This window comes from Dama dama, chromosome 22, assembly GCF_033118175.1.
Source record: "Dama dama isolate Ldn47 chromosome 22, ASM3311817v1, whole genome shotgun sequence".
NCBI classification, from domain to species: Eukaryota; Metazoa; Chordata; class Mammalia; order Artiodactyla; family Cervidae; genus Dama; species Dama dama.
The window spans coordinates 14273502-14416272 of record NC_083702.1 but is presented as its reverse complement, the minus strand read 5'-3'; the positions used below and the strand labels follow the sequence as shown (position 1 = coordinate 14416272).

At 48.2% G+C, this 142771-nt stretch overlaps 3 protein-coding genes, 1 long non-coding RNA gene and 1 other non-coding gene across 6 annotated transcripts; 2 read left to right on the top strand and 3 right to left on the bottom strand.

Annotated features, from left to right (window-relative positions):
• Window positions 1-18822: 18822 nt before the first annotated feature.
• FGF23 (fibroblast growth factor 23) lies at window positions 18823-27659 on the top strand. The gene is made up of 3 exons (XM_061123933.1): window positions 18823-19105; window positions 25541-25644; window positions 27222-27659. Exons 1-3 carry the CDS (start codon window positions 18910-18912, stop codon window positions 27657-27659), a joined length of 738 nt encoding a protein of 245 aa, XP_060979916.1. The 5' UTR covers window positions 18823-18909.
• A 5041-nt stretch (window positions 27660-32700) lies between these two features.
• Window positions 32701-48835, bottom strand: TIGAR (TP53 induced glycolysis regulatory phosphatase). 2 transcript variants are annotated; one of them, XM_061124722.1, is made up of 7 exons: window positions 48695-48835; window positions 43186-43223; window positions 39082-39203; window positions 36617-36694; window positions 35868-35978; window positions 34412-34825; window positions 32701-34307 (listed from the first exon to the last, which is right to left on the bottom strand). In XM_061124722.1, exons 1-7 carry the CDS (start codon window positions 48724-48726, stop codon window positions 34230-34232), a joined length of 873 nt encoding a protein of 290 aa, XP_060980705.1. In that variant the 5' UTR covers window positions 48727-48835; the 3' UTR covers window positions 32701-34229. The 2 variants fall into 2 exon arrangements, with proteins under 2 accessions (XP_060980705.1, XP_060980706.1); XM_061124723.1 differs by having other exon boundaries at window positions 32701-34825.
• A 3448-nt stretch (window positions 48836-52283) lies between these two features.
• Window positions 52284-52390, bottom strand: LOC133044143 (U6 spliceosomal RNA). The gene has a single exon (XR_009689885.1). It is a non-coding gene; the product is annotated as a U6 spliceosomal RNA (small nuclear RNA).
• Window positions 52391-60230: 7840 nt separating this feature from the next.
• CCND2 (cyclin D2) lies at window positions 60231-88686 on the bottom strand. The gene is made up of 5 exons (XM_061124721.1): window positions 88181-88686; window positions 86247-86462; window positions 83511-83670; window positions 75146-75294; window positions 60231-65647 (listed from the first exon to the last, which is right to left on the bottom strand). Exons 1-5 carry the CDS (start codon window positions 88373-88375, stop codon window positions 65498-65500), a joined length of 870 nt encoding a protein of 289 aa, XP_060980704.1. The 5' UTR covers window positions 88376-88686; the 3' UTR covers window positions 60231-65497.
• LOC133043650 (uncharacterized) lies at window positions 87005-112154 on the top strand. Its single transcript, XR_009689740.1, has 3 exons — window positions 87005-87421; window positions 111646-111773; window positions 111887-112154. It is a non-coding gene; the product is annotated as an uncharacterized LOC133043650 (long non-coding RNA).
• Window positions 112155-142771: the final 30617 nt, after the last annotated feature.

Genomic DNA, 142771 nt, shown 5'->3' with positions numbered 1-142771 from the left:
GTTTTTTAAAAAAAAACATGGCACCATACTAAATATGTAATATATAATTTACATATGTCGGGGGTGGATTTTCAGAAGGAAATGTTCCTAAATGTTAACATTTGATGTCATCTCTGGGCTATGAGATTATTGATGATTTTGCTTTCTTTTTTATTTTAATTTTTAATTTTTTAACACCAAAGACATCTTGTACTGGGGTATAGCCGATTAATAATGCTGTGATAGTTTCGGGTAAAGAGTGAAGGGGCTCAGTCGTATGTATACATGTATCCATTCTCCCTCAAAATTCTCTCCTATCCAGGCTGCCACATAACTGTTGCTCTCTTTTTTTTTTTCCTGAATTTTCCAAGGCTTTAGAATGAGCATCTTTTCCACTTGTAGTCATCGGAGAAAGAAAGGTTGTTATACAAATACAAGAGTTGGCCGACGAGACATGAGACGAATCCCACCCAGGGCTTGGGAAGCTTTTTCTTCTGTTTCCCCTTTGTCGCTGCCAGGAAAATGTACGTGATGACTGGAGTTGGAGCAGCCATCTTTCAACTCCAGGGTCAAGGCTGAAGAATCAAAATGATACAGCCCTGATGATGAGCCACTGAACCATTACCAATAAACACCTACTAATACTTTCTTATTACCTGAGAAAAATACCCTTCTCTGTGTTTGAACTATTGTCATTTGGGTCCTCTGTCAATTGTAGTGGTAAATATTCACTTTCAGTGGCAAATATTCATTTCATGAGAATTAGTCTAACAGACTTGCATAGATGGTTTTCAGAGCTATTCTCAACCTCATCCTTGAACCCAGAACAAGCAGAGTTGCTCAGACAGTAAAAAAAAAAAAAAAAAAAGAAGTGGTATGGAAATTATGCATTCATACTACAGAAGTTGAAAGAAAGGGAAAGAAAAAGACAAAAACATTAAATACTAATGCAGAAGTTATTTAAGTGTAGTCGCTAAGTTGTGTCTGACTCTATTGCAACCCTTCAGGCTACTCTGTCCATGGGATTCCCCAGGCAAGAATACTGACTGGGTTGCCATTTCCTTTTCCAGGAGATCTTCCCAACCCAGGGATCTGACTCACGTCTCCTGCTTGGCAGGCAGATTCTTTACCGCTGAGCCACCTGGGAAACTCAATGTGGAAGAAGTGGTCAGGATCCATCATTAAGTGCAATTTAAAAAAAAAAAAAAAAGGACACAAAACTGTTTATAGTTTTAGTTATCTATTTCTACATAACAAATCACTGTTAAACAACAATCAGTGGCTATGGCTTACAATTCTATAAATGAAGAATGTGAGTAGGGATTAGCTGGGGTCTGCTTCTGCTACACGTCAACAAATGGCGTCAAGACTTGGCTGCATTTAGGGTTGGCTGTGCTGAACCAGAGGGTCCAAGAAAGTTTCACTCACATGCCTGGCTTCTCTCTCTCTTGCTGGGTGACTGACTTAGACTTCCTCACAGTAGGGCAGTCTCGTGGCATTCAGGCTCTTTACAAGTCTGCTGGCTTTCAAGAGGGAAGACGCTTCGTCCTTCCAAATATAAAATCTAGGCATAGGAAACAATGCAACTGCAAGGAAGTAAAGTCAAGCTGACCTCAGACTTCCAGGAGCATTGTTTAACTGGTAAATAATGGGGCAATATTTACAAAGTTTTGAGGAAAAGAAAATGGCACCCCAAATTATAATCACCAAGAAGTCATTTAGCCAAAGTCGAAAAACAAAATTTATCAAACCTGAAAGAACTTAGGAAGACAGCACCCAGAAACTCTACTTGGGATGAGGGGGAAAGTTATTTTAATAAAATTTTATATATTAAAATAAGAATACAAACAAAAATTCAGGAAATGAGAAACAGCTGAAAAAGTACAGGTGGTAAGTACTAAAACAATTAGATACTGACCAAAGACTAAACAGTCATATAACAAGCTTTGATGATGTAAAATTAAGAATATAATTAGCAAAATTAGGGAGTTGTGAGAACACAGACACGTGAAAGATGCAGATTACCTTATTTTTCATCACATTTACCCAATTGAAACTCCCGAATTTAAATCAGTCACCAAAAAATATTGATAGATAGGCAATGATTTTAACTTCTTAATGCTTTTATAATATTTTCATAATCTATTTTCTTAAGTTCAGTTCATTTCAGTTGTTCAGTCGTGTCCAACTCTTTGCAACCCCACAAACCACAGCATGCCAGGCCTCCCTGTCTATCACCAACTCCCAGAGTCCACCCAAACCCATGTCCACTGAGTCAGTGATGCCATCCAACCATCTCATCCTCTGTCATCCCCTTCTCCTGCCCTCAATCTTTCCGAGCATCAGGGTCTTTTCCAATGAGTCAGCTCTTCGCATCAGGTGACCAAAGTATTGGAGTTTTAGCTTCAGCATCAGTCCTTCCAATGAATATTCAGGACTGATTTCTTTTAGGAAGGACTGGTCCCTTGCAGTCCAAGGGACTCTCAAGAGTCTCCTCCAACACCACAGTTCAACAGCATCAATTCTTCAGCGCCCAGCTTTCTTTATAGTCCAACTCTCACATACACACATGACTACTGGAAAAACCATAGCCTTGACTAGACAAACCTTTGTTGGCAAAGGTATCTGCTTTTCAATATGCTGTTTAGGTTGGTCATAACCTTCCTTCCAAGGAGCAAGCGTCTTTTAATTTCATGGCTGCAATCACCATCTACAGTGATTTTGGAGCCCAGAAAAATAAAGTCTGACACTGTTTCCACTGTTTCCCCATCTATTTGCCATGAAGTGATGGGACCGGATGCCATGATCTTAGTTTTCTGAATGTTGAGCTTTAAGCCAACTTTTTCACTCTCCTCTTTCAGTTTCATCAAGAGGCTCTTTAGTTCTTCACTTTCTGCCATAAGGGTGGTGTCATCTGCATATCTGAGGTTACTGATATCTCTCCCGGCAATCTTGATTCCAGCTTGTGCTTCCTCCAGCCCAGCGTTTCTCATCACGTACTCTGCATATAAGTTAAATAAGCAGGGTGACAATATACAGCCTTGACGTACTCCTTTTCCTATTTGGAACCAGTCTGTTCCATGTCCAGTTCTAACTGTTACTTCCTGACCTGCATACAGGTTTCTCAAGAGGCAGGTCAGGTGGTCTGGTATTCCCATCTCTTTCAGAATTTTCCACAGTTCATTGTGATCCACACAGTCAAAAGCTTTGGCATAGTCAGTAAAGCAGAAATAGATGTTTTTCTGGAACTCTCTTGCTTTTTTGATGATCCAGCGGATGTTGGCAATTTGATCTATGGTTCCTCTGCCTTTTCTAAAACCAGCTTGAACATCTGGAAGTTCACGGTTTACGTATTGCTGAAGTCTGGCTTGGAGAATTTTGAGCATTACTTTACTAGCGTGTGAGATGAGTGCAATTGTTCGGTAGTTTGAGCATTCTTTGGTATTGCTTGTTTAGATGACACATTTAACTGAAGTTCACCAATTCCTTTGCCACTTTTACTTCCATTTTTTTCTTCCATTAAATCCAAGTAATATCGAATTGAAACATTTTTGTGTAAAAACATGAATATGTAGTATGATTCCATTTTTGTAAAAACACTTCTGTTAATGTTTCTGCCTATTCTTCTATCCCTAAAGATATACATGGAATGGTGGTGGTGGTGCTCAGTCATGTCTGACTGTTTTGACCCCATGGACTGTAGTCCACCATGCTTCTCTATCCATGGGGATTTCCCAGGCAGGAATACTGGATCAGGTTGCCATTTCCTTCTCCAGGGGATCTTCCTGACCCTCAGATCAAACCCTGGTCTCCTGCACTGCAGGTGGATTCTTTACCACTGAGCCACCAGGGAAGCCTATATGTGCAGATATATACAACAAAGTTTATTCAAGAGTGGATATTCATAGATGGCAGGGGTTTTTTTTTAAGCTTTGTTTTTTCTACTTTATTCTTTCTTTTTCACTTCATTTTCTTAAAGTATTTATGAGTAACAAATTTTCACAAAACAAAGAAAGGTATTCGATAAAGGAAGATCTGAGAAAATACACTGAGTTGTGATCAAATAATTATTCTGCTCAGGCAGAGTATGGGTATTTTTTTGCCTCTGTACTTTTCTATAGTTTACAAAGTTGCTCGCCTTTCAGATCTCAGTTTAGCCCTCGTCATGTCCTCCTGGTTATTCATTGTCCTCTTTGCCCGGATGGGACCCACTGACACACCTTCTCCTGGGTCTGCGTTCCACCCCTATTACAACATTTATCAACTCTTAATGTGACTTCTAAAATTGTCTTCCTTCCCTGCTAGACAGTCACCACTTTGAGAGCAGAGGTCATGTCTATCACTTTTTACTGCTAAAGTATCATATAGCAACATTACTCAATAAAAATGTATTTTAAAAGTGTACATGCTGAAGTTGTATCAAACAGCAAATATTACCACCACACACGGCAATTGCTTTTTATTTTCTAAATCGAATCCTCTGGTTTTGCCACACTTATCAGGCTATAAGGTACATGGATATTTGAAGAAGGAAATCTTTTAAGAGTTTATTTTTCGATGCCAGTTTTGGATTCATAGCAAAATTGAGATGAAGGCACAGAGATTTCCCATCCTCCCTGCCCTCAACATGCATAGCCTTTTCCTTGATCAATATGCTGCACCAGAGTGATACATTTGTTACAGCTGATGAACCCATATTGACACATGATCATCCAAAGTCCATAGTTTCCACTAGAGTTCACTCTAGACGTTGTAACAGATTCTATGGGTTTGGACACAGGTATCAAGTGACTTGAAATTAAAAGACACTTACTCCTTGGAAGGAAAGTTATAACCAACCTAGATAGCATATTGCAAAGCAGAGACATTACTTTGCCAACAAAGGTCCATCGAGTAAGGGTATGGTTTTTCCAGTGGTCAAGTATGGATGTGAGAGTTGGACTGTGAAGAAAGCTGAGCACTGAAAAATTGATGCTTTTGAACTGTGGTGTTGGAGAAGACTCTTGAGAGTCCCTTGGACTGCAAGGAGATCCAATCAGTCCCTCCTAAAGGAGATCAGTCCTGGGTGTTGATTGGAAGGACTGATGCTGAAGCTGAAACTCCAATACTTTGGCCACCTCATGCAAATAGTTGACTCACTGGAAAAGACCCTGATGCTGGGAGGGATTGGGGGCAGAAGGAGAAGGGGACGACAGAGGATGAGATGGCTGGATGGCATCACCGACTCGATGGACATGACTTTGAGTAAACTCCAGGAGTTTGTGATGGACAGGGAGGCCTGGAGTGCTGCAATTCATGAGGTCGCAAAGATTCGGACATGACTGAGCTACTGAACTGACTGACTGACAGATCAAGTGAAATGTCACTTGATACTTCATTAGAGTATCATATAGAGTATTTTTACAGCCTTGCCTGTGTGCTCAGTCATATACAACTCTTTGCAACCCCATAGACTGTGTAGCCTGCCAAGCTCCTCTATCCATGGGATTTTCCAGGCAAGAATACTGGAGTGGGTTGCCATTTCCTCCTCCAGGGGATATTCATGACCCAGGAATCAAACCCGAGTCTCCTGCATTGGCAGGCGGATTCCTTACCATCTGAGCCACCTAGGAAGCCCAAGAAATACACAATTTGAACCCAGGGATAAATCCTTTCTGCTCTGCCTATTCATCCCTCAACCCCCAAACCCCGGAAATATCTGGTCTTTCACTGTCTCCATAGCATTGTTTTTTCCAAAAAGTCACATAGCTGGAATCACACAGTATGTAGCCTTTTTCACATTGGCTTCTTTCACTTAATACTAGACAATGAAGGTTCCTCCATGTCTTTTCATGGCTTGATAGCGTATTTATTTTTAGCACTGGAAGATCCCCTGGAGGAGGGTAGGGCAACCCATTCTGGTATTCTTGCCTGGAGAATCCCCATGGACAGAGGAGCCTGGCGGGCTGCAGTCCATGGGGTCACACAGAGTCAGATATGACTGAAGCGACTTTGGCACACACACACACACACACACACACACACACAGAGGGTAAGAGTGTGTTTAATCTTGCGAGAAACTGCCAAGCTGTTTTCCAAAGTGGCAGCACCATTTTGCATCCCCACCAGCAATGAGTGAGAATTCCTACTGCTTCACCTTCTCGGCAGTATTTGGCATTGTCAATTCTGAATACTAATCTAATAAGTGTGTAGTGTACGGGTGTGTAGTGGTATCTTATTGTCCTTTTAATTTGCCTTCCCCTGATGACATATGACGTGGAGTATCTTTTTGAATGCTTATTTGGCATCTGTATAGAATCTTTGTGTGAGGTGTCTGTTCAGGTCTTATGCCTATTTTTTAATCAAGTTTGTTTGTTTGTTTTCTTATTGATGAGTCTTCAGATTTCTTTGTATATTTTAGCTAACAGTCCTTTATCAGATGTGCCTTTTGCAAATATTTTCTCCTAGTCTGTGGCTTCTCTTGACTTTATCTTTCTCAGAGCCAAAGTTTTCACCTTAATGACCAGTATCTAAAAATTATCGCCAAACCCAAGGTCACTTACATTTTCTCGACCATTTTATCTTCCAGGAGTTTTATAGTTTTGCAGTTTGAACCCAGGATTTAAAAAAAAAAAACAAAAAAACAAAAAAAAAAACAGTCCCTGATTTCTTATTTCCCTGACTGGAGAAGACAGTCAGTCATGGATTAGCCTTGTAAATCCTTCCACAAAGAAAGCCTTATGAGTGGAACAAATGATACAAATGGCAGTGGTATTCCTGTGAAGTTTTTCTTTTTGTGATTTGATAAATACGTCACTTTTTCTCTTGAGTTTCTTAACTAATTAGCCTAGACCGTCACCCTATGGCTCTTCCTATTAATGTCTGTCCACACTTTAAAAGAATGTCCACACTCTCCTCATTTCATCCCCTCATTTATCTTGCCTTCAGTCCACACAATCTGGTTTCCAGTCCTACTCTGTTGATACAGCTCTTTGCAAGATCAAGAATGAAAAATTGCAAAGCCTGGTCCCTGAGCTTGTGTGTCCTCTCTGCAGTGATGGGAATGGTTCTTCACGCCCTCTTTCTGGAAATCTTGCTTCCTGGGGCTTCCCCAAGACCCCCACTCTCCTTTTTTCCTCTCCTCATTCCTGATAATTAAGAACAACCAACAGGGAGCTGAAGACTTCCTCTTCACTCCAGCCCTGAGAATGGAATCTCGCACGTGAGTCAATTACCAAAAGGGCTTGTTTCTCTGAGGTGTACAGCCTGGGGTTCCGACACACTAGTGGCTGGAGCTCTTTAGTAGAAGGAATAAATAAATCATAGCTAGGAGCATCACGGAGTACATCATACCAGGCTCTTCTCAGCCACTAAGTTCCCTTTCTTCCTTCCCTTCTCTCTGCCTACTTAGATACCTGATGGGCATCAAGGCCAGGCTGGAAGGAGGAGAGAACAGATGGGTTCTACTCCAGCCTCTTGGAAGAGGGTCTTCAGTTATTCCTTTTATTTAACTGTTCATTTCCTTCTTTGGGAAATTACTGGAGATGAAGAATAATCTGCCTAGAGGGAGCCATATCCTTGGCCTATCTGTTCCCACGCCCTCGGGACAAGGCTAGGCAGGGAACGGGCCGGGGAGGGGGCACTGAAATGGGGCCATCTCGCTGATGTGGCTGGTGATGCCACTGGCCCCGGGGGCAGTTGGGACTCGAACCCAGTCTTTCGCTTTGTGTTCGTTTTCCTTCCAAGTTCAGTGCCCTGCCCTTATGTCAAGCTCAGGGAAGAACTCATCCCTTCATTCCGTAAATACTTAATAAGATCCTAAGAGTAACTGCAGCCATGAAATTAAAAGACGCTTGCTCCTTGGAAGAAAAACTATGACAAACCTAGACAAAATATTAAAAAGCAGAGACATCACTTTGCTGACAAAGATTCATATCGTCAAAACTATGGTTTTTCCACTAGTCATGTATGGATGTGAGAGTTGGACCATAAAGAAGACTGAGCACCAAAGAATTGATATTTTCAAATTGTGGTGCTGGAGAAGAATTTTGAGAGTTCCTTAGCTGCAAGGAGATCAAAACAGTCAATCCTAAAGGAAATCAACCCTGAATATTCATTGGAAGGACTGATGCTGAAGCTAAAGCTCCAATACTTTGGCTACCTGATGTGACGAGCTGAATCATTAGAAAAGACCCTGATGCTGGGAAAGACTGAGGGCAGGAGGAGAAGAGGGCATCAGAGGATGAGATGGTTGGATGGCATCACCAACTCGACGTGAATTTGAGCAAACTCCGGGAGATAGTGGAGAACAGAGGAGCCTGGCCTGCTTTACAGTCCATGGCGTTGTAAAGAGTCGGACACAACTTAGGAACTGAATAGCAACCAAACAAAAACAACAAGTTCCAATATGTGATATGCATTGGAAGTAACTCTGAAATCCAGATGGGAACAGTCTGGAACTACAGTAGGAGGTTGGAGTTTGGAAAAGGAGCTCTACCAGCAGCAAGAAAAACTGACCATCTACCAAGCGGGTCTACGTGACCCCTTCCCATGAGATTGGGTACCACAGGTGTCACCGTATGAAATCTTATCAGCCGTCTAATGAGATGAGTGTAATTGTGGTTTCCTTTTCTTAAAACTTCTTCTTTTATTTTGGCATAGAGTTGATTCACAGTGTAGTAATAGCTTCAAGTATACAGAAAAGTGATGTCAGTGATGGTTTCTTTGTTCAGCCATGTCCAACTGTTTGCGACCCCATGGACTGTAGCCTGCCAGGCTCCTCTGTCCATGGAATTTCCCAGGCAATAATACTGGAGTGGGTTGCCGTTTCCTACACCAGGGGCTTGTCCCCAATCCAGGGAGGGAATCTGTGTCTCCGGCTTGGCAGGAGGATTCTTTACCACTGAGCCGTCTGGGAAGCCCAGTTACACATACTCATGCATCTATTCTTTTTCAAATGCTTTTTCCATTTAGGTTGTTACATACTACTGAGCAGAGTTCCCTCTGCCCTGCAGTAGGTTTGACCTCTTTTTTGACAGATGAGGGAACCAAGTCTCAGAGCAGGGAAGTGGCTTGACAGTACAGAGCTCGGGTTCTGGCCCAAACTGTCGAACCCCAGGGCCTTCCTTCAACCACAGGTCTCTGCTCACTCCAAGCCACACTGAAGACAGTGATTCCCGCAAGGAGACCGGGCAGGGGGTCAGAGCACCGAGGTGCCAGGCGGCTGGCTTCTCGCCTCGCCCTGTGGACTCCCCGCCCCTCCCCATCGTGCGGCGGGAGCATCCTGCCTGCCCCACCCCCACGTGTCAGCAGCCGTGACCTCCAGCAGCCCAGGGGGATGCCTTTCTCCGGAAGCCCCCGCATCCTGCTTTCTGCTGAACCCGCAGCGCGTCCGGCCGCCCATCCCAGCCGGAGCACGCAGACAACCTGGCCTGCCAGGCTGGGCTGAATCACCGGCCCCTCAGCTAGAAATAGCCCTCCAAGAAGTGTGCGGCGGCTACGTGTCCACCCGGAGGGGAGGAGGCCGGGCGGGGGAAGGGTGGGGGTGGTGGGCAGCCAAGGAGTCCCCGGACCCGAGATAACACCGGCCCGGATGTGCGGCATCCCAAACGCAGCGGCCTGGCCTGGGTCACGGGCTCCGAGTAGGTGAGTGGGCACCAGGATGTCTGCTCTCCTACGTGGGCTGCGTGACAAGCCCCAGGCATCCTGCGAGGGCGGGCTGGGTTCCGATGGGCAGCCTGGGAGCGCCAATCAGATCAGGCAGGCTGTGCACACACACACACACACACACACACACACACATACACACACACACACAAGGCAACTCTGCAGTTCACAGTTCCCATTGTTCTTCCCTGGACACAATCCCAGCTTGACAAGCATCCTTGTCTTCCCTCTGGTTCTGGTCAAAAGAGCAGAGTGGGAGGGGCTTAGGAGGAGACAGCAGCCCTGCAAAGTTCAGCCAGCGGGATAACCAAGGCTTCTAGAACTTGCTCCTTCTTCCCCACCTGTGCGTGTGTGCTCAGTCATGTATGACTCTTTGTGACCCCATAGACTGTAGCCCACCAGACTCCTCTGTCCATGGGTACTCTCCAGACAAGAATACTGGAGTGGGTTACCATGCCCTTCTCCAGGGGATCTTCCCAACCCAAGGATGGAACTCTGGTCTCTTATATCTCCTGCATTGGCAGGCAGGTTCTTTACCACTGGTGCCATCTGGGAATCCCTCTTCCCCACCTAGAGGAGAGAAAACATTCCAAGTTCCTCCTGCAGACCCTGATTCCAGGGTACCATATCCCTCCAGCTCTCCTTGCCATGGCTCTCTGCCCACTACGTTCCAACCCCAACCACTCAGTTCCAGTTCCTGAAGATGGGAACACACACCAGATATGGGGCAAGGGGGTGTCTTTGGCAGAGCTCTGAATTCAGAGCAAGAAGGCCAGGGTCTGTCTCCCAGCTGTGCCTCAGAGGAAACATAAAACCTTGCATAAGTCCCAGACTGATCCTCAGTTTCTTCTGACATCAAATGGGATTCCTACTCTCCCACAGAGTGGTTGGGAAGATCAGATAAGATCAGATAAGCATGTAAAAGGGGCTTCCCTGGCGGTCCAGTGGATAAGACTCTGAGCTTCCAATGCAGGGGCTGCAGGTTCGACCCTTGATCGGGGAACTAGGAACCCACATGCTGCAGAGCAGCCAAGAAAAGAGATAGAACAGACGATGTTCGGAGATGTTCACAGAACAGAGGATGTTCTGTGAGACTATTCCATTTGGAAAGTCTTTTGTAAATGTCAGGGGTGGACCTTTTGTTATTACCTGAGACCTAGGGCATGCTGGCCACTCCCGGCTTCAGTGTGGATCACCTTGGAGACACTGCTGAAAATCTCCTGCTGGGACACTGCCCTCGCCTCCTCCCTGGGCTTACACGGGGGTGCGAGTAGGTGTAAGAAAGCACTTTATCCCTAGGGCTGTTTATATACCTGGAGCAAGTGTGATGACCTTGGAATAGGGCTTCCCAATCTTCCTCATACGGGGGCCCAGATAGAAGGTGGCATCTGTCTGCAGGCTGGCCACCCATCCCCCCAGGTTCCAGCCATGCCCTGCACATCTGCTATCCCTGGGGATTCACAGGACATAGAGCTCAGGAAAGCACCACTTCAAATTATAAACTTCTTTAAAAAAAAAAATGAGATTGGTTGGTGGGGGCAGGGTAACAAATTGACAAACTTTATATTAAGAATCCTCAGGCGGCAGAGAATGAGATGGTTGGATGGCATCACCGACTCAATGGACTTGAATCTGAGCAAACTCCGGGAGACAGTGATGGACAGGGAAGCCTGGCGTGCTGCAGTCCATGGGGTCGCGAAGAGTCAGACACGACTTGGCGACTGAACAACAACAGCAACAAATACTGAGAATCCTTATTCAAAAGCTGGCTGCCCCAATCCATCCCATGCTCCCTTCCCCGCTTCGTTTCCATGTTTGTTCTGTATGTCTGTGTCTCTCTTGTGCAAATAAGATCGTTTATACCGCTTTCCTTTTACTGACTTCTCTCTGTATGACACCCTCTGGAGTCATCCCTGTCTGACTGGGACTGACACATACACACTATTGATCCTTTGTATAAACCAGATAACTAATGAGAACCTGCTGTACCACCCAGGGGACGGTCAGTGCTCCGAGCGACCCAGATGGGAAGGAAACCCATAAGGGAGGAGATATATGCGTGTGCTCAGCTGATTCACTTTGCTTCATGGCAGAAACTAACTGGACTCCAATAAAAATTAATTTAAAAAATAAATGAATGAAATCTTCTGCTTTGATACAAAAACATATAAAGTCTTATCTCAAAATAAACTCTCATCTCCAAAACAAGCTGTGTTCCCCCACTCCCTCCCCCACGCCCCCAGGCCCACCCCTCCCTGCTTCCCCAGCAAGCCTGACCCCCGTCTCTGGCTTTGCTCTGAAGGGACCCAGCGCAGCCCCGCTCTTGTCACCCAGAGTGAACCCGCTGAGATCCCTCCTGCAGCCGGGGACACGCGGTGCTGTCTTATCTCTCCCCGGCCGTCATGGAGGAGGCCAGGAGAGGGCTTCCAGTAAGAAGCGTGTCAGCGGAAAAGAGGAGGGGGAGGAGGTAGCGGAGGAAGGGGACGTGAGCTGCAGCCTCGGGTCAGTCTACGTTCTGCTGTCAAGCTCTTCTGTGACCCGCCCTTGACCGGGGTCCCCGGCGAAGGCGTCCGCAGGACTTTAACTCCTCTTTGTCCTGCAGCGTAAGCTTCATTCGGACCACCACAGGCCAGGCAGCAGCAACACAGGTTCTGTGACGTTCTAGAAGCCATTTGCATTTCACTGGGGAATGTATCACGCGGGGTCTATCTATATATTTGGATTTCCTCTTGAGTACATCTGTTGGGCTGAGACTGATATTATAGGGACCTATAATATTAAATGTTAAAAATACACAATCCTTTGTGTGATATTCAATATTAAATTAACAGCATCTGTAGCATTTGTAATTAAAAAGCTAGATGATAAAGGACAGAGAGGAAACAGAGATTTAAAAAACAATTTAAAAAAATGAACAAAACCAAGAGCTGGTTCCTTGAAAGGATAAACAAGACTGGCAAATCTCTGACCAGGCTCACCCAGAAGAGAGAGAATCCAAATAAGCAAAATAAGAAATGGAAAAGGAGACATAACAACTGATACCGCAGAAATACCAAATAACACAAGGGAACACTATGAACAGTTACATACCAACAAATTTGACAACCTAGAAAGAGTGCACACGTTTCTAGAAACATACAGCCCACCAAAATTGAATTAAGAAAAAAACAGATCATTTAAACAGACTGATCACCAAAAGTTAAAAAAGAAAAATCTCCAGTTTTAAAAAGTAGCACAATAAATAAAATAACATCTGTAATTTAAAACCAAATGATGGGAGAGGAAATAAAAGAAAATAGAGAGTAAAGGCATCTTTCTTGCTTGAGTTGATCTCTAATCCTGTGTGAACACTATAAGCAAGGCAAGAGGGGAAAAACGAGGCCAGCAGCAGAGAACAATAAACCCTCTGTCTCCATCCACAGGTGGGCACTTTCCAGCTGACCAGGTCAAGTGTAGCAGGTGATAAAGCGAGTTATCGTGAAGGGGAATGGAAGCCATGACAAGGTCTGACCCCCAGAGACACTGCCTGACTGATACCTGGTAGGGACTTGAGAGATTATTTCATTCACACATCCACCTCCCCAGTAGATGGGAGGGAAGACAGGTCAGAGAGGAGGATGTGGTTCTGCAGTTTGCAGGCACAGATTTAGGAAAAAAAACAAGTCTGCACAGCAACGGGGAAGCTGCTCCATGTGACAGGGAACGTGAGAGACTGAACGTGTCTTATCTCAAGGCACGAAAGGTAACCAGTAAACGCAGGCAGATGGATGCTGTTTCAGCAGATCTCATTTCTCTGACCCTGGAGTGAATTGTTCCAGGTGGTGATCCCATTTCGACCCCGATTCAGGCAAATGGCCATGGCTGAGCTTTGTTCTCATTCTTTGGAATATGCGTTCTTCTTTTTAGGGCAGTTATAACAGTGGGCTTCCCAGGTAGCTCAGTAGTAAAGAATCTGCCTGCCAATGCAGGAGACATCAGAGATGCGGATTCAATCCCTGGGTGGGAAACAGCCCCTGGAGGAAGAAAGGGCAACCCACTCCAGTGTTCTTGCCTGGAGAAGCCCATGGACGGAGGAGCTTGGTGGGCTACAGTCCATGCGGTCTCAAAGAGTCGGACACAACTGCTCGACTGAGCACCCACACATAAGTTAACAACAAAATTGAGCAGAGAGCTCCCATATACCTCCCCCTACACACAATCTCCTCTGCTACCAGCATCTGGCATTAAGTATTGCATTTGTCACAAAATCATGAAGCAATACTGACATGTGATGACTAACGAAGGTCCTGAGTTTACATGAGGGTCCACTCCTTGGGTCGTGAATTCTGTGTGGTTGCGTGTCCACCATTACAGTCTCTGCGAGAACAGTTTCACGGCCATAAAGCTCCCCTGCACTCCAGGGCTTAGCTGTGGGTGTCTTCTCACTGTCTTAGACGGTGCCCAAGTGCCAGGAGCCACAGACAACAGGGTGCGGGCATGACCGTACACTTGCAGGGCTGGCCCCGCCCTAAAGCCTTTGCTCTCCAGGGATGCTGTTTCCTAGGATGTCCTCTGTCTCCTGCTTCTCCTCGCCCCCAGCCACGCCTCCTTCCACACTCTCAGGACAGCTTCCTCTCAGTCACCAAGTCGCAGAGCCCCCCCTCCACACACACACCCTGCAAGCCTCTTCAGAATGCCTATCCAGCATGACTTATACCTTCTTGAAAAACGTTAAACCCCTATGCTGAGCAAGCACTCAGATATCGTTTTCATCAAACACACTCAAACAATTGCTATTCTTATTTTTTAAAAAAGCTTTCAAGCTCTGTAGTGGTAGCAGTTTAGTCAGTAAGCCGTATCCCACTCTTCTGCGACCCCACGGACTGTATGTAGCCTGCCAGGCTTCTCTGTCCGTGGGATTGCCTAGGCAAGAATACTGGAGTGAGTAGCCATTTCCTTCTCCAGGGGATCTTCCTGACCCAGGGAATGAATCTGGCAGGCAGATTCTTTACCAGCTACCAGGGAAGCCCTTCAAGCTCTGTAAATTGATACTAGGTGGCAAAGTTGAATGATATGCATTTGAAAGTCAAAGCTTATTTTCCCAAAAGCCAAGTAGATAACACTCAGATGCCTATCCTCATCCACAACCATTGCTGACCCATCAGTGTCAGTAATTACAGAGTTATGAGGTCACTGGAAGCTTGGAGGTTCACTGGCAGAAGCAGCAGTTGTGGCAACAATTCTCACCTCAACATTTTAGATGGATTTGAACTTCTTTCCAGGCCTTGATGGTACATCTGCTCTGCCTGGGTTCAAGGGTCCCTCTCCCACGCTGTTGGAGAAGGGTGGGCCCAGAGGACAAGTCCTCCCAAGGGCCTTTATTTTCGGAAGTTCTTTAAGAACTTCATCACCTCTCAGTCAAGTATTAATACCTCCCATGGGGTCACTCGTTTCCTCTTCCATTCCTTCCTTCCCAAAAGAGATGCTTCAATTTTTCCTTTCCAAAGCAGACATTTCAGCTTATTTTTCTGGTCATGGTAACCTTCCTAAAATAAAGGCCCTTGGGAGAACTTGGGAGGACCCCTTGGGAGGTATTGATTCTTGATTGAGAAGTGATGGGCTTCTTTTTTTAAGTGTATTTTATTGAACTACAGTTGATTTACAAGGTTGTGTTAGTGTCTGGTGTACAACAAAGTGATTAAGTTATACCTACATATACATATATTTGTTTATAAATATACCTGCATTTGTTAATCCCAAACTCCCCATCCATCCCTCCCCCAACCTGCCTCCACCTTGACAACCACAGGTATGTTCTCTGTGTCTGTGAGTCTGTTTCTGTTTCGTAAACAAGTCCGTTTGTGTCATATGTGAGATTTCACATAGAAGTGATATCATGTGATATTTGTCTTTGTCTGATTTACTTCACTTAGTATGATAATCTCTAGGTCCATCCATGTTGCTACAAATGGCATTATTTCATTCTTTTTATGACTGAGTAGTATTCCATTGTACATATATCTAGCACATCTTCTTTATCCATTCATCTGTTGATGGGCATTTAAGTTGCTTCCATGTCTTGGCTAAAGTAAACAGTGTTGCTGTGAACATAGGGCTCATGTGTCTTTTCAAAGTATAGTTTTCTCCAGATATAGACCCAGGAGTGGTATTGCTAGATCATATGGCAATTTTATTTTTAGTTTTTTTGAGGAACTTCCATACTGCTCTCCATAATGGCTGCACCAATTTACATCCCCACTAACAGTGTAGGGGGGTTCCTTTTTCTCCAGAATTTATTATTTGTAGACTTTTGCTTGATGGCTCTTCTGACCAGTGTGAGGTGGTACTTCATCATAGTTTTGAGATGTGAAGTTCTTGAAGTGACCTGACAGCCTGTCTCACAGGACTCTCAGAGCATCAGATGTGATGCTGGGTGTGGACGCAGATTGTCGGTTGGGAAGAGCCAGACAGAAGCTAGCCGTGTCCTGCCCAGCATGTCCTCAGCTCCTTGAAGAGCAGGACTGTCCTTTTTCATTCTTTTTCACCCTTAGCCTAAGAATGAAATCTACAGCCTGGCTGTAAGATAGGCTTCCTATAAACACTTATGTGCAGATTGAGTGGATGCATTAGGGGAAGAGAAAATCTGATTGGATATTAGGAAACGAGCTTTAACTGTCAGCAGGACAACACACAGGGTGACGTTTTCAGGAAGGCCATCCCTCCTGGAGGCTTAGACATTGATCCCCCTGACTCCAGGGATTGGATGAGCAAGATGATGGGGAAACCACTGCTGAAATGATATGCCATGAGGAGGTATAGGTAGGGAGTGCAGACCTTCCTCTTCAGACAGGGGCTTCACAGTCCCACAAAGCAAAGAAAACCCTGACCCACCCTGAGACCACCTCCCCACAAGGGAAGGGGCCAGGGAGGTTTGCCTTGCAACCAGTCTGGGACTGGAGCCAATGCCCACATCTTCCTCCCAAGACACCTGCCCTGCGTCCCACCGTGCCTTGGCGTGGGCTGGGACACCCCTCCCCGTCCATCCTGTGAGTCTCCCTCAAGCTTCTCTTGCCCTCAAGTCCTCCTTGACCACTGCGTCCACCCAGAGGTCTGTCCCTCCTCCGGATGCCCTGGTAAGCCCCACCCATCCTGGCCATCCAGTCCCTCTCAGGAGGCAACTTGTAGGGAACAAATGTCTTCTCCGCTCAATCGCATTGCTTCGTCGGCCGGCTTCACAGTGCTAGCCACCATCACGTGCTCCTGAATGACTTGCACTTCAATCCTCAAAGCTGTTTCTTCAGTTCGCTGGGGCATGGGGTTCTTTGTATGAACCATTCTGTGACTGTTCCTAAAGAAGGCTGTCTGACACACAGCATCGGTGATGGTGGTTTAGCTGCTCAGTCGGCTAAACTCTTTGTGACTCTTTGTGACCTCATGGACTGTAGCCCACCAGGCTCCTCTGTCCATGGATTTCCTAGGCAAGAATACTAGAGTGGGTTGCCCTTTCCTCCTCCAGGGGATCTTCCTGACCCAGGAATGGAATCCAGGTCTCCTGCATTGGCAGGAAGATTCTTTACCAGCTGAGCCACCAGGGAAGCCCCATATATAGCACTGAACTGTCCTAAATCTTCTCTCTAACCCCGGGCGCCAGCACCCTGTGTCTTAGAGACACATCTTGGGTCCAGATGAGGAGCACTGTGCACCTCTGCTCCTGGCCCTTCCTCTCATGCTCTCGTGACTTCAGCCCCAACCCGCGGTGGGCTCAGGACACGCAGCTTCAAACTCTACCGCTCCCGGTACAAGCTACACGTTATTTAAACTGTCTGCACCAGCCTCCTCATCTACACAGAGAAGGTAACAGTTCCTCCCCCAGAGAGTTACTATGAAGAATAAATGAGTTACATGTAAAGTGCTTAGTAAGCTCTCTGTAAGTGCCACGTGTAACCAGGATTATTATGGGGCCAGCAGCCTGGGGAAACTAAGACACTGTCCCTGCTCTCCTGTTCATCTGCTGTGTGATTCCAGACATAAACTCCAAGAGCTCCCTTTCTTCATGTATAAAATTAAAATATTGTTAATGTCTGGTGTGTCTACCTCACAGGGTGGCCATGAGATCAAATGAGCAAATACATGTGAAAAACACTTTTATAAACTATGAAAACATGTACACGTGCAGAATAACAAACACCAGCTTTCTGTGCCTGCATCTGTGTGACCTCGCACCCCATGATGCCTTGTGTAATAGTTTCTGACTCTTCTCCCCCTCCTGTGTTAGCTGAGGGCTCCTGGGGCAGGCATCACATCTCTCTCCTCTCCCATCACAGGACACATCCAGTCCCAGGAGCCAGGCCCCTCAAGGACTAACTGTGGGGACCCCTGGCCTGCAGCTGTGCTCCGGGGACCTTCCTGGGCGCTGCTCCCTGGGCATGGCCAGCAGACGTCCCGTCTTTATGAGCTCTCTGAATTCAACTCCACCCTGCCAGGGAGACCACTATACTGGTGGAGTTGCCCTGGGCAGTCCACATCAGGGAAACCAAGCGATTGAACGTCAGCATTTCATAAAGGAGCAGTGACTTTGGGTCTTTCTCCTTCCTTCCCATCTCGAATCCTTCCCAAGGCAGGAACTTTGGCTTTGGGCGCCTCAGCCTCCAGCTCCCAAATCTTCACAAGGATGGAGTCTTGGAGGATGCCATGGCCTGATGCTGACCTGGGTTATTTCTGCATCCCTCTAGACACCCACCTAGCACTGTGCATAGAGAACGTTCTGTATGCACAGCTCCTGATTGGAATTCAAAAGACTTGTTTGGGAGAGAAGCAAAATGAGTGGACTTGATGGGAGATTAATTGCACAGGCGTCTGTGGACTGCACGGCTGAAGCTGGAGTTTTTCATAACTGCTGGCTGCCTTCACATTTCCTGGTGGAAGTGGGGCAGGTCAGCAGACAGCCCAGAGTCGTAGATAACTTTTGCCCACACATCATTCACTTTTGGGAGCGTTGGCTTGAAATTGAGGGGTGTGTGTGTTTATGTGTGTGTGTGTGTCTGGAACCGACGTGCCTTCCGTGAGCCTCAGAGATCCCTGTATTCTCTTCAAATGGGCTGATTACAACACAGAGGATGTGGACGGCGGAGTTTTTCCTGTTTGATGTCACACTGCTACCCTTTAAAAGTCCGAGGGGAAAAAAGGAGGGAATGCAGCTGAGAAGCCTCACGCCAGAAACCAGCAAGGAAGAGGAGAAAGAGGCCGGCAGAGTCAGGGAGGCCGGGTCGGGTTTCAGACTCAGCACCGATCACTCAGAAAGCTGCGATGCTGGGGGCCCGCCTGGGGCTCTGGGTCTGCACCCTGAGCTGTGCAGTCCAAGCCTATCCCAACAGCTCCCCGCTGCTGGGCTCCAGCTGGGGCGGCCTCACCCACCTGTACACGGCCACGGCCAGGAACAGCTACCACCTGCAGATCCACGGGGATGGCCATGTGGACGGCTCCCCGCAGCAGACCATCTACAGTAAGTGGGGTCTCCACCCATGCCAGGAAGGAGGGGGGACTGCTCTGAGCATCTACCTGCAGGGACTTAGGGAGGCCTTAGCTGGACCAAAGGGCTAATGCAGCCTCCTAGATCCTTGTCCAGTGTGTGTGTGTGTGTGTGTGTGTGTGTGTGTGTTCGCACGCACCTACCTGTGTATGTTTAGACCTCGGGAGAATATTCTGTCACCTCCCCAATTAGTGTTTATTGGTTTCTCCCAACAGGAATAATTTCCATCTTAACTAAAATCTGTCTTCCCACAAAGAGCAACCTCTTCCCCTTTGCCCTGTCCAAAGAGTCATAAAAATGTACAAATGATAGACAAGAAGGCTGGGACGAAGAGAAGCCAGACCAGTCAGTAGACGCTGAGTTATGCTCATGAACTTTGGACTGGGTTAGCCTTGGAAGTTGTAAACAGGATTCTTGTACCAGACCAAGGCTTGGGATAGATGAATCCAGGGGCTCTTTCCAACTCAGGGCTTCTAGTATTCTGGCCTTGTAAAAGTTCTCAGGAAGAATGTATCAAAGACTAGACTAGACAGCATTCACTGTCTTGATGAGTCTGACCCACTGAATCCACACACCCATCCATGCACTCATCTATCCAACAACCTTACTGCAGGCTTCAGTGGTACCCAGGCTGCTATGAGCCAGTGAGTCTTCTCTGTGGAGCTGAAAGTTCTACCTAGTAGCAAACTGAGCTGCTTGAAAACTCACCTAAAACATAAGACCATCAGAATGTTTTTAAAGATCAGGTTTGTGGAAAATTAGACCACAGTCTACAATAGAAAACCAACTAACTAGCTGTGCTTCAGATGTCCCCAGAAGGGAAAACGGGGTGGAAAGAGGACGGATATTTAAAAAGACATGGTCTTCTTTTTTAAGAGAACTAGTAAAAATTACTCTAAGGATACAGAAAAATGCCAACTGATTCAAAATTCAATCAGAGGCATGAAAGAGTAATCACAATCTCTGTTTAATTTAAAAAAATGTATTGTAGGAATGACTTGCCCTTTATTGCTGCATGGAATGATTCAGTAATTTTGCGATGGCCTTGCTATATGCAAGACATTCCTTCTGCTAAGAATCAAAGGGCCTTAAACGTAGTAGCAAGACAGATGAACATGCAAAGCAGAGAGTTCAGATCTCCTCAAGTTCGCAGCAGATGGTGACGGGAGATAGGAAGAAGGTCTCCTCAAATACCAAACGGTTTCCAGAACTCAGGAGAATATGGTAGGATCCAGGCGTCAACATCTTGGAAGCCAAGGTTGAGCCACATGGCAAAAAATCTGAACTAAATCGGGATACAGTTGTTGCCGCCAACGGAGCGCGTGTTTTATTCAATGGATACTTAGCAGCATCTGCAATGTGTCTGACATTCCCCAAAGCTAAGGTGACTTCAAAAGAAGACCCAGTCCTTCAAGCACCTCCAGGCTTCCAACCCTTCATGTCTTCCCGCTGTGAAGAGACTATTCAGAAACATGGTTTTGCACCTCTTGTGGAGGGTCACCTCCCTTCAAGATGAGAGATGATTTTCAATGCAGGATAGTAGATTATGGTACATTACTGTGATTCCCCTAGATGGAAAGGGCTGCAGACAATTAGAGACTGCTTCTAAAGCTTATCTTCCTTTGATGAAAGGAAGCCCCCGAAGATGCATCCTGGTGGGGATGGGGGGAGGGCTGTGAGTGGTGCCAGAAGGGGGCGGGGCTTAGCCTACTGAGTTTACAGAATAAATCAGAGAATGTCCCCTCTTGTAGCCACTGACCTCAGGCCCCAAAAAGGCACAGAGCACTAGTTGGAATGAATTAAAATGACTGAGAGGAAGCAAAGTGAGATGAACTGATTTCAGATTTTTTTTTTTTTTTACAGAAATGTGCTTTTGTTTTGTTATATATAGACCCTAGCTAAGCCTGTGTCTCTGGCAATTAAGAAACCTGGGGATGGAGTCAGGGGTGGGAGGGAGACACTTCTCCTAGTTTGTATAACCTTTTATATTATTCAGATCAGTTATCATGAGCATTATATACATATAGATAAAGAAATAGATTAGAGAGAGAGAGAGATAGGTAGACTAAGATAAAAAGTTACCTAAAACACTGATACAAGTAACTAGGTGGCAAGTAACAGGCTGAAGAAGAATTTGTAATGACCTCCCCAATGAACGCAAAGCAATGCTGGAATTTTTGTAAAACCAATGATGGTTTTACATTGATGGAAAGATGTGGGGCGTATTTTCCCTCCTAATTAATTATGCATTTCCAGTAAAATGCAGTTCAGTTGATTATTGTGCTTTACTAAATTCTTTTTTTTAACTTTTATAAATGAGGAATTTCGATTAGCCGTTGAGTATTCAACCCATCTTTGGTTTGTTGATCATCATTAAATTATCTGCCTACAAGATGTTAGACCCTCAGGACTCACAGCTATTAACAGGGAACCTCTCTGAAGCCTGTATCTCCTCCCGACTGTAAACAAGGTCACCCTCTTGAACCCCAAGAGCCCCACTTTGTGACAAGAGGAGCAACAATACGCAGTTAACATTTCTGTCTAGATCCTAAACTTTTTACTTCCTTCACCTTCCCCAGTGTGACTTTCTTTACTTGAAGCTGAACCATCCTTGGGCTTTTTAATCTTTCAAAATAATATCTTCCTTTTGGGGACCCCAAAGTTGTTTTGGAGAAGGAAATGGCAACCCACCCCTGTATTCTTGCCTGGAGAATCCCATGGACAGAGGAGCCTGGCAGTCTACACCTCATGGGGTCGCAAGGAGTCGGACACGACTGAGCAACCAACACGCAACACAAAGCTGTTTACACCCATCATCCTATTTATCACTTACTGGCCATGAGACGAGAATAGGGCAGAAAATTTTCTACTTTTACTGCAGAGGTTGAGGCAAAATGGTCATAGTAACAATCACTGGTATTTAGAAAGTGTGTTTATAATGGATAAAAATATTATCTTCTTACATCCCGAAGTCGACCAAATGGGGTAAATGATTGTGCTCCAAATGAGAAAACAGAGATTCAAGAACATAGAGAACTGGCTTGGGGTCACATATGGTAAGTGACCCAAGGAACACCTGGACCGGGTCCCACACTTCTGGGGTCGGGTACACAGACATGGCATCATGAAAGGAAATGTCCTTCACACCTGCTGGGCTCCAACAGATGTGGCCCCAGCAGTCAGGGGTTGGTTGATGCCTTCTTCCTGCCTCATTCTGCCCGTGGATCTGTGCAGACCTGCCTTGGGCCCCTGTACCGGGGAGGGAAAGCGGTTCTTGCCTTTGCTGGACTTTTGCACCGGCTCACGTGGATTTGGTTCGAGCCTGTGCACCCTCACAGCAGTGGATCCCTGTCCTTCTCCAGGCTGCCTTCTGTCCGCAGTGGCCCTGGACACCACACACACCACCCAGAGGGACGCAGGCATCCGCCGGTGATGGCCAAAGTGATGGCTTGTTGTCAAGGGCAGGCCAGCCACCCTCCATGGAGCCTTCCATCTGTTAAACATTTTCAAGACACTTTTACAGCATCATCCCTTTTGATCCTGCCATATCCCTGGGGAGTAGGCAGCACAACTGTGAGACAAGAGCGATGACTTGCTGAGGCTACAACACTTGTAAGAGGCGTAACAGGGAACAGAATCTTAGTGTCTGGGTTCCGGGTTGCCGGCTCAGTACCTCTCCCCTGCCCCCCCTCCAGGGTACAATGACCTGGAAGCCTTATTAGCCACGGCCTGGATTTTGGCCCCTGATTGCATCTTCTGAGGCTTGTCGTGACCTCAGTTGGAGATGAGTTCCTGGGCCATGGGCAGAGGATGTCAGGGTCATGGACCAGAGTTTGAATATTGCCATAGGTTCCTCATCCTTTAAATTGGGAGGTTGCTACTTCCAACATTAATAGTGGTGACATTAATAACATAGCAGCTGGGGTTTTTAAAAATTCTTTTTTATTTCTTTATTTTTAGTGCCCAAGGCATGCGGGATCTTAGTTCTCCAACCAGGGATTGAACCTGAACCTCCCTGCAATGGAAACTTAGGGTCTTAACCACTGGACCACTAGGGAAGTCCCATAGCAGCTGTTTTGAGAACTTAAAATATATCAAGTACTCAGAGTACAACCTCTCAAAAACAGTTATGAAGTGTAATTTTTTTTTCAGTGAGACTAAAAAATCATCAGGCTAGAAACAGCTTCTTGTTCCTTATGTTTCAGGTCTTCCCTCGACAGTAACTATAGATCTGAGACACCCCGACAGACTCACTATGGAGGATTTCATATCCTCTGCACCTCCCATAACCCACCCCACTTCCAGAAGCTTCTGTCAAGGCCAATCCTTAGCCACACTTGTAAACCAATGACCGCTCCCCTTGGGCCTCTCTCTGGGCTCACTCTCAGCCTCCCAGCCTCTGCCTGTCATCATTCTGACTGCTCTGAGCTCACCTAGGGTCTGAGTACTGCCTGCCGCTGTCCTTGGAGGGCTCTGCATGGAGCCCGCATGGGGTAGATCTGGGGTGTTACTCACCCACGAGGCGCCACCACGTACTGGGCACACATGCCCAGCATTCACAGCTCTCCAGGCTACCTTTCTAGAAGACCCCTGCCTGAACTACCTCCCTGGGAACTCTGAGGCCAAATGTGACATGTGGGGAACAATTCTCTGGTCAGCTAAGGGAAGAGACCCTGAGACTTAAAAAATGATTCTAGTAGAAAATGTCAGGTAATTAAACAGCGTTTGCGCAGGAAGTCTTGCTCAATTATCACTCGCATCACACCTTTTATGGTCTAACTGTACCCTTGCTACAAAACAGAAACTTTAGACTTTATTTGACTAGTCACTGGTACTTCTTAAAACTGCAAGTCTCCACGGGGGTGGGCAAGGGAGCAGGGGGTCCCACTCAAAGCTGCTGTCACTTACTCAGGGTGTAAGAAGTATGAATGGCTGTCACGCTTTTGTGCAGGACTAAGGGGTTATTCCAGAGAAGGCAATGGCACCCCACTCCAGTACTCTTGCCTGGAAAATCCCAAGGGCAGAGGAGCCTGGTAGGCTCCATTCCATGGGGTCACAAAGATTCGGACCCGACTGAGCGACTTCACTTTCACTTTTCACTTTCATGCATTGGAGAAGGAAATGGCAACCCACTCCAGTGTTCTTGCCTGGAGAATCCCAGGGATGGGGGAGCCTGGTGGGCTGCTGTCTGTGGGGTCGCACAGAGTCGGACACAACTGAAGCGACTTAGCAGCAGCAGCAGGGGGTTATTCATTTGTTATTTTTGGCTGTGCTGGGTCTTCACTGCCACCTGTGACTTTCTCTGGTTGCAGCGAGTGGGGGCTGCTTTTCGTTGCAGTGCGAGGGCTTCTCATTGCAGTGGCATCTCTTGCTGAGGAATATGGTCTCTAGAGCGTGCAGGCTTCAGTAGTTGTGGTGCCCAGGCTTAGCTGCCCCACGGCATGTGGAATCTCCCAAACCAGGGATCAAACCCAAGTCCACTGCATTGGCAGGTGGATTCCCAACCACTGGACCACCAGGACCAGCGAAGCCCCAGGGTTAGGTTTTGAGAGAAGCTGCCCCTGGGGGAGGCGGACACCAGCAACTGAGAAAAGGAAAAGAATAATGATGAAGAAGCAAGAGTAATTCCCTGCATCCATTAGACATGGACAGATAAACCACCTGCTTCTCCACCCTAGGGAGGCATAAAGTTATTAACACAGGTGATGAGGTACATGCTCGGATAGAGGTGAGGCATTGTTTGGAGGGCCTGAGAAGAAAGAACAGTCCATGCAGATGAGGGAGATTAGAAAAGTCTCCATAAAATGGTGACATATGAGCCTGGCCTTGGAGCATGAGTGACCTGGATACACAGAAAGGAGAGGAGAAGATTCACTCAAATACAGTTTTTGACACAGAAAGGGTGCTGACTGCTGCATCACTGACTCCGCACAGCTATCTCGGTGGAGGATCAAGCTCCAAGTACAATCTGGATTCCTGAAAGACATCTGGGCATAGATTTCAAAATCACAAAAGCTTGGGAGAATGTCACCACCATGGCAAACATTAAGCAGTATGAGCCAAGGTCTTCCCTGGTGGTCCAAAGGTCAAGAATCTGCACTTCCAGTGCAGGGGAGGGGCCGAGCAAAGGGGGCAACAGAGTCTAGGGAGAGAGAAACGTGTTGGCACAGGTAGAATGCTGGGAGCTTGGGGTGCTCCCTACAGGCAGGGGGAGAGACAGGAGGCAAGGTGGAGGAGGGGAGGGGCGTGGGAAAGTGGAAGTCAGAAGAAAGAGGCTGAACAAGGACAACTGTGAGGAGAGTTCTGTGAAGTCATCACCCTGCCTGCTTCAGATCAATCAAGGCAGGCTTCTTGGAGGTGGGGACCACATGTGAAGCCCGGTTTTGACCTGAATGGTTTTCTCCACAGGCGCCCTGATGATCAGATCAGAGGATGCGGGCTTCGTAGTGATAACAGGTGTGATGAGCAGGCGGTACCTCTGCATGGACTTCACAGGCAACATTTTTGGATCCGTGAGTTTCTTTTTGTGCTGGGTTACTACTTGCAAATGCTTATCTCACAGCTCTGGCAAAACGTAGAACCTTTAAAGATTTCCACTTGCAGTGTATCTTGGTGATGTTTTCACTGAGGACTTTTACCCATCTAAGTATCAGATGCTCTGGTTTATACAACTGGGGTCTGAACCCAGGATGTCCAGCTCTAGGGTTCCTGGGCTCTCAGCTTCTAATCTGACCTGCCCCACTTTGTCCCCATTTCTGTATGTGGCACAGCACCTTGCCTGCAGCCCAGGTCCTCAAGTCACATCCACTGATATTGTAAAGTCCACTAGAAAGAAAGGGCGAGAAGCCACTGGCATCTCATGATGTTGTTCCTAGATGTCTGTGACCTTGGGCAAGTCCCCTATATCTGTCAACCTCAGTTTCCTCACCTGGAAGAAGTCAAGAGTGGGGATGTCGATCATATGCCCTGTGGGCTTCCCCCAGTTCAAGGTCTGTAGGGAATTCTCTCTGTCCCAGCTGTGATAGCTGGTCTGCGCTGGAGAGCAAAGGCTTCCGAACTACAGGGCAGCAGGGGGTTCCAAACATCAGGCCTTAGAACAGGAGCGGGAAGGCGGAGCTCCGGAGCTCCTCCCACCAGAAATTCCAAGACAGCAATTACTTTCTGTTTTGCTTGCTGTGTCCCAGCACCCGCCACAGAATCTGACCCAGAGCAGACAAATATCTGTTGAACAAATATAGACAAATAGATATGAAAATACCTGTTGACCGCATACAGGCATACAGAGAGTCCTCCTCTTTAAAATACTGACTTCCTGGACTCTGGGGCTTCCCTGGTAGCTCAATCAGTAAAGAATCTGCCTACAATGAAGGAGACCTGGGTTCAAACCCTGGGTGGGGAAGATTCCCTGGAGAAGGAAATGGCAACCCATTCCAGTATTCTTGCCTGGATAATCCCTGGACAGAGGAGACTGGCGGGCTACAGTCCATGGTTTCACAAAGAGTCGGACACGACCGAGTGCCTAACACTTTCTTTCCTGGACTTTGAGGATTAAATGGCATACTCTGCAAAGATCCCAGGGGGCAGTGGGCAAAACCCAGCCCGTGAGTGGCTGAGTGAGGGTTTGCCTAGGTCAACTGGTGATGAAGTTCATGTCCTGAATTCCCACGTTCTGTCTCTGCTGGGAGCATTCTCACTTATGTGGAGCCCCACAAACCTCAGCCCACTCTTGTCCAGGTGAGAAGGCTGACCCAAGTCGCCGCTGAGCCCAAAAAGGGTTTAAAGGGCAGAGACAGGGCAGGACAAGGCCGCATGGAAGTCGGCCTCCCTCCAGAAAGCTGGTTCTGTAGTGCGTGGCTCCAGGCAGCCACGCGCCGCCAGTGAGTCCCCAGGCTGGCCGAGAGGAACCGCGCTGGGGGCCTGGTAGCTTGGAAATGAGTGGAAATCCCTTTTGCCCAGCAGGGCACTAAGGGATTCTAAAGGCATGGCCCTAGCAGAGTGGGCGGCAGGGATGGGGTCCCCGGGGTGCGGCTGGTCGCGTCCAGTCCCCGCGGGCTCCGGGCTCAACCCAGTCGCCCCGCCCCGCTTGCAGCATCACTTCAGCCCGGAGAGCTGCCGCTTCCGGCAGCGGACGCTGGAGAATGGCTACGACGTGTACCACTCGCCGCAGCACCGCTTCCTCGTCAGCCTGGGCCGGGCCAAGCGCGCCTTCCTGCCGGGCACCAACCCGCCCCCGTACGCGCAGTTCCTGTCGCGCAGGAACGAGATCCCGCTGCCACACTTCGCCGCCACGGCGCGGCCCCGGCGCCACACGCGCAGCGCGCACGACGGCGGGGACCCGCTCAGCGTGCTCAAGCCGCGCGCCCGCGCCACGCCCGTGCCCGCCGCCTGCTCCCAGGAGCTGCCCAGCGCCGAGGACGCCGGCCCCGCCGCCAGCGACCCGCTCGGGGTGCTCCGCGGACACCGGCTGGACGTGCGCGCCGGCTCCGCAGGCGCCGAGCGCTGCCGGCCCTTCCCTGGCTTCGCCTAGGGCGCCCGACTTGGGAAAGCCACATCGTCTCCTGGGGGACAGGCTGCCCTGCCACCCCCAGCAGAGGAGGTGGAGTAGGGTGGCAGCTCGCTCCCCGGGAGGTCCGGCACCCGCCGCCCCAGGGGGAATCGCCCTTTGAGGCCTGCGGAATGGAAATCCTCACCTTCCTCATCCCACCTCTCCACGCGCCCCTGGGAGAGAAGGGGTCCCCGCCCACTCTCCTCTTCCCTCTCCTGTCCTCTCCATCAGTCCAGTCGTTAAGAACAAAGGCTTAGAGACTTCCCTGGTGGTCCAGTGGTTAAAATTCAGCCATGCCAATGCCGGGCACATGGGTTCGATCCCTAGTGGAGGAATTGAGATCCCACATGCCTTGCAGGCCAAAAAAAAAAAAAGCAACAAAGGTTTAGGGAGTTGATACCCCCAACACCCGCACCCCTCACCCACAGAGTTGAAGGGGAGAGCCCAAAGTCAGCAGCTTCTCCACTACTCCCCTACTTTGTGTCGTCTGCCCGGACCCTGCTTGACCTTGACCTGGGAGGACATTAACAGATCAACTGGGCAATCCTACTCACAAACATCCTTAAGCATCTCTGGAGAAGCCTGTCCACAAGATTGGCGGTAGGCTGGTCAAAACTTAGACAGAATGACTGCTCAGAGATGGGAGGCAAGGGATCAAGGTGGAAACATCCCCTCCCTACTGGGCTGTCCCCCTGCCCTGCTCTCTCCCTCTCCGCGGCCAAAGCCTGGGGCCCACAGTGACCCCTGCGGCCCTGACACAGCCCTGCCTCTTGGACTGCCTCTGGCTTGAGTGATTTGAGTCTGAGGAGGGGATCTGGTCTTGGCTCCTGATAATCTACCCTGCTAGGATTTGTTTTTCCAAATGGAAAAAAATTCAAACTCTCCTAAGAGGCATTTAGCTAAGTCTGCTTCCAGGGTGACTGGCAATCCCAACTACACAACTGTTGCAGGGAGGGGCCTTGAGACCACTGCGGTGGGTTTGGGGTCTTTGTAGCAATTGTGCCCTTTCATGAAGTGGCATTGAGGATCCTGGGGAAAGAAATCCAGGACTGGGGACCCCAGTGCAGGAGTCAGGAAAAGCCAGCACCGTCAACTCTTCATCACGACCCTACCTGCCCTGCAGCCGTGGGCAGAGGCTTAGCTAACACGCTCCTAGGCTGGCACGTCTGGGTCTTACTCCGCTTGGAAGTTCTTGGGACACCAAAGACAGTTTTCAGTCCCAGAAGCCCCAGCGCCACCCTGAGGAATACCGACTCTCACTTACAGACGATGGAGCACCAGCCAGGGTACTGATGACTTAGGCGTCCTCAGGGCCCCTTCCTACCTCTGCTTAAATGGCCACCTGAAGAGAATGTGGGCAAGCAGGGCAGATCTGAATAGCAGCTTCCTCCCAGTCACCTCGCCACCCTCCTTGCAGCAGCCCCCCTCTTCTCATCATGCACCCAATCTTAGAAATTGATCCACTGTCCTCACCTGATGGTTTTAGGCTGATGACCGGTTCCTATTTCGAAACACTCAGACTTGTATGACACTATATGGCAGTACATGGCAACTATTTCCTCTACAGTCTTCATTTCCCACTGGAGATACTATTATACTGTATAAGAGCTACTGGAGAACCACATGGAAAGGACTCTGGCAGAAAACTGGTTCATTGGGGTCTTCTCTTTGGCAGAGCCGAGGGAGCCCCACAGTCTTTTGTCCCTTAGCACATGGCAATATTTATTTATTTATTTGGAAGATTTTTGCCTCTCGCTCTATGTTTATAGATATTTATAAAAATGTAACCCCACCCTTTTCCTTTCTTCTGTTAAAAAAATAAAATTTATCTCAGCTTCTCTTAGTGTTTCTTTTTCTGTATGAGTACATAAAAGTATATCAAAATATGAGAATAAAAGGAATTATGGTAGAGGAGCACTGGGAAAATGTAGAGAAAGCAAAGTTGAAAACAAAATCAGAACTTTAAAATATTCCAGGTTTTTCCCATACACAAACAAACTCAGTAATTTTGACTAATTCAGACAGAATTCTGGAAAACAAAGAAAAAATTTTAATCGTGATTGTATTTCTGATCACTTTAGCTTGTTGTTTCCTTCAAAGAGAGAAAAATTTTTTATTTGAAAAATAGCCACAGACATAACATCAAGATCCCAGTAACCCTCTGAAGGAAGATGACACATTCTAGGCTCTAGACGAAATAAGGGGAAATGGCCCACAGTCCGGAGAAAATGCAATCACTAGAGACCAGCCATTAGATGAGCCAGATCCTGGAATCAGCAACAGGAACTTTGAAGCAGTTATGATAAATATATTTAAGGATTTAAAAGGAAAGAATGGTACTAAGGAATAAACAGATCAGAGAAAAGAAACAATAATAAAGAACCAAGTAGAAATCAAGAATTGAAAGATATAATATCTGAAATAATAAATTAAGCAGGCTTAACAGTAGATTGAAGATGAAATAGCCACTGAAGATAATAAAGTCAACACATACTCTAATCTGAAGAAAGAAAAAATATGTTAAAAAAAAACCCATCATGACCAGTGTCTCAATGATTTGTGTGGCACTATCAAACTGTCCAAAATATGTGTAAGTGGAGTTCCAGGAAAGGAACAGAAAAAGTTGAGGAATATTATTTGAAGATATAATGGCTGAAATTTCCCCCAAATTGATGAAAAATGAATGCACTGATACAAGAAATTCATCAAACCTCAAGAAAAGTAACAAAGGTAATCACAGTCAAACTGTGATTTGGGGGTGGCTCAGTGGGTAAAAAATCCACCTGCAATACAGGAGACACAGGAGACCCGAGTTTGATCCCTGGGTCGGGAAGACCCCCTGGAAGAGGAAATGACAACCCACCCCAGTATTCTTGCCTGGAGAATCCCATGGACAGAGCAACCTGGTGGGCTACAATCCACGCGGTGGCAAAGAGTCGGACACAACTGAGTAACTAACACTTTCATTTCAACACGTTGGAATTTTGCAGGGGAAAGGGCATGGGATCTCCAGATTGCTATCCAGTGTTTCAGGGGGAAAACATACACATGAGCCTACAGGACAAAACAAATGGCTCAAAATGTAAGCAAGTGGTGAATCTGGGTAAAGACATTAATATGAGTAGTTTCTTATATTATTTTTGCCACTTTTCTGTAGGTCTGACATATCAAAAGAAAAAGGTTACCAAAACACACACACACTTTATTGTAATTATTCTCCATTTAATATGCAGAAATAGCAGCTCAGGGACGTGAAGAAACTCACTCAGCCACAAAACTACTAGAAGCTGAATGCAAGTCTACTGACCACAGATCTTCCCCATGTTACTGCCTGGCCCCACCAGACATTAACCCATCAAAAGATAAGCCCCAGCCCTTACAACAGGCCACAGAAGCAGGCCTCCCTCCCTCATCCCTTCCACTTTCTGCCCCCTTCTCCTGTCGCCCACCCAGACTTCCCAGTACCCACTCCCCCCGCACCAGCTTGGGTCCCACAGAGCTTGACCTCTCCTCCTTCGTCCCTGTGCCCCCCATCTCCATCTGGGTTGCTCGTCTCCTCCCACAGATGAGCAGAGCTCACTCGGGTTTCAATCTTTGGATCCCACCTTCTGCTCCCACCTGTGGGAGCCCTCCCAGCATCCCCCAAATAAAGCAGCACGCCTCCCTTGGGTCTTCCGGCCTCATTTCCCTCCACCGCAAAGAGCAGGTCCTGTATTCATCTTCCCGGACAGAGTACAGCTTCCACAAGGATGGTCTATTTTTTTGTTCATTGCTATATATTCGCAGTTCTTAGAATAGCTCTAATAGTTCTTGTAACAGCCTGGCTTGTATGCACCATGCTCAAAATATATTTACTGAATGACTAACTGCGATTCCAGTTATAATTGCAACAGAATTTTTCTGGAAATTAATGGAACTGATTCCTGCATGTGTACAGAATAGAGGTGCTCACCGTACAAGGTATTTGGCTGTGAAGTTGCAGTAACTGAGAATGACAGTCTTATGGGGACCCAGTTGTTGCTGTTTGGTGGCTAAGTCACATCCGACTGCTTGTGGCCCCAGGGACTGGCGCACCAGGCTCTGTCCACGGGATTTCCCAGGCAGGTATACTCGTGTGCTTTACGGGGTTGCCATTTCCTTCGCCAGGGGATCTTGCCAACCCAGGGACTGAACTCATGTCTCCTGCGTTGCTGAACCACCTGGGAAGCCCGCATGGGAACCCAGAGCTCCCTAAAATGCAGCAAAGTCCACGCCCTCTAGCAAAGGTGGGTGCATGGGGGTCTGACTGATAATCAGGAGCCAACTGGGAAAAGAAAGACTTGGTAACCGTTCACCATGTGGAAAAAAAATATATAAAACTGAATTCTGACTTTACAGTATTCAAAACCAAACTCCAGATGATTGAGAGAGGAAACATTCAAAAAACTCCTTAACACTGTAAGAAAAAGATTAGGAAGTGACCTCATGGTAGGAAAAGCTTCTTAAAGACACCCCCAACTCCCCCACATCATAAACAATAGGGTATATCCGTTTGACCTCAAAATAAAAAAAGACACACATATGAAAAAGGTGTATGGTGGCATACACAAGAGACAAGTGAACTGGAAGACATCTTTAAAGGCTCCTGTAACTCACTAAGAAAAAGCTACATGGCCGAACAGAAAGCCAGACCAAGGATGCGTGCTGACTGATGACTTGCCAGAGAGGGAACCCAATGGTCAGGATGCACACACACACAAAAATGCCCAGACTCCAGCGCTCACAGAAAAGCTCATTAACACAGGGGCATATTCTTCACATATCAGATTAACACAATTTCACCAGACAAAGTCAAGTGTTGCCAAAGATGTGGAGACCAGGAGCTTTTGAAATACTTCCAGTGAGACTGAAAAACCGATGTTCTGGAGAATACTGGCTCCTGTCAGACTGGGGATGCACACTTTCTCGGACCCGGCACAAGGCCACTCCCTGAAGCACTGTTTCTATTAAGAAAATGGTGAATAAAGCAAAACATCCACTGATGGGAGGATAAAAAAATAAAATATACTGTGTTTATTCTGCAGAATACAGTGGTTAAAGAAGTAACCAGATCTGTACATACCAGTATAGAGCCTCAAGATACACACAGTAAGTGAGAAGTCAGAATAGACCGATGCTGCGGCCATCTGTAAAATGCCAGAATGATACCGTTCCCTGATGATACCATGTGAAGGATGGGTGGGTGTGTGGGCCTGTGGTGCTGGCCACCTCTACAGAGAGCAGGAGGCAACAGGGCAGTGATGGCTGCTTAGAGGAACTTTACTTCCATCTCAGTGCGTTATTAAAAAAAAAAAAAAAAAAAAAAGGAGGGGGTTAGTTACTACTTCTGGAGGGTGGGGAAGTGGGCGTTTATTATTTGTTCTTTTCTGATGACTTTCCAGCTGTCTGTCTGCAGTGAGCTTCCTGCGTGCGCCACCACGTGCTCTGTCCCAGGACCACAGGCAGCCCTGGACACACTGAGGACCGCATGATCCTAAACGTGACGTACATCTCAGTGTGACTTTAGCCTTAAGTGACAGACAGACTCGGTCTTACCCTCTTGTGAGCCGAGGCTCATAGCATTCATCAACGTGACTATTTATAAGCAGAACTGCATGGAAAACACTTTCTCCATGGAGACGAGGACTTCAGAGGGACCCATCTGTTGCACAGAATTTCAGCTCAGTTCAGTCGCTCCGTCGTGTCTGACTCTTTGTGACCCCAAGGACAGCAGCATGCCAGGCTTCCCTGTCCATCACCAACTTCCTTAGCTTGCTCAAACTCAGGTCCATGAAGTCAGTGATGATAACCCAAATCCCTTTTCTCTAGCACCATCTGGTGGAAAAGAGAGGAAACCTCATCTTGAATAAAACCCCACTGCTATGAAGCAAGTCAGCAACTGTGTGCATTCTTAAGCACCATGTTCAAACTAATTCTTCAGCCCACAGGTTAGATATGAAAGGTCTGCTCTTTTTGTTTCTCCTGCTTTGATTCCCTCTTTGAAAAATTCTGTAATAGATGATGGTTCTTCCTCACTATACTGTTCTGCAACTACAAGCCACATTCATCTGTATCTCAAAGCCTCCAGAGTCCACAGTTACAACAGCTGATTTCCATAGTAAACATTTAGTGTCGTTTGCTTTCACGTAAACAATGATAGCAGGTTTCCTTTAAAGGACTATAACATAGTGTCACAAAAATATGGAGTGGAAATTACAAGTTCCCTCTTCCAAGCACTGGATGAAGACAGAAAAAAAAAAAAAATATAGTATCTTACCAAGAGTCAAGAAAACAGGTTAGATTTTTCAGACATTAAAGAAAAACATTAAAAAAAAAAAAAAAAGACGTTAAAAAAGCAAAAAGACCCAAAAAACCCCAAGACCATAGTAACAGGGTTATTCATGCCCCAATTCACAATACTGAGTTCCCTCATCCATTTACAATACAGAGAGCTTACTGAGCAGGGTGGTAAAATTACCCCGGAAAATTCCAACTATACCTGCACCAAAAAAGTCCATTTTCGATGGTTTTCCATTAGTGTTTCACATGGCTCTGATTCCACTGGAGTTTTATAACCTGTTGTAACGGGCAGCTTTTTAACTGCTTCCAAGTCTGCATTAGCAAAGGATGGAAGTAAAGTCAGAGGCACTCCCTCAGAGGTTCCCATTTGTTAAGATCTCCATGCAGATGATTTAGATTTAGGGAGTTTTGCTCACCCCGGCCAGGTGGCCCTGCAGGTTCACACACACACACTGGGCGGTTGGTTTCCCCTTGCCTCCTTTCTCAAAGTTTAGGATGAAGACAGTCATCCCTGTGTTAGGGCTGACGGACGTGAGCTCGGACCTGCTCAGAGTCGCTGGGAACGAGCACTTGAGGTCGGTCAGAAAGTAATCCAACAGGCTCCGCATGTAGGCGCCGTGACTCACGACTAAGACACTGGCCGCTAGGCCCGGGGTGCCGCTGTCCGAGTGAAACGTGGAGGCACAGTTTTTCCCTAAAGGAAATATCTCTGCCAGGGAGCTTTCCAGACAGCTGCTCGGGGCTTCCTGGGAAAACTCTTCGTTCTGACCGGCTTCTTTCAGGATCAGTTGACAAAGAAATTCAAAAAAGTCTTTTCCACGCATTTTCAGCTGCAATGAAAGAAAAAAAAAGGTGAAATAAAGTGGCATTAATGATGATCTTAAGACATAAACAGGCTTCGCTGGTGGCTCAGATGGTAAAGAATCTGCCTGCAATGCAGGAGACCCGGGTTCAATCCCTGGGTCAGGAAGATGCCCTGAAGAAGGGAATGGCAACCCACTCCAGTATTCTTGCCTGAAGAATTCTACAGACAGAGGAGCCTGGCGAGTTACCATCCATGGGGTCAAAAAGAGTTGGACACAATTGACTGAGTAACACTTAGGATATCAACAGAACTGATTTTTCTGTAAGTCAGTAATACTACAGAAGCAGATGAAACTCTATCTCTAGTCATTCAACCAGTACTTCCACTGACACTAGTGAGTAAGTGCCCAATATATTTCTGGAACCATGAGAGCACTCTGGGGGCAAAGGTGAGTAAGATACAATGCCTGACGCCTGACTTGAAGCAAACAGAAGGTCCTGAAACAGCGTCACCTAGGAAACTGCATCCAACACTTCTGAAGTTCAATGACAGCAAGGCTGAAAAGCTGTCCCTCGCTAAACTCATACGAAGTCCTTACAAGGAAACCATGAAAATTAAAAACAGGGAGGAAGATGATCACCCGTAACACAACTCAGCAGCAGAACACTCCAGGGGCTACGATGTCACCGGGAGGGGTGGGGGCGGGGAGGCGTGACGACCCTGCGCCCAGTCTATTGGCTCCCCGCCCCCCTGAGCAGCACACACCTGCTTCACTGACCCCCCTGTCACTGCAAAGACGGCTGCTCCCCATTCTTAACGAGCCCATCTAATAACCCATTTCCTCAAATCCATGATCAGAAATGATGCCAAATTAATAAACGAGATAGACAGGACAGATTATAAAGGGGGGAAAACACGGTATCGTGCAGAGTTGTTTTGTGAACCAAACAACTTGCAAATTGCTTAGCTAAAATTCAGAAACATCTCGCTCACACGACAAGTCAGGTTTCACCTACTCAAATGTCGACAAGCTCGTGGACATGGCCACGTTCCCCCGCGCTGCGTACCTGGTCCAGGGTCTCTCCTCCAGGTGGTGTGAACGCTGGGCACTCCTGCCCTGCCGCTTTGGCCATCGCCCTCAGCTCGCTCAGCGGCCTGCCTTCTGCGGCCCCATATTTCTGCAATGATCCAACAGACAAAAGTGCCTCAAGGGGAATTTGCAATACACAGACAATTAAGTACATGTTTATGGCACACTTTCAGCTTACTTTATCCTATCTCCTCTGACTTTTCAGAGGAGATCCGAGATCCATGTGACTTCAGAGCTTGTTAGCTGTTTAGGCTCTTAAAAATCAAGCCTTAGCAAAATGCACAAGTCACAGAGGAAATACCAATGGCCAAGAAATATGGGAAATCTGCCTTCTCAGGAATCCATAGTAAGAAAGATTAAAATGACAACTTTCATAGGTCATTAAATCAGAAGACCAAAAAGACCACTAACAGCCAGTGTTGATGTAGGAGGATCGGAGGCTGGGAAGAGAACTTTTCACTTTTAAACTCTTCTGTACTAAGTCCTCACAAGTATGCCTTGCTTTTATAATTTAAGATGCCTCTTGCCTACGATTTTAATGATTAAATAAGACACTATTCACGAGAGTAAGTGAGAGTAATTGCCACACAGTAGATTCTTCATATAATAGCCAATTTCACATCCCAAGCAGGAAGGCATTTGATTTCCAGCCATGGGATAAACTGAGTTGCTGTACTGATATCTTATGGTAGAAGAACAACATATAAGTAAGCTATTAATACTTACCCTTTCTCGAAGTCTTGAATCATACTTTACTGTCATATCTTTGCAAAATTTGCTCTTCTCCAAAATCCCATGCACGGTCTGCAAATCAAAAAGACAACCATTTCTTTTCTCATAAAAATAATCCTTATTGGGGAATCCCCTAGCATGTCAATGATCAGGACATGCTTGCTTCCATTGCAGGGGGCACTGTTCAGATCCTTGGTTGGGGAACAAAGGTTCTGCATGACATGCACCCCGCCCCCCCGGAAAAAAAATCATTCTGGGAGGGCTCAGGATGATATCATAGGAGGACCCTCAACTCACCTCCTCCCAAGGACAAGGAAAACCCTAAAAGGCTAACAGTAGATTTTCTAGTAGAAATCTTACAGGTCAGAGGTAGTGGTGTGACATAATTCAAAGTGCTGAGAATTCCAGCTAAGAATACTCTACCCAGCAAGGTTGCTCAGAATTGAAGACAAGATCAAGAGTTTTCCAGATAAACAAAAGCTAAAGGAGTTCATCACCACGAAACCAGCCCCACAAGAAATAGTTACAGGGCTTCCTTGAGCTGAAAAGAAATGGTACTGATCAACAGCAAGAATACATGAAGGCAAAAATCTTATTGGAGAAGGTATATATATTAATATAATAAAGGTTGTAGATCAATCACTTATAAAACAAAGTTATTTACTGACAAATACATGTATGTGTCAGATATACACACACACATATATAACATACACATTTATAATTTTCTCCCTCCCTGTGTCTTATTTATGCTTTGTTCCAAAAAAACTTTTATAAAGACTTTCCTCCTGTGTTTTCCTACAGAAGTCCCATAGCTTTAGCTTTCAGAAGTGTTCTATGATCGGCTGCAAGTTAGTTTTTGTGTACTGTGTGAGGTAAGAGTCACATGTCATGTTCTTCCAGATGGCTGGCCCATTGTTTCAACACCTTTTATGGAAAAGACCACCCTTTCAACCACAGAATTATCTTGGCATCTTTGTCAAAGTCCAACTGGCCAAAAACACTGAATAAAAAAGCAGGACCATGAAAGTGTGGGTCCCTCAACTTGTGCTTGAAAGAGAAAGTCTTTATTTCACCTTAATTTTCGAAAGCACTTTTGAGTTGTCATTTCTTCAAAGTATCTTTTACCGTCACACTCACCCCACCTCTCTTCCCTGTTTCCCTTTTGAGACTTCAACTGTGTGTAATACTGCACTGCCTGGTACTGTCCCACAGTTCAGAGACTCTTCATTTTTCCTTTTCCAGCCTTTTTTCCTTCCACAGTTAATTATGGAGTGTTCCGTTTCCATGTGTTCCCGTTCACTGACCTCTTCTTCTACAGTGGCTAACCTACTGCTAACCCCACGCTGTGAAATGTTCATTTCAGAACACTGCACTTTTCATCTCTAGGAGATGGGGTTGCTTCTGCCGTCTCCTACTTCTCCCCTCATGCTGCTCCTGAGGGCAGTTTAGCCTCACTGTGAAGAGGGGACACACTCTCTGTATTCAGCAAAGCCTCCACGTGTGCTGTGGGAGTTCTAACGCCTCCCCACATTGTGTGGGCCCCAGGAATCGACTGGACAACTGCACCCCAGTGACTATTCTCCCCCGGAGTCCTGTTTTCTGCCCTCGTGCGGTTCCGGCCACCCCTGTGCAGACTAACCGTTCACCAGAGACTGATGAGGACTTCTTCACATGTGTCTAGAGTCTTCTCTGTGCATTTCTCTCTCCAGCATTCTGCCCCACAGATTTTAGCTACTTAAGCCTTCCAAGTTCCAAGCTTTGTCCCCTCAACTCAGAGACCACTGACCTCTAGTTGGCTGTTTTTGCAGAAGTCTGGGGATTACTTCAGTCAGAAAACCATGACAACTGAAGGGTTCATCCCCTTTGTTTCACTCCATCTGAGACTGCAGCCCAGGCTTCCTGGAGTCCACTACCTGAAAGCAGTTGTCTCACAGGTTTTGTCTTGTTTTCTGGTTGTTTGTTGGGGGAGGCTATATTCCAGCCCTGTTATTTCCCCATGGTTGTCACCAAAGTCTCCTTCCCTTAGCTTTCAGAAGTTGATGTGGTTTTTTCAAACCTCTGGGATTGTTTTTATAGTAATGTGTTCCCTAAAGATATTTCACACATCTTTTATTTCTTTATAGCAACATAACTGCTTTTTAAGCTCTGAGTTCCAATATCTGATGTCTCAATCCTTAAATCTCTGTGGTGTTTCCGCTGGGTTTCTCTCACAACACTCTCTTTGCCTTTTTTTTCTGGCATTTTATTAGACATTTCCCCTCAAGCTGCTCTGATTAAATTACCAAAATAAAATAAAATATAAAAGTGAAATAAAAAGAACTTCTGTCAGTGAGGAAAGGGGATTGAGGATGATGTCTGTGTGCGATTTAATTCTCTATGAACTCTGGGAGGAAATTTCTCAAGGTTACAACTGTTGAAACTTTTGACTCACGAGCCTCATCCTGGACTAAACTTACCTGCTTTGTCCTTATAAGGTCACTGGAGAAAACATGAGTAAACTTCACATCTTTAAGAAATATACCAGCAGCAGCTGCTTGTTTAAATCCGGTTTCTGAAAGAGGCTCATCTATTCCTTGTCCTGCAGTATTAAGAGAAGGAACAGTAATGTTCAAATATATAACGGATGCAAATAAAAATCACACCTAAGAGAATATAAAGAGCATCTATCTATATTTTATCAAAAGACTTCCTTGAGTACTTTTCACATAACTTCAGAAAACTAAAAGCAAGCAAAATTAAGCTATAATTCCTATAGAGGTTCAGGTATCCAAGTGTTTTCCAGAAGAATGTCTGCCTGACGGGAACTGGTGGGTGATGAGACTGCCTTCAGCGCCCCTGCCCCTGCACCACCCACCACTCTACCAGCCTGTTTCATTAGTGCTGCCTCTGACCTACCTTCTCGGCCCAGCTGCTGTATTTTGGTGGTTGGATCATCACCTAGAGAAGTTTTCCTTCTTTATCTCCACCGTTCAAATTCAGTAACATACAGTACTACAAATCATTCTCCATAAAGGCCGACAAGCCTTCTACCCACTTAGAGCAAACATCAGTTCAGCCAGTGACACGACACAGAGGACAATAACCCATCATGAATGAGGGTCAATGGAAACAGTGGGTAACAGACCAGAAGTTCAGACATGGAAATCAGCAGAGACTGCACATTGAATCACAAAAACAAGCAACAAGTCCTCAAACACCAGACAGGTTGCCAATGCAAGGGACACAGGTTTGATCCCTGGTCTGGGAAAATCCCACATGCCTCCAGGCAACTAAGCCTGCGTGCCGCAACCACTGAAGCCCGAGCACAACAGTGAAGACCCAGTGCAGCCAAAAAATAAATTTAAAAAATTAGGCAAGGAAATGGATTCTTCCTTCATAACTTCCAGAAGGAACCAACCTGCTGACACCTTGATTTTAGCTCAGAGACACAGGTTTTAAATTCTGACTACCAGATCTGTAAGAGAGTAAATTTGTGTTGTTTTAAGCTACAAAAAAAAAAAAAAACCAGACAGGTTTCTAAAGGAACTAAACACATCTTTTAACAATGAAAAACGGAATTGCTGTGGAGAAAAAAAAATGTCCCTCAGTGGATAAAAGGAAATTCATTAAGCTGAGAAGCTTCACAAACCCAAAGGTAAGGCTGTGCCCCTCCCCTACAGATACAAGGAGAAAAGAGCACATCTCAGACGTGTTAGAGACACGAAGGAAGGACAAGGATTCCTAACTACAGCTAGCGGGAACTCCAGAAAGAGAGAAAATGGAGAACAGGAAGTATGAAACAGAACAGGAAGTGCGAAATGGAGAACAGGAAATGTGAAATGTAGAACAGGAACTATGAAACAGAACAGGAAGTGCAAAATGGAGAATAGGAAGTATGAAATAGAACAGGAAGTGTGAAATGGAGAACAGGAAGTATGAAACAACAGGAAGTGTGAAATGGAGAACAGAAATCAGGAAAGACATAAAATTACAGATAAGATGTACACTGAGAGGGATAAATTATAAAAAAAAAAAAAAAAATACCCTGCCAGATTTAGTAAGAGAAACCGCAGAAAACCAAAATAAAAAGATTTTGAAAACAGCTACAGAGAAAGACAGACAGGACACCATGGGATATGATGGGACACCATGGACTTGATGGGATACCCACCATGGGACACCATTTGGCTGAAAGAAGACCTCTGGACAGGAGCAATAGAAGCCAAAAAAAAAAAAAAAAAAAAAAAAACCCAGAGAGTAATAGCTTCCAAAAGAACCATCAGTCTAGAACTGGACTGAAAAAGACTAAAGAGAATAAAAACAGAACTGCCTGGAATAGAACTGATTGAAACTATCTTTACCACCAACCAACTTACACAAGAGGACTTCTCAGAAAAGATGCTCCAGGAATGAAGGTCTGAGATGCGAAAGAAATGGTGACAGGAGAAACTGGCAAATATGGCTGTAAATTTAAACAAACACTAAGTAAAATAATAATGCCTAGGTTGCACAGGTGAAAAAGGCCAGGAGACTAAAACAACAGCACATGCCATCGCATTTTTCAGGAGAGAGGATATTTATCTCATACTTTAGTAGGTATGAATGGTAATGATATAAAGACAGCTATTAAAAGAACAGACATGGCTTATTTCAAGGCCAGAAGGCAAGGTAACAGTGGGTTGGATAAGGAAAAGAAAAGTAGGCACCTAAGAAGTAAAGGTTAGTGAGAAGGAAAAGGTTAGAAAAAGAAGGAAAAAAAAGAATCACAAAGGAAAAATCCAAACACACCAGAAACCAGAGTCAACATGGACAAACCACTCTCACCAGTTAACAAAAAGACTGCATTTTTTTTTTTAAGAGAACCAAAATCAGCTGCCTACCATTTACAAGGTAACACTTAGGACACCAGTACCCAGCAAGGCTGAAAAGAAAGGGATGGGAAAATACACACCAGGAAAATTCCAACCCCACATAGCTGGAGCTGTCATATCACTCCCAGAATTGCATGACTCTGTGACAGAAGTCTTATTAAGGATTGTGAAGATCACTATAAACAATGTTCAATTCACCAGGAAGATAGAGCAATCTTTAAACTTGTATGTGCCTAATAAAATAGCCTCGAAGCATATAAAAGCAGAATATATAAAGCACAAAATGAAGGTATTTAAGGATGAACTGGCCATCACAGTGGGAAATTCAATATATCTCATGCATAAACTGACCCCTTAGGTCATATAGGCACATGAGTAAATTTACAAAACTAGTAAAGTATGGGAAGATTTGAATGACAAAATCAAGCTTAATGATTTGAAATAAAATTCCAAACCCAACAATTAGAAAACAAAGATTTTTCTCTAACATATAGTAGATTTATAAAAACTGACTATGCTAACCAATTTCAAAGACAGATTACCAAATAAACCGTATTGTCAAAACAGAAAGCAATCACACTGTAAGTCAATCACAAAAGATGAAGAACAAAACCAAAGAGCCCACTCATTTGGAAATTTAAAAAGCAGTTCAAAATAACTTACAGGTCAGTGAAGAAACCATAATGGAAATTTAAGATACTTCGTACTGAATACTTACTAGATTACTATAAATCAAAACTGTAGGCATGCAACAAAAATGGTACTTAAAACCATGTAAGCTTGAATGCTTACAAAAATTAAAAACAAGGTGGCTGTAACGGAAGAAACTAAGCATCTAACTTCCAAAGTTAGGAAAAGAACGCAAGACAAATCTAAAAAGAAGGTCATGAACATGGAAACTTTTATTCATGTTCTACTGTCAGTTTCAAATGAAATGAGATAAGTGAGCAGGGCCCAAGAACAAACAAGGTAATGCGTCCTGAGGATGCTCTGGGTGGGGTCCAGGTCAGTGGGAAACAGAGACTGATTTCCAGCAGGAGATAGGCACGTGGGGTATTAAAAATCAGCTCCTGCAAACACCAGATGTCTCTAGCCCTAAAATATAAAACTCAACACTTGTATCATCAGAGCACAGAAATAGCATGTCTAGCTGAAAGATATTCTTTAGAAGCCAGACCAGCTGGATCACAGGGAGATTAAAAGATCTGAACCCAAATTAACAGAACAAGCTGGGGCGAGGGGGTAGGGGGTATAGTCAGAACAAAGTAACAACCCCATGTGAGAACAGAAATTCTCTTTTTAAACTATTTCTTTGTTACTACTAAAAATAATACATCTTAGCAAGAAAAATACCATTAACACCAGCCAGTAAATTTTTGTTTCCAAATATGAAGTCATTTTAAACCCTGGCAGATATATTTGAAGACAATTAGACCCAATATAACTCCTTAATCAGCTGAGAGGTTGCTTTGAAGCTGCCCACAAACAACTTGGAGCACTGGTCTTCACATCCAATTCATTCAAGAGACTTACTCCTCTTGAGTACCATCTACTCTGATCATATTTCTGTGATCATATGCTTTAATTCTGTAATCCCAGGTCACAGTCCAGACCTGCCCCCAGTCTGTCCTACCCCACCGTATCTCTTTAACCTGCATTTCACATGAACATGAACACAGAGAACTAAAATAAAAGTCAGAGAATACCAACCTTGAATTATTTTCTCCTTGTTAAGTCTTGTTTCTCCACTAAAACAGAAAGACAGGGAGAAAGCGTTTATTATCAAATTACATTTGAAATGAGGGGAAAAAAACGCCTGACATTGAAAGGTCATGATATTTGTAAAGACAGCATATTGTACATACATGAGAATCTAACCTGTAAAAATGACATTTATTCTAAACTACTACCTGCAGTTGTCTATTCTATGTACCAGACTGATGAGCTACAAATTTCAAACTGTTCCAAATTAAAACATATAGATAAATCTCAAGTGAATTGAAGGCAGAGAATGCTATTTTTCAAAGTATATGTACAGAGACACATGGAATGTCACTCAGCCATAAAAAGGAATGAAACGGAGTCAGTTGTAAGGGATGTGGATAAACCCAGAGCCTGTCATACAGAGTGAAGTAAGTCGCAAAGAGAAAAACAAATATTGTATATTAACACATATATATGGAATCTAGAAAAAAGAACTGATGCATCTCCTTGCAGGGTAGGAACAGAGACACAGATGTAGAAAACGCATCTGTGGTCATGGTAGGGGGGGATGGGGGTGGGTGGATGAATTGAGTAGCGCTGGGATACACACACTACCATGTATAGAATAGATAGCTAGAGGGAAGCTGCTGCAAAGTGCAGGGAGCTCAGCTCAGTGACAACCTAGAGGGGAGGGATGGGAGGGAGGCAATGTATGTACACATGTATCTGACTCATACTGTGTACAGCAGAAACCAACAAAGCAATTATACCCCAGTTTAAAAAAAACAAAGTGTATGTATGGACAGAAAATTTCTGTTAAATCATCTTCTTAAATATGTTGACCAAAACTACTTCCCCAGGCATCAGGACCAAAGAGGACAGCCAGTCCATCCATTCACCTGCTGGGCTGAGCAAGCAGGTCCAGGGGACCACAAGCGGAGTGGGAAGGGGTACAGGGACCCACAGCCCCCACCCTGGTTCCTGAGTCCTTGAGCGGCTTCAGCTGCTCCGCTCTGCAATGCTAAGCAATTACAAAACCAAACCCAGCCCATTCTGAAGCAACCAGCAGAGTGACAGGATGGGAAATACTGTCACAAAATAACTGGACTGAGGCTGGACAGGGGAGGGGCGGGGAGCACTGGTGTTCTATGGGGGCATATTTTGCTTTCAAATCACCTTATAAACATCACAGAGACGCAATCTAGCAACAGAATCCCCCCCCCCCCAAAATGTGCACAAATATTTAGTTTTACAGCTTTGTAAATGTTTGTTAACAAACCAAACATTTCTCAAGAGGTTTGTACAAATCCTTGAAGCAACTGGTTATAGCTCGCTTATTTGGGGAGTGGGAAAGAAAAGTGGGTGGCTAGAATAGGTTTACTATTAATCCACTCCCCTAACCAAAGCTTGGCTTGTAGCAGCCACAGGGAAGGTCAGGGGAGTGGAAAGGTCAGAGGAGTATATTTTGAAGGAGTCAGGAGTAACAGCGCTCATCTTCAAAATCTGCAATGTGATTCACTTCCAAGACAGATATCCGACTCTGCAAGAATCCCAAGCCTTATGACAAGAAGCCAAGTCTGATGACCGGCCATTTATAGGCCCTCAAATACGCACCATTCGGTTGGGGGATGATCACGCTGTTCTTCACTTTAAAAGACATTTTATTTTGTTAGTTATGGTTTACGCTTAATAGTGCTTCTCTAGAAACCATGTAAGATAGCTTAATTTCCTGGTCACATCCTTTTAAATAATTCAGATTCAACAGACAAGTACTTGGGTTTGCCACAGGAGAGACAAATCATGGGACATTAGTGTACAACTGGGGCGAGTTGTCAAAGTAGATATGCTCTGGTGTACACAAGAATGGAGTGTACTCTCCCACTATTCAACCACAAATACACAGCCTTACAGGAATTCCTCCACACCAATTAATTCATTTGAAAATAGAGAAATTTGCAAGGGCTAGGAATGTGACGACATTCACTGGATGGTTGGGTGGGAATTAGGGAATGTAAAATACCCAATTCATGATATATTTGTGTCTATATTAGATTAGTCCTAGCTGCATAGGCTCTTCCAATGAATCAATCCTACTCCCAGGAAACACACATCACAGGAGCGTAACAATTACATGTATCTTTATAAGAGTTTTCAGATGATCCAATATTCAACTTGCCTGCTCAATTAGAACAGAACAATGATTAGCATTCAATGAAAACTAAGTAACTGCCAAAAGAGGCAGAATTAAAAAAAAAAAATCAGTGTTGCTGTCAATACCTATACTAATTCATTATCTTTCAGGAATTAAAAGTAAATTAAATTTAGTTTGTAAAAATGTTTAAAGAGCTAGCTAAAAACGGAAATGAAATGGGATGGTTTTGTAGGCAACTAATTGCAAACACCTACAAGAACATTTCAAGGGAACGAGAGGCCTTTCTGTATTTCTTGGGGTTTTCAACAATGCTGCTCGAAGACCATGAAAAACTATAGCTCAATCAGATGAGTAGACTTGAAGTCTGAAATCTGGGGTATTCTGTTCCAACAATGACACACACTGGCACACTCACGTTCAAGGATGCTGATGAAGAGCAACATACTGACAGTAACAGCACAAGATTCATAAAGGGTTTGGCTGAGTTTAAATTGCAGTTAAAAAGTTTTCTTCCATTATCAGAAGAGTCACCATTCAATAAAAATTCAGTTCAGTTCAGTTGCTCAGTCGTGTCCGACTCTTTGAGAACCCATGGACCGAAGCACATCAGGCCTCCCTGTCCATCACCAACTCCCGGAGTCTACCCAAACTCATGTCCATTGTGTTGGTGATGCCACCCAACCATCTCATCCTCTGTCGTCCCCTTCTCCTCCTGCCTTCAATCTTTCCCAGCATCAGGGTCTTTCCAATGAGTCAGCTTTTCTCATCAGGTGGCCAAAGTATTGGAGTTTCAGCTTCAACATCAGCCCTTCCAATAAACACTCAGGACTGATCTCCCCTAGGATGGACTGGTTGGATCTCCTTGCAGTCTTCTCCAACACCACAGTTCAAAAGCATCAATTCTTTGGCGCTCAGCTTTCTTTATAGTCCAACTCACATCCATACATGACTACTGGAAAAACCATAGCCTTGACTAGACGGACCTGTGTCGACAAAGTAATGTCTCTGCTTTTTAATATGCTGTCTAAGTTGGTCATAAGTTTCCTTCCAAGGAGTAAGCGTCTTTTAGCATCTTGTTTCTTTTCCTGAAAGAATCATCAATTTTTAGCTTTGAGAATTCTCAAGGAGGAAACTAACTTTACCCTAGCAATTATTTCAACACGTTCTCTGCAATTTTTTATGGATGCACGTGCTCAGTGGCTAAGTAGTGTCCAACTCTTTTTGACCACATGGACTTCGGCCTGCCAGGTTCCTCTGTTCATGGGATTTTTCCAGGCAAGATTACTGGAGTGGGTTGCCATTTCCTCCTCCAGTGGATCTTCCCGACCCAGGGATCAAACCTGCATCTCCAGCATTACAGGTGGATTCTTTATCACTGAACCACCAGAGAAGCCCTTTCCCATTAACAGAACAGAACAAAGCATACTGTTCTTATCACTCTTCAGTCAGATCACAAGAAGTAAAAAGTAGCTTCTGAAATGGCTGGTGATAGTCAAGCAATCCACAAACACTAGGTTTTAATTCTAAAATAGGAGGCAGAAGGGCAAAGCAGTTAAGAGGATGGGCCACAGTACTGCCGCCTCGGTTTAAACTCCTTCCCCAACTCATCAGGTGATTTTAAGCAAGTCTCATGACCTCTGTGTCTGTTTCCTCACTGCAAATTGAGAGGCCCTCTTTACCTCACTGGATGGTAGTCAGAATTTAATTACAACAGTACCTGGCAAATACTAATTCATTAAGACTCATTTTTAAATTAATTCCTCAAAGGATTTCTTTGAGGAAACAACTTTATACCTTTCAAGCACTTAAGGAGGAGGGGATAAAATATACATTCATGTAACAGTTGTCTATTAAGCATCTAAATAGGGATCAGCTTGTTTTTCAAGGAGTGGTTTAGCCTAGATTTTCTACGGCTTCTGGGCTTCAATTTTATGTCAGGCACTGAGTCAGGCATCTAGAAAGTGCTCCAAATTAAAAGAAAAGTGCAGTCAAGACTAGTTCCTGTTCTGCTAAGGCCTAGCTAAAAGTCCTTCGAAGGTCATATGATAGTCATAAACCATTCTATAAAATGCAGAGGAATGGGGTGGAGAAAGGATCTCCATTTCTAACTTGGCCATTAAAATTCTGTGAGTCCTAAAGGGACAACTTCAGATGACAGCTGAGATAACCTTCCTATTAACGAAGAACAGGACCAAAAAAAGTCAGCAACTAAAGGCAGGCTTGACAAGGTTAGACCATTCTGATGTTCCTTGCAAGCTCCAAGAAGTCAAAAATGGAATCTTAGTTACCTGTAACCCAGTCCTCTGCTACACAGAACCCACTCAGAATGCTGGTCCCATTAACCACACACACATACTGGAGGACTCGCTGCATTTTTATCAGAGTTGTCCTTACAGAAACAAAAATTCATTAATTTTCATACATGCTCCACCCCCCTCCCCCGTGCTATGCACTTGACCTTTCTAACATTTAATGATCACACTAACCCAGTGGTGTGGGGCCTATCACTATCCCCATTTTATAAATCAGGAAATTGCAGTCGTGTAAATTAAGTCGGTTAAAGGAAGCCCAGGTTACAAGGCTCCCAGGTGGAGCCCAGGTTCCAATCTATGTCGCCCTTGCTTGAAAAATCTGTGCTCCTGACCGCCCTGAACTCAGTTAACACCGGGCAAATATAGAGTGGAAAAGGAAGGCATGGCAAGACATGTCAGCATTTGGCCCCTATAACGTATGTTAAAAAATATTTGTTGAGGGCGGTGCAGGCGGCTGGGAGCAGGGCGAGGCGCACCCCCCTCGCCGCCCCCCAACTCCTCCCCCAGTGATCGGAGCTCTGCCGGGAAGAAGAGAATCTCAGACCCGAGCCTGGGGGACCGAAGGGACAGAGTGGGCGCAGAGCCTGCAGGGGAAAGGTCAGCCCCGGGCCAGTCCACGCTGCAGACCTTGGGGGCCCAGCTGGGGGCAAACGCGCCGCCCGGGAGGTGCTGGGACTCGACTGTGTCTCCGGATTCAGCCGCCCCCCAACTGAAGCGACTTAGCAGCAGCAGCAGCAGCTGGGGTAGGGTGGGGTGGGGTGGGGTGGGGTGGGGTGGGGAAGGGGACCTTGACCTCACTCCCTCCGACGTCCCCGTCCCCACGTACTGGGAGGCGGTGACATCTGACCCCTGGCCTTCTCGGCGTCGCTGGGCCAGGAGAGCCGGAAGGGGGTAACTCACGGGGAACATCCAGAAATCGCCCGGCCGAGCCGCGGGGGAACACACGGGACAGGACTGGCGGGGTGGGTGCGGATCCTCGGTCCCCGGGGCCCGGCCCAGCCCCGCAGCACGCCACGGAAGGGACAGGGCAGCCGGCGACGGCCATACTCACTGCCGGACCACGGTCAGAGCGAAGCGCGTCATCCCGCCCACGCCCGGAGCCAGAGGAGCAAGGACCGCAGGGTCGCCAGAATCCGCACCCGCTGCCTGCACTGCGGCCGCCGGGCCCCGCCGCTTCCGCACCGCGCAGCCGGCCGGCTCCGCAGCTATAGGTGAAGGCGGTGTCTATGTCACTCCCGGAACAGCCAATCAGGGAGGCGGGGGCCAGGCAGGTCGCGAAGACTGATGGGTGGCCAGATCCCGCCCAAGGCCGTGGCGCGTGCGCCGCTGCGCGCAGGCCCGTGATTGGAGCGCGGCAGGTGCGGCGCCCCGCCCCGGACCCGGCAGGCGGGTCGCGCCCGGGCAAATCCAGGACCCGAGGCTCCGCGATGATAAGGCTACTGCAGCTCCGATTGCGGTTAGTCTGATTGGAGGCTGGAGTGCGGCCGGCAGTCCTGCTTCGTGGATGTACAGCCCCAGACCCGTTCGGTCCTAGGGTTTATGTGACCCGCTGGCACTGGGGGCGTGGGGTCAGCAGCGTGCTTAGACCCACCCGGCTTCAGCCCCCAGCTCCGCGTAGACTGACCTGCTCTGGGCGCAAAGTCTAGGCTTGGCCCCTGGCAGCCCTATCTGGACTAGGCCTCCTGCTTCGCCTGCAGGGCCCGATTTTTACCAAAAATCCTGTGAAGCCACTTGCTGGAGAATCCTTCCACCCTTGATGTCTAATCAAACTCCTCTTCCTACATTCTGTTAATAAAATCACGCTCCTCTCTGTCCCCATCCCGCCAATATCTCACCTAGTTCCTCATGGTCATATTTTCCGTTCTCTACCTCATTTTCTATTCTATTCTTCACCCTGCACCCTTGGCTATGCATGTGTGCTCAGCTGTGTGTAATTCTTTGTGATCTTATGCACTGTAGCCCGCCAGGCTCCTCGGTCCATGGAATTTTCCAGGCAAGAATACTGGAGTAGGGTGCAATTAATTTCCTTTTCCAGGGGATCTTCCCGACCCAGGGATTGAACCTGCGTCTTTTGCATTGCAGGCAGATTCTTTTCCGATGAGCCTCCGGGTAGCCCACCCTTGGCTATAAGTTTCCATTTGTCCTTGTGTTCAGAGTTGTATTCATTTGTCAAATAAATCAAACATCTTTTAAAAAATTAGCTTTATAATATAAGGGGAGAGAATTGTTTTGGAAAAATTTAGAAAATTAAAATAATATGAAATTTTTAATTATCCAAGAACTACCTATAAAAATCATGTATGTTTTCATAAACTTTGAGAATCAGGAAAAAAACAGTTGAAAAATGAGAATCTTTGAAAGAATGGACATTATTCTGCATTATTCATTCAAGAGTTCAGAGATTACAGTTTATAAAATGAACAAGGAATTCATTTAAACTTTGTTTAGATATAAGCTGGAAATGACCACTGATAAACTTTTGTTGAGAACATATAACATGCTGCTTGTTTGTTTGTTTGTCTTAATAAAAAAGGATGCTTTGTTGTGGCAACTCATATGATAGAATTCTGAATTAGTCAGGATAGGCCAAGTTATGGTAACAAATTAATCCTGGGATTTCCATGGCTTACAACATAAAAGTTTTACTTCTATCTCATGCTACATGTCTGACATGGATCAGGAAGGGGCTTTACTCCACAAAGTCCTAAGTTAACAGTTAACAATGACCTCCTTACATGGATTGACAATAACTAGGGCAGGAAGTGAGAACAATTGAGGGTGTTGAACCAGGTTTTAGATACTTCATTCAGTGTCCAAAGCTACTCACATGACCCTCTTTAACTGCAAAAGTGATAGGAAAAGTGAGGAACGTGTGAGTGTTCAGTGTGTGGACAATGCCATCCATACAGTGTGTGTCCAAGTCTCGTGGATTATGCCTTTGGTCCTCTTCCATTCTCCACCATGCCGTCTCCCCAGTGATCCTACCCAGTGTATAGATATTATTTCTGTCTCCAGCCTGCAGTCCTCTCCCTCCGCTTTCTCCTTATTCGTTTACTTTTTCTTCCAGTTTTACTGAGATATAATGGACATACAGCACTCTATAAGTTTAAGGTGTGCAACATAATGATGTAACTTATACCCATCATGGGATGACTATCACAAAAAGTTTAGTGAATATCCCTCATCTTGTCAAGTCATGTGTTAGTTGCTCAGTCGTGTCTGACTCTGCGACCCCCAGACTGCAGCCCACTAGGCTCCTCTGTCCACGGGATTTTCCAGTCAAGAGTACTGGAGTGGGTTGCCATTTCCTACTCCAGGGGATCTTCCCAACCCAGAGATCAAACCCAGGTCTCCCGCATTGCAGGCGGATTCTTTACTATCTGAGTCACCAGGGAAGTCCAGTAAAACACTAGTGATTATCAGTCAAGTTCGAAATTGTTTCTTTTCCTGAAAGAATCATCTTAGAGACACAAAATTATAGCAAAAAAAAAAAAAAAAAAAAAAAAGGCTTCTCTCCTGATGAGAACTCTTAGGATTTACTCTGCAGCTGTGTTTATTATCTTTATCATGTTGTACATTACATCTCTAGTATTGATTTATCTTAGGGCTTCCCGGGTGGCTCAGTGGTAGAGAATCCACCTGCCATTGCAGGAGACACCCATTCGACCCCTGGGTCGGGAAGATCCCCTGGAGGAAGAAATGGTAACCCATTCCTGTATTCTTGCCTGGGAAATCCCACGGACAGAGAAGCCTGGCAGGCTACAGCCCATGGGGTCAAAAAAGAGTCAGACATGACTTAGAGACAAAAATTTATTTATCTTGTAACTGGAAGTGTGTACCTTTTGACTGCCTTCATCCAATTTCCCTACTCCTCAGTTCAGTTCAGTTCAGTCGCTCAGTCGTGTCCGACTGTTTGCAACCCCATGAATAGAAGCACTCCAGGCCTCCCGGTCCATCACCAACTCCCGGAGTTTACTCAAACTCATGTCCATCGAGTCGGTGACACCATCCAACCATCTCATCCTTTGTCATCCCCTTCTCTTCCTGCTCCCAATTCCTCCCAGCATCAGGGTCTTTTCTAATGAGTCAACTCTTCGCATGAGGTGGCCAGAGCATTGGAGTTTCAGCTTCAGCATCAGTCCTTCCAATGAACACCCAGGACTGATCTCCTTTAGGATGGACTGGTTGGATCTCCTTGCAGTCAGTCCAAGGGACTCTCAAGAGTCTTCTCCAACACTACAGTTCAAAAGCATCAATTCTTCAGCGCTCAGCTTTCTTCACAGTCCAACTCTCACATCCATACATGACCACTGGAAAAACCATAGCCTTGACTAGACGGACCTTTGTTGGCAAAGTAATGTCTCTGCTTTTCAATATGCCGTTTAGGTTGGTCATAACCTTCCTTCCAAGGAGCAAGCGTCTTTTAATTTCATGGCTGCAATCACCATCTACAGTGATTTTTGGAGCCCAGAAAAATAAAGTCTGACACTGTTTCCACTGTTTCCCCATCTATTTGCCATGAAGTGATGGGACCGGATGCCATGATCTTAGTTTTCTGAATGCTGAGCTTTAAGCCAACTTTTTCACTCTCCTCTTTCAGTTTCATCAAGAGGCTCTTTATTTATTTATTTATTTATTTATTTAATATGGAACGCTTCGCGAATTTGCATGTCATCCTTGTGCAGGGGCCATGCTAATCTTCTCTGTATCGTTCCAATTTTAGTATATGTGCTGCCGAAGCGAGCACTCAAGAGGCTCTTTAATTCATCTTCACTTTCTGCCGTAAGGGTGGTGTCACCTGCATATCTGAAGTTATTGGTATTTCTCCCAGCAGTCTTGATTCCAGCGTGTGCTTCCTCCAGCCCAGCATTTCTCATCACGTACTCTGCATATAAGTTAAATAAGCAGGGTGACAATATACAGCCTTGACGTACTCGTTTTCCTATTTGGAACCAGTCTGTTCAGTGTCCAGTTCTAACTGTTGCTTCCTGACCTGCATACAGGTTTCTCAAGAGGCAGGTCAGGTGGTCTAGTATTCCCATCTCTTCAGAATTTTCCACAGTTTATTGTGATCCACACAGTCCCCACTCCTCAGCCCCCAGTAACTACAAATCTGATCTCCCCCTCCGCCACGGGTTTGGTTGAAGTATAATTGACCTAAAACTCTATAGTAGTTCTTGTTACAACATAGTGGCTTGACACATTTCAAAATGATCACCAAGATAAGTGGTTACAACATGTCACCTGTATTCCCCTCACTGAACCTTTAATACCCGCTGACTCATTTATTTTGCAACTGGAAGTTTGTACCTCCTAATCTTTCTCACCTATTTCTTTCCTCCCACTACCCCAATTTTGCCGCCTTTTTGCCCTCTGTATGTATTAATCCATTTCTGTTTTGTTATATGCTGGAATGTAGGTTGTTGGTTTTTTTTTTTTTTTGAAGGAAGGGACTCTCTTGTTCTCCTACATGTGCCTGGAATGGTGACAGTCACGTTGCAAAAGCCCAATCAACACTTGTCATCCACAAAAATCATGTTCCTAAAGAATAAAGGGGGGAAAAAAAGTAAATAATAAATACTGCAACTGTTAAAAAAAAAAAAAAGAACAAAGGGAAAAAACGGAAAAAAACATAAGATAGAAAACTCTTCACTAGGGTCCAGGAAGATCCCACATGCTCCTGAGCAACTGAGCCCGTGCACACGACTTCCGAGTCTGCAAGTCTAGAGCTCATGCTCGGCAACATGACAAGCCACTGCTATGAGAAGCCCATGTACTGCAACGAAGTGAAGCCCCCACTCGCCACGACTAGAGAAAGCCCACGATCAGCAATGAGGACCCAGAGCAACTAAAAAAATAAAGAAAGGAAAACAAAATGTTTTTAAAGACTCACCAAAATAGAGATGAGGAGATTTGGGGTTGAAGACTCAAAATGGACAAAGCTGACATCAGATGTTAGTCTAAACTACCAAGAGTCTTCAGGACCTACTAAGATTTGGTGCTTTTTCAATTACTTTTAACACCATTACTGTACTTTTAACACCATGACTTTGCTTTTTGCTCCCCTGGCTTTTAAGTTGGAAATTGTCGGGGTTTATGCAAATGTAATAAAAGGGAAAGTCTTGGACTTTTATTGGCAGGGATTTTTTTTTACACCACCCACTGTCATAATTGATTACATGCTGTACCCTGATGGAAGAACAGAATTTCGAGGCCAATAAAAAGTCACAAATACATGGTAAACCATCTGCTTTGTCCGGCGACTGAGAAATAATAATGTGAGCAGTGATCCAAGCAGGAAGGGGCTGCCAGTCCAAGTGTGCCCAGTCCTCCATCAGCTTGATGTCTGAAGGTGCAAGGAGATTTGTTTTGGCAGTCACTCTGCCAACATCTGACATCTGTCACCCAGAGTTCGCCATTACTGCTGCTTCCAAAAAATCATATCTGCCAGTCAAATGGTTTTTCTACTGATGGATGGTGGAAGGAGGCCTTCTCAGCCTGCTTCTGGGAAACTCCCCTTTATTTGAATACATGTATCCAGTAATCCCTTTTCATGCCTCGCCTGGTAGCCTGTCACTTAGTGGGGGAGAGAACTTCCCTTAAGCCCAAGTTCATTGCTGTTTGGGAAAAGGGTAGCAGAATGAAGCGGATACTGTGGACAGAGCAAACGCTTATGGTTTCAGTGCCGTGGCTCAGACCAGTCTCCTCCATTAGGATCTACAGGAAAGTGATACCTCCTGTCATCCCTGCCCTTTTGGAAAGTTAACATTTGCATTCATAACACCTTTAAAAATAGTTGACAAGGTACTTTATGTGTTTGCATATACAGTTACTGCCCACTGGAAACTGGTTCCAGGACCTTCCTCGGATACCACCATCTGCAAATGCCCAAGTCCCTTATACAAGATGGTGCGCTATTGGCAGATAACCGTGCACATCCTCCCAGACACTTTCGGTCATCTCTAGGTTACTCAGAATACCCAGCATGTAAAAGCTCTGTGAATAGCTGTCAGCTCTCTGCAGATTCAAACTTTGCTTTTTGGGAGAATAAGTTACTCAGTCGTTTCCAACTCTTTGCAACCTCATGGACTGCGGCCCGCCAGGCTCCTCTGTCCATGGGATTCTCCAGGCAAGAATCCTGGAGTGGGTAGCCATTCCCTTCTCCAGGGGATCCTCCCCACCTAGGGATCAAACCTGGGTCTCCTGCATTACCAGCAGATTTTTCTGTCTGAGCCACTAGGGAACTTGCTGGAATTTTTTTCTCAAACATTTTCGATCTTTGGTTGAACCTGTGGATGTGGAAGGACTACCGTCAGACACTGCTTGAAACTTCCAGTATTAGGCATTGTACCTACACTACCTCATGTAATCCCTTTAATAATCCAGCATCTTACAGTTAACAAGCAACCACCCTGGGATTCAAATATAGATCCTCTTGCTTAAGTGAAATGGCCTCTCCGCTACGCCATCCTGACTTTTCCTGTCACTGTGACAATCTGCATGAAATGAATAAATGTACAACACTGTCAGCAACACTCCAGGCGGAGCAAGCACTGCTGGGTCTCGGTTGGGAAGGTTCCCCTAGAGCCAGGAAGAGTGCTCAGGAAGACCCTAAAATCCTGTTCTCCTGGCCCGAGTATCTGGAAAGATTTAGGGTGTAGAGCGGGTAAGGCCATAGGAAGTACCATATTGAAGCAGATCGTCCCTACACTCTTTTCTGGTTTTGCTTTTTAATTTTTGGTCACACTCCACGGCATGTGGGACCTTAGTTACCAGACCAGGGATCAATCCTCTCCCCGTTCACTGGAGGACACAATCTTAACCTAGGGACTACCAGGGAAGTCCCCCATAGACTCTTCATTCTGATTCTACAGGGCCACATGGGAGACAGAAGTGAATGATTGCTGTCAAAACATCTGAGGCATCAAGACTTTCCAGGAAGGTACTGACCGAGGTGTCCAGACTCACTGAGCCCAGCCACAAACGGAAACCCACCCAAGCTGAGAGCACTTTCCCTATGTCAAAGCCTCCATTGCTGAGTGACCCTACGCTGAGAACAGAGTTCTCAGCCCTTGCAGGGTTCAGGTTATCATATCCACAGCAGGATACTTTTGAGATAGTAATCAGTGTTTCTCCTCCAGCATTTTTCCCTTGCATTTTTTGGCCCTTTATCCCATGTCCCCTTTTCAGGGAAGAGGAGGTGCCAGAGAGCCAGGGAAATAACTATCTCTCCTTGGAGGATAAAGGAAATAATCTTGACATAAGCAAGGGCTTGGGAGACTGTGATGAGGTCTTCCCTGTCCCCTGGAGCAGGAAGATCCTCTGGGCTGAGCTGTCATTGTTCAGTCACTAAGTCATGTCCAACTCTTTGTGACCCCATGGACTACAGAATACCAGGCTTCCCTGTCCTTCACCATCTCCCGGGGCTTGCTCTAATTCATGTCCATTGAGCTGGTGATGCCATCCAACCATCTGTGAACCCCTTCTCCTTCTGCCTTCAATCTTTCCCAGCCAGTGAGTTGGCTCTTCGTGTCAGGCGGCCAAAGTATTGGAGCTTCAGCATCAGTCCTTCCAATGAATATGTCATGACGGGAGTCAAGCTTAACATGCCCGAGGGCTGGATTTGGTCCATAAATTACTTTTTGCATCTCCAAATTAGACCCTGAGAAGAACGGCAAGAAGTCATGAATAGCACCAGCCCATCCCAGGAGAAGTCAGAAGGCAGCAGTGCTGAGAGATGCTGGGGAGGCAGCTACCAGTTCTACTCACCTGTGGGAGGGAGGTGTCACCCTACACCTGCCTGCCAAGGTTCTCTCTGCAAGTTGCTCCCGCCTATGGCATTAGTGCCACCTAGTGGAGTTCCCAGGAAGTTGATACCCACCAAGGCCAGAGGATGACGGGGCCCAGCTTGCGTGTTCAGTTGCTCAGTCGTGTCTGACTCCTTTGCGACCCCATGGACTGTAGCCCACCAGGCTCGTCTGTCCATGGGATTCTCCAGGCAAGTATACTAGAGTGGGTTGCCATGCCCTCCTCCAGGGGATCTTCTCCACCCAGGGATTGAACCTGTGTCTCCTGCGTCTCTCCAGGTGGACTCCTCACCCACTAAGCCACCTGGAGCAACGGCCAGAGTCAGAGCAAGTCACCACCAGTGAAACGGAAGCTGTGTTTTGGATAAGCATAGACACCAAGTTCCCGTGGGATGCTGAGGCAGGGCCCCCAGTTTCATCTGCCTGCCTGATGGGATCCTGATGGAATCTGCCCCTCAACAGCAGGACATCCCTGAGCCCAAGCCATTAGCTCAGAAAGGCCGGCCATATATCTCAGGAGGAATTAGGTACATGGGAATCCCAAATCAATGTCTGCGGTGGAGTTCATCCTTTTCATGTGAGTAGCATCGGTATTCACAGTGTTTAAAATCCATTATATTGTATGTACTCTTCAAGCTAGGAATATCTTCCCTTCACTTTTTTTTGAATAGGGAACACAATTTTGATCAGAAAGCTAGCAGACAGAGGACTAGTGTTTCAAAAAAAAAAAGTCTATTTTCCATTCGTTTTTACAATCACTTCCCATCCCCTTATTTCTGGAGAAAGTCAAGCTCTGTTTACAGACTCTACTGCGTGTTTCCAAATGTATTTTCCTAAAACTCATTTGCTTGAGCAAACCCATGCATCTTGTCAGAAAGCACCCGGAGCCACCCGGGGTATCGGCGTTTGCCGTCAGAGCTCTGTGCCGTCTCATGGAAAACCTCCTAAACCGGAGGTCGTGGGTTATGTCTGCTCTGCTTTTCCTTGAAGGCCAAGTGTAGTTGGCCCTGCACACGCGCACTGGCCACGGCCGGTCAGCTCTTTGTGACATGCTGAAACTTCGCACCCACTGTCACCACCATTCTTGCTGCCGTTGTTGCTGTAAGGACAGGGCAGAAATGATTGGTGTAACACCCAGCTCTGAACACTCTCCTCACGGCAGCAGGTTGAGCTCAGGCAACTGGAACTTTTCATTTTAGTGTGACCTCTGTATCCTGACTCAAAGCCCCAGATCTCTGCAAAATTGTTTAAAAAAAAAAGTTCTCCCTAGAGCAGAAGCAAGTGAAAGTGTTAGTCACTGAGCCGTGTCTGACTCTTTGTGACCCCACTGCCTGTAGCCTGCCAGGCTCCTCTGTCTGTGGGATTTTTCTAGGCAAGAATACTGGAGTGGTAGCCATTTCCTTCTCCAGGGGCTCTTCCTGACCCAGGGATTAAACCCAGGTCTCCTGCATTGCAGGCAGACTCTTTACTGTCTCGGGAAGACCAAAATATCTGGGTCTTAGAGGGGGCACCCGGATTGAACCCGGGCCCCCTCCTTGGGAGTGTGGAGTCTTAGCCACTAGATAAGACCTGGGATTTTGACATCTCTGCTCCATCACTATCTTCCACTTGCAGAAAGGACCCTTGCGTCCTTTTCATGAGGGTAACATCAGTGTTCACGGTGTTTAAAGTCTGAGATTTTCCAAGTGTCAGATGAAGTGGGTCTGAGAATGTGTGTGAAGGGGCCAGTGGATGGATCCCAAGCCAGCTATGCAGGGTGAGGCTTCGGCTTCCTTCCCACCTTCAACACCCAGAGCCCAGGACGGGAGAAGCCGGCCGCACTGGACGGTATTTGGGAGGAGAGGTGCTGAGTGTTATTAACAGACAGAGCACAAGCACTGCGGGGCACACAGATGGGGGAGGGGAGGGGAGGGAGGGACCTGGCTGCACTGTCGGTCGTGCAGAAGAGGATTCCAAGGATGGTTAAGAGCAGCAACCAACGAGAGAGGCCTTGGAAACTCCCGAGAGGCCCAGCGGACGCCACTAGGCAGAAACCCAAGAAGAAAGCTATGCCTGCTTTCCTCCAAGAACACTGGAAGTGCACGGCGGACGGAGACAGAGGGGAATTTCTAGAGTCCTTGTAAGATGAAGCATTCTATGGAGTGGAGTTACTAGGGGATAACAGGGAGGTGGCTCATCCGGACTGGTCCCTCCATGACCACCGTTACCCTTCCTGCTTGCAACTGAGGTCAGAATTAAACTGGAAAACAGCCTACAGTGACTTTTCCCCCCCTCAGAGACTAGGTTATTATTTTCTGTCTCTGCAGCTCTATTTCCTTTAATATTTTATTGTTTAACTCTCATAGAAATTCACATTTTTAAATTTTCACATTTAGGATTTTTATGTTGGAGTGTTACTGATTTACAATGTTCTGTTAGTTTCGGGTATATAGCAAAGTGATTCAGTTATACATTTATCTTTTACAGAGTTATTACAGAGTATTGAGTAGAGCTCCCTGTGCCATACAATAGGTCCTTGTTAATTGTTTTATAACATACAGACATGTATCTGTATGTTAATTCCAACCTCCTACTTTATCCCTACCTACCACCTTTCCCCTTTGGTAACCATAACTTTGTTTTCTAAATTTGAGTCTGTTTCTGGTCTGTGAACAAGTTCATTTCCTTTTTTTTTTTTTTTTAAGAATCCACATGTAAGTGATATCATATGGTATTTGTCTTTCTCTGTCTCGTTTACTTCACTTAGTATGATCATCTCTAGGTCCAACCATGCTGCTACAGATGGCTTTAATTCCTTCTTTTTCATAGCTGAGTAATATTCCATTGTATATATGCACCACATCTTCTATTCAGTGACTTTAAAAGAGACAGGTAACTACAGAGAAAATGAATTTTCATAGCAACAGCAAACGGGCATGACCCATCACTCTTGGGAAAGAGGCTAGTCCGAGTTTCTGAGGTCATGGAGCAACTGGCAATTCGTTTAAGGGTGGCCATTCCCACCCCTTTCCCAGGCTCTGCCTCACCACCCTTTCCTCCAAAGCAGCGGTGGTCCTTAAGGGAGGGATACAGAGAATCAGGAATCAGGTAGGAGCCACCAGGAAGCAACCAGAAAAGCTGCAGCGGTCTGGTTCTCCATGGACACGCCCCACCCAATTAGAGATGGGGCTTCCCTGGCAGCTCAGTTGGTAAAGAATCCGCCTGCAATTCGGGAGACCTGGGTTCCATCCCTAGGTTGGGACGATCCCCTGGAGAAAGGAATGGCTACTCACTCCAGTATTCTTGCCTGGAGAATTCCATGGATGGAGGAGCCTGGTGGACCACAGTCCATGGGGTCACTCAGACATGACTGAGCGCGCGTGCGCACGCGCGCGCGCGCACACACACACACACACACACACACACACACACACACGCAATCTTAAGATGACACCTCAGAAGCCAGAAGATGCTCGCTCAGACCCAGGAGTGAAGAGCCGGCAATAATCAGGAGATAGCACCTGAGGTCAGTTATGATAGCAGTGACTGACACGCCTCTTGAAAGTGGTCTGAGGCTCCAGTTTTTTACAAGAGGGTTGCCTGGGTGATCCTTGTTTGTTTTTTTTTTTAAATAAAGGCCATCAATGGCTTGCACCCAAGTGACACATTTAAATGACCCTTCAGGTTAGGATCCACATTTTACCCCAACACCAACTATGGCCAACAGAGTTCTGACCCAAGAAGGCTGTGTTCCACACTGAGGACTGCTGGTCTAAAAAATAAGTCAAAGAGTCAGAGACCTTAGGTCAAAGTGAGTTTATTGTCCAAATAGCATAATCTAATTGCATTCAGAACCATTTTCAAATCCATCTTTAAGCTAGTCAGAAAAACAGGTTATTATTTTTAAAAATCACTTAACACTGAAAAGATAGGACCTCAGAAAAGGCAGCTTGACTATACCACATCACCATCATAGCCAATACAACATTTTTTTTCCCATACTTCCTAAAAACCTTCCGTGTATACTGATCATGCTACTTTAGCACTTGCTCGCACGCCGACCAAATAAACACCCACACCTCTTATAGAGTACATGGTGAGAGATTAACATTGACTCGATATGGCATCACACTCGTTTAAAGCAAAAAAAAAAAAAAAAAAATTATAATAATAATAAAAGAAAGTCAAGGACGAGAAACTGTAACTGAGAGAGAGAGAGATCTGAGGTACATGGTACAAGGGTAATGAACATAATGGAAAAAATCCAATGGCCCCGTGACACGCTGGGGATTTCAGAGGTGGTGAGCAGTAAGAAACAAAACCAACTTAAAAAAAAAAAAAGGATAGGCATCTGTGAAAATACACTGGCTACTGTAATGGCTACAGTCAGTAAGGCACTTTTCTCCCCCCCAAAGTAGGCTGCAGGCAAAGGAATAAATGCAACAGCAAGAGCACGTGTGTACACGTCTGCCGAAGGCTTCCGGAAACCTAAGCCAAGAAACGGGTCTGAGGGCCCAGGCGAGTCTAGACGCAGAGACACCGGGATGCAGAACAGTGGTTCTGGAGCAAAGAGACTGTTCCAGGTTGTTTATTAAAATCCAGAACCAGGAAAAGTCGGATGGGATGAAGAAGCCATGAACATCCTAATGAATTTCCCGCCTTGTTTCACACCAACGGGTGACGGGAACCATGCCGAGCCCACAGCTGAGGAGCCTGCGTTTGTTCTAAAGCTACAGGGCGCGTGTTGGGTAAGGGACTTCACCGTCTCAGCACTGATTTCCCTTTTAAAGCTATTCTTGGGGTTGGACTGTCTCAAAGATAAACACGGAGGAACCCTTTTGGCTTAGAAGCCAGCTGGCTTACTCAAGATTTCCTGCCCATTCTTATCTCCCATTCCCACTCTACCAATAATTCTCTCTTCTTGAACTAGAAAAATCAGTATATTTACATGATATAAGGTGCACGTCTGTTTCTTCTCCCAGCCCTGTCCCCCCTGTGGCCCATGGGGAGAACAGTCTGCTGCCCTCTTTGAGAAAAAGTCATCCAGTCCTGCCGCCACCCTCATCGGGCAGTCCCAGGGCTCCTGGGACCCTCAGGGGTGGGTGGCAGCCTCCTCGGAAGGGAAGACCCCGATGCCGGCAGCCAAGGGCCGCCCCTCCCGAGTCACACGTGCCCGACTCCAGTGAGGACAGGAGGCAGGATGGGGCCTCTGAACAGCCCACCGTCCAAGGGGGACCTGGCTGGGGGACACTGGCTGCTCAGTGGGGTGGGGACAGTTCCAGAGGACAGTCTCCGTGGACAGAAGCCCCTTCTCTCAGCCTGGAAGTGGGGGGGTGCAGTCTGCTGAAGCACCCATCCCCTGCCCCCACCTGCAGGCTTCTCGGCTGCGATGAACAACCCACATGGAACTGACTTATGTTCAGCATATATTTTTGGCATACGAGGATTTTCACCCCCTAGGATTTGGCCAAAATAGGGGAAGGAACAAAATTTGGCCAGCGAGGGGAACAATCAGTCCCCACTGATGGAGAAAAAACAAACAACCAAAAAAAAGAAGAAAAAAAAAAAAAAACATAGAGAGAACAAAGTGAAGGAGAGATACGACAACAGCAAGCTAGGAAAAAAACCAGAATAGGTTGGAACCTCCTTCACAGGAGGAAAGAGGAAAAAAAAAAAAAAGAAATGCACCTGAACTCCTCTGGGACAGAAACTCCTACCGAGGAAACCAAGATCCAAGATCCGAGGAAAGGGCACAGGACAGTTCAACAATGCCCGGGGCCCGTCTTTTGTGTAAGGAAGGAGCAGGCAGGAAAGCAGAAGCTACCTAGCACCCTTCCCACCTGCAACCCTACGCCTCCCATCACGCTAGGCACAAGGCGGAAAAGGAGAAAAAGCTAGAAGGTCCCAGGAACCCATAGGGCTCCAGGGAAAGTGGAGAGTGAGAGACCGCAGGGGGATCTGTTGGCCTGTCTCGTTTCTTATTCCTCGCACTCGCTGCTCCCGTTTGGGCTGAGCAGCTGGTCACTGTTAGAGGGATCTGTACCTCCCTTTCGCTTTAGGCCCCAAGAGTCTCAAGAACTCTAGGGCCCATGCTTGTCTCCACCACACAGACCACCCTCCAACCCCGGTTTGCCCAGAAGAGCAGCCTACGCAGGATGGCCTCTTGATAAAACACAGGCCGCTCAGCCTTTCTCCTCCAAACCTCAGAATTCACCGCCCACTGGCCCACCAGGAATCCTGAGCATCTCAGGATCACGTAACTCACCGAGTCCTGAAACCCTTCTAACCCACGTCAACGGAGCCTGACTCACCTGGGATTCCATCTCTGGACAGAAGCAGCCTGCCCACGTGCCTTCAACCACCGATCCGATACTCACCCCGACCCGCTTTCCCGATCATGCCAATTCAGCACACGATTTAAAACCTGAAAACCATGCAGTGCCACTCAGCGAGGACCACGCCCTTGCCCCAGCATTTTGCCTGTCACAGGCCAGACAGGTGGGAGCAGTTCCCATGGCAACCCTGCCTGCCACAGGTTCAGACCTAGGAAACCCTCTGAGATCATCCTGAAGGGGGCAGGGGCCGGGGAGGGGGGGGGTGGTGGCTGCCAGCATCCAGGAGAGAGAAACTTGCGAGAGAAACATGCCGAAAGAAGGGAAACCTCCCAGGTGAAAGGAGAACTAGAAGCAGGTGTGCTTTAGAAAGGCCCGCCCGATGAGGCTCTCTGAACAAACAGCCTGCTGGAACTGTCTGGTACCCAAGTGCAGATGCTGCGTGCCCAGCACACAGCATCACTCAGCGCTGTGTGTTGGCCTTGCGGGGGAGGGGAAATCCCTTGGTCCAATTGCATTTTTTCCATCATGATGAGGATACCGGAGTCAGAATGGAAGCCTGATGACCTTCACCGCTGAGGAGGTCTCTGGGCGTGAGACCCTTACCTTCCATCGGGGAGAGGCTGCGGCCCCCTCCCCCCTCCGCCTTCCCTAACTGATGGGCTCCCAAGCAGAAACTGTACGGTTGTGAGGTATTAATGAAAACAAAAATGTGAACCATTTTCTTTCGTAGCTATTGATTTTGTCCAGTAAACCTGAGGTAAAGAATACTCTGTCTTTGAAGGATGTGATCAGAGAGGGAAAAAAAAAAAAAAAACCCATGAATACACAACCAGAAGAAAACACACTATGTATGGAAGAGGGCTTTTCCAGTACAAAGAACTCCTATCTCAACCAACTACTTCAGGACTTGGAAGTTTAAGCAGTAAAATAATATATTATAAAAATGTTTATATAATAGCAGCACACTCGGTGAAACATTACAGCTAGGTACTGTTAATGTGGATAACGATGAATGATCTTAGCTTCTTAGCAGCGCAAAAAAAAAAAAAAATAATAATAAAAAACTGAACATAATAAAATGAAAAATAAGAGACCCTTAGATTTTTCTCCATCTTAAACCCTCCATACTATGAAACAAGGCAAAATCTGCGTATAAAATAATTCTTCAGAGTAGCCTTGTTCTGATCTTATTTTTTTTTTTACTTAAAAAGGCAAATATTTTAATAGCTTCATTACCTGTCAATTATAATTGTGCAAAAAAAAAAAAAAAGTTGGTGCATCAACCTCTCTGCTAACTGAATGCCTCTAAGACGTGGAGAGGAAAAAAAAAAAGTTCAAGTACGCTGAATGCAACTTTGCAATGAAATCAACGACAAAAGAAACAAAACGGAAACGGGAACAAAATGCCACACGGATGACCCGCTGTCTGTCTTTGCACCAGCAATCATGCTTCTTTCCATGTCCAAGGGGGAAGTATAGAGGTGGGAATTAAGATCCTTGTGTGCCATCAAAATGGTTACAGATCTCTGCTTTTAGGAATGTTGTCATAGGGATTTCAGCGGAAGGGGATGTGTCTTGAGTCCCTGGAGGGGAACCCAGAGAGTGTTGGATACAGGACAGCAACCTGACCGGAGTGGGGGGGCAAGAGGGGAGGGGACACAGGAGGAGAAAGGAGGCCTCTAGTCTGTATGATTTGCATAAACCAATCCATCTACCCCCTCGGGAACAATTTTTCAAAGTGCTTTTCGAATGGAATGGTTTATACCAACGCTCACCTGTGGACCGGACATGCCAATCAGCACCAAAAAATATTAGTTTTTTGTTTTTTTTTTTTTCCTAATGAGGGATGCCAAGGTCACATTACTCTCTTGAACACCTCAGGAGAAAAAAAAAAGTTCCAGATCGCACCCTGGGGCTCCATCTGCCTCCATTTCACGGAGTTTGTGGGATGGCCCATAGCTAGATTGCCCCTTTAAGATAAAAATGGGGTGGTATCTGCAACGAACCAAGTTTGGAAGAAGAAGCAAGGTATCGAAAAACATGAGAAACCCAGGATCCAATCACCTGTGTCCAACGGGCAAAACAGAACATCTCTTTTAGGTAGCAGCTACTGCAGACAGCAAGACTTGTCACTAGAGACCCAGCATCGGTCCTGACCTAGCAATAAACAGTTGGTTGGGAGTCGGGCGCTTCTCCATCCAAAATGGTTCGATTGCGCTGAGATTATTCGTCACTCCCTCCCCATCCTGTCCCTCCTTTATTTCTAATTCCTTCTCAAGTTCATTGCTTCTCAATCCAATCCTGCCATACATGGCATCCGCAGTTCTTCCAAATTATCCTAACAGGGGTACATACGTGCTAGTTCATAACATGGAAAAAAAAAAAAGTCTCTAACTTGTTCCCATAGTGCAGGCGTATATTTTTCTCTAGCTACTCTGCAGGTTTTCCTGTAAGCATGTTACTATGACTTTTAACATCAAACAGTAACTGTTGGCATATAAAAGGGATTCCCTTCTGTTGTACTTCAAATAGGCACCAAATGCTTGTAATGATTTCGTTTTTATAGGACCTTTATCTCTCACTTCTAAAAGATCTTTCAATAGAATCTAGGTGGGGGCAGAATTTTTTTTTTTTTTTAAAGTTTCATCCTAAAATGTAAGAGAGCCAAATACAACCAGAGAGAAGGAGAGAGCAGATTGGACGCGCCCCTCCCATTTGGCCCGCCCCACATCCTCACAGGTCGATATCCCGAACATCTGTAGGGGTGCTGGCTTGGTCCAGCTCATCCTCCGACTTGGATCCGTCGCCCTGGTCCTGACGGTACTGCTGCAGGCTATTCAGCAGCACCACCTCAATCTGCTCCTGGCAGGCTTTGAGGCAATCCTAGAAGGGAGAAGCATCGAGACCAGAGCCGTTGGCAAGGGTAACAGGACACAGAGCAATCAACAAAGAGAACACACATGATTCAAGCCCACCCAACTCCACACTCCAGTAGGTGGTGGTAGTTTAGTCACTAAGTCGTTTCTGACTCTTGCGACCCCCTGGACTCCAGCCTGCCAGGCCCCTCTGTCCATGCGATTTCCCAGGCAAGAATACTGGAGTGGGCTGCCATGCCCTTCTCCACTTTCAGTAGAAAGAAAGTCAACATGTACAAGAGGTGCATCCTCCTGGTGGCCGGGGAACCACTCCAAGTGGGCTCCATAGGCCGGCAGCATCCGCACCACCTGGGAGCTAGTTAGAAATGCAATTCTCAGCTCTCTCCGAACCAGCCGCATCTCAGAATCTGCGTTTTAGCAGAAGCCCAGGCAGCGCTGGTCAAGGCGAGGGGCCATTTACAGCCATGCAGCACCTGGTAACTCAAGGACTAGCGAGATGCTTCCTGCTTGGGGACACTGCGTGGTGAGGGGGCAGAGGGGAAGGCGAGTCCTCCAGACAGTGTGACAATGCTAGACCACCCAAGGGACAGATATAAGAGAAAGGACTAAACTATTCTGAGCCTCATAGCCACTGCAGCAATGCTCATAAACAAGCCAATTTGTCTGTCCGCTTATTTACCATTCCCTTAACTCTCAAAAAATACAACACACAGTGTTTACAAAGTTCTGGACACTTGAGCCGTCTAATTCGGGAGAAAGCAAAAAGAAAAAGCTGCAGCACTGCTTTGAGATTAGTCTATATTTGGAAGGGAAGATTCAGGGTTTGTCAGCCCCAGGCAGGAGCTCCTCTAAACTGGGTGACATTGATACAGCAGTAATTAATGGGTGTCATCAGGGTGGGACGGTGGTTGGCACTAGCAACCGGGGTGTGAGCTGAAGTAACTGTTCGTAGCAGATACTGGGTAGGCCAAAAGGTTCATTCGGCTTTTCCCGTAAAATGTTATGGAAAAATCTGAATGGACTTTTCGGCCAACTCAGCATCTCCCGACCTCTCTATTCATCAAGCTTGGTTTCCTGGCACTCTTGTAAATGTATGGAAAATATGTGAACTCCACTCTGCCTGGGTCTTTCCACAGTTTCATGTATGTTCCCCCTGTGTTTGCTCCACCATGCAATTTTCACTGCCCAGAGGTTGCAGTCTGCCAAGCACACAGGCATTATCTCTATTTTCCAAAGATCTAAAATAAAGTTGGAGCTCCTAGGAAAGTTTCCATGCCCCCATATTTTCCTTTTGTATCTCTCAGCCACCGTACACTGTTAAACCACAGCTTTTTAGGAAAACTAACATCTGGAGCGACAGCAGACCCAGCGCTGAGAGCAGATATGAAATACCACTCAGAATGAGTGAAGAGGGACAGAGGGAGGTGGCAGCTGCTGTTGCCACGGCCAGACTTGTGGGCACCACTGAGTTACTCTCCTTCTCTGTCCTTGGTTTCCCCGTTTGTAAAGTAAGGCTCAGGAGACGCTCACAGAGGGAGGATCAATGGAGATGTCTAGATGAAGCTCTAATCATTCGTTACAAAGAGGAAATCTTGGAATCTGAAAGAATTTCTGAGGTTTCTCTGAAATGAGGTACGAGTGAGCATTTGCTCACGACAGGTGACGGGGGCAATGGGACAGGCACTGGGGATGGAGCATCCAGCAGGGAGGCTGACTCTTTGCAACCCCACGGACTGCAGCATGCCAGGCTTCCCCATCCTTCACTATCTCCTGGAGTCTGCTCAAAGTCACATCCATTGAGTCAGTGATGCCATCCAACCAGCTCATCCTCTGTCGCCCTCTCCTCCTCCTGCCCTCAGTCTTTCCCAGCATCAGGGTCTTTTCCAGTGAGTTCACTCTTCGAATCAGGTTAACAAGGCAAAGACTGACAACAGTCAAAACTGCTCTGGCTGGTCCCCTAAGAAGCTCCCCCGCCAACCACTGACTTTCCTTCCTCCGTGATTCTGTTTCTGCATCAACACAACTGCCACCCAGCAACATGATGAACCCAGGACGCCACGATCATTTCTGCATTAGCCACACCAGCAGCTGAGACAGGCGGTCCTCTGAATATGGGGATGGGGCTCCAGAGAGCTAAGCAGCTTGATAGGGGGCCAAGGACAGTCTCCCTGGGGGTCACCCAGGTGCCTGTTCTTCCTGGTATTCAGGTTTCCCTCCCAGCAGCCTGAGACCCTAAAGGAACAGTTCTGAGAAAAGTCCTTCGGGGCGGGGCTGGTACACCACGCAGTCACTTCTACGGGACTTCGAGATAACACAGGCATCGAACGTCATATTTATGTAACTTGCAGCCCCAAACCGTTTTCCTGAATAAAATGAAGAAAGATTTCACACAAAACACAGACTCTCCTTCCTCCAGTCAATGTAACCATTTTTGACAGTGGCCAGCTCTTCCTCTTTGATATGTCTTACTTCAAGAGAAAAGGAAGGACCATAGCAGTTGTCCCAGCAATGAGGATGGAGCAGGAAGCGAAGGCTCTCAGGGGTCAATTGTGTCCCCCATTCCTAGGAAGCACTCTGACCCTCCTCTGGTTCCACTGCTGACAGCATCCCAGTTTCAACTGTGGGACCTGTCGCTCTTGGCTAGATGAAAACCTACCAGAGGGCAAGAGCTCATTTTGCATAAAGGATGCTGATGTTCTCTGACAGTGGCATGAAGGTAAGAAATCAGCCTCCCTCTTCCTGGAGAACGGAGTTCATGCCCTGCATTTCTCTCCTATAGTTTTTTTTTTGGCCATGCAGCATGTGGGATCTTAAGTTACCAGACCAGGGATAGAACCTGTGCTCTCCGCAGTGGAAGTGCAGAGTCTTAACCACTGGACCTCCAGGGAATTCCCCACTCCCTGCATTTTAACACCTTCCTTCAGCATCGCAGGAGCCCTTCCCCTTGGTGGATTTCCTAAGACTGTGTGAATTTCCTGTGAGCTGCTGGCAAGTGAAGCTGGAGGGAGCGTGGGCTGGTGCCCCTACCTGCAGCAGACCTGCACCCCCACCCAGTCCCCCCAGCCCCAGTCCTGCCCAAGGGGCTCTCAATCTCCCCAGCAGGGACCAGGGTGGAGGGTGTGACCCAGAGGGAGGAGGCCAAGCCTGTGGATGGAAACAGACAAATAGACGGGGGACAAGCTGCGGAGCCTGAAGGGAACAAGAGGCAAAGCTGAGAAGAGTGATGGCAGTGTTTTCCTGGGCCGGGTTCTTGGGGGTGATACACATAGATCCTTACAGAATCTGAGGACTAGGGGCTCCAGGGGGACTGTAACAGCTAGCAGCCCTCACTTCCCAGCTTAGAGAACCGAACTGGAGCTGGCTCGTCCCCCAGTCACATGTAGTCAGAAGTTAAACCCGGCCTTCAGAGGGCAAGCTTCCTATTCCAGAACTCTCTTCCCACTGCACCTCTCTGCTCCTTCCAGGTTCCAAGGAAAGACAGACCAGAGAATCTCCAGGAAAGGCAGATACAGCCCAAGAGCGGCCTGGAAAACCCCCACGACAGCGCCTCAGATGAAAAGACGCCCCGGGGCCCTCTGCTCCTCAGCAGCCTCCAAAAGCACCAGCCATTGTGTCGAGATGCCCCAAATTAAGCTGATTAGAAGGAGGGCCATAATGCTCGTCTGTCAGCCTGGACAGGTGGCACTCCCCAGCGCTGGGGGTCGGGCAGGCCTCCAGCCCCACGAGGCTGGGCCCCCTCCCCCCGCCTGCCCCGGCCCCCGGAGCCCTGACAGCCGCGTTTGTGATGCCGGCCTCCGTCCCCCGGGCCCCGACTTCCTCCGCTTGCTGGCTCCAGCCCCGCGCCCTGCACCCTCCTCGGCCTCGGTGAATGGGCTGCGGAACTGTTACCATCGGCCCCCAGTGTCGCTGCATCAGAGCATTGTCACCACACACGCACTGCACTCAACAGGGGGACAAAGGGCTGAATGAGCCCCAGACCCGCGGCCAACTCAGGCACAGACAACTTAGGAAACTATCTCATTCTTCCTTTCTTCGCAGCCTGTTGGGCTTATTTCCTTGAATACCAAATGAGGCCCGCAGTGAAAATCAGGCAGGCGCGCTCGGGGAAGCGTCAGCTCCAACTCTGCTTCCTCTGCCGCCCCGCCCCCCGCTTCCCTTCCTCCAGCCACTCTTCGGGAGGCCCCTGACCACACAGACCCAGGCCCGTCCACGAAAGGCAAGTCTCGGGAACACAGAAGTCTCCGGGAGAAGGTGTGCTCGCGAAGGCTCCAGGGACCAAGATGATGTCAGTTGCGTCCAACTCTGTGCGACCCCACGGACTGTAGCCCGCCAAGCCCCTCTGTCCATGGAATTTTCCAGGCAAGAATACTGGAGTGGGCAGCCATTTCCTCCTCCAGGAGAATCTTCCTGACCCAGGGATCAAACCCACGTCTCCTGCGTCGACTGCACTAGCAGTGGGATTCTTTAGCACGGAGGCTCCTGGGAAGCCCAGTCTTAATCGCATCTCCCCTGGCACTGCATGTTGTTTTGTAATAGTTCACTGACAACAGGATTCTAATATGCCAGGATAACCCTAGGGGACGGATGTCCTGGAACTTCTCTGGGAGCTACTTAAGACTGAGACAGAGGGGCTTCCCTGGTGGTCCAGTGGAACCAGGACTTTGAGATTGAGACTTTGAGTCTCAATTGATTGACACTTTGCCTTCCAATTCAGGGGACCCGGGTTCGATCCCTAGTCCAGGAACTAAGATCCCACATGCCTCACAGCCAAAAAAGCGAAACATAAAACAGAAGCAATGTTGTGACAAACTCAATAAAGACTTTAAAACTGGTCCACATTAAAAAAGAAAATCTTAAAAAAAGAATGCAACGGACTTTTGGTATCATCTAGGTAGAACAGGGGTATGTACAATGACAGGATGACTTGAGTCTATACCTGTTCTGTTAACTATCTTCCGATAACTTTACATTTTCAAGGCCTGTGAGCCCCATTCTACTCGCTCATTAGGGATTTAGGAAACTGGTGTCATGTGACAGTGAAGTGACTCGCTCTAAGAGAAAGCCAGGTAAAACTCGAGGGACCCTGACATGCTAAGTCCTCTTTCACTTTCCAAGAGACCTGGGGAGACCAGAGCAGGGGAAACACACTTGACATCCACCTGCCAGCTCTTTGTCCCCTTTCCCTTCCTTCCTCCCCCCACCCCAGCATCATTCCCCGATGACTCTGCCAGGGGATACGGAGAGAAAGGACTGAGTCAAAGTTGGGTCTCGTTCAAGAGTCTATAGACAAGTGAACAAGGAGATAAAGGCAGGCGCCAAGCGGAGCAGGATGCCGAGGGGACGGAAGAGGAACCCCGATTCTGCCAGGGAAGTGGCCCAGTCGGTTCTCCCTTCGCAAGCGGACCCCTGGCAACGGAAGCCCCGGTGGACGGTCCCCCAAAGCCAGCACGGCCTCTCTGGCTGGTGTCTGTTTTTAGCAACCCTCATGAGTGGAAGGAAAGACTACTTAAAATACACCACCCTCTGAGACTTTTATTCCCTGTAAAACTGTCAGCCTTCTCACTCAGCTTTCTCTTTGGCATGAAGCGTTCCGGTTTATTTTGGCAACCAGAGCGAGCAACAGAACACGGCTTTCTACGGCCGCGTGCGTCCCTCCTATCAAAGCTCACTGCTGCTGGCCAAGGAGCCAGAGAGGTGGGTCTGGCTGTCCTGGGGACCCTCTTTCCGCAGCCGGACCTGTGACAATCCACGGAGAGAGGACACCATCAGCTGGTCCAGGATCTCCGGGTGCACAAGGCTGACACACAGCTGCGGGGACTCTGGAGTCAGAGGCCAACGCACCCCGATTTCCTAGCTGTCTGAGCATCAAGGCCCGTGGGGCACATGGTGGTCGGAGCGCCTGGCTTCCCCGCCGGAGGACTCAATGCAAAACCCTGGGCCCTTCAGTGTGGTCCGAGGGTCTACATCTACAGCCACAACTTTTTGTGAAGGCAAAACATTGGGTTGGCCAAAAATTTCACTCAGGTTTGTCTATACGCTCTTACAGAAAACCTGAATGACCTTTTTTGGCTAACCCCATATACACCACCTAACACTGACCATCTTCAACTCTTTTAAATGCAGTGTGTTAGCTTTAAGTTCCTTCGCTGTGTTGTGTGACCATCACCCTCTCCAGATCTTTACATCAACAACCACTCTCCCCCTTCCCCCATCCTCTGGTCCCTGGGAACCTCTATCCCACTTTCTGTCCTTATGGATTCAACTACTCTAGGTAAGTGGAATCATATTTGGTCTTTTGGTATCTGGCTTGTTTCGCTTAACATGTCCAAGGCACACCCACATTGTAGCATACGTCGGAAATTCATTTCTTTTTAAGGGTGAACAATAGACCATGGCATGTACAGACCATATTTTCTTTCTCCGTCCCAAGGACATTTTCTATCATCAAGTGATGAAACTTGATGCTTTTCCCTGAGTTTCACATTAGGCCCGGAGAGTCCTGCCCGCGGGCTGATTTCCTACTATGCCTCTAGTTCCTCACACTGGCTTAGTGTCCATTCATTTGCTCTTCATCTGCTGGGAGTTTAGGTGTTTTACTGTTGATTCTCCACACACTCGCTGAGTTCCCTGAAGACAGGAAGCTCATCTTTTATTTTCCACGTGTCACCCACCCCCGGGCTTCTCCCACGCTTGCCTCGGGTCTGTGCCTTGCTCATTCGTGTTGCCTTGCTCACAAGGTGACAGCCTGCCCCCAGGGCTCTCCAGACTATGACTCACAAGACGAAACAAACAGCATTGTAAAAAAAAAAAAAGTTAAAACCCAGAGCTGATGATCTCAGTGTGCAACCTGGGATCGTGAGTGGGAGCCCTGAAAGCTGCAATCTGAAGTCTCAACCGTAGGGTGCAGGCACCACCTGGGACCTTTTCCCAACTTGGGCTCCAGACTGCAGTCGTTCGGGACTTCCCAGTGCTGTTCAAAGAGTCTGGATGTGGGTATCAGCCCAATTAGAGGATGCATTTGCTGTTACTTCACCCTGCTGTTTCTATTTCTTTTAACGACTGCACATTGAAATTCCCTAGAGAGGGAAATGGCAACCCACCCTAGTATTCTTGCCTGGAGAATTCCGTGGACAGAGGAGCCTGGTGGGCTACAGTCCATGGGGTCGCCAAGAGTGGAACGCGACTGAGCAACTAACATTTAACACTTAATACTGAAATTAAGTCAAATAATTCTCCATTAAATATTGTTTTAAACAAGAGCCCTCCAGAGAGTCCAGACTGATGGGAGAGAGGACTCGGTGCCCAAGGACATACACACACAACAGCTGAGGCACAGAGGACAGACACGCCCTGGGACTGCGGGAGCCAGACCTGTGGATCCGAGGGGAAGCTGGAAATGCCTGAGGTCTCCATCTGTTCTCTGAAAACTTGGTCCACGCGTGCTCAGGATTTCACATCAAAATGTTACACCCCCAGACCCACCGGTGAGATTGAAGCATGTGTGTGCACCATCTCCATCAATAGCTGCAATTTTTAGAAGGACCCTTTAAGCTAGGGCTGTACTCAATTGACCTAGTCTGAATGGCCCAGCAAAATAGTGTCTGAAAGAGGCCAGCAATGTCTCCATCATGAGGTGAGAGACTGGTTCGCGGGCGTGAAAAGCCAGGCACAGCCCACGAGCTCCGGTGATACCCTGGGAACAACCTCTGTCCATCTGAAGCCACGAAGGGGTGACAGAGAGATGTGGAGAAGGTTGGAGACCCCGTGGGGCCATCAGACCGTGAGGACGTGTCCGTAAATATCCGAAGGAGGTTACAATGCCTGAAGCGGGGGTCAAAACTGTTGTCACTGACATGTTTTGTCTCTGGGGGTCGAGGAGGGGCTGGTCTGATGCTGGTTAGGAATCCTTTCAGCAAGGCAGCGTTAAGAGGAGACGTTCAGAAAAGGAAGGAAGCATATCATTTCTATAAACCCTAATAAATTCTGTACAAGATTTTCCTCTAGAGGATTTGAAACGCATTCTGCCTGGGAGGGTCTTTTCGATCTACACCTGGGAAACCATGCTTCAAAAGCTTGTTTGCCATTTTCTCCTCCAGGGGATTTTCCTGACCCAGGGACCGAACCCGCATCTCCTGCATTGCAGGTGGATTCTTTTACCCACTTTGGCAGAAACCACAATTCTGTAAAACAACTATCCTTCAATTAAAAAATAAACAAAATTAAAAAAAAAAAAACCTGTTTGGAGGCAGCATCTGAAAAGCAACTCCAGGAGAACCCCTCTCTGTGCCATTTCTGTGAGATGGTAATAAAGATTGGGGCAAAATCTGCAGAGGGGGTGGGGGGGAAAGCAAGAGAACTTCAGCCTTTGCCGAGCTTACATTTACCCCTTCTGCCCAGCATTGCCAGAGGAGGCACCGGTCTCAGACTGGTAAACCACATTCTCCCTTGTAACTCAATATATTACCCCAGCAGGGCACTCAGAATCCCCCTGACCATCCAGAGGGGGTCATCACGAAGTCCCTTGCATTCTTGAGCTTCTCCATGGTAACTCGAGAGGGCCTCGGAGCTGACACCCCTCTCCCGGGTTGCTTTAAGCCAAAGGCCTTTTTCAAACAAAAAGATCCCAGGAGCTGCAGCCAGGCAGGAATGCAGGGTTCCCAGGCCCGGGCGTCGAGCCTCTGGGTTCCAGTCCCTGGCCGGTGACCCCTGGCCTCTCCACCTCTCTGACCTCGTAGATTCACCCTGGCCTGGACCTTCTAAGGACTGTCATTTCCAACCAGCTGAATCAGAGCCTCTCTGGACCCTGGCTTCTCCCCCAAACCGCTCTTTCTTCTAAAGAGCTTCAAATTCTGGCATCCAGAGTTACAGCCTCTGAACTGTCCATGGGGCACCCAGAATGGAAAAATCTATAGCTAATAATAGTTCCTTGCGTTTGCATGGCACTTAACTCTTTTTAAAGTGCTTTTTAATCCATCATCACAATGAACTAAAGGGAAATGAGAGGCAGGCGCGAGGGCTTGAGAGGTCAGTGGAGGCGGACACCTCCTCACGGGAGTGGGGGGGCCCTCCTCTCCCACGCCCTGTGGTGCAGGGGGGCCCCCCGCTCCAGCCCTGCCTGCCAGCCTCAGCGTGTGTGAGCAGGCGAGAAGGCTCCACGCTGGAGGAGAGGCAGGCTGGGGATTGTACATAAATGGAAACAAGCAACAAATCAGACCCGCGGGGAAGCCCGGGCCATACAGGAAAGCAGTCGGCGGCCTCCCTCCCGCCTCGGATCTGCCTGCTAAGTTCTCCCCTCTATCATGAGGGCACACAGGCTGCTGAAACCTGAAGAGGCGGCCTTACCTGCTGAATTCTGTACGACGTCGGAGGCCGTGGTCTTGGCAAAGAGAAGCCAGCTGCCACAAAGAACCTTTGACACATCACCAATCCCACCAACTGTCTCTTTCCCCAAGCGGACGGACGAGACGCCTGGTCTCGGCCAGGAGGAGGGACAGAGGCCACCTACCACGTCGGTGTTGGTGATCTTTGCCAGGAGATCCACCAGGGCGTCTCCGGTGAGCGAGCTCACGTCCTCGTCCTGCTGAAGCCCACAGATCGCGGCCCCCACGCTTCCAGTTGCAATCATCGATGGCGGGTACATGGCGAACTTGAAGTCTGTGGGGACGAGAGGCAGGAAGGTCAGGATGGGGTGGAGACAGGTGCTTCTCTGCTCGGAAGACGTGCCACCTGGTCCCATGGAGGCGTTAGAACCCATGTGATTCATCATCCAAGATGTGGAAGGTTGGGGTGGGGGCTGCTGCGGAGGGAGGACATGCGTCCCAATTCAAATCCCAGCACAGGGGACTTTCCTGGTGGTCCAGTGGCTAAGACTCTGCACTCCCAATGCTGGGGACATGGGTTCGATCCCTGGTCGGGGAACTAGACTGCACCTTAACCGCAACTAAGAGTTCACATGCCACAATGAATACCAAGTGCAGCTAAATAAATATTTTAAAAAAAAACACCAAAAACAAAAAACCCCAACCTGAGCATTGGGTTGAGCCCATAGAAACAGTTTAACCTATGGCTTCTCCCTCTTGCTAGCATATCAACATTTTCCATGGAGGCACTTTTATCGCTGACTCCAAGGTCTACATTGAGTGAGGGGCGTCCTTAGAAACCGTGCTGGGTGGCTCAACGAGGCACATGCTCCCCACCCCTCCTGGCCGAACTCTATGAAAGCGGCAGGCCTGGCTGGCTGTCTTTCTCCTTGGCCTTCTTGTCTTAGTCCGGGCACCGTCTCCACCTCTTGAGGGATGTATATTACAACATTCCACCTAAAGCCTGCTGCGCGGTGACTTGTGCGGGGCCTCCTCTGTCCCCTGGATGGTGACAAAGCCAGCCTCCCTCCCTCTTCTCTGCTGTAGGTCTCTTCACATGGGGTCACGGCAGTGTTTCTCTGCCCAAAAACCTTGTTAGCTCCCCCCACCCCACCAGACATTCACAATGCAGAGGCAGCAGCCAGCCTGTGGCCCTGGGCCCACAGGGGCTTGGGGTGGGAGCAGCTGGCAGGGAAAGGTGGGGCAGGAGGAGACCCCGCCTCCTGGCCCCCTCCCCCTCCCCCAGTGCCCAAGCCTCAGCCTAGAAGTACAGTCCACACACTGCCTATCTCTGCATCCTACTACCTGCACACCCAACCCTACTTCTAGCAAATTGACCAACTTCTAGAAGCCAGCGGGTGAGGGTGGAAGGTCCAGGGGGTGCCCAGAGGACTGTACCTCCCTTGCTTGGGGGGAAAATGCTGAGAGACATGGTCCCTCCTGCCCCGCCCCACCATCCCGACCCCCGACGGCTGCACCTATGAAGCAAGGGAAGCCAGGCAGGCTCCGCTGAGCCACAGGACTCTGGGCAGCTGGCCACTCTCCTCTGGGTTAATCCAGTGGAGGCGACATGAGCGCTGCAAAGCCAGGTTCAGCCCCCTGGGGGTCCTGGACCAGTCATGCCCTCCCTCCCGACCTGAAGTTAGTTTTTCTAACTTCCCTTGCAACTCAGTACCCGTCACCAAGTTCACTTGTGGGTCGCGACCTGCATGTTCTGTTGTTGCCGAACAAAATAAAAGTATCAAGAAGGAGGGCGTGTGGTGGAGAGTCAACACTGTCTGCAGAAACTCTTGTATCGATTTGAGGTACACTGATGAGGCGTCCCAAGTGGTGTTATAAAATGTATTTCTTCCCTTATGGTTTAGGTCAAAAAGTTGAAAGGCAGTAGGCTGGCTCATCTCCCAGGGGCCCCTCCAGGTCTAACTGACTTTTATTTTAAAAAAAAATTAGAATGTAACTGCTTTACAGTGTTAAGTTTCTGCTGTACAATGTAGCAAATCAGCTGTATACATACATGGATCCCCTCTCCATGTATATATGGAGAGACTCCCTCCCACCCACTCGCATCCCACCCGTCTAGGTCACCACAGAGCAGACACCCTGGCTTCCACCAGGCAGTGAAGTCACAAGACAAGTCTCTCCATGGGGCAGTTCTGCATGGCCTCGGGGGCTCCCCCAAGACTACACCCAGAGACACTCCCCTCTCTGCTGATAGGGGAAATGGCAGAGAGGAAAATACCCAATAAAACACCTGGTCTCGTCTTTGTCCTAGCTACTGTTTGCTAACCTCCACATTCAACTGTGGAAAGTTCCACCCAGCCCATTCAGCCATTTCTGGAAACCTTAAACTTTCAGCTATGGAACTGGATGAAGAAATAGTCACAATACCTACCTGGGTGAGGAGGGGGGCAAAAAAAAAAAAACTCTATGACTGTGTGCTATGATCAAGATTGCAACCACCCATAAATATATAAATAGGCATAAACGTACATGAATATAGGGGAACTAGAAGATACAAAGATACATGTAAACTTCTCCACCACTGGGTGGGGAAAACTTATTTTAGCAAAAATTAAATATCACCTAACAATCTCCCCTGAATCTCTAAGTCGCTTGCTCAGAAATGCTGACACGTTGTATTCTGGTGCTGAAGGCACGATCAGGGGTGAGCGCCTCCCTCCACCCTCAGCTCTCTACCTGGAAACATAAGGTGTGTGTCACTTCCTGAGCAACCTGACCCTCAGCAGAGTGAGAGGTAGTTAGCTGAGCAGGGACCCATTTGGATCATGTTTCCCTGCGCTCCAGGCACCATGGATGGTCCCCTGCCCCCCAAATATAGGACATAAAAATACAGCACAGGGTGGTTCATTCTAAAGATACATCTCTAAGAAGGGAGATGCCCCCACATGGATAGGAGCATCCACGTGGAGCCACGCAGGCCTCCCCTAGTTGGTGGGAAGGGTTTGGGCCACGCAGCTCGAAGCACTGGAAGATGGAGGCCATGGAGGCTGGTAGCCCACTGCCCACCAGCTGCTTGAAGGTCTCCCGGGCCAGTCACCCGACCCTCTCTGAGCCTCTGTTTTCTCACCTGCAAATGAGGGTAACAATTATACCCACCTCCCAGGGTAGTTCTGAGGATTCAACCAAGAGAGCAGTTGCCCTGCTCACAGTAAACAGTTCACATCAACCGCCACCACCATCACCCCCCACTATTCCTAACACTGGGACTTGCTGCGGGATGGGGGCGGGCAGTACACTTTTGGCCACACCTCATGGTTTGTGGGATCTTAGTTCCCCTACCAGGGCTCGAACCTGTAACCCCTTGCATTGTGGAAACACTTAATCTTAGCCACTGGACCGCCAGGGAAGGCGCTGGAGTGGGCAGTTCTGACTGTCAAGAGATTCTGTTCAGCATCTGCAGTGATTCAGGGGAAGGTGCATGGGGAGCCCAGAGAGAATGAGGGATCTGCTCTGGGCCTGGAGGCTCCTTCCCGATTGTGTGTGTGTGTGTGTGTGTGTGTGTGTGTGTGAGTGTGTGTGTGTGTGTGTGTGTGTGTGACAGGAACACGGCCTCATGAAGTCCCCACCACCTCCTGCTGCTCCGTCAGGGACAGGAGAAGCTGAGGTCCCATGGGGACGTGGGGGTAGGGGAGACAGAAAGACGACATAAGTATACAGGCAATCAAAGGGAAGCTGGATGGACCGTATTCATTCCTGCAACAGCAGGGGTAGCCAGAGCCAAGGAGCAGGCCCACACACCTGCAGCCGCGACCTAACCCCCACCCTCCGGGTGAGGTGGGGAAGGCAAAGGGCGCATCTCCACCGACCAGCCCTGACGGCGTTCCTGCAGTTTGCTGACTTGGCCGAGTATTAGCAAAAACAAGGTAAAATTCACCTGTTTCACGACACTGGCTTTTACCGGTGAATCGCTGAAATCTCCAGAGGTTAAGCGGCTTTGTCTAGCGTCTGCTGCTGGGTTTGCAGGCGCCTGGACTTGGCACCCAGTGCGCCGGAGGACTCCTCGGAAGGTGAAGAGAGCCTTCCCCCCCAATCTCCAGCCCCCCTAAGAACTCAGGGTCGTCTCTCCCATCAGAAGCAGAGGAGGGAGCCTAGGCTTTGACGTCCAAGAGACGGGAACCCGTTCCATCCTCAGCCGCCCCCGCCGCACCCCCACCCAACCCTGCTCTTGCCCTGGGACCCTGCAGAGATTCTCCCCACGTCTTTCAAGGACCTCCGGGAGGCCCCTTAACCCAGGCAAGGGCAAGAGAAGTGCTCCACGTTCATCAACTCAGGAAGCGTTCTGAGCTAAGCAGGTTTGCAGCCACAGATTACAGGGCCCTGGCGGGTCGCGTTATCCGGGTTGTTTTGACTACGACGGAGGCCTTGACCGGGTAAGCGTGACTGCCGTGCTTCTGTTCACCACTGGGGGGCGAGAGAGCCTCTCTCTGAGGTGTCAACCAGAGACGCCCTCCTCCATCTCTCCCGCAACCTGGCGTCAGTCCGGTGGGGGTTTAAAAGGCCAGGAGGAGGGTGCTCAGTGGCCACCGAATGACGTCATCGGCGGCCCCCAGCGCCGGTTCAGCCCACCCCGTCCTTGTGGGGGCCTCGATGCCAGTTTAACTCCAGCGGCCTGGCTGGGAGCAGGTGGCGGGAGGAGGGCCCTCAGCCTGCTCCTCACAGCAAGATGGGAGGTGAGACGGCCTTGCCAGGCTGCCTGTCCCCACCAGGGAAGAAGGGAGACTCCGGGTCAACGGGCCACTCCCCCTGGCCCCTGCGACCCTGGCTCCTAGAGGACAGAGAGCGGGTTTCCATTCTTCCTTCCACTTTCCAACCACCCAGGCAAACCTCCTTTCCTGGCTCAGGCGCCAAGTGGTAGATCCTGTCTAGGCCATCACTGTGTGTGTGTGTGCGCGCGCGTGTGTGTGTTCACTCTGTGTGTGTGTGTGTGTGTGTGTGTGTGTGTGCATGCACGTGGTTGTGTGTGTGTTCACTCTGTGTGTGTGTGTGTGTGTGTGTGCGTGGTTGTGTCCGATTCTTTGCAACCCCACAGACCGTAGCCCGCCAGGCTCCTCTGTCCATGGGTAGAAACCAATGCAACACTGTAAAGCAACTCAATTCAAAATGCATGACAAAAAGAATACTGGAGTGGGCTGCTTCCATTTCCTTCTCCGGGGGATCTTCCCCACTAAGGGATCGAACACCACATCTCTTGCCTCTGCCTACACTAGCAGGCAGGTTCTTTACCACTGGAGCCACCTGGGCCATCACTCTCTGGCTGCAACCTGGGGATGAACTTCACAAGAACACCTGGAGGCAAAGCCAAGAAGACGGCTGGGAGCACCGGGCATGATACCATCACTGGGGCCCAGGCCCGGAAGTCTGGGGCGGGGGGGATACTCATGTGCAGGATAGCTGAGGGCAGGACCTTGGGGTGGGGGGCACCTAGGCAAAAAGAGGAGAGGCTGGGCGCCATGGGTAGGGAGGCTAAACACCTCCTCTCCCCACCCCCCCACGCCAAGTTCAACCTCAATGCCATTGGCTCTTCTAGACTAACTGGAATCATCTGTTGAGCATGATATCATGTGTCAAGAATCTCCCCATGCCAGCGTGCGATCCTGAGTCATCCCAGTGGTCTCCGTCCCCCTTGGCAGACCTGGGGGGCTGCTCTGCCATCAGGACCTGCCTGCTGCCTGGCAGCTAAAGCTCCACAGGAGCCATGATGGCTCCCCCTCGTCCCGTGGCCTCCGCCGACCAGGACCAGCCGGAGGGAGTCTCCACCCCCTGGCTATTCAGGGTTGACCAGGGGAGGTAAGGGGGCACCTCTCCGTCTCACCAGGTTATGCCTCGAGCCCCAGGAAGAAGACCGACACCCCCTACTCGTCCGGCCTCCAGCCTCTTCCCCTTTCACACACAGGCACTCTCTGCAGACAGCGGGACCAAGGCCAGCTCTTTCACAAGCAGCTTCCCCCCTCGACTGGCCACCGCGCCCCAGGGTCGCTACCGCACCCCTGGCTGCCAGAGCTCAGAGACAGAACCGGCGGGATCCATGTGGGGTGGGAGTGGGGAAACAGGACCCCAGCTCCTGGGACTTCCCACCTGCTACCTGTCCCAGACACACACCCAGGGTGTGGCATCTCATCTAACTGAGATGAAAAGCAGCTAAGAAAAGCAGCCCCCGGGCTCTCGATCAGTCAGGTCGATGGCCTTAAAGCCCCAGCCAGCAGGATGCCATGTGACATAGCCTTGCAGACACATTCAAGGGCAGATGGGGGAAAGAAAAGCCTCCGGAGATAGGCTCCTTCCTTTAGGAGACACAGGAGACCTGTGCTCTGAGCAGACCACACCTGGGGCTTACTGAGTACCTGGCTAGAAGTCTCTTTTCTCCTATCCTTCCCCACCCCCTGCCCCACACTAGCAAGGCAGTCTTCCCAACTTCCTCCGCCTCCCCTCAGACCTCTGTCCTCAGTCCCTGAATCCCAGGCTCCCTACTCTGGCCCCAAACTTGGCAGCTGCCCCAAGGATCTGGCCAAGAAGGCCCGGAGTGGGGGATGGGATCCCCAATTTTAGAGAATGGGCCTTTAGAGAATGTGGGGACCTGCTCTAGGCCTGGGTGACTCCACCCACCCTCCTATCCAAGTTGGAGATCATCGAGGAGCGGGCAGACGGACCCCCAAAGGTACATCAGTTAAGAGACAAGGTCAAATCACAGCTCCGGCCATCAACAGCTGGGCAATGCGGGAGCGCAGGTTCAGGGGTCAGCTGTCCGAGAGAGAAAAGGACTGGCTGACCCCCTCCCCCAGTGAATAATGACCACGGAGAAGGGGGGGACAGGCGGGGCCTGGGAGACAAAGTGACAAGTCAATGAGGGGCTGACCTCGAGGGCCCAGGCCAGACAGCAGAAAGGGAAGCAGCTAAGAATGGCCACAGCCTGCAAGGCAGCAGGGATCAACAGCTAAGAGTGGCCCCCGGGGCCGCAGGAAGGGCACAGACTGCACCTGGGAAGCCCGGGGAGGGGAAGCTTGCCCTGGGATCCATGGTGGGGGGGTGGGGTGGGCTGGACCCTGCATCTGAGCCAGCGAAGGCAGAGCGTGGCGTCCTGCTGGACTCAGACGGCGCAGCAGGGTCAGCGTGAAAGTCACTGTATCCGCCTTAGCTGGAAGAGTCAGCATCAGAGTCACGTTCACAGTTAGTACTAGGGCCCTTCGCCTACACCTTGCCTGGTTGACAAAGGGCCTCCTCACCCATCATCTCTTCTGATGTCCGTTTTCCTAACCACCCTGAAAGGGTTGTAGGAATGTCACGTGTGTTTTGCAGATGAAGAAGCTAAGGTTCAGACAAAACTTAAGCACACTCGGAGGTCACCCAGTGATATGTAGCAAAGCCGGACCTTTTGACTGCGAACAGGGCATGGACTGCTATTGCAAACAATGTGTTCATCTCCTTGGGCTCCAATATAATATGTAACAAGATACTGAGAGAAGTCAACCCCCAGGCCCACCTTTGCAATGCAAGTGCAGACTCAGGGCAACCTTGAACTCCGCCCTCTCCCCCACCTCCCGGCGTGGGGGGGGGGGGGGGAGCAGGGGGCGGAAAAAGATCTGCCCAAACAAGTTCTTTCCCTGACACTTCTGCTTGTGAAAATATGAACTCCTGACGCTCCACCCTAGATGATTGCGGGTCTGGAGTTTCTCCCACAGCCACTACCGTTGGGGGGCAGGGAGAGGGGGGGAATGTAGAAACTGGCCAAGGTTCAATGTGATGAGACTGTATCAAACCACTACCTTTAGTGTATTAGTTAATGGCACAGGGGCCAACAAGATTACATATCAATTGTGGGATCAACAGGGTAGGTGTAGCGCTTTTTAACATGAAAAGGCCATTGCAATGTTACAGGTTGCAATCAAAACCTCAACACGTGGAGGGAGGGTAGCAGAGCCCAGGCTTCGGAAGTGACTCCCGGCTGCAAAGTCCACAGGTCCAACCCCACCCTGCCAGAGGGAGCAGCCGGAGGCAGTCAATGCCCTGCCAGAGAAATCCTGGGGCCTCTTCCCTTCCCACGTAACAGGGCAGGCGGTATTTATCTTGACAGGGTTCCTTAACCTGTATTTGCCTCCACCCCCCAAATTTCCTCTTGGGCTTATCTCCAAGCCATCCTTTCCCCTCCAAAGATGAAAGATTTAAACACGACCAGAGAGCATATAATAATCTTCAAAAGAGCACTTTAGACACCATAAAGAATATTTTAACAGGCACTATTTTTTTTTCTTCCCCTTACCACACCTGTCCTCGTAAACCATTTATGAGTTTGGCAGAGAGAGAAAATATACCAGCTGAGATAAAAGAGGGAAAAAACCACCCAGGAAAGAAACCTTGCACTCTGTAGAGACTACTTGGGACCCCTCCTGTAAATGCTCAGAAGTTAGGGCTGTGGTCTATCTCCCCTTGCAGCCCCCCCAAAGCCCTCCTCAGCACCCAGCCACCCCGCCTCCCTGGGGCTCCGGCAGTTCCTACCAGTGGCGCACAGAGCGATGAAGGTCTGAGCGTGCTTGCGAATCAGCGACAGCTTCTCGCTGGGCTGGGGCAGCTTTCGAAGGATGTGTTCGATGAAGTCATGGGGGGTGACAGCCGCCAGGTTCCATTTCAACTTGCCCAGCACCACCAGCTCCCACTCCTGGGGATGGAGGGAGGCGGAGAAGAGTATAAAACCCACACAGGCTGACCCAGTGTCCCGGATGGGAGGCTTGGGATCTAGACCAGTTGTTCGAGGATGTTCATTAGGACGAGGCTAGACTGGAAGGCGGGTCCATTTATCAGAGTGGCCCTAAAGCTTTGAAGTGGGTGATGGCTCTGAAGGCTTCAAATGTCAAGCTCCCCGGAAACCAATGAGCGCCCAGGTGGCCGCTGGCTCCATGGTCCTTTCTGCTATTTCTTCAGCCTCTCCAGCTGCACAACCCCCCCTTCCCCACCCAACCCTGACTTCCAGAGGATGCTGTCGCCCGCCCACCCAGAAGGCTGAATCCACAGTAAAATACCACCAAGGTCGTGGTGGCCCTTTGGTAGGAATTTATCGTATATATCAGTGACTGGATTAATAAGTCTTTTTTCATCCTCCTGGAAAAAAGATGTACACAGAATGAAGCTCAGATTTAGGTTTCTTGGCCCAAATCCTTGGCAACCAATTACCTTGCCTGCCGTTGGTGCCAAAAAGTGCCATTTTCCTCTCTGCTGCTAAGACTTCCCACTGCACACACAATGCAGAAGACCTCAGGAAATGACACCCAGACACAGCGCACCCTTCTACATACAGGTTTTCGCAAGTTTTTGTTACCATGACTGAAGGACCGGAGGGTCACTGGCCACCCGTTTTGCGGCTGGAGGGGATTCAGGGGAGGATGAAAGTGTTTGTTCAAGGTCATAGAGAAGAACAGCCCACATGCTGGCACAAGGCAACCCCATGTCTGCGGGCCTCTCACCCAGCATCCCACCTACTGAAAAAAACCTTGTTTCTTTCCCTCATTGAGATACTTCAGGGGGAATTGCGTTCAAGGGAAACAAGCCAAAAAGAAGGCCTTAAAAATATGTGCTGAGGGAAAACAGGCCTATCGATCGATCATCATAAGAATGAGCGGTTAAGAGCAGCCCGCCAGTGCAGCTGGCTCCCACAATCACCGGAGGAAACGGACTCTCTTCCCCCCAGCCACCGGAGCCCCATTCTACCCACTTGGCACCCACCAGCTGTGTGGTCTCGGCCAATGCCCTCCCCTTCCCTGGTCTTAGCTTCCTCGTTGGTAAAATAGGAGGACCCCTCTAGATCTCAACTTCTGGGATAAGGAGACTAGGAAAAGGCAGATGTGTCTGCAGAAATATAAATTAGCTTGGCAGACCCTCCAAAAAATTGGGGTGCTCTAAAAAGATCTGAGCTCCCCCCATCATGATGAAACAGTGAAGCAAAAGGAAGATAATTTTTCCTGGTCTCCCTTGGGGAAAAAAAATAATAACGGGATCTTAATTCTACCCGTTTGTTTGTCTTTGCTGGCTTTAATGTTGGCCTTTGCTTTTTTCCGGAGGTTGAGGGTAAACACACAGATAGCCTCCTCAACAATCAGGGTCTTTCCAAGACGGCTTGAAATTCCAGCTCTCCTTCTCACGGGAGAATGTGAGTATAAACCACTCGACTTGTACCATTATTAAAGGAAGCAGATCTCCCAGAAGAAAGCACCTTTCTGGGCCTCTCCGACCAAACCAGAAGCAGCTGAAATCTGGCAGCTGTTCAAAGGTGAGGTCATTCATGCCCCTCTGCATTCTCGGAGATTCCTCCCCGTCCTTGCACATGTCTGCCGCTAGGTGGCAGCACAGTCTCAGGGAGGAAGGCTTCTCACAAAGAACTCAGTTCAGGCAGCCTGTCCCGGCCCTGGGGACTTCGGTGCAGGCCTGGTCAGCAGGGAGGGAGGTTGGAGGGGAGGAACAGGGGAGGGGGGCCCTCTTCCAAGGAGTTGGGAGATGGGTGTGCATATCACTGAAGGTGGGCCTCTGGGGCCGCTCAACCAACGCCACACTGCGGCTACATGGCCGTCTTCAGCGTGACGCTGCAGACTCAAGGGGTACTGGCTGGGAGAAAGGTTTGCTGGCAGAAAACCAGAGCCCAGACAGAACCCCCATGTCTGTACAGAGGTTCCAGCCCCACCGGAGATGGGAATCCACGCCTCAGAATCCGCCCACAAAGGGCCAACCTTGACTCTGCTCAAAAGCCAGTGAGTTGGTGTTTAGTGAACAGCTACTATATGCAGCTATGCTGGAGAGTCTGAGAGATTCCCTAGACCGTACCTTTGAACTCCTAGTTTTTAGGAGACACGTCACAACATGTCTGGATCATGTGAGAGGTTGATGACTGTCTCAGAAGTCAGTGATTGAAAATTGGGAATTTAATTAAAATATTATCATTGTGTTCTATACCTCTGCTACACACACACACACACACACACACACACACACACACACATACATGTTCTGCAAACCTCTGTGAAGGATCTTATGCATGGGCGGAGCCTGAGTACTTTGTATGTACAGTCCAGCACACAGTAGGAACACAAGGAGTCTCAATATAAAGGGCAGAGCTCCTCGAAGGGTGGACATTTCACAGATGGGTAATTTGGGGTCCTAAGGGTTTGTTCTGGGAGCGGTGGGTCAAGGCGGATTAGGCCAGGGCAGAGCAGAAAGGCAGGCAGGCAGGAAGGAGGCAGTCATTACCAGCAGCTCCTGAGGCTTGATGGAGTTGTCGGTGTAAATGCACAACTTCTCAGCGGTCAGCGGGATGGTCTCTTTGAGCTTGGACGCCAGGAACATGCACACGGCCCCCAGCAGCTGCAGATGGGTCTTCGGAGTTGGGACTCCGGCCAAGAAGCGGTCCAGGTAATTGATGGCGAGAGGAAAGACCTCCTCTTCGCACTTCTGCTCCTCACAGACCTACGACACGAGTGGGAAGGGGTCGGGGTGGGGGGAGACCATAATATCAGGAAAGGAGGAAGAAAGGGAAATCGCACAATCTAGGGAAATGACAAAAATATTGAATTTGGGGGGAGGGGAGGGGAGTAGAATAAGCGATAAGAATGAAGACAAGGAAATTGGGGGCAATCTACCTGGCCATCCGCGCGGGGGTCCTCCCCGGGAGCTTAAAATCTCAAAGGAGTGGGGGGTTAAGGACCCCGAAGCCGAGAGCGCAACAGCGCCGGCCCCGCGGCCCCCATGGGCCGCTCACTACTCCGGGCGCTCGCACTCACTCACTCTCTTTTTTGGATTTCGTCATCTTTTCAAAAAATCAATAAAAATATTCTGGAGGCTCCGGGGGTCTCGTTCTTGGTCTCATTCGGATCCCCAGACCCTGCTCTATCATTCCCGACAATTGAAAAAATTGTCGGGAGGGGTCCTCGCGGCCCAGGCGCCGCATTTGGGGGGGTGGGTGGGGAGAGGTGGGGAAGCGGGGGGAGGGCGGAGGGAGCGAGCGCCGCGCAGCCTGGGCGGCCAGAGTCGGAGCAGGGGAGACGGGTTCAAAAAATAATTAAAAATCGAGGAAATATCCCAGAAAAGCCCTTTCGCCGTGAAAACCCCGCAGAGGACCCAGGCTTCCCGCAGCGGAGGCTTGGGGCGCCGGGAAGGTCTGGAGCGCGACCCCTGGGGCTTCGGATCCCGAGGGGAAACTTGCAGGGGAAAGCGCGGCGGCGGGAGTGTCCGGCCGCGGCCCACAAGGGCAGAGGCCGGGGACAGTGGCGAAGAGCTGGGGGACGCTCGAGGACGGGAGCCGCCGGAGAGAGGCGCGGGGGGCTCCGGCCTTTCCTTCGGGGGGGGCCCGCTATCCCCCCTGCACACACCTCCTCCCCCTCCCACCCCACCCAGATCTCCGCACCCAGGAAACTGAAGGCCGAACCGTAAGTAACCTTCACGAGGGGGCGGGGTGGGTGATGGGGGGGCGAGGGCACCATCAGGAGTGGGGGGACCGGGGTCGTGGGGTGCGAGGGGGAGCAGGCGACGCGTCCAGCCTCTCCACCCCCGAGTTTACAAAGCAACATGGCGAAACCACGGCAGGTCCGGAGCCGTGCAGACGTGGGCACACGGCAAGGGTTCGGAGCAAGGGGAAAGAAGTGCTTCTTCTGGGTTCCCCGAAAACACACGTTTCTTCAGTGTGACTTCCGGGGCTCCTGAATTCCCCGTTTCTCTGCTCCCTCCGCCCTCCCCCTCCCCCCTTAAGTGCCAACGCGGAGTCCCGACCACATGCGGGGAACCGAGGCTGGGACCCATTTGCCCTGGCCTGGGGGCGGGGGCGCAGCTGATTTTTTAACTTCGGGGTTCACCCTCCTATTCTCTTCTTCAAGGCACCGAAAGCAGCCTCGGCTTAGCAAAAGGTCGCGGCGGGGGTGGGTGCCGGTGGGAAGAGGTGGCAGCCACATGCAGGCACACGCGCTCGGGATGCTCCCCAACCCCCCCGCCCTGGGACAACCTCGCTGCTCTCCCCCTCCCCCCGGGAATCTTGCACCCCCCGCAAGGAACCGAGAGGAAGCCACGCGTCTCGCCGAGGGCGCGGGGGTAAGCTCTGGCGCAGGAGTGGGGAGGCGGGCTCCCAAGGCTGCCCTCGCCCAGGTTCGGGGACCCGGCGCGGGGGCCGAGGGAGCGCCTGCCTGCAGCCCTACCTCCAACATCCAGGTGGCCACCATCCTGCGCATGTAGGGCTGAATGTCCTTCTGCACGCACTTGAAGTAGGAGCACTGGGGCAGGTAGCGCTCCTCGATGGTCAGCAAGTTCTGCAACACGCGGTCGTCGTGGAGCAGGTTGGCGTCCGGCACAGCCCTGCGGACCGGCTCCACCTCACCGCACAGCAGCTCCATGGCCAGCGGGCTACTCGCTCGCGCCCCTGCGATCTCCGGACTGGAAAAGTTGGGGGGTTTTTTGGGAGGGGGAGGGGAGAGGATTCCCCGAACCTCCTTCCTTTGGCTAAATAAGGGGGTTTTTTTGGGGTGGGGGGAGAGAGAGTTAAGGGCAGAGAGAGAGAAGCCGGGGAAGAAGAGTGAAAAGGGATAGGATGGGCGGTGGGAGAGGAGCGCCCCGGGGGCGGCTGACTCTCTCTGCCCTCCCCTTCAAACTTGTCTGCTCTCCCCAGCTCGCTCGGCTCTCTGCTCGCCGAGGCAGTGACGCAAACTGGCTGGGCAGTTACTTCTCCTCCCTCTCGCCTCACCCCCCTCTCCGGTTCCTCCTCCCCTTCCCTCCCCTCCCGGTCCTCCCCTCCTCCTTCAGACTCTCCCTCCTTTCCCCTCTTGTTATTAAGGAGAACAGCAGCTGGCCCGACCAAACTTCAAACGCGGTCCCCCGCGCCGCCCCCCACCCTCTCCCTTAGCTCTCCAAGGCCTTCTCCCTCCACCAAGCCAGGGGCCCAGGAGAGGGGAACCCACCAAAAAACAAAAAAACCCACCGATCCCTACTTATTCCCTGTAATTGCAGCACATTCTGTAGGTGCATCCCGCCAAAAATACGACCCTCCGACTCTGGCTTCCTCAAACATGATCGCCACACTCCAGCCCACGAATTTAAGATCCAGGAATGACGGGTGGGTGAGCTGAAGATGAGGTGGGCTCAGACGATTGAGAAATAAGATCCCTTACATGAGCCCGAAGGAGGGCGATTTTGGAAAACAGTTAACTTTGCATACCCAGAGGGAAATGGTATGTATGGCCCTGAAATGTACGTTCTTGATCATTTTCAGCCGGTTTCCGAAACCCGATTCTAGGGACCGAATACATTACCCCCCCAATCTCCGCCCCGTGCCACCGCCCTCCCCCCCCCGCCCCCCCGAGATGTGTGGGGAGAGGAAGAAGGCGGAGGGGTGGGTGTTCGGAGGGAGGGGGCGCTTCTTCGACGTGGGAGAATGTGACCTAGGAGCAGAAACCCTCCCGTTCTTGGGGCGCCGCAGGCGCCACTGGGAGACGCGGGGAGGCGCCCCGAGCCGCCGCAGGCCGGGGGCAGGGCTACCAGCGGTTCCGCCGCGGCCAGCGGCCACGCAGGAAAAACCCGCTTCCTCGCCCTGCATCTGCTGACAAGCCGCCCGAGGTGTCTGCGCCGAGCGTGGCCACACTGATACAGCTTTCTAGGAAATAGCCCGGGGGGGGGGGCGGGGAGGGGGGCGAGAGAGGGGGCAGGTTGGGCTCCCTGTCTCTCCCCCAGCGCAAACGACACCACCCCTTCGTTTCCTCCGAGGCCCAAGATCTCCCACCCCGGGTCCCTCGCAGGCACCCTCGCGGACCCTCCGGGTTCACGCCTACATCGCAGCCAGGGCTTTCTCCCCGAGAGCTGGACTGCGGTGGAGACGCGGTCGGCTCCGACACGTGCTCCGACGCATCCTCTGGTCAAAGCCGCTTTGGGAGGGGATCCGGGGGCGTTTCCTCACCTCCTTCCTCCCGCCACCACCCGCCCCCCACCACCCTGCCCTCAGTGATATTTCATTCCAAGGGGCAAAGGAACGGGCCCTGCGTCCTGGGTGCTGGCCGAGCTGGCACGTGCGGCGAGCGCCGCGTGGGTCGGGGCTCTCGCTACACCCCGAGGTCAGCCCAGCACCTCCCTCGCGGAGCAAGGAGGGTCTCAGAACCGGGGCACGGAGGGCGAGCGTGAGCTGGGGGGATTGCGGGATGGGTGAACCAGGCGAGCGGTTCCCCGAAAGGAGGGGGAGGTGGAAGGGAGCGCAGGGAGCGCGCAGAAAACCAGAGGTGCGAGCGATTAACTCCGGCCCCGGGGCCAGCCCCTTTCCACGAGGGTGGGGCGGAAGGGGTGGGTGGGTGGCTGGCTGGGTGGAGGGGGCTATCGCTTTAAAAGGGTGAGTAAGAGTTTGGGGCGCCGTCTCCCCTCCCTCTATTTGCATAGCCAATAGCTCTGGGTCTCCTGCTACTGCGCGCTGATTGTTACCGGGCAGATTACTTTTTTTTTTTTTTTTTTTAGTAGGACGCGTTCCCCGCTACATCAAAAGGAAGCCAAGGAAGGGAGGGCGGAGGGAGAGCGGGGATGGGGCGGGCGGGGGCTGGGGAGAGGCCGGGGCGCCCGCGACCTTATCAATAGCCGCAGGAATTAGGATCCAATCGACTGTACGTAAAGAAAGGGGAGGGAAGGGGGCGGGCGAGGAGAATGTCTAATTGCGGTGGAAGCCATTAGCTTTCGGGAAGAAAAAAAAGCTCGCTGAAAAACCCAAGTTGCAAACTCAAAATGAAACAGCCCCGCGCGGCGGGTGACACCCGGGGCCCAGGAGCATGTTCCTCGGAAAAGAGCGGGTCCCTCACAATCACCTATTGATTTCAGTCAACGTGGACTTCCCGACTCAGGCCTTGAGTCACTCCGGATAAATACGTTAACTTACATTTTAAGACCCCATAAAAGACCTACTCAAACTTCAGCTCAGCCACCTTTGAGCGGATCAAAGCAAGCCTGCAGGAGTCGGGAGTGGAGGGGGCTGGGGGGCAGTGGGGGCGCGAGAGGTATTTTTAAAAGTATAAATCTACCCCGACAGGCAAGGACAGAAGCCGGCCAGGGCCCCCAGCCTCTTGACATCACTTGATAACTAACCCAGCACGGTCTTTTCTCCACCTCCCTGCAGAGAAAGCATCCTGAGCTCGGGGTCCCCTGAAGAGGGGCAGCGGGGGGCGGGGGGGGGCGGGGAAGAGGCGGGTGGTCGTCCTCCGGGCCTCGCCCACCCTGGGGAGAAAGCCTGGGTGGCAGGGCCTCAAGTCTCTGGAGCGAGCCGAGGGGCCCCCTCGCCCCTTCCCTCCCCCCAACCCCAAACCCGTCTGGCTTTACAGAGAAATTCCGGCGGGGAGCGGGGCCGGGGGCGGGGGGGAGGCGGTTGTGAAGGGGAGGGGCGCAGGCGGGTGCCCCTCTCCCCGCCGCCCTCTCTGTCCACCCAGAGCCGCCAGTGCGGGCGCTCCCCGCGCGGCAGGCTCGCCCCTTCCAGTTCCCCGTTGACTTCCCCTTCCGATCACGGACTCTATCCGAACTGCAACCTCGCGGCGAATCCATCCCCCAGTGGTTCGGGCGCCGAGGCTCGGGGTGGGGCGTGCGAGGGTGCGGAGGTTGGCAGGAATGTCTCCGGGAGGCTTGGACTGGAAACTGAGTTTTCCCTTTTGGTCGCCACTCCGACCATGTGTTAAAAGCTTAATTTTGCTTGTTAAAAAGCACACCGTCTCGCACGCGGGAAAAGGCACGTTGCCTTCTGGGCAAACCTGCGCACTTTCTTTCACTGTAGACGTAGGCTTAGAGGGGAAAGAAAAAAAAAAAAAAAAACCAAAACCAAACTTGTGCTCTGGCTTTTAAGTCAAAACTGGTCACTGTTGGGGGCGGGGGGGAAGAGAATGTTGGCTCTTCCTTATTCCTTTTCCATCCCTCGAGGGGGAAAAAAATTCCTACCCTTCGAAGGATCAGTGATAACCTTTAGCGAACGTCAGTTTTATTGGACTTTTATTCCCTCCCTGGCCGACTCACCACCCCTCGCGTTGTGGAGTTTCGGTTGGAAAGGGTACAAAACCCTGTAGGTGTAGGGTGTTTATAGGCACATTTCTGCAGGAACCGGCAACGCTGAGCACACTTACGCCCCAGCTCACCTGGCGGACGCCGCCCAGCCAGGTGATCCCGCCGTCGACGGGAAGCTGCGTCCTCAGAGGGGCGCTCAGGCGGCGTGGGGGGAGGGGAGGGGAGCTCGGGCTCAGGCCCTCCCCCCACCCCTTACAGCCCCTCCTAGAGCGGAGCTGTGTCGGGGTTTTCCCATTTAGGGACGGACAGGCAGTAAAAGCCGAAAACCCGACGGTCGCTTGAAAGTAGATGGCCGAGGGTCCGAGTCCCGGCTCCGGGCGCCCGGGGTACCAGGGAGGAACCGGACGGGGTGCAGAAGGAGCAGCTGGAGTGGGAGAGTGGGGGGGGGGGGGGTAGCAGTAAGTTAGAAAAATGTGCACGAAGAAGACCGACAGGTCAGGAACTGGAGCGCACGGGGGCAGAGGGTGAGTGGGTAGGGATGAGCCGTCGGGAGCCGCCCTCCCCCCCTCGCCCCGCCCCGGCCAGGCCCAGGGACACCAGGTGTGAGGGCGCTTCCGGGACTTCGCACGGCTGCCCCCTGCCCGTGGCGGCCCCGGGGCGCCTGGACCCTGCGGGGACAGAGTCGGGCGGGGGCCTGCGCTCTCCAGCCGCCCTGCCGGGGTCCGAGCTCGAACCCGGGCTGCATGCCTGGGGCGGCAGATGTGACAGACAGGGGTCTGGAACGCTTGCCGTCCATTCGCCCACCTCACATCTTCCTCCTCTCCCTTGGAAAAAAAATAAAAAGTAAAGAGACCCGAACTTTCCCCCTCTTCCTGTCTGATTCAGCTGCTGGACACGCCTCACGCGGCCGAAAATAGCCCTGGAAATGTATTCGCTTTATTTAAAAAAAAAAAAAAAAAGTGACTTTTCCACTAAGATTTGGGGCGGGGGGCGTCTGGCCCGCGGCGTCGGCGGGCCCGGCCTCCGGGAGGAAAGGGAACCGGCCGGCTCACTGCTTCGCCCTCCCCCGCCCCCGGCGCCCGGGAGGGGCCCGCTGGGCGGTGGAATCGCGCCTCCGCTGGAGGAGCCACCACGCGGCTTTTTCGCGGAATTTTGACGTCACCCACACGTGGGGGAAGGGGCTGGGAGAGAGAGAGGAAGCGGCGGGGGAGGGGGCGGGCGGCGGCGGCGGCGGCGTGGCCGGCACCTCGCGAGGGACGCTCCTACCGCGCGCCCCCGGCCGTCGCGCTCGCTGGGACCCGCCGTGCGCGCCCGCCCGGAGCCGAGCGGCCACCGGCTCCCAGGCCTTCCCCACCCTCCCCCCGCGCCCCCGTATCTTCCACCTCGGGGAGCTGATTTTCAGCCTTTGGAAGCCGCGAGCTGCTGCTAGCTCCGCGAAAAGCTGATTTCTTTGGGTTGCGGTCCAGTTGCGCTCGTTGGCGACATCAGATTGAATATCGCGATTGCTGGTCGCGACGCGCCGCCACCCGGCTCTCCTCCGCCTCTCCAGTGATGGAGACGTGGGTGTGCTTTCTGTTCCCCGGCAGGGAGTTCGGCACATATTTTGACACCAGAAGATTTTCACGCGTGACTTTTCCTCCCTGCTACCCCCACCCCCCTCACCCGCCCCATCCACTCCTTCAATACCGACTGGCTGATGCGCTGAAAATGACATGTGACGTCTGCATAGAAGCAGCTTGGGACGAACTTTACTGGGTTAGGAGCAAATCCATCTACAACTATATACTTTTCAAGAGTTCACAAATCGGTCGTCAAACGTTTAGGGCGACTCCCCTCCCACCCGCTGGGTACCCCCATGGTGTCCGAGCTCCGGGAGAACCTCCTAGACTCCCAGAGCTAAACACAGCAGTTGCAGAGTGAGCCCAAGTATCATCCTTTCCCCTACATTTGGGCAAAGTCTTTTAAAATCTTTCCGTTTGGGGGGGGGGTGGGGTTTGATATCTGAACTGTGCCATTCCTGAAACCCACGGTGACAATGCTGAGTTTCTGCTGAAATTTACAAGGAGTTTTGTGGGAATGATGTTTGGGAAAAAAATAGTCAAATATGAACTAGCTTTTAACCTCAGTGAGGTATAGAGACTGTTGCAGGAATCAGATGTAGAAAGCTAGGGGTTTCTTAGAAAATGTGGATTGAAGGTGGAATTATTTGTTTCAAATGTAAAGGAGAAGCTTTCTGTTTGAATCAGATATGAAGTGTGGAACTGTTTCTTTTTGAAGATGTCAGACTTTGGTTATGAACCTTCTTCCTTCGTTTGAACACATTCCCTCTATTTTTAACTCATTATTTCTTTCTTTTTCGTTTAATGGTTGCTGATGTGACCCAAGAGACTTTGTTTTGTTTCTTCTGGGGGGAGAAAAAGAGTTAAAATTAATAAAAAAAAATGTCAATACTTGCTGTTGAAGGTCAGTCTGAGTGAACTGTGTTTGAGTTCCTGATTTTTGGTGCCTGATTTGATGGGCACTTGGTTTGTATGTACAAAGGTAGAAAAATAGAATAAATTATTGAAGAAAAAAAAAGGGAAGGAGTCAAAGAAGTGTTTAAGAAACCAAAAAAGACAAATGTCTTTTAACTTTTACTCCTGCTTCACTTTAGACATTTAAGTTCTGGGAGATCAGAGTAAGCATTTTGTACATTTACATCCTTAGTGAAATATCAAGACTACCCCTACCAGAAATTTTCTTGGAGCAATGGTCATTTTATTTTGTTTTATAAACACTTCAGTTTTGCCCAAGTTCAAACGTTCATTTGCCTTGAAAATGTTCACTTTTCTAGTATGATTGAATATTCTTTCGATTTTGTGGCTTTATTTGGCTGTGTATTAGCTACAACCAAATTGAAGCAATATAAAATATTTCTAACAAATAGTCCTTATTTCATATTTTATTTTTCAATTTTTAAACACAGGATTGTCAGCATTTGTTAGTCTACTTTATAGCATAGCTGTACAACACCCTGAATTCACATTCTGCAAACTTAAAAAAACCTAATTAATATAAACCGAAGACATAGTTTTCTTGTTGAGGTTTTAGGTTTTATTGTTGTTCTTGTTTGGGGTTTTTTTTTTCCCTGGTGGCAAAATTCAGGAGGCAGATGGAATATTTTTCAAAAATTATTTTCTTGGTGGTCTTTTGTTGGCATTTTTAATTTGAAATGTGGAATAGAGCATGTTTTAAGTTTTATAATCTTCAAAATGTGCACCTCTGGAGAGAGATGTTCTTTCTATTTTGGGATTGACTTGAAAGCAAGCAGTTTGCAGAAGTATGCTGGACAATCCCAGCTAGGATGGATTTACACTCCTACTTAAGTAAGGGCATTTGCTCTCATATGAACTTGAAACAAAGTCTGTGCCTATGCATTATATAAACAACTCTGAAAAGCACAAATTCAGAGGACATGGGTTCGTGTGGAAGGTGAAATTAAAAGTCCTGATTTATTTCTGCTGTTAGCCCTCTCCAATCACACTTCCATTGTGATTCCATCAGCTATAAACCAAATAATTTTTTCTTTGTGACATACAGAGGTATGTTCTTTCAAGCCCTATTTAATAATGATAATAATCATAATAAATAGTAATAATCCACCTGTCTCTTTCTCTTCCAGTGAATGTGTGTGAGCCTGCACTTTATTTTTCTTTAAAAATTGTGAGCATGTTATAAAGAAATGGATCCCAAAATTAGGGTTTTTCACTGGGAAATAACAGCAAAAGCACTCGATTTTGTGCTTTTGAAAATAAAAAGTCACCAAAATTTAGTAGTCATGTTGCTTAAGAGAGGTGGGGGAAAGGCACAGGATTAAAAATGAACAGGAAAAATCCTTTGCTTAATTTACAAATCCTTTCCTTCATCGTGCCCACATATGTTTCCATTTTTAAGAGCAGCCAGGCAGTCCCTTAGGCAAATGCAAACTCAGGACCTAAAGTCTTTCCTGGTGTCAAGGAAGATGTTCTAAAGTGAATGGTATGGGTTTACACAAGGTTTCAGATGAAATGTCTTACATCTGGCATCTCACAGGCACCAATTATTTTAGGATAATGAAATATTATTTTAAAGAAATATTTTGAGGGAGAGGGAGTCTAGATCACGCATCACATGTGGGCAGGCCATTCATTGTGTGTGTGGGGTCTTCCTAAAATCTATTAAACTCAAGAAATTTAGTTGTTTCACATAGCAGTCCATGAACTCCCTTTTGTACAATTTCAATAAACTGGTGAATCGCCTTTTATTTTTTACCCCCTACTTCTGAACATATATTCTTGTTATGTTTCTCTCTTTCTTAAATAAAATGGCACGCCTAATTATAAATTTCCCTAACAGAATATAGACTAGGGCTTCAATTTACTTGCCTTTGTATAAGGAGAGTTCAGATAATTACTCTTTGTAGTGTGATTACCAGCAATTTTATGTCATCTAGCAAATGATTTAAGTAAGTCGGTAATCGAACTCCAGTGAAATCTGCTACACTTGGGATGAAAACCATACTTTACCTTGAGAAACCAAGGTCTGACCCTCCATTTAGACACTTAAGACTTGACTTCGGCTGCCTGTATGTTTCACCCAGTGGAGCTCTTTCAGATTTAAGAAACCTGGCTCTCTGCTGTAGATTAGATGCAGTCTTGCTTAGAAACAGGGGAACGGTCGATGGACCCTCATGACATTTTGGCCAGTCATAGAATATGCCTTCTGTGTCAGGGAGTCTGCAGTTGAAATTCTATATAGTATTCATCAAGGTTATTCATGCTGAGCGATCACATATGTGTTAAACTGATAACATCGCAGGTCTGTGCAGAAGTACACCAGAGCATGTCGGAGGGCACGCTTCAGATTTGTAAGGTAGAATTTAAGTGGTTTTAATGAAGGAGTCAGATATGCAGAGGTTTCTGTGCTTAGGAAATTGCCTTTGGCTTTTGTGTTTTATTGTTTCATTTATTTGATACAAACTGAGTCCTTACCAGGTGTCAAACAATGTGCTAGAAGTCAGGGATGTGGTGGGTATGAAGACTGGACACTAAATGAATGTTTCGTAAGACTGGCAGGGAGGAAAAAGTATTGGATAATACAGTCCCTGTCCTTAACAAGCCCACTGTCTAGGGATCAAACCTGGGAAAGAATTAACATCCCATACATGAACGCTTTAGGAAAGTAATAAAACCTAGAACAGAAGGCATAGAATGAGATGCTGTGTCTTACCCACCTTATGCCACCCACCTTAAGGCAGGGGCATGGAGATTTATATTTTCTTTAAAATTCAGTCTACACAAGTAGTTATTCCTTGGACTGCATAGTGTTTTTAAATTATTTTTCTTAAGTTATTCTTGAACTGTGTTCTTAATTTGATAATGATTTATTGGAACTTGTTGGTTGGTTATATGGGTTCCATGTCTGGGGTTTGGTCAGTCCTTTTAAAGTACCCAGACTCCTTTCTTGGTCCATCAGTCTACAAGCAGTCCTTTCTTGGAGTAGCTGTTTTTCCCAGACCATCTGTTTCTCGTCTGAATGAGCCTTCCCTGCGTCAGACAGAGTATTGATTAGCGTTTCACTCCTTTGGTTAGGGAAGTTGAGGTCAAAAGTGGATCATTTATTAATACTCATCCTGATTCATCCAGATGTTGAGAGAGCAGAGTGTAGATGTCTTATTGTGAGCTCAGATGTCTCCTAAAATACATAAAGGAAACATCTTGTCCTTGGCACCATGTTGGTGAGATGGCACCAGCCTAGAAGTCAGAATTCTCATCTTCTGGTTCCAGCAGTGTGACGTGGGGATAGCTTAAGTGCTTCCATTTCTGATGTTCCTTTCTCATCTACAAAATTAGCTAGCTGGAGTAAAGGATCATGAAGTTCCCTTTCAGCCCTAAATTTCTCAAGTTCCTGTGGCTTTATCATCATTGTCATCAAAATAGGAATTATATCTAATAGCGTCTTTTATGTATTTTATGTTTAACATAAAAAAATCTTAAATTGTGAATTTGTGTGGATGTATTCTCACTCCCTAGGTATCTGGGAGATATTAAGTCCTCATAGATTGAAATCTTTTATTTCCTTTCTATTTCTTAAAGAAATATTTGTTTCTATTTATTTGGCTGTGCTGGGTCTTTGTTGCAGCACAAGAACTCTTAGTTTCAGCATGAGAACTCTTAGTTTCAGCATGTGGGATCTAGTTCCCTGACCAGGGATTGAACCCAGGACCCTTAGCACTGGGGGTGCAGTCTTAGCCACTGGACTTCCAGGGAAGTCCCTTGAAAGCTTTTAAATTCAGTACGTTACATAGGTGAGCATTTGCTACGTGTTGTCAGCTGATGAAAAGACTACTTTCATTGTCCCAAGTCAACAGAAGATGGTAGCCTTTAAACTTCACGGAATGTAAAAATATATGGAATATAGGAGCGTTCTGGTGCTTATGAAAATTCCAGCACAAAACTTAAATTCACCTAGTGCTTACCTCCGCATCCCAAACATAGCCCCATCACAGCATATTGTGGACATAGTGTTTCAACTGGATCCTCACTCACAGACCCTTCTTTAAGTAGCCTGACTAAGTGACGGCTCAGAGCCTTGTGGGCCTCTTTTCAGCAAGGCTTATTCCGAACTCCATGGAACTCCCAGGGCATCAAGTGACTCCTTGGATTTCCAGCATTGCAGTCTTTAGACTGGACGTTCCTCCTTGCGTCCTAACAGCTAAGAGTAAGCAAGGGGAGCTTTCTGCTCTGTCCCACTTTTCATTGCTTTGAACATGTGAGAAATGTCATTCGTTGAGCAAAATCCACTTAATGTAAATTATTTACCATATAAAATTATGTGTTTGTAGACTATTTCCTTCTTAAAAGTGTGGCTCCTGGGGAACTTCCCCTGGCAGTCCAGTGATTAAGACTTTGTCTTTCAGTGCAGGGGTACAGGTTCAATCCCTGGTTGGGGAGCTAAGATTCCACGAGCCTTGAGTCAAAAAAAAAAACAAAACAGAAACAATACTGTAAAAACTCAATTAAGACCTGGTCTTAATTGACATGGTCCACAACAACAGCAACAAAAGTCTTTCAAAAAAAAGCCTAGCTGCTGAGAAGGAGAAACTAGTCCTGAAGCTGGCTAAGATTGAAGGCAGAAGGAGAAGAGGGCAGCAGAGGTTGAGCTGTCTAGAAAGTATCACTGACTCAGTGGACGTGAGTGTGAACAAACTCCAGGAGACAGTGAAGGACAGGGAAGCCTGGATGCTGCAGCCCACAGGGTCGCAAAGAGTCGGACATGACTTAGCAACTGAGCAGCAACAGCAATAAGCAGCTACATTTGGGAGAGTTTCTGGACGGTTCTATATCATTTTAAGATTTATTTTTTAATTCACTAGTTAATTTGGTTAACTGCCACAGAGCATGCAGGATCCTAGTTCCCCAACCAGGGATCAAACTCACGCCCCCTGCAGTGGAATCGCAGAGTCTCAACCACTGGACAGCCAGGGAAGTCCCCTGTAATTTTTTTAAACATGGTGCATGGTGTCCTGGAGAAAGCACTAGACTTGGGGTTATGAGAGGTGAGGTCTAGTCCCCATAATATAGTGGGGTGTCTCTACCCACTGTTTACACCACTATGGGTCAGTTACTCAGTGGCTTCTGCCAGCATGGTTTAATCTCAAACAAGTCAATTCTAAACATCCTGTTACTTCATCCTCAGAGAGACATGAACTCAGAGATAATCCTCCAACCTTCATAATCTCCCAACTTGTGCAAGGGACAAAGGAGAACACATTTACACAATCATAGAAGTGGAGAGATGCTTACATATAAAATTCACTGTTTACCAAAGTGAGGTAGTTGGTACATGGAGGAGCATTTTGTGTTTTAATGCTTTGATGTTTATTTTAATGAATAGCAGAAAAAACATGCAATGTATCGAACTCATAGTTACACAAATACTATAGTTGGTATTTAAGTTTTAAAAAAGGATCCATTTTTTAAAAAATTAATTAAGTTGAAGCAGTGATAACATAGATACGGTTTTTAAAAATTTGGAAAGTTGTATGCAAATTATTAAAATTTAGGAAACACAGTCCAATTCTTCCTTAGAAAACTATGGGACAGCATCTCACTTAATATCTATAATCTCACAGCCCGTTGGCGGTAGTCTAGGACTAAAATAGCACACTTCACTTCTGAAATTAAAGAAGTTAAGTCTTTGGATTAACTTTTCATTTAATGGCTTCTTTTCATTTAAACTATATCATTACAATTTACCCATTCTGCTTGTTTCTTCTCTGAGTATTTTATTGTGACTCACAGATAGGTTCTGTTTTCTGAATGGTTTTAGATACTTCTTACTGTTCATTTCTGTTATAATGATTTTCCCTACTTTTAACTTTTGGGCTAGGTGCCTTGCTTTTTTACCAGACCACCACTGCCTGTTACTTTTGCCTATCTAAGTAGGTTTTCCTTTTGTCCTGTCGCCCTTGCAAACTTATCTGCTCTTTTAAGGGTAGAGAAATGTCACTATTTGACTTATCTATCAGTTTTCTGGAACAGCTTCTTTCTCAGGGCTTGTCATCATCTGACCTGACTCAGAGCTTGCTCTCTGAACAAGCTTATCCCCAGGGTGTTTGCCCAAAACAATCAGCGGTAATTGTTTAACATTTCAACTACCTGAGGTGGTGATACCCATTGGAGCTAACAAGAGGCTGACTGAGAAAAGTAAAAGGAAACGCTGGAAAATGTGCTGTCCATATGGGCTTTGAACAGTTCTGACATATTCTTGGGAATCTAGAAAGTCGCACCGCTTGTGCAGGGCTTTTCACATACATTGCGAGACTTGAGCAAGCCCTAATTACTCACCACCAGCCGACCTTGGGCCTCTGTGTAAACAGAAAGTGACAGTTAAGAGCTAAAAACTGTCTACCACTTGCTGAAGCCAGACTCTCCCCTCAACACACACTGGGTCTCTTGGTAAAGCTAAGAGACATTGGTTCAAGGCATTTGTTGATAGGCTTATAATGCTTAAAGATGTAATGTGCATGACAATAATAGCACAAAAGAGTGAGAGGGAACAGTGTTGTAACGGAGTAAATTTTTTGCAAACTATTGAAATTAAGTTGGTATTAACGCATTGTTTTAATTGTAGTCCCCAGGACATCTACCAAGAAAAAAAAACCAAACTTTTTTTAAAGGAAATGAAACAGGAGAATTTAAGTGTCACACTTAATAGTACTACTCAAGACAAAAGAGTCTATCAATGGAAAACAGAAGAACAAAAAAGACATAATACCTACAGAAAGCAAATAACAAAATGACAGATGTCCATTCTACCTTAGTAATTACATTAAGTATAAATGAGCTAAACAGTTCAGTCAAAGGAAGTGGTTGGCAGAATAAAAGAAAACATGATCCAACTCTATGCCATCTGCAAGAGACACACTTTAGATTAAAAGACATAAACTTAAAGCAAAAAGATGAAAAAATATGTATCATGCAAACACTAACCAAAAGAGAGCTAACGTGGCTATGCCAACACCAGACAAAATAGACTTTAAGACAAAAGCTGCTGCTAGAGACAACAAGAACAGTTGATAAAACAGTTAATTCATTGGGAAGATTTAATAATTACACACATTACGTGGCCCTAATAAATGAGCCCGCAAATATATGAACGTAATCTCATTTTGTATCTAGCAGGAGTCTGTCCCTGTTGCTTTTCCTCTGGGTGCTTATTTCTGCCTCTGGAGCCTCACAGTGTACGTCTAACCCCTGTGTGACTAGAGAGTTCTCCAGATATCTAAAGCCAACTCTCGTGTCTTTTCTCCCTTTCAATTTTTGTGTGACCTTTGCCTTATACCATTTTCCCCTAGAACTCAATTAATGTTCTTTTACAAAGCAATCCATTGCAATGTGAACAGCAGAACCTACTTCCCTAAAATTTCAGAGTTGAAAGGAAACTTAGTTTACGTTTTCCCTAAATCTCTAATTTGATGGATGAGTGAACTGGGGTTCAACTGGCTAGATCACTGAGCTGATTAAGGGCAGATCAACATCCATAATCTTGGTTTCCAAACTCCTTGTCTGGTGCTTGTCCCTACATTTTCTTTCTGTGATAGCTTCCCCCCACTTTGGGTACTCAGGAGGGTTGCTGGCTTTGGGTGAAAGAAACTAACCCCGCTCTTTTAGCGATACCTGGCATCCTTCGTCTTGAATTTGCCATAGAAGAAAAAAGCTAAGCGTAATGGAAGGCACTGCATTGGGCATTAAGAGATGTGGATTCTCATCTTTTTGGGTCACTGACCGATTTCTGATACCGCGGATAAGTCACTTCAAAAAATGATGAGAAATACTGTTAAGATCTATTGAGCACCTACTGTTTACCAGGCACTGCGTTAAGCAGTTTGCCTGCAAGCCTCACCATGTGTTCTGATGTGTTTCTTCCTCAGCTATAAGATAATCAGATTGTACCAAATGTTGTCTGTTGTCCCATCAAGGTCCAGAATTGTGTGACTGTAAGGAGCTATCTATTAGAATATTCTTATAGCTCCTGAGGGTTCATCTTTATCCCCTTCCTTCCTATCCCCTGCTTTCCTGATGGCTCAGACTGTAAAGAATCTGCCTGCAATGCAGGAGACCTTGGTTCAAAGCCTGGATTGGGAAGATCCCCTGGAGAAGGAAATGGCTACCCACTCCAGTATTCTTGCCTGGGCGATGCCATGGAGAGAGGAGCCTGGTGGGCTATAGTCCATGGGATCTGAAAGAGTTGGACAAAACTGAGCAGCTAACACTTTCTCTTTCCTATTTCCTAGCTGGCAGCGGTGGAGTTGCTATAGAATAATTGCTTTAGACTTGTCTCTACAGCAAGCCCATGAGTTGTGACATCGTACTTTGCCCTCCCAAGAGACTTTCCATTTTACGATTTGGCTGGACTCTTACTGGTTCCTTTCTGGGTTTCCGGGACTGTATTCTTTGTTTTCTTCTTCTTCTTCTTTTTTTTTTTTAATTTATTTATGTATTTATTTTTGGCTGTACTGGGTCTTCGTTGCTGTGTGTGGGCTTTCTCTAGTTGTGCTGAGCAGGGGCTACTCTGGCTGTGTGCGTGGTCTTCTGCTGTGGTTTCTCTTGTTGCGGAGCAGTCTCTAGGGCACGTGGGCTTCAGTAGCTGTGGCTCATGGCCTTAGCTGCCTCGCAGCGTGTGGAATCTTCCCAAACCAGGGATCAAACCGTGTCCCTTGCATTGGCAGGCAGATTCTTAACCACTGGATCACCAAGGACGTCCTTCTTCTCTCTTGAGCTTCTCCGCATGGGTCTTTGATTCACCTGTAGGCTCAGAGAGTCAAGAGCAAAGTGTTAGTCACTCAGTCGCCTCCGACTCTTTACAACCTCATGGACTGTAGCCCACCAGGCTCCTCTGCCCGTGGGATTCTCCAGGCAAGAATACTGGAGCGGGTTGCCATTCCTTTCTCCAGGGGATCTTCAGAGGAGTCAAATAATTTTTAAAAGTTCATTCAGCTTGTATATAGATGGCAGGCAGCAGCTGTCTGACCGCACTGCCTCTGTTACTCCTGGTATAACATGATTCTTATCTCTGAAAGTTCACTGGTTCTGATTTTCCCGCCCTTGCTGCAGACCTAGCTCAAGCCCTGCCTTCTCCACCAACTGAGCCTAGCCAGCAGTCATTCGTCTCAGTTTACCCAACCAGTGTTGTCCACAGTGCCCATCAGGCACCACCGTGGGGCTTGTGTCTTGGGAGACTCTAGGGCTTAGTGGTTATGAATGTGGGGCCTGGAGTCAGAAAGCCAAAGTAGGAATCCTGGCACTACTGCTTCTTAGCTGTGCAACCTTGAGAAAATTACTTAGCCTCTCTGGGCTGGGTTTCTGCCACTATAAACTAGAGAGGCTACTAGTACTTACCTCCTAGGGTTGTTGTAAAGATAAATCTGAATCGATTCCATCACCCGATCTAGGGGTAATCCCTGATTGGCCCAAGCCGATTGACATAATCCCGTCCTTCTTGCCAGAGAGATTGAGTTGGCCTTGGGTATGTGAACCTCACTAGGCCAGCGCAACCTATGGGACTGCAGTTTGACAACATGGTCTCAGATGTGAGGTCTAGAATTGCTAGAGTCATTTTTTTTTTTTTTTTTAACTAGCAGGAAGCTAGCCTGAGAACAAAACTGACACAGGGAGCAGGGCAGAACTGAGAAAAACCAAAGAGAGATAGAGCTAGAAATCTGATCAAGCATCTCCTGAAGTCCTTCCAACCTTGGAATTTTCCATTGCTTGAGTCAATTACAAAATTCGGTATTTCAGCTACTTTGTGAGGTTTATTTTATCATTTGCAACTGAAAATATCCTAATCCATTCTTATTTGTTGTTGTTGAGTCGCTAAGTCATGTCCGACTCTTTGTGGTCCCACGGACTGCACCACACCAGGCTCCTCTGTCCTCCACTGTCTCCCGGACACTCATGTCCACCGAGTCAGTTATGCTAACAGTCTCATCCTCATTATTATTACCTTCCCATGTATATCCAACGTTTTGTTAATATTGAGATGTCCCCTGGAGCAGAGACTGACTTGGTCAGCTCTCTGTTGCCGCACCCCCTAGCACGGTTCTGTTACACATCATCTGTGCTTCATGCCACAATCCTCACCGCCTCTGGGTATCTCTAGACTTTGAGTATCTTCAAGGCAGAGAGAGAAGACAGACGGCCAGAGACCCAGGTAGGCTGGTCCCCTGCTGGTTCTTCATCGTCTTACTGTACTAAGATAATAGGAAAGTAAAATGCCTCATAGATCAGCTAAATCGTATTGAGAACAAGAGACATTGAACAGAGAATCATCTTTTTTTGTTTTTTCTCGGTTACCAATGGTTACTATTACCATGTCCTATTGTTACAGATGAGAAACAGAGGCTTACAGAGTTTATTCAACTTGTTGGACACACAGCTTCTGCATACCGTAATTTAGGGACCTGCACCCAAATGACTGCATCCTTGTCTCTAAGTTCTCCCTCTACATTACAGAAAATGAAACTAGCAGTCACAGTCGGTGCTTTATGGGTGTGGCTTACCAGGAGAGATGATGGAGAGCTCCATCATTGGACCCCTGCTAAAAATTCGGCATTGGATTGACATCAAGAGATTAGTAAATAGGCACTTCCCTGGTGGTCCAGTGGTTAAAACTCCATGCTTCCAATGCAGGGACGTGGGCTTGCTCCCTGGTTGAGGAAGATCCCATGTGCCGTGTGGCATACCCAAAAAGTAAAAAACAAAATGAAGCAACAACAAGCAAAGCCACTAAAAACTTAAAAAAGATTAGTAAATAAAGGTACATCCACTTCAAATAAATATTTAGGTATGTATAATTCATTTTTAAATGCTATCTCATTTTCCCAACATTTTAAGATCATCCAACACCTTCCCAATCAGAGCAGAGAGATCTTTACTTCTCATTTTTCTTTTTCCGAGCATTGGAATTGTGAAAACCCTAACTAGGATCATGCCAAACATACTGTCCCGCAGCTTTATTTTTTTCAGTGAACAGTTGATATAGATCTGCTTCATTCATTGTAAGTGCAGAAGGTTTTTTAATAGTCGCTCAGTCACGCCCAAATGTTTGCAACACCATGGACTGTAGCCCTCCAGGCTTCTCTGTCCAAGGGATTTTCCAGGCAAGAGTACTGGAATGGGTTGCCATTCTCTTCTGCAGGAAGATCTTCTCAACCCAGGGATCAAACCCGGGTCTCTTGCATTCACAGAATGTATCATAATTTAACCACTTCCTATAATTAATGGACCTGCGGGCAGCCTCTCCCATCACTTTTTTTTTTTTTTGCTTTTATAAATGATGTGCCATCATTGTACTTTGTTTCTTTGTGCATTTAAGTGTCCATGGGAGGAGAAAAGTCTTGAGACCTTAATGCTGCAACCTCAGAAGTAGTCCAAGATAGAAAATGAACACCTTGAGGTCCCTATCTTCAGCAACCTCACAGTCTATAGAGAGCAAATGTATTCACACATGGCTTTCCCCTTAATATAAGAGCAAGAGAGATAGGAATCCCCTCAGTGTTACAGGAGCACAGGAAGGAGACTGAGGGGCTCTCTTGAGTGGATAGCCGGGAAGGCTGCGTGGAGGAGGTGGCATTTGAGTGCAGTTGCAGAGGATGGGAAGGCTCTGATGCTTGGACTGCCCATCTTCCTATCGTGGCCTGGCAATGTGCCTGTCATTTGGTTGGCCTCTGTTTTGGTTGGATGATGAGGGTGAAGATGGAGGGGGAGTATGCTTTGAGCAAAGGAGACACAGCCCCAGATCTAAAGTGACGAAGCGTCCCGTTTCTCAGAGGGCCAAGAACTGGCTGTTGTGGCCAGAGCATTGAGCACAGGCCACCTCTGAACAGCACGGGGATAGAAGGCTGTTGCCGGGGGTGGGGGGGTGACTAAGAGACACCCAGGAGGCATTTTGATTTGTCTGGAAAATGATTTTTCTTTACGATGCATGCTGCAGGTGGGGCAGAAAGAGTAAGGACAGAGCAGACAGCTCTCTGATGGGGTGATGGGAGCCAGACAGATGGGTCAACGTTCTTTTTAAGTGACCCCGAGCGCCAAGGTTTCCTGAGTCTGTTACTGTGACGCCTCTCTGCTTCCCTCTGTGTCTCTGCTTTGAATTCAAGTGAAATCGCCATGTGGAAGACAAACTGCAAAGTTTTAGGGGAAAAAAAACCCACCGACTTTCAGCTGCTGCTGGGTCTGTATCCTTAAAAATTCCCTCCGTGCTCCATGAATTTCAACAGGTAGTTTATCTCTTTTGTTCCGTAAAACATGAGATGCGACTTTAATGGCCTAACCCCAAAAAGATAACCCGAGAGCCATCAAACATTCAGCAGCATTCCAAATAACCTTTCGCTGCAGCCTGCCTTCTACGGGGCCATGTGGATGTCAGACGCACACAGCCGGAGTCACGCTGACATAGCTGGCATGCCTGGACCGCAGTGGAATCTCGGGGGTACCAATCACAGGGCAGAGAGAAGCCATTGGCCAGAGGAAACAATGCCAGCGTGTTCACATCTCTGCAGAAGGAGCGGTGTTGATGGTGACAGGATTGACAATTGCAGCCAGAGGGGGACCATGACCTCGACACAGGATGGACACACACATCAGTGGTGCTGGCATGAGGCAGAAGCATTCCGGGGCTCAGGTCATGGCCCCATCCTGCTTCTCCTGATCCCCAACCAGAACAGTTAAGAAGACAGCAGATATTCCCTAAAAATACTTCCTGCCTAGAATGCCCTTCCCTTTTCAGGAGTTTGAGAAATCCAGAATGGATAATAATGACCCAGATTCATTCAGCACTTACATCTACCAGACAGTGTGTTGGGCATTTAACAAATAATTCATTTACTTCTCCTTACTCCGTGGTTGGTAAAGAGTCTGCCTGCAATGCAGGAGACACAAGAGACAGGTTCGATCCCTGGGTTGGAAAGGTCCCCTGGGGGAGGAAATGACAACCCACTCCAGTATTCTTGCCTGGAAAATTCCATGGACAGAGGAGCCTGGCAGGCTACAGTCCATGTGGTCACAAAGAGATACAACTGAATGACTGAGCATGTGCTCAATGGTGAAGGGGTGTGTGTGTGTGTGTGTGTGTGTGTGTGTGTGTTGTGTCCAACTCTTTGCAACACCATGGACTGTTCCCTCCCAGGTTCTTCTGTCCATCAAATTCTCCAGGCAAAATTACTGGAGTGGGTTGCCATTCCCTTCTCCGCGGGATCTTCCCTATCCAGGGATCGAACCCTGGTCTCCTGCACTGCAGGCAGATTCTTTACCTTCTGAGCCACCAGGGATTGTACTTTGCACAATCCCCACTTTAGGAAGGAGGAAACTGAGGCTAGGAAGGAGTAAGAAATTTACCCAAATTCCATAACCAGTAACTGGCAGAATTGTGGACTTGAACCGGTCTTTCAAAAGCCCAAGCTCCTGACCCTGGCATTCAAGTCCACCCAATCTGTGGCACCCATGGCATCCGCCCTCTCCAATGGAATAGGTCTGTCTGCTTGTCGGGTGGAGAAAAATCCTTCAAGGGATTCTTTTTCCTCCCCTGGTTTCCTGGGGGGCAAGCAGGCATGCTTAAATATGCTGTTCATTGAATCCTGGTCTATTTCGGGACCTCTGGTTCAGCCTGGCAAGGGGTGCCCTGGACGGGGGCCACTTCTGGGGTGAGGGGTGAGTTGCAGACATTTTATATCTCTCTTGAGTTTGATCATCACTCTTCTATCCAGACTTGATCAGCCTTTCTTTTTTTCTTCCTTTAAGATTCTTCTTCTTGGGACTTCCCTGGCAGTCCAGTGGTTAAGACTTCACCATCCAGTGCAGGGGTGCGAGTTTGATCCCTGGTCAGGAGGCTAAGATCCCACATGCCTCGGGGCCAAAAAACCAAAACATAAGTCAGAAGCAATATTGTGACACATTCAACAAAAACTTTAGAAATGGTCCATATGAGAAACACGAAAGGAAAAAGGTTCTTTTTTTTGTTTTTTAATGCTATAAGCTTTAATGTGACTTACTACATGTCAATTACGGTGCTACCTCACTAACACGGACCAATTAGCAGCCAGCATCTCCTATGGTCGTCCAACACTTTAGGGAAGTAGGTGCTATGATTATTCTTACTGTAAGAAGATGAAGAAACTGGGGCTTAGAGAGGTTAAATGATGTCTCCGGGACGCCTGATGCAGTCTCCCACCCTCTTAACCACCATCCCAACCAGACCCTACACTAACAGGGCCCTCACTCTGCACAAGGCACCGTTCAATACTTCTTTTATAGTAACTCCTCCAGCTCTCACAACAACACCGTGTAGGGGCACTGTTATCCCCTTTTAACAGATGGGGAAACCGAGGCTCGGAACACGCATGTCACTCACCCAGGCTCACCCTGCTGGTGAGTGGCGGGGTGTGTGTTTCACTGCTGACGTCTTGTGATGCAATAGGAAAACGTTCCTCTGTTTGGGTTTTGTTTCTCCCTGGAAATCTCCTGCGAGGGAGGGTCCGGGGTAGGATGCCAGGGTTCTGAGAATAGAGTCTCTGAGCTGAGCTGGGACGGGGTGCCAGGGACAGCTGCATTTCTGCAGCTCCAGAGATGGTGAGGGCGGAGGGGAGGGTGATGAGACAGCAGCCACAAGCCTGGGGTTGGGCCAGAGAAGGCCTCAGAGCCCACTGGCGGGTTGGCACCCCCGAGCTGGGCTGAGCGCCAAGTGTGGCTTCGAGGGGACCAGACGAACATGGTCCTTGGGAGACGAGAAGGCCGGCGGGGGTGGGCTGGCATGACCTCAGCCTTCAGATCTGAGAAGGGCTGTTCTGTGGGCGAGGGGATGTAGGAAGCAGCTCTCCTGAGAGCCAGGCAAGAAAAAGTAGGTTTCTGTTTGGGCAGCAGCAGTGGGATTTCAGGGAGAAAGAGAACCATCCCCAACAGGGTACAATGCCTGACCGTGACAAAGGGTGGCCATAGGACCTCGCCCAGCGAAGGGGTCTCTAGACAGAGGAGATGGGCCACCGCAAAGCTGGCCTCTTCACTCTCTCTGCCCCTAACCTTATGAAATCCCACCATTCTTTAAAGCCTTGGTTCCACCGCCACCTCCTCCAAGAAGCCCTTCCTGACTGACCAGCGCCCGCACACATAGAATTCACAGTTCTGTTCTGAAGATACAAAGCCTGGGTTCTCTGAGGTCCAGGCCAGTCCACACTCCTTGAGGGCAGGAGTCCCCAGAGGGCTGGGGTTCAGACTGGGTGATAAAAGCCTCAGACACTCTGGAAGCCAGCCCAGTCAGTCTAGGGACCTGTCTCCCCAGTAACCCCATTCTTATGGCAAACATGCCCTCCCTAGCGTCCATCTGGCCTTGGGCACTGGAGGTCTTGCTGGTGCGATGTGTCCTGGCCATAGCAGCTTCTTGCTCTAATGCACCTCTCAGGTGTTCACAAGACACTTACAGAACACTTGGCATGTACCAGGCACTGTTTCCAGGGATTAGCTGATTTAATCCTCCCAACAACCCTATAAGTCTGTGTTACTATTATTGCTGCATCACACAGTAGGGACTGGAGGCCCCGGTCCTCGGCAGCTAAGGACCTAAGTGGTACTGGATGGACCACGGTGTTGAAACCCCGGGCAGGTGTCAGAGTCTGGGATTTGTCTCCGTCTTGTTCTCAATAAGACATTGTCAAGGACGTTCTTGTTCCTTTGTACCTCCTGTAGCCCTTAGCAAATGTCCCTACAGAGTAGTTGCTCAAGAAATATTGGCTTACTGATTGTTCAAAGGCTCTTCTAGTCTGCTTTTCCAGTGATCTGTGAGTTCGGGTGCTTTTTTTTGGCCATGCTGTGTGATTTGTGCTCTTAGCAGTATAGCCTGGAGTCCTAACCACTGAACCACCAAGAAATTCCTGAGTTCAGGTGCTTTTGAAAGGACAAAATAGTAGTGAGTCCTTGCTGGACAAAAACCAGGTACTCCTTGGGAGAAGTGAGATTTCCAGGCGTTTCATTCCAAGTCTTCAGGTTAACTGTGACACAATAAATATATATATATATATTTGGTCTTTGTCCCCAGTTCCCACTTCCTTACTTCCTTGGAGTTTCCCGAGCGATAGGAGTGTCTTTTGTTCTCATGAGGCCACTCTCGGAGGTGGGGGGACGGTCCCTAGAGAGTTTCAGGATGGGGCTAGTCACGAAAGAGACCAAGGTTAGAGGGTCGGAACTTTGGGTCCCATCCCTCCTCCTCCTGATGGGGAGGAGGCTGGAGATTGAGTTCATCACCCATGGCTGATGACTTAACCAACCACGCCTGGGAAGGCAATGCAACCCAGCTCCATGGGGACAGAAGGTTCCATGCTTGGGACGCTTCCAGACCACACCCTCTGTTCGTCTTCATCTGGTTGTCTGTTTGGATCCTTTATAATATCCTTTATGTGCGTGCTAAGTCGCTCCGGGGGTGTCCGACTCTTTGCAACACCACAGCTCCTCTGTCCTTGGGGTTCTCCAGGCAGGAATTCTGGAGTGGGTTGCCATGCCCTCCTCCAGGAGATCTTCCCCACTCAGGGATCAAACCCAAGTCTGTTAAATCTCCTGCACTGGCAGTTGGGTTCTTTACCACTAGCGCCACCTGGGAAGCCCGGAATTGTTCATTAATAAACCAGTAATAGTGTGTAAATTGTTCCAGAGCTCTGTGAGCTGCTCTAGGAATGATCAAACCCCAAGAGGAGGCTGTGGGAACCCCTGAATTTATGGCCTGTTGGTCAGGAGTCCAGGTGGCACCCCATCTGAGCTGGGCAAGTCTTGTTGGCTGAGCTCGTCACCTCAGGGTCTATGCTAAGACCCTGTGGTCACTATCAGAACCAAATTGACTTGTCGGACCCCCAGTTGGCGTCAGGAGAGTTGGTTGGCGTGGGGATAAAGCCCATATATTTGGGGTCACACGTACAGTGAATGAATGCAGTCCATCGTGGCAGAGAAAAATGGGAAGACAGCCCACATCAGTTGGTTGATAGACTCAGCCAAACCAGAACATTGTGTTAGCTGCTCTCCTGTCCTCCGCTTGTAGGAGGATATATGATGAAGCTGGCTCCTATGAGGATTGATGTTGAACATTCACCTTTCAGAAAATGCCCGGCAGACTGGACTTGATCTCTACCCGCTCTGCCTACAATCTCCAGTCCGGGACAGTCAGACCTGATGCTCGGTGGTGACCTGAAACCAGAAGAAACCTCTCGCCAAGCTCACCAAGAAGGTAATATTTGTTCCTCCGTGGTGGTTAAGCTAGGAAAGCAGACGCCTGGCTTTGAGTGGTTTTTTTTTTTTGTAATGAGATTTGAAACCCAAAGGATTTTTTTTTTTTTCCAGATTATCCTTAAGCTCTTAGAAATGGAGTTTGGAAGAACTTCTCCAGACTCTGTAGGTGTTGGTCAATGGAACTTAACAAACAGATGGAAAAGCCAGGAAGAAATTGAAGCAGAAGGGACACCTTCACCAAAATATTTGTTATACTGACCCAGACAATTTCCCGAGGTGATTCTTTAAATTGAGAGCATTTTGGATACATTGTAAATGATTTCGTTCACTTGAAAGTGAGATTTGAAAAAAATAAAATAAAATAAAATAAAAAAAAAAAGAAAGTGAGATTTGTGTGTTCCATTCAGAGAACCTGGTGAAGTGTAACTGATTTTGAAATCCTCGAAGATCATATCATGTTCAAGCTGAAAGGAGCATTTCAGTCTCATCGCCCCCGTTTACCGGAGAAATGCCACAGCAACCTGGAGATATGAAGGGATGGTGGCAGCACAAAGCTTCGTCCGCTGCAGGCCGTCCAGTTTCCAGCCTCCTCCCAAAACTGGGCACCTTCTTTGCATCCCAGCTACCTGACTGTCCTGGTTAGGACTCTCTACATGGTCCTCAGCTGCCCTCATGGATGCTTAATCATTGATACCCTTCTGGATTTTTTTTTTTTTTTTTGGTATTGTTTTTATGGAAAGTTTTCAGACATAAAGGTAGAGAATACAATATAAATAACTCCCATGTGCCCTCACCCAGCTCCTACAATTATTAACATATGGCCAACCTTCTTTTATCTATACCCAGCTCCAGATTCCACTCCTGCAACAAAGATTTTTAAAGCAAATCCAAACATCATGCGATATCATCTGTAAACACTCCGCGTGCACCCATGGAAGAACTCTCCCATGTGTTCGTACCTACATATTTGCAATACGATGATTATAACTAAGAAAATGAACAATGACTCAATATCCAATTTTCCCCCACTGCTTGCCTGTCGCTCTTGAGCGATTGATCTGTTAGAATAAGGGTGCAGTGGAAATTTGGGTCCCAGTACTCATTCAAAGTTCTTGCATGAGGTTGTTGAACGAGAGGAAATAAATTACATAATAAAGACGTGCACTATGTCCTAAGTTGCTTTAGTCATGTCTGACTCTCTGCAACCCTGTAGACTGTAGCCTGCCAGGTTCCTCTGTTCGTGGGATTCTCCAGGCAAGAATACTGGAGTGGGTTGCTATGCCCTCCTCCAGGGGATCTCCCCATCCTAGGGATCAAACCAACATCTCTTATATCTCCTGCATTGGCAGGCGGGTTCTTTACCACTAGCGCCACCTGGGAAGCCCTTAATAAAGATACTTTGTCATAATGATAGATCACAGTTACCTACGCCTTTACATTTCCTAAGTTTCTCTGACCCTGACCTTCCTGTCAGATGAAATAGACGGGTGTCATTTGCCTCCTGCGGAGGTAACCAAGGCCTGGAGATGCTTCAGGATCCAATTAGTGGTCAAGCTGAGACTACCTGTTTCTTGATGACAACAAAGCCTTGTAATCACCTCCATTTCATTAAAATTTGAGCCTCTACTTTTAAAAGGGGAGGCTCAAGAGATTCTCACTCTCTTTGAAACATATTTTATGGAGAAGCTCCTGGAACCTTCACAGCAACCCTGTGACGTAGGGGCCTTCATTCTTATTCCGCTGGAGCACAGACAGTTTGAGACATTTCCTCAAGGTCACACAGCACCACCATTTAAACCTACTTCTGTCCTTAACTAATATGGGCTTCCTTGATGGCTCAGATGGTAAAGAATCTGCCTGCAACTGCAGGAGACCCAGATTTGATCCCTAAATCGGGAAGATCTCCTGAAGAAAAGAATCACTACCCACTCCAGCATTCTTGCCTAGAGAATTGTGTGGACAGTTCATGGGGTCACAAAGAGTCAGACACAACTGAGAGACTAACACTGACTTTATTTTCAATTGATTACAAGGCAACTGTAATTTTCAGTGTTGAAAAGGCACTTCAATGAACTTTATCATTTTTCCCTTTTATTTAAAAAAAAATTGATTGATTGATTTGGCTGTGTCAAAATCTTTGCTGCATCTTGAAGATCTTTCGTTGTGGCACGCAGGCTTAGTAGTTGCAACCTGCAGGCCCAGTTGCCCCGCGGCATGTGGGACCTTAATTCTCAGTCCAGGGATTGAACCTGTGTCCTCTGCATTGCAAGGCGGAGTCTTAACCACTGGACCACCAGGGAAGTCCTTTTTCCCTTTTAGAATGTGGCTTTGATTTATGAAATAGAGTGCCGTTTAAAGTAATGTCGACTCTTCAGACGTTTCATCAACGTGGACGTGATTTTTCCTTTATCCAAAACTGTTAAGTTTTACACGACTCCCGACTCAATCGTCAAGAGCTGAAAATAAATCTTAGACTGGGGACCTGTCTGCCCCCACCTTCTGTAGCCGTGGGTAACATCACAAAGTCCTCGCCATGGCCAGGCCCCGATTACTCTGTCCTGAGCCTTCAGGAGCAATCAGAGCCCTTTTTAGAAAATATTCCTGGTCGTCTGTGGCCTTGGATGGACAGAGTTTTCCACTAGGCCTTTTTTTTTTTTTTTCCAGCCACACTGGCCCTTAAGAAGATGTTACTCAAGACTCCACACCTACTTCAAACATTTTTAGGGGCCTTGGCTGGGGCTTTGGGTGCGGCTGCCAGGAACCCTACAGGGGGTGGAGCCCCGACTTGGGGCCTAGCCTCTGTCTCGGGGCTCAGCGCCCGGGGGCCCACTGTCGCTGGGGTGACTTTCTCCCAGGGCCCCCACACAGCTTATTCTGGTCAGGCAGCTGCCCTGGCTGCTTCTCCCATGTTTCTGTCCCTGGTAGGATAAACCCCTCCTCCCCTTCCCCTTTTTTTAAGGGCTTTCTCCCCAAGTCTGTCTGTCAGGGAACAGCTGTGCTCTGATATTAGATAGAATGTTTTCTGTGCTCACCGCGCGCCTAGGAACAAAAGGGTTTTAAGAACCCTGATAAATGAACAAGGTCCTTGGGAAGATGAAATGTTACCAGCGTTGCGAACAATTACAATCCTTGTGCATCTCGGAGGCTTTGGCCTCTGCAAAGCCGAGGGCCAGCCGGGCGTTTGGTGGTGGAGCCTTGGAGACTGGGAGTTTTTTTCAGCCCTGTCTGGACCCGACATGGGAAAGTTGTTCAGAAGGTGGCCTTTTCACTGGCATCAAAGCCCCCAGCTGCTTTCTCACCGCTGCTTGTCCGGGGCTGAGGCCCCACTGGGTGTGGAGCGGGGCAGGTTCCAGGTATTCTGTGAGCACTGAGGCCACGGCTGGGCTTTCTGGTTTCTGAGATCTTCCAGGTGGAGGTGTTGGGGTCCTTTCCTGCCCCAAAGCATGCCCAGCATCCCTGGTTACATGCTGCCCACCTGTAAGCACCAGGCTGAGCCCTGGGTGGTTGCCTGTTCCATCAGCAGAGCAGCTGGTGACATCTGAGTCCCCGCCCTTGGCTTTCCAATGTGGAAAGTGAAGCTTGGGGAAGTTAAGGGACTGACCCAAAGTCCTAGCAAGCAGGGAGTCAAGCCAGCCTTTAAACCAGATTTGGGGGTTCCCAGGAAGGACAGGGAAGCCTGGCGTGCTGCAGTCCATGGGATCGCAAAGAATCAGACACGACTTAAGGACTGAACAACAAAAAAAGAGCCTTGGCTTTTTTGATAAAAGTGGCATCGCTGGGTGTCTGGCCAGAGTAGCCAGACAGGAAGGGGTTCCTAGGCTGTTCTGTGGTCCCACTTCCACAGAGGACTCCTTCTCACTGGAGCCTCTTTTTTCTTTCTTTTAAATTTAATTTTTCAAAGAAATTTTTGGCTATACTGAGTCCTTGCTGCTTCGCACAGGTTTTTCTCTGGTTGTGGCAGGCGAGTGCCATTCCCCATCGCAGGCTTCTCATTGCAGTGGCTTCTCTTGTTGCAGAGCAGGGCTCTAGGGCACATGGGCTTCAGTAGTTGTGGTGCACAGGCTCCGTTGCCCTGTGGCATGCGGGATCTTCCCGGCCCAGGGATCGAACCCATGTCCCCTGCAGTGGGAGGCAGATTCTTGACCACTGGACCATCAGGGAAGCCCTTCTCCTCTCTTTAAACCTTTCTCTTCACCGCACCTGCCTCCATCACAGCCCTGAAGGATGTATTCTGGTCCTTAATGCACCCTTTCAAGGTTATCTGACCCCAGTCTACTTGTTTAGGTTCATTTGCTCCCTAGTCCACAGCCCAGCCTAGGCTTCTTCCTGGTACCGCCCCACGTGGGAACAGAAAGGTCAAGGCATGAAGTAAAACGACAGATGGAAAGAAAAGCCGCTCCCAGCCTCTGAGCCCCATGAAATCCTTCATTATGGGATTTCCCTTGTCCGGGCTGCAAGGAGAAGCCTGAAGGCTCACGGCAAAAATCTGTAACTCATAAGGGCACCATCCACATAGGCGCTGCTCATCACAGTGGGGGCATCTGATAAGCAGCCCCACGGGTGAGGGGCAGCGACGTGATGGACTAGGAGGAGGAGAGGGGAGAGGAAAGAAAAGAGGGAAACCATCAGCCTCCTGATTTCATTTCCTACCTGTTGGCATCCCGCCTGCTCTCTCCTCCACTGAGATTTGAAGGTCTTTCTAAAATGCAGCAGGAAGGATTTAGGCTAGACTCGAAGTAGAACCTGAGACCTGAGAACTGATCAAGGCGCCCCCTTCTCTGGAAACATGCAAGACCAGGGTGCAGATTCACCACTGGCAGAGTCTAGGACTGTGCTGGACCTGGTAACTTCAGTTCTGTGGATTCAGGAATGAGCCTGCTGCCTTGGAGGGGTCTCTTCTCAAGCCAGTTGGGGTCAAGTTAACAAGTCTACCCGAGAAACTTCCAAGAGGTGGACACGTCGCAAGAGTGAGCCCCTGCAACTGCTGTCTCCAGGCCCACACGTGCACATCTTTTCCTCCTCTGCCCTCTTCCTCCCCCAGTTTTCTTAATTTCCTCTACCCTCTGAAGCTTCCCATCCCTCCTATGGAAAAACGCAGACAAAGCATCTTTCTCTGGGGGTTTTTCACATCGATCAACAGATTTGCCCAGGACACAGAGCACGTGTTTCCAGCAAGTGGGAGAGGCAACGGTGGGTCCTGGTGCCCAGATGTGGTGAGGCTGCCCAAGAAGGAGTGAATTACTGTCTCCCCGATGCCCCAACAGCTCCCTACATGGGGCACCTCCAGGGTCTTTTCTTCAAAAGGGAGTCTGTGAAAAGTGAAAGACATTTTTGCCATGACTTCTGGAATTACGCTGTGTCACCCAGAGAGGGTGTGGTGTTAATGACATGGCCTGGGGAGGACTCCGGGGGTTCCATGCCAGTAACCCCAACATGGGACGTTGGGCAAATTATTTCACCCTCTCTGGTCTCAGCTTCTTCTTTGGCCAAATGGGATTGGTCTTAATTATCCTGGGAACCCATGGGGACCATGTGGAATAAAATAGTAGAAAGTTCTTTGAAAGGTGGAAATGGACCCTTAAGGGTGAGGTTTGCTATTCGGGATTTCAGGGGGCGAGGAATAGGAACCAACAATAGGCCACCCGCCCCTCAGGCCAGGATCTGCCAGGCCTTGGTCCGGCAGTGACCGTGCCCGCCAGAAGCCGTGGGAGGATAGGGGATCCTGAAGCCAGCAGCCTTTGGAACCGTGGCCACAGACACCGCCCACCTCCCTCCTTGCCGCGGCCGGCTCCAAACCCCAGGAAAGTCAGAGTTTCTGTGGCAACTTAAGCCGTGCCTGCTGGACCAGACTGGCTGGGGGCGGGAGGGGGGCTGCGCTCTGCCAAATGGTGGGCTTGGAGGGGGAGCGACAGCTGGAGGGTGGAGAGCTGGGTGGGAGCGTGGGGGCGGGTTGGAGCCCTTCCCCTGCCAGTTCTGCCAGGCCCGGGCACTGCCGCCTGCTCTCAGCACAGCCCACGTGGGTGCGGGGACCCCGGGTGGGGGAAGGGCGGGGCTCCAGGAGCCTGGGTAAGGGATGTGGGAGCAATCTGGGGACTCCCCAGGTGTGCGCTGCCTGCAGAGACCAAAAGGGCGGAGTCCAGCCTGGCTGTCCAGGTGACTTCTTCCTCCAGGGGAAGATGCTTCTCGCTTGGCTAGAATCCCGAGAAAGACCGTGGACACGGAAAGACTTGTGTCTAAAGACCCTCTGCTCCAGACACATCCCCCCACACTCCCACTCCCACCTCCCCAGCGCACATTCCCCCATGGCTCTACTGTCTGGGGATCACCCAACGGAGAGGACTTTCCAGTTTGCAGTGGACACAAGCATGCTCCCTCTCTCTCCCCTCTCCACCCCCTGCCTGACCCCTCAGCCAAGCAGGAACCTCCCTGTGTCCCAGTGACACGCGTCACAGGGCAGGCCAGTGACATGGGGGCCACAGAAATGTCTGCCCGAGGTGTGACCACCGCCACTCAGGACTCTGGGCTTCCATGGCCAACCGTCCGGACACAGCTTTATCCTCCTAGACACTGGGGAGCAGCATTTAGATCCTGGCCCCTGACATCAACTGGCCTCTCATAATTTAAATGGCACATACCATGGTTTTTAGGGCTTCACTGGTGGCTCAGAGGGTAAAGAATCTGCCTTCAATGCAGGAGATACAGGAGACACGGGTTCGATCCCTGGGTCAGGAAGATCCTCTGGAGGAGGAAATGTCAACCCACTCCAGAATTCTTGCCTGGGAAATCCCATGGACAGAGGAGCCTGGAGGGCTACAGTCCATGGGGTCGCAAATAATCAGACATGACTTAGTGACTGAGCAAACACCCATGACAATTGTGGGGACTAAAGCCTTCCTTTGATGTCACCTCTAGAGGGACTGAGTCCTATGGCTGGAAAGTAGCAGAGTCAGGAGCTGGTGGGAGCCAGAGACCCTCAAGATGGGTGCCGGGGGCCGTTAGTCGGGTGTCACTAGGTAATGAAGTGTTAGCATGTAATTTACAAGAAGAAACCCAAATGAATCAGTAGTTTTCTAGCTTATAGGTTAATAGGGGAAATAAGTCATTAAAATGTACATAATGACACATACACAAAGGACACACCCAGCAGGTGCATAAAAATAGCAGCTGAGCAGAAATCAGAGTGTGGAGCGAGCTGCTGTTGGGTGAGGGGAGCTGGGCGAGTGGGTTGGTTTCTGGGTAAAAGGGCGTATGAGTCAAAGTTTTAAAGAGAAAGAGGAGGAGACGGGCTGTCCCACTAGGCGGGCCCTGCCTCCCTGTGGGTTCCGGCTTCCTCACACGGAGCGGGCATTCAGGCAGTGGTCTCAAGACCCCTCCCAGTGTTGCTAATTTATGACTCTGGGTTGGTTTTCAAAGCGGAGAAGATACTGCCCACACACAGCACTCAGACTCTCCGGCGATTCCTGTGATTTTTAAAAGATTTCTTGGAGAACAACCGCTCAGACTTGCTTGTGGCCAGCTCTCCATGAGGAGCCAGTTTCCCTCCAGCCCTGTCCAGGCGGTGTGTGGATTTTAATATTCAGTAGATTCGGGAAAGTCAGCTGCAGGATAAGAAGAACCGCCTAGTGCTCCCAAACCGGACAGAACGGGTCTGAGATCCCTCACGTGTGTGCTGTCCTCAGTCGTGTCCAACTCTGTGACCCCCTCACCCTCCAGGCTCATGTGTTCATGGGAGTTCCCAGGCAAGAATACTGGAGTGGGTTGCCACTTCCTTCTCCAGGGAGTCTTCCCAATTCAGGGATCGAACCCGCATTTCCTGCTTGGCAAGTGGATTCTTTCCCACTGAGCCACGGGGGAAGCTTGAGCTCCTTCATGATTTTATGTCACTGGAGCCCATTCTTCCTTAGGATGGTGGGAATGCTGCAGAACTTGGATGAGAGGTGATGGGTGGAAAGCTGTGTGGTCCACAGGCATAAGCTTGGCCTTTCTCAGGAAAGCAGGGAGCACTTAATCCCACGCTACTTCCTTGCTCTTGGCTGAGTGTCGCTTGGGATGCTGGGTAGTCTGGGGGCTTCCCAGAAGCCCACGCACCCTGCCCACCTTTGAAGGATAAGAGGAAGATGAATTGGATGATTCTGGTTCCAAGCCCAAGAGTCATGGCTGCACTGGGGTGAAGGTCACCAGCACTCAGGAGTCCAGAGGAGGAGCAGCAGCCTGGGAAACTCTTGGAGCTGCCAAGGGCCTTCCATCTGAGGATCCCAGCGGCGTGTGTGGTTGGGGGAGGCACAGAGGAAATGAGGGAGGGGTGGCATGAAGGATAGATACTGGAAGAGGTTGCTGCTGGGCACCAGTTGTGCTGAGCCTCTGGGCTTCGTGACTTCCTGGGGGCCACTGGGTGCTTCTCTGGAGAAATTCTGAGGAGGGATGAGGTAGACAGTGGGGAGGTGGTGCCCCAAGCCCTGTGTGACAGAACAGCTCCCAAAACCAGAATCCTCCTAGCCTGCTGCGGGGAGACCCTTCCACGCAAGAAGCAGTTTTAAACATTCATTGGACATATCCTCTGTTTGTGCCAGTGGACAAAGGATACGTATAAGGAATGAAAGTGTCAGTTACTCAGTCATGTCCGACTCTTTGCAACCCCGTGGCCTGTAGCCTGCCAGGCCCTTCTGTCCATTTAGAATTCTCCAGGCAAGAATACTGGAGTGGGTGTCCACTTCTTTCTCCAGGGGATCTTCCCGACTCAGGGATCGAACCTGCATCTCCTGCATTGCAGCCAGATTCTTTACTATCTGAGCCAACCAGGGAAGCCCCGTATAAGGAATGGCAAATATTAAATGTGACTGAGCCATGGATATCTGGGGAGCTGGGTGAGTAAAGTCAGGATTAGAGTGAGAGTGTAGAAGGTGGTAACGGAGAGACAGAAGGCTCCAGAAAAATGGATGGAGGACTAACTTGACCCTAACGACTTTGGATTTTTATCCTCCAGGCACTGCGGCCCCACTGAGTATTAAGGGTTTGAGCGTCACTCTCTGTCCCCACGTGCACCTTCCCTTCTCCAAGAAGGCTGCCTAGAGCCAGGGCTGAGCCTCGTTGAAGCTAACCAGCCCGGCTGTTCAATGGCCCTGTGGTCACAGCTGTCTCTGTAAGCCACATGTAATCTTTAGCCCGGGTGAACCAGCAGAGGAACAGGTGTGGGTGTACTTGGGGTGGAGGAGCAAGGTGGCTGGCCGAACCAAAATGCAGCCACAGCAAGGTCCAGAAGCAATTTGGTAACTTGGTGCCATGAAAGGGATAGCATGACCCAAGGCTTAGGGTCCCCAGGCCTTTCCTGGTTCTACGGTGAATGAAGTAAGCGCGTCTGGATGCACAAATTGTCTGACACACGGACTGCACAGCAGACCCTGAGCTGGACACGGAAATGCAGAGGGAAGGGACCCAGTCCCGCCTCCAGGGATGCGCACAGATGATGAAGTCGTTTCGGCACCACATCGGTCATCCTTATGTTCCTACCTATCTGTGATCTTGGTTTGTACCTGTTTCTACACCCCAGACCTATATAATGGCCAGGGTGCTGGGCGACTGGGCACAGGTCCATGGGCTCATGTCTGTCCAGATGCAGGGGACCCCAGGTGCTCTGCTTCCGGACCTCCTCCAATCTAAAGTCACGGAAAACCTGGGAATCAGAATGTGAACAGCAGCCAGCAGTGAGTGGGTGAGTACTGGATGTCGTGGGTGCATTCTGCGTATACGTGCCAGAAAAGGCCTTGATTTCCCCAGACAGCTCTTATCTCATGGTCTGCCCTGAAGAGAGGGATGGGGGTCTTGCTACAATTTTCTTCTCCAAGATCGTGGCTGTCCTCCAGATATTGGGTTGGCCAAAACATTTGTTCAAGTTCTTCTGTGAGCTGTTATAGAAAACCAGAACAAACATTTTGGCCAAGCCAATACATGGACTCCCAAGGGTCAAGGAAAACCCCACTGTTTTCACAGGGAACCAGGACACACAGGGGCCTCCCACATGGTGCAGTGGTAAAGAATCTGCCTGCCAATGCAAGAGACGCTGGTTTGATCCCTGGGTTGGGAAGACCCCCAGAGGAGGAAATGGCAACCCACTCCACTATTCTTGCCTGGGAAATCCCATGAACTGAGGAGCCTGGGGGTGGGGGGTGGGGGCTACAGCCCCCCAGGGGGTCACAAAAAGTCAGACACAACTGAAGTGACTAAGCACAGTGCACACAGGATGCAGAGTTCAGCAGAAGAGACAGGACCTTGGGCTCAAAAATAATGCAGACGGGCTCTTGGAGAAGGAAAGTACCCAAGACCCAGGCCTGGAGTCCACCACCCACTGCCCTGACTCAGACCAGCTCTGTGTCACTTGCCAGGCCACACTCCTCATGCAAACCAGATTCTACCCCACTGTCACCCCCTCTGCCTCCGCTCCTGCTTCCCCTGGGGTCTGCACCGGGGCTGTTCTCCACCCTGGAAATGCCAGACCCTTCTCTCTAGCAGTCTCTGACCTCCCTGGCTAAGCCCAGCTTCCAAGATGCTTTCTGGACTGATCCTTAAAGCCGTCCCTCCAACTCTGCTCATCTGCCCAGCGCTCACACTGTTGACCTCCCTTCACCTGATATCCCCTCTCAGCCTCATTCCTGAGCTATCTGATGAGCAAGGGGACTAAGAAGGGACCTCCTAAAGCAATGGTCACCACCGGGGCCACCAGACACAGGGGATATGCCGGAGGCTTGGGGGTTAGGAAGAGAAATAATAAACTTCTATTTATTTCAAAAAATATCATTGTGGTCCCTGGTAGTCCAGTGGTTAGGACTCTGAACTTCCACTGCATGGGGTGTGGGTTCAATCCCTGGTCAGGGAACTAAGCTGCTGTATGCCACACACGGTGTGACCAAAAAAAACCCCCCAAAAAACAAAGCACAGTAAAGCAGGGGCTTTAAAATAATCATAACGAAATCAGTACTAGTTCATAAACTCTACTACTATGGAAGATGTTAATAACAAGGGAAACGTTGTTCAGTCGCTCAGTCTTGTCCAATTCTTTGCAACCTCAATGGACTGCAGCACTTCAGTTTCCCTGTCCTTCACTATCTCCCAGAATTTGCTCAAACTCATGTCCATTGAGTCAGTGATGCTATCCAACCATCTGATCCTTTGTTGTCTCCTTTTCCTCCTGCCTTCAATCTTTCCTAGCATCTGAGTCTTTTCCAATGAGTCGGCTCTTCGCATCAGGTGGCCAAAGTATTGGAAATATATAGAAGTAGGTAGAAACACTGGTTCCAAATTGGGAAGGGAGTACGTCAAGGCTGTATATTGTCACCCTGCTTATTCAACTTACATGCAAAGTACATCATGCGAAATGCTGGGCTGGATGAAGCACAAGCTGGAATCAAGATTGCTGGGAGAAATATCAATAACCTCAGATATGCGGATGACACCACCCTTATGGCAGAAAGTGAAGAGGGACTAAAGAGCCTCTTGATGAGAGTGAAAGAGGAGAGTGAAAAAGTTGGCTTAAAACTCAACTGATTTGTTGAAAAACTAAGATCATGGCATATAGTCCCATCACTTCATGGCAAATAGATGGGGAAACAGCAGAAACAGTGACAGACTTTATTTTCTTGGGCTCCAAAATCACTGCAGATGGTGACTGCAGCCAGGGAATTAAAAGATGCTTGCTCCTGGGAAGAAAAGCTATGACCAACCTAGACAGTATATAAAAAGCAGAGACATTACTTTGGCAACAAAGGACTGTCTAGTCAAAGTTATGGTTTTTCCAGTAGTCGTGTGTGCCTGTGAGAGTTGGACCATAAAGAAGGCTGAGCACCGAAGAACTGATGCTTTTGAACTGTGGTGTTGGAGAAGACTCTTGAGAGTCCCTTGGACTTCAAGGAGATCCAACCAGTCAATCCTAAAGGAAATCAGTCCTGAATATTCATTGGAGGTACTGATGCTGAAGTGAAAACTTCAATACTTTGGCCACCTGATGCAAAGAACTGACTCACTGGAAAAGACCCTGATGCTGGGAAAGGTTGAAGGTAGGAAGTGAAGGGGATGACAGAGGATGAGATGGCTGGATGGCATCACCAACTTGATGGACATGAGTTTGAGCAAGCTCTGGGAGCTGGTGATGCACAGGGAAGCCTGGCGTGTTGTGGTCTATGGGGTCCAAAGAGTCGGACATGTCTGAGCAAATGAACTAAGATAGATTGAGGTCGCTGCTCAATTTTCTAAATTAATTTTTATTGGAGTAGAGTCACTTCACAACGTTGTGTTAGTTTAACCACTGCTCAATTCTAAAAACTGATGGGGTGTGCAATCAAAACTGTTTGGGTCACCATCTAAGATGCTAGTGAGGCCACAGTGTGCATCTCTGGCCCCAGCTTCTGGGACTCTGCCCAGTGACTTTGCTCCAAGGTCCAGTCAGGTCTGGTAAACACGGTGTAAGTTCCTGCTGGTTGGTTTCAGACCTTGAAGCCCCCTGTCCCTTAGGTCTTCATCCCAGCTCCCCTCATGCGCTGGAAGCCAACTTACTTTCCTAGGAAGATCCTTCCAGTCCAGGAGGCTGAGGGAGTGAGGAGGAGGGCTGGGGAAGGACAAGGACAGCGTCTGACAGAGGTGGGCAGACAGAGAAAGAAACAATGCCAGATAAAGGCGGAGGGTGATAAGGAGAAACAGAGAGCCTAGGCGTTGGGCCTGGAGCCCAGGAGAGGGCAGCCGAGGAGAGATGTGGCCCCAAAGGAAGTGGACTTTTATCTGGGGACCGGTGAGGTCACCTACCCTCCAGAGGTGGGAAGGCGAATGGTATACATCCTGCTTTGCCAAGGTCATCTGCTCTAGAGGTCATCTGAGAAGGCAAGAGGGAGGGGCGACTTTGAAGGTGAGCAGAGGGGATGGGTCACCCACATTCTGCTCACACTTGGGGCAGACTGTGTGTAGGTCCTGCGTTTACTTGTGCAGGGGAATTACCTTCTGGGTCTGTGCTCATCTCCCAGGAGACCACAGATGCCCCCAGACATGTCCCCCTCGAGCTTAGAAGAACAAACGTTCAAGCCAGGTGAAATGGGGGTACCTAAGAGCCCAGGATAACTTTGACATGGGAGAACTGGGGAGAACTTCCTGGAGGAGGTGGCAGCCTTGAAGGACAGGAAGAGAAACTTTAACAAGTAGAGATGGGATGGTGAGGAAGGACACCAGGGTAGAGGGAACCCTGTGATCAAAGGCAGGAAGCACGAAGGAGGAAGGAATAAAGTGGGAGGGAGGAGGGACCTGGGGAGCTGCCCAGCACTGGAAACAAGAAAGCAACAAAGTGACTTCCCAGAGTTACAGCTCTGTGTTGCCTTTTCTGTCTGCGGGAGATAGGTCGGGACCAGGTGTCTGGGCTCCTGGTCTGACAATGGGCAGCATTCTGCAGAGCCTCTGCCCTGGAGGCCCTGGGTGTGGGGAGTTCATATCTGCACTATGACACTTCTTTCTCATCCTGAGGATCAGAGCTTCCTGAGTCCTGGACACCCAGGTCATCCTGGCTTCTGTGGGGCAGCTGTCCATTGTACAGATAGTCAACTGACAAAGAGTGATTACCCCCACCCCCATCCCACCCTCCTCTTCCCATAGACTTCTGCCTTCTTCTACTGTCATTGATTTCAGTCCACTCCTGTGTACTTCTTCTGGACCCTTCTGTTCCGTGGACTTGCGGGACACAGGCTCTAATTCTCTCCCACCCCAGTGATGCTCTTCGTGTCTCACTGCTCACTTTCCCTCTCTAACTCCTTCACCCTCGGCCTCCCGTTTGTGTTTTCCTCCTTGCACACTCCTTGGCTTTATTGTCCCCTTTGTCACGGAGCTCTTTCTCTGCACAGGTGGTGTACTGGTTGAAATACTTAGTACAGCAGGGATGGAGACCTCGACTCAAGGGGCTTAAGTAAAGAGGACATTTATCATCACACGGTGAGGAATCCTGAGCCTCTTTCTGCAGTTGGACAGTCTGACGGCCCAGTATCACCAGAGAGCCAGCTTCTTTCCATCTTTCTGCTCTGCCATCTTGTGTGTGTGGGGGTGTGTATGTGTGTGTGCAAACTCAGTCATGTCCAGCTCTTTGCAACCCCATGGACTGTAGCCTGCCAGGCTCCTCTGTCCATGGGATTCTTCAGGCAAGAATATTGGAGTGGGGTGTCATTTCTTTCTCCAGGGGATCTTTCTGACCCAGGGGTCAAACCAGGGTCTCCTGCATTGGCAGGCGAATTCTTTATAGTCTGAGCTACCAAGGAAGCCCTCTCTGCCATCCGAAGCATGTTGATTTTTGCCCTTAGGATTTCCCCCTCATGGTCACAAAGTGACTGCAGAGCTTCAGGCCATGAATCTTCAAACAAAAATCTAAAAAAAAAAAACAGACCACCTGACGTTGCAGAACCATAGACGCACAATAGAGCTGGGGAATCACAGTCTCCTTGCCCCTCTCCACCTATGTTTTTTGTAGCTCCTGTCAAGAGTTGCTTGTCACCAGTGTGGGAGGACTCTGCCGGTTCTCTGGGTCTCAGTCCACAGGGACCTGGGAGCAGGCCACTGCCCCGGCGTTCCTGGTGCTCTGATTTCTGAGTGAGTTCCGGTGACGGCCATTGCCGGCATCGCCATCATTGTCACCACCCTCATTATAACCCTCTTTCCCAGCATCAGACAACATTGCTCTTTCCCCCTACTTTTTGCCTGTCCGACTAGACATGCAGGATCTTACGTTTCCTGACCAGGGATTGAACCCACGCCCCCTGCAGAGGAAGCAGGGAGTCTGAACCACTGGCCTGCCAGAGAAGTTCCCAGACAGCATTTTAAAATAGATTGAACTGTACTATAATGTGATTTCCCAGGCAGCTGAGCAGTAAAGATTCCGCCTGCCAATGCAGGAGATGCAGGTTCAATCCCTAGATTGGGAAGATCCCCTGGAGGAGGAAATGGCAACCCACTCCAGTATTCTTGCCTGGGAAATCCCACGGACCATAGTCCTGGGGTCTCGATGAGCCTGGCGGGCCATAGTCCATGGGGTCTCGAAAGTGTCGGACATGACTGAGTGACTAAATAACAACAAATACCAGGATGCTAGATTGAACTAGACTATAATGAAAAGGAAAGACTCTAGTTTGTCCTCTCTTCTAGAAGCTTTTAATATTCAGGGCCATCCCATGCCAAGCCAAACATAGAATAAACACAGTGAACTTCTGGGCTTTCCCATCTTGGGCTTCCAAGTTCCCCTCTCTGAACTGGGAATGACTAGGACTGCCTCCCTTTCAACCCTAAAGGATAAGAGAGACTTCAGTGAGATAATGGAGGTGAGAGCTTTTGAGCATCTCATTCCAAAGTTATCAGAGCATCTTTTGCCTCCGGCTCTTGAAACCTCTTAAAAGCACCACCACATTTTCATCCCATAAAAACTGCCCGAGAGATCTCCTCCTTCTCAGTGCTTGGTGGGAATCTGGCATGCACCCTCACATTCCCCTATGATCACAGAGTCTGTTTGGTCCAAAGAGACCGCAAAGAGCATCTTTCTGTTGGCTTTATCTGCAGAGCAGTCTGGGGCACCAGGCAAAAGCCCCTGAAGTTCTTGCTCATCTCCTCCCCTCTCCTGCAGCCCAGGCGCTGGTTCCCAAGTTTAGTCCTCAGCACCCCGGTCTCCTTGGCATGCTCCTTCTGTTTGCCAAGCTGAGTCTTATTGAATTCTACTTCCTACTGCAGACCCACTAAGAGAATTTTGCCCACTGTTTAAGTTCATGTGACCTGTATGTTGCGTGGGCCAAGCATGTCCAAGGAACTGTGGGTAAAGGGGAGGCAGGAAAAAGTGAGCAAAAGCAGGAAAGGGTCTCTCATCACCTCCTCACTGACAGGTGAGGCAGACAGGATGAGCAGGTACCAGCCAGAGCAGACAGTTCCCATGACTGAAGCATCCTGGTTCTGACTTCTAAGTTGTAGCACGTGGTGGAAAGAACTAGACTTTAGGGCTAATTGGATCTGGTTCTGCCACTTCCTGTCTGACCTTGGGCGAGCCACTTACCACATAAGAACCTCGATTTTCTCAGCTATAAATCTGAGATAATAATTCCCACCAGATCATAACAGACACTCAATAACGGTAATTATTATAATCATTACATTTTCTGCTATAAATTCAACAAGTCACTGTTGAACATGTGCTTTTTACTCATTTGTCTGTTCAAATATCCACTCATTTGTAGACTATTTATGAACTCAGGATGATGTTGGGTTTGATGGATGGTCCCACCAAGAGATAGCAACCTGGACCCCTGAGGTTAAGAAACTTGGGCTTAAGTGGCCAACAATGAATGAGAAGAGCTGAATTATAAAACGGAAATGTCACACCTTCTTGACTGTGTTGTGAATGTATAGTGGGCTAAGCCTCCAAATTCAGCCCTTGGTTCAAGGTAGACTTCTCAAAGGGGAGCCAGAGGGAACTGTATCTTACCTGGGGACGGACTACAAAGAGACTGTGGAGCATGAACTTTAGTGCCTGCACCCCCCCCCACCCCCCGCCCCGGGCTTCTTCTAAGGCTCTGTAATTTTTTTTCCTTTCCTAGAGAGGACTCCCCAACCACACAAGCTTCAAGGCTGACTTCTCAGAAGTCAGAACCAGGATGCTTCAGTCATGGGAACCGTCTGCTTTGGCTGGTACCTGCTTATCCTGTCTGCCTCACCTGTCAGTGAGGAGGTGATGAGAGACCCCTTCCTGCTTTTACTCACTTTTTCCTGCCTCCCCTTTACCCACAGTTCCTTGGACATGCTTGGCCCACGCAACATACAGGTCACATGAACTTAAACAGTGGGCGTGAACCTCGGGTTATCCTTCCTAGGGGATTAGGTTTTAACATCATGTGATAAAATAGAAGTCTACAAGTGCACACCTCACATCTCGTGCTCTCAGATGAGTGACAGGAGCAGGTAGAGGAGGTGAAGAATCAGGATTCCTTGGATCCAAAAGAAAGGTACTGATCAAGACAAGCTTCACAGTGGAGCAAGGATTTGAAAAACAGAAAGTGGTTGGACTGGGAGAAAAGATGCAGGGGGCAGGTGGTGAGGAAAGTGAAGGTGGGAAAGTATACTTTCTGAAAAATACTCGTAAAGTTTTCATGTTGCATGCTCAAGAATAAGAAGAATGTATAATTGGGGAATGGATGGTTGGGGCCACACCCACCTGACTTCTGCTTATTTGGATACCGTGACTCTGAACAGGTTCGGTAGCATCACAGAATTTCAGTTTCATTTGTGAATGCTAACAGTAATATCTATTGCACAAAATTCGGGAGATAGTTTTGTGAAAGTGCCTTGTAAGAAGCTCTGCTTAATCAATACTAGTTCCAGTTCATTTTCCTCATGTTGCAAAAAGGATTTCCTTGTTCACGAACACAGTAAGAGTGAAAAGAGCCCTAAGAGGAAGACAGACAATCCCGGGACTCCCTGGATAACAGCTCTGGCTTATTACATGAACTTCAGCAATTCCCATTACTCCTGCAAACCTCAGTTTCTTCGTGTACAGCTGCCCGCGGTTCAGTTTTTAAACACCAGTAAAGCAATGTTTTGATTACTGAGCTTTCAGTTCCTTGGGAGAAAATAAATGAACATGTTCCAATTTTCTATCCTTGTTCTGGCCTTTACCAAAATATGGAAAGGAGAGTTTCTCTGACTTTCAGTAGCAGACAGGAGCCTGGAAGCCACAGCCCCATGTGGGCTGGATTGTGATAAGAATGGGAACAAGGGATGTAGTAGGGTGATGTAGAAATGGCTTCCTTTAATTATTTGTTTTCTTTCTTTTTTTATTTTTAAAATTATGAATGTATGATAACAGCTAAATGAGACTTAAAAAATACAGAACAAAGTTGCATATTGTCCCACAATATATTACTATTATTTTGTTGTTGTTCAGACACTAAGTCATGTCTGACTCTTCAACCCCATGAACTGCAGCACACCAGGCTTCCCTGTCCTTCACTATCTCCCGGAGCTTGCTCAAACTCATGTCCATTGAGTCAGTGATGCCAGCCAATCATCTCATCCTCTGTTGCCCCCTTCTCCTCTGGCCCTTAATCTTTCCCAGCATCAGGGTCTTTTGCAATGGGTCAGAAGTTTTAGTTGGAGTTTTGATATATCAAATTTGATATATTTAATTCTCAAAATTAATAGAATGGATAGACAGAGAAGTAGAAGGATACAGTAGACCTGAAAAGCAGTATGAACCAGTTCAATATAGAGATTTATATAATTTTCACACAAAAACAGGATACAAATTCAAGTTCCCAGAGACTATAAATCTGGAGACACTAGAAGGTATCCAGGGACATAAAGTGCAAAAATTTCATGGTCTAAAAGTACAGAAATCATACAGAGTCTGATCTCTTATCACTGTGAAATTATGCTAGAAATCAATATCAAAAGATATTTGAAAATTACCCATGTATTTTCAAGTGCAAAATGACATTTACCAAGAGAGTTCTTTGACTTAGCCATTGAATGACTTCCTTTAATAAAGTGCAGTGTCTGCTGGGTTTTTAACAGGGTTTGTACTCGTCACATCATGGACCTACAGGCTTGGTGTTACAGTTTATGCTTTCCAGATGAGGAAAATTTGGCTCAGAATATTAGAGTAACTTCTCAAAGGTTCCCCTTCTAGGAAATGAAAGAGCGAACTTCAAACCCCAGTCAGTGCTGAGCCTGCCTTCCTGGTGTCCAGTTGCTTTGCAAGCCTGGAGAGCTGCATCTATGGTTGACAGAGAGTGGAGATACCTGGTCCAGGTGAGATTACAGGTGGTGAGCCCGTCCCAGCCTCTAGCACCTGATAAAACTGCTAATCATTAAGTTCACACCAGGTAGAACATCTCCACTCCTGCTCCTACAAGGACGAAGTTGGCTTCAGCATCGGATGGTTTTTGCCACCCTTGTATTTCAGGTAACAATATCCAAAGTAAGAGGCTCCATCTTCTTTATTTTTTAAAGAAATTTATCTTTTTAAAAAAATTTATCTTCTTAAGAAATTAAAAGACACTCACTTCTTGGAAGGAAAGCTGTGACAAACCTAGACAGCATATTCAAAAGCAGAGGCATCACTTTGTTGACTCCATCTAGTCAAAGCTATGGTTTTTCCAGTAGTCATGTGTGGATGTGAGTTGGACAATAAAGAAGGCTGAGTGCCAAAGAATTGATGCTTTTGAACAGTGGTGCTAGAGAAGTCTCTCGAGTCCCCTGGACATCAAACCAGTCAATCGTAAAGGAAATCAGCACTGAATATTGATTGGAAGGACTGGTGCTGAAGCTGAAGCTCCAATACTTTGACCACCTGATGCGAAGAGCTAACTCATTGGAAAAGACTCTGATGCTAGGAAAGATTGAAGGCAGGAGGAGAAGGGGGCAAAAGACGATGAGATGGTTGGATGGCATCACCAACTCAATGGGCATGAGTTTGAGCAAACTCTGGGAGATAGTGAAGGACAGGGAAGCCTGGGGTGCTGCAGTCCATGGAGTTGCAAAGAGTCAGACACAATTTAGTGACTGAACAACAACAACAATCTTGTCTATGGGGGCCTCCCAGGTGACACAGTGGTAAATAATCCGCCTGCCAAAGGAAGAGACCCAGGTGTGATCTCTGGGTTGGGAAGATCCCCTGGAGAAGGAAATGGCAACCCATTCCAGTATTCTTGCCAGGAAAATTCCATGTACAGAGGAGCCTGGTGGGCTACAGTCCATGGGGCCACAAAAGAGTCAGACATGACTTCGTGACTAAAGAAGCAACAGCAATCTTCTTTATATGTTGTGGCTGTTTCTGTTAACCCATCTCTTCAAGGGTCTAATGAAGGAGGCCACCATGGCACTTATATGTCACAGAACGCACCTGGGCTCCTGTCTCCATGATACCAAGTACTGGTTTCCAAAGCCAAGACCACAGAAAGTTTTGGAGCCTGTTCCTCACATGGTGTTTGATAGCCTCCAGACAGTGACCAAGAAACCAGCGGGACCATCTCAGCATCATAATGCCAAGTAACAACACAGATGGTTGCACACTTCCCACCCCCACCGCCCGCTGCCCTTCCGGCAGCATCTTCTCCGACCCAGGCTCACACCAGTTGGTTCACCATTAGATGAGTAATAAACCTGCCCTTCCGGCCAATCCCCGAGAAAAAGTAACATGTTCAAACACCCTGTTATTATTGTTACCAATGATAATAAGAGGAATAATGAGCAAGAATTGCTTTTATTAAATAAATCAGGAAAGTGCACTTTACAACATGTTCCCGGGGCGCGTCAAGAGGCTCTAAACGCTGGGCTGCTGTTACAGCTTGCGCTGGGCTCCGACAGGAGGGAGGTCCTCTCCAATTATTTGTCTCTCCACAGCAGGTCGGGACTCATTTTATAAATATATAATAGCATAAACGGACATTCTGTTTATCAACTACTTTATAAGTGTGTGTCTCCCTCCTATAAACCTGCCTTTTTAATAGGTGTGTTTTGGAAATGGTACCATAATTATAGTCATTTAAAGACCAAGATATTTCACCTTCATCTCCGTCTATGTTTCTCAGTTTTGGAATTAATAGGGAAATCGTTACTTCCTCGGTCCTGGAACTTTCTCCAGGGTCAAGTGCAGTGCTCTGAATAAACCAAAGTCACAGTAAAAGTGTCTGATAAGTGCTTTTTTGAGTGAATGGATCAGGGCAGCATTCTTGTAGGTGATCATCATCCCCTTTCTTCCCAGCAGCTGAAACTATCCTGAAAGGTACAACAATAATAACATAGAAGGACACAAAGCTTGAGAGTTAAGTACGCCTAGCTCAGTTCACTCAGTGTTTGGTTGAATGATACACATTCTTTGGTATCCTTAGTGTATTTAACTCCTTGGATAGATATAGTTTCTACACTTCCTCCTTTTATTCCCCAAGATTATTTCCCATAATTCTCATGCAAGAATCATGATTTTCTTGATTTGTTCTTTAGTTTTAAAATAACCATTAAAGGACTTCCCTGGCGGTCTGGTGGTTAAGTCTTCACCTTCCAATGTAGGCAATTTAGGTTCGATCCCTGGTCTGGGAGCTAAGATCCCAAGTAAAAAGCTGGCTTAAAACTCAACATTAAAAAAACTAAGATCATGGAGTCCAGTCCCATCGCTTCATGGCAAATAGATGGGGGAAGAAGTGGAAACAGTGGCAGACTGAATTTTCTTGGGCTCCAAAATCACTGCAGACGGTGACTGCAGTCAAGAAATTAAAAGATGCTTGCTCCTTGGAAGAAAAGCTATGACAAACTTAAACAGTGTATTAAAAAGCAGAGATATCACTTTGCCGACAAAGGTCCATTCAGCTAAAGCTATGGTTTTTCCAGTAGTCGTGTACAGATGTGAGAGTTGGACCATAAAGAAGGCTAGGTGCTGAAAAAATGATGCTTTTGAACTGTGGTGCTGGAGAAGACTCTTGAGAGTCCGTTGGACAGCAAGGAGATCAAACCAGTCAACCCTAAAGGAGATCAACCCTGAATATTCATTGGAAGGACTGAAGCTGAAGCTCCAATACTTTGGACACCTGATTCAAAAAGTTGACTATTGGAAAAGACCCTGATGTTAGGAAAGACTGAGGGCAGGAGGAGAAGAGGGCAGCAGAGGATGAGATGGTTGGATGGCATCACCGACTCAATGGGCGTGAGTTTGAGCAAACTCCGGGAGACAGTGAAGAACAGGGAAGCCTGGCATGCTACAGTCTATGGTATCACAAAATGTCAGATGTGAGTCAACAACAACAGCAAAATAATTGTAATATATGCAGCCGAGGGAGATAGCAGAATGCAAACAGCTGCAAAGCCCAAGGAGGAGTCCCTGAAGGCACTTCCCAGCAAGAACTGGCTACACCCCAACTTATGACCTTAAGTAAGATGTCTTTGGTCTTACTTTCAAGGATAAACTTCCCAGATGATTTCTTGTGTCTATCTGCTCACCCCACTGACAGGCCAGTGAATCCAAAAGATGAGGTGTTGAGGCAAGGAATATGACTTCATTCAGAAAACCGAATAAAGAACCATCTTGTCAGAGTCTGGATGCTGGGTTCTTTTATGGATCAGAGACGGGGGAAGGTGAGGAAACAAGGCGATTAGTCTTGCAAATATCTCCTAGAATGGCAAGCCTCAGGCAGGAGGATGTGTTAATTTCTTCCTTCCTGCCATCCTCAGTTGGACAGGGTTCTGAACAAAAGCACTTGAGTTTAACAGGCAGAGGGGCAGGCTTCTCTGAGGCTGGCCTTTAGGTAAGATTATAATAACAAAAGCAACAGGGAAAGCAAATCTAAGAGACAGTTCCAACATGGAGTCAGAACTAACCTCCCTGCAACTCCCCAAACCCAGTTAAGTGAATGCTACCCTCCAGCCCTGATTCATAGCTTAGAAATTCAGTTCCAGAGAAAATCATCCAGTCTCCCCAAGTGGCAGAGCAAGGACCTGAACCCTGTTCTTATGAAGCTGTCCCTTTTCTGAGCGGTTCTGAAGCAGGGATGACAAAGGAGAAATCCTGCAATGTGCACTAAATATCCTGAAGTCATGAAGCTTGTACATAAGTAATTTCAGAGACTGGAGTGAAAAACCAGGACCCCTCTCTGCTTTTAAATTTAAAAATCTTGAGAGATGTGTATGGATTTCATGTCTGTCATATAGAGTGAAGTAAGTCAGAAAGAGGAAAACAAACATTGTACATTAACGCATATATGTGGAATCTAGAAAAAATGCATCGATGAGCCTGCTTACGCTCAGGAATAGAGATGCAGACAGAAGAATGGATGTGTGGACATGGGGTGGGGAGAAGGTGGGGTAAATTGGGAGACTGGGATTGACACATATACATGACCATGTGTAAAATAGATAGCTAGTGGGGAGCTGTCGTATAGCCCCGGGCACTCAGCGCAGTATTCTGTGATGACCTAGAGGAGTGGATGAGGAGGGGATGGGAGGGGGGGGTCTGAGAGGGAGTGGATATATGAACACATAGAGCTGGTTCACTTCACTGTGCAGCAGAGGCTAACACAACATTGTTGTTGTTCAGTCGCTCAGTTGTGTCCCGTTCTTTGCGACCCCACGGACTGCAGCACGCCAGGTTTCCCTGTCCTTCACCATCTACCGGAGTTTGCTCAAACTCATGTCCATTGAATCGGGATGCCACCCAACCATCTCATCCTGTATTCCACACCGGCCCCCACCTTCTGCTCTGGCCCTCAATCTTTCCCAGCATCAGGGTCTTTTCCAGTGAGTTGGTTTTTCTCATCAGGTGGCCAAAGTATTGGAGCTTCAGTATCAGTTCTTCTAATGAATATTCAGGGTTGATTTCCTTTAGGATTGGACTAGTTTGATCTCCTTGCTATCCAAGGGACTCTCAAGACATTGTAAAGCTAAATAAATACAAAAAATAATAAAAAAAACAAATTGAAAAAAATGCAGGTATAACTTCACGGAGTGAAGAACCCAGATTGCAGGTGGACAGCAAATGACTGCAAGCATTTAATCCCCACCTGGGTCTACACAGAAGCCCCCACCCTCCCAGCAGTGCCCACCCCCTCTCCAGGGGCAACCACTGATCCTGGTTCCATTGTAGGAGATACATTGAAAGATTTTTTTCACCTCCTTTTTTTTTTTTTTTTTTGCATTTACAATACACAAGCAACTTATCAGACTGGTATTTTTCATAAAATTCATTTGTCTTTGTGACATACTCCGTCTCAGAAACTTTGTCCTTGCGTTCCCCAACCCTGGAATGAGCCTTCCCCAGAGAGCCACCCTGCGTGGCTCCCTCACCTCCAGCTGCACCCCAGACACCTTGGTGACACCTCCTCTGAGCAGAGGCGTTAACGTTGCAGCCTGGACCCCGGCATTCCACGCTCTCCCCCTGCTTCATTTCAGGCAACAGTGTTTCCTGACTTAGTCTGCGTTTTCCTTGTTGTATTATTCTCCATCTCCTGCTGGAATGTCAGCTCCTCGAAGGCAAGGCTGTTGGGCTTTACTTCTGTTTCCTTCTACCGGTAGCATCTGGTACTCAGTCTCTGCTAGGTAAACATTTCTTTAAGAAACGAGTATCATGAATAAGGAATAGAAAATTCTTGTACAAGTAAGGCTAAAATTAATGACTATCTACACCATTATTTTTTTTTTTATCATTATGTATATAAAGAAAAATAAATAAATAAATTACAATCAGGAGAGCCACTCCAAAACACTCACGCAAATGACACAGCACTTAGTGTGGACCTTCACTTCTAACTTGGGAAGTTAAACATGTAAGTGCATATGTTATATTGGGAATTAAGAGCTCATACCTCAGTGGGTTACTCTGACTCACACATGTGAAGAAGGAAGCTACAGGGAAAATCAAGATCTTCAGAGTCAGAAGGAATCCTGGCTCTACTGTTTCCTGCCTATTTGAACTTGGGCTCGTTAGTTTATGTCTATGGGCCTTCGCTTTCTCCTCTTCTGAAAAATGAAAATAGCAATGTCCATTTCAGATGATCATCCTAAGTGAAGTAAGCCAGACAGAGAAAGACAGATATCATAAGGTGTTGGTTACATGTGGAATCTAAAAAAAAAGATACTAATGAACTTATTTTTAAAACAAATAAACTCACAGACATAGAATACAAACTAATGACTCCCAAAGGGGAAAGTGGGGGGAGGGATAAACTAGGAGGTTGTGATGAACAGATACACACCACTAAACATAAAGGAGATAACCGATAAGGACCTACTATATGTACTCAATGTTCTGTAATAACCTATAAGTGGAAAAGAATCTGAAAAAGAATATGAATATACGCATATCATTTACACCTTAGTGTGCATGAGTTCTTCGGCTCCTTTCATCAGAGCATGTGAGATAAGGGAAGAGGGAAGAATAAGAATGATACATAACTGAGGAAAGCAGATGGTTTGTGAGGGAAAAGTTCAGAGAGAGGAGGCGCTGGAGCTAGTTCTGAGCCTGAGGTAGACATGTCGGCTCTAACTGGACAACATAGCCCCCTCTGTGAGCTGTCCAGAATTTTTGCTTCATGGTGGCTCAGAAGAGGTGCTGTCCACAGCCTTCAACTTACTGATGCTTTTTCCCAGCTTGGAAGCTGAAGCAACTGTTCATAAATTGATGTCATGTGTAAACAAACAAACAATATAAGGACAAAGGGAGTCTTCTAATTGAGGTTCATACTGTGTGTGTGTGTGTGCGTGTGTGTGTGTGGATCTGACGGTTGCTGAAACTTTTCCTTAGAAGAGATTAGATTTCCCTGGAACCTATTTGATTTCAGTGAAAAGAAGGCTTTTCTTTTTTTCGTCTATAATTTTTTTTTAAAGAATTTTTTTTTTTACCTGGATCATTTTTAAAGGCTTTATTGAATGTATTACAGTATTGCTTCTGTTTTATGTTTTGGTTTTTTTGGCCTCGAGGCATGTGGAATCTTAGCTCCCCGATCAGGGATGGAACCCACACCTCCTGGATTGGAAGGCAGAGTCTTAACCACTGGACCACCACCAGGGAGGTCCCTCATCTACAACTTATAACAATGACCCTGTGGTATAAACAGTGCAGTTGGATGCAGTGGAGTAAATATTGACACCATGACCAGTAATTACCGATTTTATTCAATGAATACTTACCACGAGCTTGTTATGTGTTAAACACAGGACAGGAGGTATCTCTGGTGAACAAGACACACAAGGTCCTCACTCTTCTGGTGTTCTCCTTCCTGAGGGTGGGGGGAGACTGGCAGCAAACAAGTGAAGATGAATTAGAAAACCTTAGGTAGTGGTAAGTGCCATGAAGAAAGTTAAGGGCACCGTGGTGGACAGGGCTGTGTATGCCGAGGTCGTGTGACAGGTCAGACAGCAGAAGCCAGGCCAGGACAGTTGAGTCCAGACCCAAATGATGGGAAGGATGTGGACACTTGTGCATGGGAAAAATGGCTTGTACGCAGGCCCTGAGAAAGCATTTGCTTGGCTGGTATCATTAAGGACTGAAAGGTCAGTGAAGTTTGAACCCAGGAAGGGAGCTGGGAAGAAGCAGGGGACCAGCCAGAGAGAAGGGGGGATCTTTAAGAACTTCTCCGCTACAAAGAGAATCAGTGAAGACAATGAGATGACAGACGTGATTTTAGAACAGAGACAAAATGTTACTGTTTCCATTGAAAATGTCCCAATCTTGCCAGGAGATGGGAAAGAAAACATCCTCCAGTTTCCTGTTTCTTTTGTTTTGAAGCTACTTCCTAGACGTCTATTAAATGAATGAACACATAAATGAAAGAAGAACGAATCCCAGGGGTGAGCTAAGTTAATAGCAGAAAGGACCTTGACCTCTGGCTCAAGTCGGAGGCTATACCGCTTGCTAGATGTGTGGCTTTGACAACGCTTGCAACTGTTGTGAATTTCAGTTTCTTCACTTGGAAGATGGGGGTAACACTGCCCTGAAATGCCCATTGTGGTGCTGAGGATGAGACCAGGGGTGCGTCTATAGACTGATGATGAGAAAGAGGAAGAGGAGCTCTATTTTGGAGTAAGCCACAGAGGGGTCCCTGGATTTTAACTTCAAAGCCTTTGATGTTCATGAAACATCTTAGAGTTTTGTTTGGAGTCGGTGGTACTTCTCAGCCTGTATTCTTGTCCATTGGGTGGTTTGTTCCTTCCAGTGTTAAGTAACACTGCCTTTATTTATCCTTAAAGTCTCAAGAGAGGAACTCCAGCTCCTGTACACAATTCAAATCCCTTGTCCTTGCCTTGGCACCAAACAGCTGACAAAATGCTTTCAGAGATGTTATCTTACCGGAGGCTGGCAGCTCCGCCAAGGAGGCCGCTCTGGCTGGCTCTCCCGGCTAGAGCTCCGCACAAGACTCATGTCTGTTCTCAGCTGTGTCTTTCCAGGCTAAAAAAAAAAGCCCTAGAGGTTTGGATTTGTCATCCCAAGGAAGTCCTTCCTAGCTAGGGTGATGGGTGTATGTTTTACAGGAAAGAAATTGGAATTCCCGCCATGTCGAGTGATGTGTCAGGTAGCCCTTCTCTCTTATCCAGATCACTCTGTCTTCTTGGGGCTTCCCTGGCGACTCAGATGGTAAAGGACCCAGCTGCAATGCAGGAGACCCGAGTTCTATCCCTGGATCGGGAAAATCCCCTCGAGGAGGAAATGGCAACCCATTCCAATATTCTTTCCTGGAGAATTCCTTGGACAGAGGAGACTGGGGGGCTCTAGTCCCTGGGGTCACAAAGAGTCGGCTACGACTGAGTGACTAATGCTTTCTATCACTTTTTGTTCTGTCTTGACATGTCCTGTAGCTCAGCGTGGTCCTATGGCACCAAGGTGGTTATGTTGACATACCCTGGCAGATTGTCAGGAGGGTGGATTCTCTGAGGTCAGCAGCCCCGTCTTCTTGTTTTACAGGTGGGGAACCTGAGGCCTGGCATGACACAGCCCCCCTCAATGGCAGATACAGTGAGGGCTGGCCTCCTGGGACCCAATCAGATGTCCACGGCACTGTTGTACAGAGCGTGTACACCACTTACTCCCTAAGCCACTAGGATTAGTAGCTAAGGACATGGCAGTTTTTTTTTTTTGATGTGAACCATTTATAAAAAATTCTATTGAATTTTTTACAGCATTGTTTCAGTTTTATGTTATTTATTATTTATTTATTTTTGGCAGCAAGTCACCTGGGATCTTAGCCCCCTGACCAGGGATCAAATTTGTACCCCCTGCATCGGAAGGTGAAATCTCAACCACTGGATCACCAGGGAAGTCCCAGGACATCGAAAACTTTCAATGCCAAAAGTGTAGTATATATCAGAGCTGTTTTGCTGGGAACTGGGAGATGGTCCTTCTAGATTCTTGCTGGTAGGGGGCTTTAGAATGGGGAATCAGAGGCTAGAACCAGGGGAAGCGTGAGGTATTGGCTGGGATCCCTGGGGCTGGGTAGCTTGCTTCCCAAGGATATGATGTGGTCTAGTGGGAAGGGCAGTCTCTGGAGTCAGGTGAGTCCTATTCATAGCTCTGTTCTTTCACCTACAAACGGTAAGGCTCTTTCTGAGTCTCAGTGTTCCCATCTGTGAAACAGACGTATGAATCATGAACTGTGGTCTAGTGGTTAAGACTCCATACTTCCACTGCGGGGCATGAGGATCCGATCCCTGGTTGGGGAACTAAGATCTTTCATGTCGACTGGTGTGACATAAAAAAAAAAAAAAAGAATCATGGGAGATTTTGAAGAATTAGATACACTTCTTCACCATGCCTTGGCTCCATTTTCCTCTATAACGTGGGTTGTGTCTCTCCAGCTTCCAACCAGGGTAAGGGTTTAGAGTAGATGGGCTCAGAAGACTATGAGCAAAAAAAGGGATCTCAGCATCTCAGTCATCAAATAGCTCTCACAAACCAGACTTTGCTGAGCTATTTTCATTGAATCGGACACCCTCAAATTGCATTACCCTTGAAATCCAGAAAGGTATGAAAATCAGAGAACACGCTGGGGGCAAAATCCTTTTGGGGTTCTGCCAGCTCAAGCTCCTGCAGAAAGTAAATCCATGAGGGGTGCTTTGCTGAGCCTGGAGCCCTGGTAGCCTCCTCGCCCACTGCAGGAGCCAGCGGGCCATCGGGCAACAGGAAGAGAGCACGGTGTTGCCTCATCAGCCAACCTCTCAGGGCTCACGCCCGCAGCTGCCGGAGCCAAGAGTGCAAGGGGAGATGGTCGCCTTGTACAAGAGAGTTTACAACTATATTCTTTTAAATACACACATGCCAAATGCTCTAGCTTCCAACAGTTCACTGGTCACTTGAGATTCTCTCGTATTCCTGATCAAAGCCTTAGAATATTTCAGAATTTTGAGTTTTCCCCTGGAGATAGGCAGGGGACCTACCTTCAGCTGCTTTCTTTAAGGTCATATTAAATATCAAAATGAATCTGCACTCCCTGAGCACACATTCACTGTGTGAGGGGGGTGGGATGAGGATGGTTCATGGACGAGAGGCTGGTGCTGAGGCCATCAGGGACCACTTATCCTGTGATGGAGTAAGATGCCCAGCTTCTGACTTTGGGTTGACCAGCTGGCTTACTTGTCTCTGGCCCCTTTGTGTGAATAGGGTTTAGGGGAGCAGGCTTCTGTGCAGCACTGAGGCTACTGGTCTTGGTGGCTCTTCAGTGCAGTTCCCCCGACCTTCCCTTACATTTTCCCCTAAGAAGCCCTGCAGGGATGTAGATCTCTGTGAAATGACTTAGAATCTGCTACAGAGGAACCTTGTGGGCTATAGTCCATGAGGTCGCAAAGAGTCAGACATGACTGAACAACTGACACTTTCACTTTCTTTCACTTTCACTGCAGCCCACCACGCTCCTCTGTCCACGGGATTTCCCAGGCAAGAATACTGGAGTAGGCTGCCATTTCCTTCTCCACACTGTTTCTTTCTTTCTTCTTTTTTTTTTGCCAACCTTAGTTCTTCACCACTTTGTATTTTGAATTGGGGGCTCTGAACTCAGTAAGTCCCTCAACACTCAGGGGGTCCCACCCCATAGATAAACTCACATAAAGAGTGGAGGGGGAGAGAGGGAGATGGGAGAGAGAATGTCTGAGGATATTTACAGGAAGCAGCCAATCTTCATGGATGTTGAATTTTCACATCTTTGCAGGTCCAGCTTCCCAGGTCTAGGACACATGCAGGGGTGTGTCCTGCATGTAGGCTTTGTGAAGTTTTTTCATTTTTGCTGTAACAAAAGCTCTGCTTTCTTGTTGTTGTTTAGTCGCTCAGTCATGTCCAGGTCTTTTGCGACCCCATGGACTATAGCCCTCCAGCCTTCTTTGTCTATGGGATTTTCCAAGCAAGAATACTGGAGTAGGTTGCCATTCCTTTCTCCAGGAGATCTTTCCGACTCAGAGATCAATCCTGCATCTCTGGACTTGGCAGGCAGATTCTTTGCCACTGGGCCACAGGGAAGCCCATGCCTTCTTCTCAAGGAGGAAGCACAAAACTGTATTAGGCAGCCCGGTACAGACTAGGGTGAGGGTTTTGTAAACAGCCTGGAGTCAGAAAGGACAGAGGTTGATGGATAACTCTGTATCAGGTTCGAGTGGAATCTTGCACCCCTCCCCTTCGTTCTCCCACACCTCCCCTCCACTTCCTCCCACTCCCCTGTTCTGTGCATCCTTGGCTCCATGCTGACACCAATCTCTGTGTCCCGCTCCAGTGATTCAAGCCACATGAGACGGTGGGAGAGTCCTTACAGGAGGTTTAACCCCAGGACCCTTTCCACCAGAGAGGCAAGGTTGTCTAAACAATCTGTCACATGAAAGATCGGCCTCTGTCTTCCGAGTTAGGGAAGCCTAACAGATCAGTGTCTGTAAAGAGGATGAGAAATCCCTTTTATCTTGGCCTCTTTTTTTTTTAAGCAGTTCTATCACTCTAAGCATACCTCCCCGGTGGGAAGATTCCAAACGCCCACTGCTTGCTGCCTATCTGTTTGCAGAGGTCAGTATCCTTCCCACACACTACCCTAACCCTTAAGTGCCCGCTCTTGCAAATAACCACTTGTCTACTGGCCCAGAAAACAGCACCAAATGGCTTAGAATGTAAAAGAATCCACCTGCGATGCAGGAGACATAGGAGATGAGGGTTCAATCGGGAAGGTCCCCTGGAGAAGGAAAGGGCAACCCACTCCAGTATTCTTGCCTGGAGAATCCCATGGACAGAGAAGCCTGGTGGGCCACAGTCCTTGGGGTCATAAAGAGTCATAAAGAGTCAGACATGACTGAGTACACACTCCAGTGCTAGACTGAACACCAGAAATGCACCTTTTGTCTGACTTCCAAAGTGGAAAGGACGGGGCTAGCCATGTCTGTGTGGACAGGCTTGTTCTGCAGAGTTGGAAGGTTAGCAGGTGTTGGAAAAACAAAGACTGTGTAGACTTTGTAGCCGGCAGAACTGAGTTCAGGTCCTATCTGGATGCTTAGGAAGCTGCA

Excerpts from the sequence above, each read along its gene's own strand:
- FGF23 (XM_061123933.1), top strand. The coding sequence starts at position 18,910 with ATGCTGGGGGCCCGCCTGGGGCTCTGGGTCTGCACCCTGAGCTGTGCA. Across the intron at positions 19,106-25,540 it reads CCCGCAGCAGACCATCTACA|GCGCCCTGATGATCAGATCA; the intron begins GTAAGTGGGGTC and ends TTTTCTCCACAG. Across the intron at positions 25,645-27,221 it reads CAGGCAACATTTTTGGATCC|CATCACTTCAGCCCGGAGAG; the intron begins GTGAGTTTCTTT and ends CCCCGCTTGCAG.
- TIGAR (XM_061124722.1), bottom strand. The coding sequence starts at position 48,726 with ATGACGCGCTTCGCTCTGACCGTGGTCCGGCA. Across the intron at positions 35,979-36,616 it reads ATTCAAGACTTCGAGAAAGG|AAATATGGGGCCGCAGAAGG; the intron begins GTAAGTATTAAT and ends GGATCATTGCAG. Across the intron at positions 34,308-34,411 it reads TGCAGGGCCACCTGGCCGGG|ACTTGGAAGCAGTTAAAAAG; the intron begins GTGAGCAAAACT and ends TTGCTAATGCAG.
- CCND2 (XM_061124721.1), bottom strand. The coding sequence starts at position 88,375 with ATGGAGCTGCTGTGCGGTGAGGTGGAGCCGGTCCGCAGGGCTGTGCCG. Across the intron at positions 86,463-88,180 it reads TGGCCACCTGGATGTTGGAG|GTCTGTGAGGAGCAGAAGTG; the intron begins GTAGGGCTGCAG and ends CTCGTGTCGTAG. Across the intron at positions 75,295-83,510 it reads CATCGCTCTGTGCGCCACTG|ACTTCAAGTTCGCCATGTAC; the intron begins GTAGGAACTGCC and ends TCGTCCCCACAG.